The sequence below is a fragment of the Talpa europaea genome (genome assembly GCF_964194135.1).
Source record: "Talpa europaea genome assembly, chromosome: 1".
Lineage (NCBI taxonomy): Eukaryota > Metazoa > Chordata > Mammalia > Eulipotyphla > Talpidae > Talpa > Talpa europaea.
Window position 1 is genome coordinate 39,644,310 of NC_140073.1, and position 127,778 is coordinate 39,772,087.

The 127,778-nt window shown below is 38.3% G+C and overlaps 1 protein-coding gene and 1 pseudogene across 3 annotated transcripts; one reads left to right on the plus strand and one right to left on the minus strand.

Annotated features, from left to right (window-relative positions):
- Positions 1–1,715: 1,715 nt before the first annotated feature.
- PIK3C2A (phosphatidylinositol-4-phosphate 3-kinase catalytic subunit type 2 alpha) lies at positions 1,716–65,468 on the minus strand (the record flags this gene model as incomplete). Of its 2 annotated transcripts, XM_084248418.1 has the most annotated exons (32): positions 1,716–1,898; positions 4,314–4,439; positions 4,526–4,635; positions 4,977–5,049; positions 5,135–5,252; positions 6,208–6,332; positions 7,859–8,066; positions 11,525–11,634; positions 12,303–12,459; positions 13,034–13,203; positions 15,474–15,610; positions 19,455–19,584; positions 20,765–20,857; positions 22,284–22,388; positions 23,537–23,717; positions 24,520–24,614; positions 25,007–25,100; positions 25,588–25,776; positions 28,023–28,165; positions 28,858–28,969; positions 30,366–30,533; positions 32,134–32,256; positions 33,932–34,142; positions 34,221–34,266; positions 35,387–35,530; positions 43,133–43,196; positions 43,329–43,408; positions 45,110–45,221; positions 45,920–46,040; positions 48,920–49,077; positions 52,429–52,532; positions 64,395–65,468. In XM_084248418.1, 32 exons carry the CDS (start codon positions 65,466–65,468, stop codon positions 1,716–1,718), a joined length of 5,064 nt encoding a protein of 1,687 aa, XP_084104544.1. The 2 variants fall into 2 exon arrangements, with proteins under 2 accessions (XP_084104544.1, XP_084104545.1); XM_084248419.1 differs by lacking the exon at positions 30,366–30,533.
- Positions 65,469–110,338: 44,870 nt separating this feature from the next.
- On the plus strand, positions 110,339–110,670 carry LOC311177887 (large ribosomal subunit protein eL33-like; annotated as a pseudogene). The gene has a single exon. The product of its transcript is annotated as a large ribosomal subunit protein eL33-like (transcript).
- Positions 110,671–127,778: the final 17,108 nt, after the last annotated feature.

Genomic DNA, 127,778 nt, shown 5'->3' on the forward strand with positions numbered 1-127,778 from the left:
TTTTTTTTAACCTGTCCCATAGATACCTTATCAACTCTTCTATTTCATCTCTGCAGGCATCACCATTTACATTAAACATTTGCACAGTTCATAAAAATTCTATTCTGGGCAACTTATTTAGAGATTGTCTTTTCTCTCTTGGTACTCTTCACTGCATGTTTTGTCAGTTATCTCACAGCAACTAATAGCTACAATCTCTATTTCCATTTAAAAAGTGTCTGGCTTTCTACTTGAACCATGAGGTTTATATTTACATATTTATCCAAACTAAACACTAAATTCCATGTAAAGCTGAATGACTAATAAAAATTGAAACTTATTCTTAATGGTAACTGTCGAATAACTTTAATCATGTCCCTTACGATTCTGAATCACATTATATTAAGGAAAGTAGTTCATGTAAATGTACAATGTTTACAAATGTAAGTATGACAGCTTATAACACAAACTTTACCATGAAAGTCTACATTAAAATTCAATCTGGACCCTAGAATTCTTGTCTTGTGCCTCTTGTGAAGATCTTCCCTACACAAGGATTTCTTTTTGCAAACAGGAATGGCCACATGGCTGAATACTTTTCACTTGTTTAATGAAGGAGTGGAGTACAATATATAAAGATGAAATTACCAAACTTCAACTCACACTCCTGGGAATAATGTAGGGTTATAATGGAATGATGGAATTTAGTGTACAGCTACACTGAAGAATCTCATTCAGTTACTGGACAACAAAAACAGATCAAATGGCTGTTTAACTGATTCTTATATCAGAAGCAGAGAAATGATCTTCCTGTGAGAAAAACATTAGTAAGTATACATAATTTCTTGTATTTAGTAAGTTGAAAGTGAGTCAAAACTATCTACTAATTATTTTTAAAGTCAGGGGAAAATAACAGAATGAAGTGCCAGGGAAGCATATGAAGTTAAGGCACCATTATTTACAACTTCAGTGACTGGCACTTATTCTGAAAAAAGCTTTAAAAACATGAATGATACAAAGCAGTATTATTTTTCCCTAATTCTATAAACTACTTAGTAGTTCTTAACATAGCTACCTAGTTTTTGTGCTTTGCTTTCTGCCCTTTGAATAGCAGCTATATTTTATGGTAACATCCTGTAGCTTTCCTTTCCTTTGGTGTTTGCAAACATACACAGTGGTGAAGGCTATAAAGTGTGCACAACAGGAAAGCAAACATGCTGTGTCTATCTAACACAGTATTATCAGACCAAACTAAAGCTATCATTCTGAATTACTCAAGAAATGATTAAACCCTTCACCAATGCAATCTTTTCCAGGACTTGTTATATATTAACCCTTTGCACTCCGCTGTCCCCTCTCAGGGGACATTGCAATTTATTAGTGATTACGGGGAATTGAGGTTATTTCAACGCAACTTTTTGAGACATGCATGTTTCCCTGAAGTTTTATTTTGAAATGGCACAAGAAATTAAATCAAAATATTGTAAAATGGTTTGGAGTGCAAAGGGTTGTTTAGAATTTATAGCATTCTCTATAATGACTTTAAAATAGCAATGGCTTTAGGAAATTCATAAAAGTTAGTTATGTGACTGTTGGTCCAACAGATGTATTTAAAGGCAGCAAGTACACTTTATAATTTCTATCCAAGTATAAAAATACTATACAAAGTTCACAAGGGTAGACGGGTACACATGTTTATAATTATTCTTGATTCCAAAACTCAGAAATTTACTACCTTACAAATAGGTTGCTGCAGCCAGCTGATACCATTTAACCGTCTCTTTGCTCAAGTTGAAATCTTTCAAAGGCAGGGTTATTCCACCCAAGAAAAAGTTTTCCCGCAGAGATTCTGCACTGAGTACACTTAGTTGAAGTTCTCTTTTTCTTAGAGTTTCTTTGCTATAGCCACTGTACACAAGCTACAACAAAGGCAAAAAGAAAAAGTTATAGATTATTTTTTGGTTTCTTGGATTATTTTAAGGGAAAATGTGAGACTTATTAGAGTGACTGATTAATGACACGGATGATGACACACCTAGTGGAATTTGCCTCATATTTTATTTATTTATTTAAAGATTTATTTATTTATGTATACAAGAACTGGGACACAGGCCAGAGATACAGGGGGTGGAGGATTCACCAGAGACAGAAATGGGGAACAGAACAGGTGGATCTACTGAAATACACTGCTGAGGGGAGCAAAGGGCGAGTCAGGAGAGGTCGGCTGTGCCATGTGGGACAGCTCCCTGGCTGGGGTTCGAACTCATGCTTCAGTGGCTGCGAATAGCTTCATAGGTTGTGTTTTAACCCCTTGTGCCACCAAGGAGGCCCTGTCACATATTTTAGTTGTAAATTTTTTATTTCAGGAGTCCAGGGCTATTACTCCTCTAAATATCTGACATTAAGAATATACAAAGTAGGGCCTCCCCAGTGGCGCAGCGGTTGAGCGCTGGGTTGCGATGCTGCCCGCAGCCTCTGCAGTGCCGGTTTGATCCCTGGCTGCTCTCCGGCCACTGGAAGAGGGTCCCACATGGCGTGCAGACCTCTCCTGCCGCCCGCTGCTCCCCTCAGCAGTGTACTTTGGTCCTTCTGCCTGTTCTGCTCCCGGCTCTGGCTCTGGTGAAGTCTCTCACCCTCCCGCGCTTCTGACTGTAGCCAGTGCTTGTATAAATAAATAAATAAATCTAAAAAAAGGGGGGGGGGAACCAATGTTTAAAAAAAAAAGAATATACAAAGTAAATTACTATTGGCTAAAGCAAAAAATACAGTTTTTCTGAGATGGAGATACAGGGCAACTGAAAAGAAACTACATAGTGGCAAGCCTTAGAAATGATCTAATAGCTGGATGAAAGAGATGAAGGAATGAAGATGGAATACCATAATTATAATTGTTTTACCAAAAAAATGAGATAGAATATTTTGTTTTTTTTCTGTTGTATTTCATATATAGTGAAACAAATCATGATTATCCACAATTCAGTGCAAATTCACCAGTTACAAATGTAGCTTATAGCATTTGGAATGTTAAAAGGCTACTACTGTCTTTCAAACACATCACATGCAATGCTTAGCTTTCTTTTTCTCCCAAGAAAAGCTTACTATTATTTCTGCGAAATACCTCCTTAAGTCAATCCTTTCACTCTGACTATAAGAACTAAAAAAGTGGGCCTCCCCGGTGGCGCTGCAGTTGAGCGCTGGGTTGCGAAGCTGCCCGCAGCCTCCGCAACGCCGGTTTGATCCCCGGCTGCTCCCCGGCCACCGAAGGAGGGTCCCACATGGCATGCAGACCTCTCCTGCCTCCCGCAACTCCCCCCAGCAGTGTACTTTGGTCCTTCTGCCTGCTCTGCTCCCCGCTTTGGCTCTGGTGAATTCTCTCACCCTCCCGCGCTTCTGACTGTACCCAGTGCTTGTATAAATAAATAAATAAATCTTTAAAAAAAAACTAAAAAAGTAACATTTCACTTTCTTTAAAATAACTTTACTAAAAAAAAAGTAAATACTACTTTTTGAGCATAATATCAACTAGTCACCACCAAACATATTATAGGCTTACAAAGGTGTGAAAGGATACTCCACAGCTTTAATAAGTTTATATAGCTTTAATGAAAATTCAGAAATTTTTGCTTCCAAATCTCCATCCATATATTTTTGTGTGGATATAATGTTAATGTACACAAGTAATATAATGTTTATCCTAAAGAAGTAGTGGGCTAAGGAATACTGGATTTTAAACATCAGTAAATTTATAGGTTGACCACTGGTTATAAGTTTATAAGTTCTACAATGTTGAGCTGGTCTTTGCTTACTACTTTCAGTTTCAGGTACCTTAAAGAGGTTTGCTGACAGGCTAAAATGCATTAGAAGTATAAATTTTTTTTTTGTTTGTTTGTTTTTCTTCCTGCTACTGGCTTTTGGTTGTTGTTGTTCTTTTTTTTAAGATTTATTTATTTATTTATACAAGCACTGGGTACAGTCAGAAGCGCAGGAGGGTGAGAGAATTCACCAGAGCCAGAGCGGGGAGCAGGGCAGGCAGAAGGACTGAAGTACACTGCTGAGGGGAGCAGCGGGCGGCAGGAGAGGTCTGCACGCCATGTGGGACCCTCTTCCAGAGGCTGATATCCAACATTTTGAAAATGTTGTAGTGGGGGTTCAAGCATTAAAAGGGGAACTAAAACCAAAGTCTTATGATTGAGGGTTCAATTTTGCAACTGATTGAGATTTGCATTATTAACATGCTAGATAGTTCGGCAACAACTAAAAATTTTAAATTCAAAGTGTTCAATATTTAAAATCTCAAAACAAATCAGAAAATGTTAGAAATGATTTTAACTTACCATTTCATTGAATGTTGGATTCCTAGTTTTTCGTGTAATTTTGGTTTTACGTTTGGATGTCTTGTGGGTATCTGGAAGTAGATATGTTTTGACATATGGATTTGGGTCAGCTCCATCTTCAGTAACCTATAAAAAAAAGCAGTCCCTTAACAGTAATCTTCCTACTAAGGAATAGATTCCCTCTACAATCATGATTATTTGTAATCACTCACAAGATCTTTGATGTGCATCACCATGATGAAAAGAGTTCCATTTCGGTAAGAGACAGATAATTTCACTGCTCCCCCTATTTGGCCTGGAGTAGGACTGAAGAGACCTGTATCTGAAAAATACACATATGCTGTCTTTATTTTATCTTGCAATGGTTCAAGCTGTAACAAAATAATTCTGCTTGAATTCTAGGGCCACAACAAGTGGGGGTGAGAGTGATGGGGGAGGTAAAGATACTGACAGGCCACTGATATATACTTCTTTAGTTGGTACACTCTATTAGGAAAATTAAATTTATCCAGAAATACACTGGCTAAGAAAGAATATCTTCCTCTCATTCTCACTGAACTATAGCCAATAACCTGCCAGTTTACCATAGCCACTGAGAAATTACAGACTTGCAGATCATAAGGAAGTCACGAATTATCAATAAAGAGAAAAAAATAATCTCACCTGCAGACCTAGCTATTCCTTCAGCTTTCTCATCACGAAGTAAAGGATGGAAAAAAGTACAAACAAGATCGCACTGAGAAAAAATAAGAGATTCATTAACTTAAATATTATGTAACCTGAAAGACAGTATGCTATTATTTTTCAGTCATGACAGTCACCTCTGCTACATCTGTTGAAGCATTCATCAAACTCTGTAGATAACTGTTTAACTCAATTTTTCTTTTGGCTGCTACATCTTTTATGTTTGTTCTTCCTAGAACCATCCTATTAGGAAAGCTGAAAAAGAAAAATAAACAATAAAAAGAGTGGAATTAAATTATTTCATCAGGAAGACTAAATACATAGAAATACACATTTTTATTCACTTACACTACAAACTGCATTCTTAAATCCACTATAAAGGAAATTTTTATGATTTCCAAGTACTGGTGATAAAGTAGTTCAAGTATCACAATTTTATTATCCTTTGTAAAAAATGGTACATGGTTTTGATAAGTTGCTATATTTATTTTCTAATAATATAATTATTTCCTTTCAAGACTAATCATTCCCAAAAAATAGATGCATATCTGTTCCCCCAAAAAGAATCATGACCCAATTAGCAAAAGCCTGCAGACACCAGTAAAATTCAAAGTCTAAACAGGTAACTTTAACTATGCTTATTTTGGTGGCAATAGAAAAATGAGATTGCACATGGAAAAAAACTGATAGTCACTTTACTGTTTCCTTTTGAAATCTAATCTCACAAGAATATGAATAATTTGACAAAAAAAACTGCTCGTCATTAGTTATGTTAAAACTGAGGGTTTCTAAGTATGAGATACAAAATAAGCACTAAAATTTTGATAAAGTCTGAATGATAAGTTTGCCTCTACTTGTTTTTCAGAGGAGCTCAGTACAAACATAATAGATTATTTTGGCAATGATTTAAAATCTGACTTTTTAAAACCAAGATTCTAAGTTATTATTTTGTTTTGTTTACTACAGCAGAAACAACAAATTTTAAAATCTTGATCATTTAATTCATTGTTTATTCATCCAGCGAACGCACACTTAGTTCCTTGTCTATTGCTATGTCTGGTACTGCATTAGGTCCTTGGAATACAAAGGAAAATAAGTCATATGTGGTTAACAGACTCTTACAGTGCTGATACAAATTTGTGACTTAAATTTTATAATAAAGAAAGGGTTTCCTACAAGTAAGGATTATTTTACAAGGCTAGGAACATACCCTGGTAACTTCCAAAGTGGAAAAATAATACTGAGCTTATTGTGAAGTTCCTGAAACTCGTCAAATGTCCGGAAGACAAATGATGGTTCAAGCTGTCCTTCCCTCAAAATTCGGACTACATAAATCTGAAAAGAAATCATACCCCAAACACATTACATTTATAATAAAATCTCCTTTCCTGACAGAAAGAAAATTTATGGCTTGACTGTTATAAGTAGTCCAAGGGCTTTTAACTTGGTAGTATATATGTCACTAACAGGAAATAGCAAATATAACCACCATTGTATTTATAGCACATCTAACTCTATCCTGAGAGTAATAATAAACATTGTAAGATATATGAACAAGAACTGGAAAGTGAAAATCATATTATTTCCAGAATTAAATTTACTTCCCCAATCAATAAACTTAGTGCATTCCAATGAAAATATTCACAAATAATTTAAGAGTGTTAAGTGGGAAAAAGGCAAAATATATGGTAGCAGGGGGATAAGGGAAAAGTTTTCTTAGTGGACATTTAACTATTATAAAATCACAGTACTTGGGGCCTCCCTGGTAGCGCAAGGGGTTAAGCATCGCACTATGAAGCAACCCGCAGCCTCTGCAGCACGAGTTAGATCCCCGGCCAGGGAGCAACCCTCAAGGCCAGGCAGACCTCTCCTGTCTTGCCCGCTGCTCCCCTCAGCAGTGTATGTCAGTCAGTCTGCCTGTTCTGTTCCCCACTCTGTCTCTGGTGAATCCTCTCACCCCCCCGCATCTCTGGCCTTGTACCCCAGCGCTTGTATGCATAAATAAATCAATCCCTAAAAAAATAAAATAAAATAAAATCACAATACTTTAAGGAATAAAATACTGGTACAGAAAGAGATATATCTAAAGAAGACCAGGAAAAAATTCAAGTATACATACAAACTTAGTATAGTTAAAGCTGGCATTACAAATCACTGGGGGAAGGAATGGACTAATCAGTGAAATGGTGTTAGGAAAAAATACTCAATATAACATTTAAAAATTTACCAATAATAAGATAACAGATAAAAATTAAAATAATACTATAGTCACCTTCAAAATTTATCAATTTGTCAAAAATTTAAATACTAACAGTGTTGGCAAGTATTAGCCAACAAAACTAATAGCAAATGGTGCACAATAACAGCAAAAGGACTATAATGCTATGCTATTTACTGAGGGGGAAAATACACACTGAAGATCCTGTTTTTGTTCAAAAACAAACTTTATATCTGTGTGTTACAATATTTTATGGAGTGACATGAAAATTTGAGACTTTTACTTCACATGCTTCTATGTTGAATTTGTTACAATGTGTAAGTTTTACCTTTAAAATTAAGAACAAATTCAAAAACGGAAGATAAAGGAAAACAGAAGAATAGCACTAGCCTTTTAAGCCTTGTCTCTAAAAGGAAGAATATCACATGGCCCCCCATGGTTTTGAAGCAATTTTATCAAGAAACAAATACCACACCCTCCTCCAATATTAGAAATGCTCCAAGTATGCTTATTTATTTTTGGGCCAGCCACAGAAGAAATAAGTATGAATACAATAAATGTAAATTTAGGAAAGTCAGCAAAGAAGTATGACAGGATAATAGTAATGCATGCAGGAGTACGCAACTATTGAAACCCAACTTACATAATGTTTATCTGGATTGTATTTCTTATGATAAGTGAAAACAGAGACTTCCTTAATTCGACCATCTTGTCTAAAGGAATATGTTTTGGGTGAAAATGAAAGGATGGGCTCATCATTGGAAGGAAGACCAGAAAATCGCAGTTGAGCAAGGTTGTGAATGAAGAAGTTAAACTTTGTGGCAATGCTTCCCAAACTTGATTCAATCAGCCTACAAAATAATCAGAAAATGTGTTAACATGTAAATTTTCAGAACACACAATTTTTTAGTTTTCTTTTATTTATTTATTTAATATTCTTTTTTAAATTTTATTTTTATATTCCCCATACAATTGCAACCCCCTTATTTTGAACACACAATTTTTTTAACATTATAAAAGATGAAAACCATTTTTATAGCTTTTAAAATATTAAGCAGATTCTCATTTTGCCAAGGATTCCTTTTGTCTGTAAGGCAAAAAAACTCATAAAAATATAAAAAAATTTTAGCACAAGAAAGTCTCCATTTCATCCCACTGTTCTCAAGAAATGATGCTTGGTTTTCTTGAGTTCTATGGTATCCAAGACTAATTAAAATTACTAGGTGGGTCCTTCCTGGTGGTGCAGGAGTTAAGTCTCAGCACTATCAAGCTATCGCCAGCAACTGCAGCATGAGTTCGATCCCCAGCCAGAGAGCTACCCTACATGGTGCAGCAGACCTCTCCTGTCTCGCCTGCTGTTCCTCTTCAGCAGTTATTTCAGTAGATCTGCCTGTTCTGCTCCGCACTCTGCCTCTGGTGAATCCTCTCACCCTCCACACCTCTGGCCTATACCCCAGGTTCTTGTATACATAAATAAAAATAAATCTTAAAAAAAATTACTAGGGATGGAGGGAGGATGATTGGTATAATGCCAGAAAGAGGATTTCATTATTTTATTCCCTTGTAAATAATGGGAACGGTGGCAACTAAACAGGGAAAGAAGGAAACAACCAAAATCCAAATTAAAAAGCATCTTAATATCACAATACTATCAATAGCATCTGTTATCAGATTCCTTCTTCAGATAATCATAATTTGACTACGTTGGAAGAATAAATTTTGATGGGATGAGGAGTTTGGTAGAAACAAATTGGAAAGGAAACCAGGAAAAATAAGCATTTTAAGCAAGCAAAGAAAACAAGAAATCTCAGAAACAAGAAAAGGAATGTAGAAAGGAGAATCAAAAAGGATGTGACGGAGCCTCACACACTCCTCTATTTTGGTATGGATTGAATTTTTTTGTCCTTTCTGCTTCTTCCCATTCAGGTGTTGAAATTTCAACGCTGTAGGGCCTTTATGGAGGTAGTGTTTCAATGGCAGAGCCTTAATCCAATAAGATTAGTGTCTTTATTTGAAGAGGAGAAAACTTAAGCTTTCTCTCTTCCCCTCTCTCCTTCATTTGAGGAAACAGCAGAAGGCATGTCTGCAAGCTAGCATCCTCACCAGGAAGTGAATCAGCTAGCACTTTCATCTTGGACCTCCCAGCCTCTAAGAACGATGAGAAAATAAGTTTCTGCTGATTATGCGATCTTCAATGTGATATTTTTCTATGGCAGCCCAAGCAGACTAATACATGCCTGCTTTTACAGTTGTGCCCAAGGGAGCCAATGAATCTCTTATAAAAGACAAAACAAAACCCATCAATACCTAAATTATCAGGATTAGTTTGGAAGGCTATACAAAAGCCAGCTTCCTTCAATTCAATTCAGCCCAGACTCTTGAGACTAGGGAAGTCCAGTCCAGTGTTTTCTACCTCTTCTCCACTGAGAGGAAGAAGGCAAGAGAGAAAGGAGAGAAAAGAACATGAGCTCATGTGCCCCTCCCTACTGTGGCATTATAAAGATGTGGTACCACTAGTCAGTGACCAACCTAGTCATCAGACCTTTATCTATTTTTTAAATTTACATATATTTTATATCATTGTTCATTTTTTTTTAGAATGTTTGCTTTATCAGTGGTAGTCTCCAAAGAATTTCCACCACCAGTTCACCTGTGCACTATTACCATAGTCCCTTGTGTTCCTCCCTCCCTGATTTTGATCCCTCTCCCTCCCCTTCCCCTGCAGAATGTCTTTGATTTATAGTTGTCTGTTTATTTTTGCTTTTTTTAATTATTTTTTCCCCTAATGCCTTATTTGGTTTCCCTATATTCCTCCTATAAGTGAAACCATCTGATATTTTTCTTTATCCTCTGACTTATTTCACTGAGCATAATCCCTTCTAGCTCCATCCAAGTTGCTGCAAATGACATTAGTTATTCTTTTTTGATTGCTGAATAGTATTCCATTGTGTATATACACCACATCTTCTTGATCCAGTCATCTACTTTTGGGCATTTGGGTTATTTCCAAGTCTTTCCTATTATAAATAGTGCCGCAATAAACATAGGGGTACAGGTATTCTTTTGAATTAGTGTTTTTGTGTCCTTTGGGTATATCCCTAGTAGTGGGATTGCTGGGTCATATGATAACTCCATTTTTAGTAGTCTCATCAGAACTTTATAATGTATTTATCAGAAGATCTGATTTTAAAGCATGATGACATTCAAATTCCAGTCATTGGTCATGTGTTTCAAGTACTACATCAGATAGTAACAATTTACTATAGCAGTAAACCAGGTTTGCTATTTTTAAGCTATTTAAGGTACCTTGAAAATTGCTATGGCAGAATTCTGAAAATAGATTAGTATAAATATCCTTTTTAGAAAAAAAAACTCTGTATTTGGCACTGCAGGAACAGTTCATAAATAAGATTTTTGTAATTGAAATCACTAAATAAAACGAGATCATTTTTTATAGATTTTACTTTTTAGAAAAGTTTTAGGTTCAAAGAAAAAATGAGCAGAAAGCACAAAGAGTTCCCCTATACTCCCTTCTCCTACATGTGCCTAACTTCCCCCATGGATATCCATACCAGACACTTGGGGCAGCATGTTTGTCACAATTAGTGACCTACACTGACATAGCATTAGCATCCAAATCCAAAACTTACATTAGGCTTCACTCTTGGTGCTATACATTTTATGGGTATTGACAACTGTAGAATGACATGTATCTACCATTGTAAAATCATACCAAGTAATTTCACTGCTCTGAAAATCCTCTGTGCTCTGTCCTCCTTTCCCTCAACCCCTGTTAACCACTGATACCTTCATTGTCTCCAGAGCTTTGCTTTTTCCAGAATGTCCTATAGTTAGAATCATTCAGTAGGTAGCTCTTCCAGATAGGCATCACTCATTTAGTAATGTATGTTTACATATCATGGTTTGATAACTCATTTCTATCACATGTAATTTTTTTCCTGGCTTCAAATGTCTTATTTATTTTACACATACACACACATATATTTTGAAGTAACAATGGTTTACAACACCATATGTAATTTGGGGCATACGTTCAAACCTCTTCAAGATGTATGTTAGGACACCATGCCCATCCTCAAAACACTCAATCCCTTGGGATCATATTTTGAGATAAATGTGTTTTGTAAGGTACAATTCCACGCCCTTTACATTTATTCAGTAGATAAATTCTGACAACCCATTATTTTTAATCAATCTTTTCCTGCAAATCAGAACTACATTATATTTGTTTAAACTAAGGAAAGCTTAACTGTACATGCTGTTTCTAATATATTTAATTATGCCTTACCTAGTGAAGAAAATTGTAGCTTCTGCATCTGTAGTTTGTGGTTGAAGTGCATCTCTAACATATTTTAAATCTTGAATGCTTGTAAGTTCTGGTAGCCCTGAAGGAATCATCTACAGAAAGGGAATAAAAGTTTGTGAGTTAAATTTTTAAAAAGTCTATTCCCCAACAATCCCTAAAAGCTGGTTAAGTAATCAGATAATCAAAACTAAAGCAAATAAAAACGACAATTTAAGAAACACCAGTTGGAGGAGTCTGTTAGTTTTAGCGAACTAAGTAATTCTTTTATAAATAAGAAAATCGTAGCCAACAAAGTCAATTGTTGGAAATCACAAATGCAGCTTATGGAATAAAAGCTAAAACCAAGACATTTTGTATAGCTCTTAATTTTATATCAACTTCAGTCACAATAAGCAATGTGAGTTTGTTTTTACCTTTTATTTAATTTATAGCCAAAAAAGTACAGATTAAGTGCATAGCTTAATGAATGCCCACAACCCAAAGACTTCCAGATTAAGACACAAAACGCTGACCAGCATCCCAGATGACCTCCTCAGGCTCCATTTTAGTTACTCCTCACCTCACAGTAACCACTCTAATGGCCTGTTTTTTCTATCATATGTAAATGGAGTTGCATATTTCATATAATAGCATTTTAAAAAATATTTTTGTGGTAATATATTTGACATTGGAACTACAGTAAATTTTATTCCCAAGTTCCAAAGGAATTTTAAAATAATGAAACAGAAACATTAATCATATACTTGTAAAGAATAGTTACCAGTGAAAGGAGGTTGAGAAAGAGGTTTGTCTGCTTTCTTATCAAGTTGTAGGCCTGACAGCAGAGGTCTACAAACAATTGAAATCGGATGGTGGGCCTTTCACCTCCATTAATGACATATGCCATATCAGAGGTCAGCACAAAAGGAGCCCGATCCCTATGTAAAAAGAAGGCACATACATACAAAGTATTATTTACATAAGGTATTCAAACAGTGTTACTGCTATTACATAGTTATTGAATCAAACTACCTAAGTCATAGCAATTTTCAAGTGGGAAACTTAATTTCAGAGTTTTGAATTTTCATATTTCTTAAAAATTAATGTTTTCAGGAAAGCTATCAAGTAATATCATTACTTAGATCTTATTTATGTATGATTTTTTTTCCCCTCCAAGGTGAAACTTTTAAAATCCATACACCCAGAGATCAAACTGTCAGTACAAACATAACACAGAGAAAAATTTTGTACCCACTGCCACTAAACAAATGGGAACATTTTTAATGGGTACCATTAGAAAAATACACCTTAATTAATTTCAACAAAGGACAAAGGCTGCACATACAAATCTTTTCTATTACATGGTAAAGTAACCTCTGAGGGTCTTTTTCACCCCCAGTTATGCTCAAAGAAAGTTAAAAGACAAAGAAAGCAAGAAAAAAAGGCATGGCTTTAGGATGTTAATTTGTGAATTAGGAAACACCTTTTCTTTAGCAAGCAGAATACAAGTACCTTTTGAAGCTACCAAACATCTGTGCATGGCCCAAAAATTTTCCAAAGTCAATGTGAAACATGTGTCCTGTGCTTCGAAGCATTATATTGTCATTGTGTCGATCACAGATGCCTAAAACGTAGGTGGCTACACAGCATCCAGCACAAGAATAGATAAAATTCTCAGAAGCCTATAATAATGATATAAACTTTATGAAAAAAATTGTTTAAAGGAAGCATGGTTTACAAAGATAAAAGTAATTCACCACTCTTTATAATTCACTTTCTCAACAATTTATAAACCAGTCTTTTCATATTTCAAAAACATAGACTCTTTCTTAAAGGTGGTTAATGGCTTTTCTCTCTAGCTTTTGATTTTAACAGGCAGGAACCCCAGTTCCTATCAGGGTACATGCTTCCTGTAAGCATCATGTTTGTGAAACCCTGTTCCTCACATTCTGCTGCTCACCACAAGTAATACTGCAGCAAGCTTATTTGAATAAAAGAGTATTTTCCCCTTTTTTGATAAACATAAGCAAGAATACTTATGGGAAGGCATGTAGGGATAGCATATGTAAAGAAGGTCAGTTTATACCTTTAAATACCCAATAATACAATTTATGTGTCTTGTGGCCCATCTGATGACTCCTCAAGTGTTATCTGTAAGTTTCTCAAAACTGAAGACCTTTTACTTAAGTTACTTGTCCTGGGAATCAAATTATTAACATAATATCATGCATAAGGATACAGCAAGATGCATACAAAGAATATTTTTATCTAAAGTATGTGCATTTAGTTTTTACATCTCCACATAGTCAATTTTAGTTCATAATCCCTCCACAGTTACTACTGATGGCACTTATCACAAACTAGGCATTGCAGTACTCTACACACACACACACAGAATGCTTACTCACACAAACACACTACATATAATTATGTGACTATATGTATGTATACATTAACGCATTTAAAATCTCACAACAAAGTAATGACATAGGTACTATTATTATGCCATTTTACATATAACAGCAACAAACACAGAGAGGTAATTTGCCCAAAACCACATAATTGTTAAGTGGAAGAGTCAATATTCAAACTTAGATGATGTGACTCTATTATGTTATTATTCCCTTTACTTAGTAAATTACATAAAAAAGAGCCATATGCATAAAAGGACCTCACTATATGTTAGTTGACAATTATTTTGTGTCAAACAACTTAACTGAAATCACAAAAAAAAGCTAACATTACTATAAACAAGTATTGGCTTCTGCTCACTGTTTTACCCAACCCACAAAGCAGTAAGAAACAGGAATGATCTTAAACAGGAATGATCTACTCTGCTTTATTTCTTAGGTCAACAGAAAACACTTTTAAGTGTATCTATAAATATGATACACTAATGATTTTGACATAAAGACAGGAAAATGATACTAAAACAGATCTCAGATCACCATTAAAAACGTTCTTGAGTCTTCCTTAGGTTAATTTAAGCTCATAAGAGGCCTTAAGTCCTATGAGATTTACCTTTCTTTTGATGTAATTCAAAAATATGATAAAACAAAAACTTGGTTTCTTCAAGAATAATAGTAGTCATCAACAATACAATTTTTTCTATGCAGTACTTTATATATATTAATTCATTTAATTCTTACAATACCATTATTTTTACAGCCATAATACATAATACTATAATATATACTATATATAATATCATGCAGAAGAGGTCACTGAGGTACTGAAAGTTTAAATAATTTGTCCAGAGATCAATAGCTGATAAATGACTTGGGACCCAAATTTATTTTTTTTTTATTTTTATTTTTTTTTTTAATTTTTTTTAATTGAGGCATGTTTCATTTATTTATTTGTTTGTTTGTTTGTTTTGTTTATACATGCAGTGGGTACAGTCAGAAGCGCGGGAGGGTGAGAGAATTCACCAGAGCCAGAGCGGGGAGCAGAGCAGGCAGAAGGACTGAAGCACACTGCTGAGGGGAGCAGCGGGCGGCAGGAGAGGTCTGCGCGCCATGTGGGACCCTCCTGCGGTGGCTGGGGAGCAGCCGGGGATCAAACCGGTGCCACTGAGGCCGCGGGCAGCTTCGCAACCCAGCGCTCAACCGCTGCGCCACCGGGGAGGCCCGGGACCCAAATTTAAATTAAGAGATTCTGGCCCATAATTTTGCTCTTAAATGCCACATGAAAAGCTGTTTCTATAACTTTCTCCACAATCTTTGTGAAATATAACATTCTAGGTTATAAAAATACATTTCTTTTTGTGGTAAAAAGCATTGGTTGCACTAAAATTTCTGCCGTTGAAAAGTGTTCCTTTTTATACTTTTTTCTTTAGTTGGATGATGCTGTTTTCAAAATGAACAGTCACCAGAGCTGGAAAAGGAAAACACTTAAAACCCATGAAAGACATTTTTGACAGTTATTTAGAATAAGGAGGCATGCTAATCACCTTTTCATATTCCTCCTCAGAGGGATTGTATTTTCTCAACCACTCTGCAAGTGGTTTATCTTTAAAGGATCCTGTCACACCATATTCCACTTGGATTTTCCTGAGGGTATCTGAAGATGGAACTAGTTCCACCATGCCTGTAACAACAAAACATTGTTATTTGAAAATGTCTCCCAAAAGTCAGGCTTAAAAAAAATTTCTTGCATTCAATGTTTGACATAACATACCAGTTAGCAACTACTATTGGGAAAAAAAATCAAGGCTGGAAGTCCAACTTAGAAAATGTTAAAACAACTTTCCATTTTCAGAAGTACCCAAGATGTAAAAATTGAACTTGACTATTTGAGACTCTATAGTATGTAGATCCAATGCTACCAACTAACACCCAGCTCTAAGATAAAACAATTTTAATTGCAAACAAGATGATAATGACCTCATTAACATTTACTTATAAGATATATGCTGTGTCATTAAAAAATCTCTATGTGCTTATATAGAAAGATCTCAAAAATGTGATTTTGAAGACACAATTCAGATGGGACATTGTATCTTTGGATTTATTTATGCGCAAGGGGTTAAACACAGCACTGTGAAGCTATCCGAAGTCTGTGTAGCACGAGTTCGATCCCTGGCCGGCCAGGGAGCTACCCACATGGCGCAGTAGACCTCTCCTGTCTCACCCACAGCTCCCCTCAGCAGTGTATTTCAGTTAGTCGGCCTGTTCTGCTCTTCATTCTGTCTCTGGTGAATCCTCTCATCCGCCTCCCCCCATCTCTGGCCTACACCCCAGCTCTTGTATACATAAATTAAAAAAGTATGCAGGGTCAAACTGTAATCTTAGTAGTTTGGTCACATCTGGCAGAATGATTTATTTGGATCTTCTATGCTGTTTTGGTTGCATTCTATAGTTCATAATTCTCAGTGACTTTCTTTTTAAAAGAATACCTTCTTGATTCTATGACTATACCTAATCAAAAATTAAATATACATACAAATTTCTAATTTCATAATCAAATATACACATGTACACATTGCTTCGTACAAAACAGTAGACCAAAGTTCATAAGATACACAAAGTGCTACTATGTATGGAAGATATGGTCCCCATCCTGAGGGAACTTAAAATCAATACAGTGAGGAAGATATAAAATATGCAGTAAATGTCTGGTAAGAATTTAATAATTGCTGAGTCTGCAAAAGGGAGGTGTTATTACAGACTAAGGTGTACTTGCTAAAAACTATAACATCTGGATCTGATTTCCTCATTTGAAAAATAAAGTACAGTGAAATAATACAACTTGAAAAATGTAGCACAGGGCAAGGCACAAAGTAAGTACTCAACCATTAGTTAGAAACAACATAAAAATGAGGAAGCTGATGGTCTCCAAAGTTACATGGAATTCCATTAGAAGTTCAATAATATGGATTAAGTGTGGTGACAGAAAAACTAATCTAAATGAGATGGAGGCTCTCACTGGAAAATCTTAACTTGATGAAATAACTCCATCTTCTAAGATTTACAGGAAAAACCACCAATAAGAAGTCTTACATTGGGGCCTCCCTGGTGGCGCAAGGGGTTAGGACATGGCCTATGAAGCTATCCACAGCCATAGCAGCACGAGTTCAATCCCCAGGCAGGGAGCTACCCACATGGCTCAGCAGACCTCTCCTGACTCTTCCACTGCTCCCCTCAGCAGTGTGTTTCAGTCAATCTGTCTGTTCTGTTCCCCACTCTGTCTCTGGTGAATCCTCTCACCCCCCACACCTTTGGGTATGCATGGATAAATGAATCTTAAAAAAAAAAAATTCTTAAATTTACCCAATTTCCTTTTTGATAAGATAAAGTTTATACACTCAAATTTGAGAAAGGAAAGTGACAAGGCTTTCATAGTGTTCTTACAGATAAAATATGGAGTGGTTGATAGCACAATGAAGTCAGTGAGTAAGCAAGTAAAATACAGTACTTAAAGATTAAACAATTACTTAAAGGGAGATCTCTGGTGTCATGCTACAGAGTTGGTCATTATAGAATATATGTTCTTCAAATTAGTTTAAAAAACAAACCGAGAGGTTCAATGATAGGTAACAAAAATCAGATTCTTAAAAAGAACTCAAGAGGATAAAAAGTAATGGCTCAAATATAATAAGTTAATGTCTTACATTTAGATATAACATACAAAATGTACAAGTATAGAATGGCCAGACATGATTTAGCAGAAGTTAGTATGATGAAGACTTAGTGGTTCTGTCATTAAGTTCCATATTTGTAACACCTGGACACCCTTCTGCATTCTACAAAATCCAGGTGCCATTCTTAGAGACTATGGATCACTTGAGCCCTTTACAGTGAGAACAATGAGGTGATATGGTAACTTAAAATCACGTATGACAAATGGTTGAAGAATGTGGATTTTAGGATCGGAGACCACAATACTGGGTATCATGAAGAAGGACTCAATTTAAGTACATGATAGTCCATGAACAGAACTGAAACTAACAGGTAGAAGATACCAGGACTCAGTTCCCACTCACCTGAATTTAAGAAAGAACTATGCAGCTATTAGTTATCCAAGATAGGATGGTTTACCTTGAAATGTGGTGAATTTCCTTCACTGGCATTTTAGGGTAAGGCATTTAAGTATAAATTGAATGGCAAATGTTAGCTGGATGATTAGAAAAGATAATCTTTCAAGTAACTTTTTTTTTTTTTTAAAGATTTGTTTATTTATTTATACAAGCACTGGGTACAGTCAGAGGTGCGGGAGAGGGAGAGAATTCACCAGAGTCAGAGCATGTAACAGAACAGGCAGACTGAGGGGAGTAGCGGGCACAGCAGGAGAGGTCTGCACGCCATGTGGGACCCTCGCCCGCGGCCAGGGATCGAACCGGCGCTGCAGAGGCTGCAGGTAGTTTTGCAGCCTAGCACTCAACCGCTGCACCACCAGGGGAGGCCCTCAAGTAACTTCTTAATGTTTATAATTACAGTAGATGAAGCATTTCTCATTTACACTAAGCATACTGATCTTTCCCCTCTTTAAAACAACACAGTACTGCTTTTATAATTCTCTTAGAGCACTTAACTTATTAAAGCATTTTCTAATTACTTATGTGTATATACATTTTTAATTTCTCTCCTCTAAGATAGAAGCTCTACAAGTCATTAGCGCTTTGCAGATGGTAGATACACAAAAAACATTTGTTGAAAAAGAACAGTGATAATGATTATAACTTATTGTGCATTTAATATGTGTCAAATACTGGGGTGCTTTACATTTATTAATAAATTTGGTATTATTAAACATGATCTAATATTTCATTTCATTATAATATGTATGTATATAATACCATTAACATTCACACAAACATGTAGTAAGAAATGAATATTTACTCAATAAATAATAAGATGAAGTCTGCTCTATTTATTGCAGAAATGAAACCAAAACCAAAACTTAGCTATGACTTTATTTTTTTAAAGATTTACTTTTATTTCTCTATGCATACAAGAACTGGGGTGGAGGCCAGAGGGGCAGGGGGTGAGAGAATTCACCAGAGACAGTGTGGGGAGCAGAACAGGTGGACCTACTGAAGAGACAGCAGGCAAGACAAGGAGAAGTCTGCTGCGCCATGTGGGTTAGCTCCCTGGCCAGGGATCGAACTCATGCTATAGTGCAGTGGCTGGCGATAACCTGATAGCGCTGAGACTTTAACCCTTCCCTGGAGGGAGGCCCTATGACTTTAATTTTAAATGACAAACTCTAAAAGAACCAGAGTCCTTATTGAGTCACTTAATGGATATCTTGTGAAACATCTGTTAGAGCTAACCACTGAGTTATTTAATGGTGAGCAACTGAATCAATAAAGTAAGTAGCATTAGAATAAAATAATAAAAAACTGGGATCACAGTGTACCTGTCATGCTTTAGGGCAGGTATACTCTGAGCTAGTTCACAAAGGAAAAAAAAGACACAATTAACAGATGTACCTCTATCTCTGCCAGTTGAAAGGCACTTGAATATCACCATCCTCAGATCTAATCCTTCTTTAAGCCAGATCTTGTCCATAATTTTTATCATCTGTAAAGCTAACATATCTTGCCGAAGATCTTCACCAACCTTGAAATCAAGGTAACAAAATGAAACTTGTACCTTTCCAAAAGACTTCATAGATGGGGGTTGGGTGCAGAACAGTGAAAAAGTAAATAATGACATAAACAGAATTGCCTTTTTCTTCTTCTGCAGCATTCTAGAGAAAGTTATTTAACTTCTTCATATCTCAGTTTCTTAAAACTGTACATTTTAATGGGTTTGCTTTTATATGTGTGGCGAATCAGATACACTGTATTAAAGGGCAATATGGGGGATAATCCATATCTTGATTGCATCAATGTCAATATCCAGGTTAAGATGTTACCATTGGGGGAAACTCAATCAAGGAGAGGATCTCTGTATAATTTCTTATAATGGTTTTGAATTCACAATTATCTCAAAAAAGTTTACTTAAAGGAAAAACCTTAAACTTCCTAAAATTACTTAATTCTAATTGAAATCAGACCAAGTTTTCTCTCTTTTAAACTGGATAACTGTAAATTACATAATGATGAATATGTTTTGGAGACAAGCCAACAAAATTATGAAAAAGAATAAGGAGGTATCTGCTTTAATAAATATTAAAACATATAAAATTTCAATAATCAAATGGATGAAATTGTTTTAGGAAAAAGCAAAAAGATTAGAGAAATTTGAGTCCAAAACCAGATTTGAATACCTGGGAACTTGGTGTATGTATATTAAAGTTGATTCAAGAGATGTTATATTTATGAACATCCACTAATCAGACTCACTGAATGAACTAGAACTCTCCAATCTTCCTTCAATAAGTAGTTATTATGCTCATGACACATATGACTTTGACAATACATTCCTCTGTAGTACTCCACTCCTCATTCTTCCCACAGGGAAGTTATATAATTCCTACAACATTGCCACTTCTCTTGGTTTTGCAATTTCACATAGCACAACTATAGGGGTACCATTCATCTCATTAGTCTGTATGAAAGGCACTGCCTGGAATTATGATGTATTCAACCACCAGCACCATATGAACAACTCTAGCTATGAGTTGCATTTGTTCCCAAATCTGTTTGGGAACAGTTCGTGTGAATAATTTTTCAAATAGTTATTCAATTTAGTAAAATATTAAGTAAACAAAACTGCTCTGTAATTTTGGAAATGAAATTTGAGAAAATAATTTTTAAATTATGATTTAAAAATAAAGTGATCTTATTTTGCTCACCTTAAACATGACGTTAATTTCTTCCCCCATGGGATCAGCATTTACCATTGTGACTTTTAGGGGCACAGCATTAGAACTGAAGAAGGAACAAGACTACAAATATAACAAGTTAAGCATTAGAACAATAATACTGAAATAAAAAGGGATTTATGAAATTTTTGCCCCATGCATTCTCCTTTCACTTGTTCAGCTGAAATATGGCAAATAAATAACACATGTGAATTGCTTTTTTAGCGTATGTGTCAGATAAGATGTATGGAGTAATACATCATCTGCTCTCAAGCAGAGAAGCAAAAACTTAAAGCCCCGAGACAAAATGTATTGGAGTTATAAAAGTGTAACAGAGCACAAAATTTTATATACTCTTTTTTTTTTTTTAAAGATTGTATTATTTATCCAAGAACCGGGGTACAGGCCTGATTCGCGGGAGGGTGAGGATTCACCAGAGACAGAGTGGAGAACAGAACAGGCAGACTGACGAAATACACTGATGAGGGGAGCAGTGAGCGCGACAGGAGAGGTCTGCCGTGCCATGTGGGGCCCTCGCTGGCCGGTGGGATGGAACTGGAGCTGCAGAAGCTGTGGACAGCTTCACAGCGCTGCGCTCAACTGCCTGCGCCACCAGGGGAGGTCCAAAATTTTATAAACTCTTATCTTTTCTCTAAATGTGTGATCTGGGATTAGATCTCTAATTCTCCTATGTATGGTGCTATTAAAATGGATAGTCAGGGAATCAGATATTGACACTGAATTTAACTTCACTGGCAAAGATCAAATCTTATTTTTAAATAAAACTTGTTTAAAAACAAATTTAAGACATTGAAACCAATTTAAGTGAAACAACACATAAAAACCAAGGGGAAAAATACAAATCATCCCCTCCCATGATATAATTATACAAATTCAAGACCCCCCCAATGTTAAATTTCAATGAATAGTAGAATTAAAGCACTTAAAAAAATTCAAATCTGAGATGCCCTCCCTTATACCCCGATTTTTCAAAATCACACACTAATAGATAAATTGATTTCTTTTGCTGAATGTATGCTAGAGAAAATCCACTATTTGTATTACTTATCAGCCTAGTTCAAAATAAAATTACTAAATTTTGATGATTAGTCAACTACTTTTTGACAGTTCAATAGGTATTATATCCCAGGTATTATATACCTGGGAAGAGTCTATAGATGTGACCTTTCACAAGGGAAAAAACATGGGTATCTGTGACTAGACGGTTTTACCAGTGGAATTACAATATATACCTCTCATGTGTTATTCCATAATAAAAAAATAACTCATTTGGAGGTAGTAAATAATTTTACATTGTTTACTTTCGGGAATGGTGATTAAATGAAAATGATTAAATGTAAAACCGAACATGAATTTTATACAAACATCCATAAATAAAGTCAACCTATGCAGGTTATATCCTTACCTACCTTAAGCATACCAGCCCACTTGCTTCCTTCTCCACATTTTTTAAAATATAGTATGAAATTACAAGTATTTTATATCTCACCTTAATATTTAATTCTTTTGCCACAAGACTTGGATTGAGAGGTAGACGACATTTATTTCTCAGAAAAAAGGACTGTACTCTTTCCATACTCCTTTGGAGGACAACCTTGAAAAAGAGATTGATATCATAAGTACATACTGAAAACAAATATTGACATTGAATTTTTATTTATTTATTTATTTATTTATTTATTTTTATAGAGGCATGCTTTATTTATTTGTTTGCTGGTTTGTTTGTTTGTTTTGTTTATACATGCACTGGGTACAGTCAGAAGCGCGGGAGGGTGAGAGAATTCACCAGAGCCAGAGCAGGGAGCAGAGCAGGCAGAAGGACCAAAGTACACTGCTGAGGGGAGCAGCGGCCTGCAGGAAAGGTCCGCACGCCATGTGGGACCCTCCTCCAGTGGCCGGGGAGCAGCTGGGGATCGAAACGGCGCTGCAGAAGCTGCTGTCAGCTTCGCAACCCAGCGCTCAACCGCTGTGCCACCGGGGAGGCCCCCATTACAGGACTTTTTAACAAAAGAAAACCATCTAAACAACTTGCATAGAGATAATGGTTCATAATTTATGCTACTATATCTTGTAATATTATGCACCAATTGAGAAACTATATATATCTATACATATACCCACACATCTATACATATACCCATACAAACACATATACACATATATGTATACACACACACAGTGTAACTACATGTATTGATGTGAATTTTCCAAGACGAAGCTAAAAAAGCAATTTAAAAAGTATAATTACTGAAAGAAATTAAAGATCTAAATAAATGGAAAGACATTCTGTATTCAAGAACTGGAAATATTATCAAGATTGCAATGCTTCCCAAGCTGATGTAAATTCAATAAAGTCCTTTATTAAAATTTCAGTGATATTTTGCAGAAAAAGACATGTTATTCTAAAATAATATAAAACTGCAAGGGACTTCCAAATAGCCAAAACAATCTTGAAGAAGGACAAAATTAAAAGACTCCTATTTCCCAACTTTAAACCTTACTACAAAGCTTTATAATGAAAACAGGATGGCAAAAAGATAGACACAGAGTATAGAACAGAAATAAACCCACTGTTATTTTGCAGAAAAAAAAATGTGACAGAGATAGGCAAAGTACCTAAGAAAACATTAAGCAACTCAAATGAAGAACAAAGCCATTATGCATACAAAAAAAGAGTAACAACTTGACAGCACCCCAAAATTCTTTACAATCAAAGTATTTATGTTCCCTGAGGGTACATACCTGTCTGGCTGATCCACTAGCCTGTCTTACTTTTTCTGCTACTCCTCCTAGAAGTTGCACAAGTTTTGTCTGTTTCAAAAGTTCTTCTCTTAGTCCTTTTCCTCCTACTGAGAGGAGAGCACCCAAAATATATTCATAACGGGCACCAAAGTGGGCATCATGCAGGGCATCCTTAAGGAGCCTAATACAGCAAAATATTTATGTTAGTCACTTCTGAGAACTGGATGAATGTCTCTCAAAAATCAATGTAACAGGTTCATTTTTTTTTTTTTTGGCGTAGAAGAACTGGGATGTAGGCTGGATATACAGAGGGTGAGAGGATTTACCAGAGAGAGTAGGGAACAGAACAGGTGGATTTACTGAAATACACTGCTAAGGGGAGCAGCAAGCAAGACAGGAGAGGTCTGCTGCGCCATATGTGTGTTCTCTCCCTGGATGGGATCAAACTCAGGCCATAGAGGTGATAGCACTGAGACTTATTAATCCTTAGACTTATTAATCCAGGGAGGCCTAAATTTTGATATTTAGGAATTTATTTTAAGCTACACAAACAAGAACACCTTCATTATGATAGAGCTCTAACATGCCAAATACCTTTGTAATAAAGGGCTTGTTATTTTTGGCTTTATTTCTAAAACCCTAAAAATCTATCTTTTTTTTAATACTTTTTAAGAGAAAATTTAAATCGTGGCCTCCCTGGTAATGCAAAGGACTAAGTTCAGCACTATCAAGCTATCAGCAGCCACTGAAGCATGAGTTCCCCCCAGCCAGGGGGCTAGCCCACATGGTGCAGCAGACCTCTCAGGTCTTGCCCACTGCTCCCCTTAGCAGTGGATTTAAGTAGATCTGCCTGTTCTGCTCCTGACTCTGTCTCTGGTGAATCCTCTTACCCCGCATCTCTAGCTTATACCCCAGTTCTTGTATGCATAAAAATATAGGAACAAATCTTATTTTAAAAAAAGAAAAGAAAATTTAAATCTTACCAATACAAGTTGTGTGCTATTTGTATATTTCCCAATGCCCTGGACAGAAGGAAGCGTACTAATGAACTGTTCAAGTAAATTTCATACTTCAAAGCCTATATATGAAAGAAAATAAGTTACTGGTGGTCAAATCCACACCACATTGTTAGGATAAAATTGTCAAAAGGGAAACGATATGAAGCAAGTATTACTCTTGTTGATGAAAGATGATATGGATAAAAAATTGAAAGGAATGAACATCCACTAAATTAATGAAACCAAGCAGAAAAGGACAGAACTTAGGGTAACATTTATTACCTACAGGGACAGTTGACAATAGTGTGGGGAGGGGATGATCACATTAAATCCAAACTTAATTCACGTCAACATTCCCACACTACAAAATTACTTTTAATCAAAACAGAAATGGGATCAGTTAGCAAGTATCTACTCCTAAAAACTAGGGAGAGAGTGAGGAAGATAAGTAACTAGTAAAAAAAAAATTCACCTGCACAAACTGTGGAAGAAGATCTGTTAGCTCATCATCACTAATAGCCTCAATCCAGGTCACAGCTAGGGATCTCACTTCCTGATCAGCAAATCTAGAAAAGTACCACAAATCAGATTTTACAGTGATTTCTTACTAGGGAAGCTATATTTCCTGAAAATATAATCTCAATCTGTTCTTGACAAAGAATACTCAAATAGCCCTTTAATCCAAATCAATGGTTAATTCTTCTTTTACTTTGGGGAGGGGAAGAGGGAAAATCTTGCTGTGCTACACAAATTCAAGCTTAGGATTGTTTAGATATCTTAAGCTTATAAAATTCCTTTTGGCCTAAAACATAAAAATAAAACAAATTATTTAAAATTTATAATGTAATTCTCCTTAGGTTAGTCCTAAATGGTATGGCATGCCTTTTTAAATAACCTCAATGCAAAAGATGTTTGTAGAAATATACATTTACACATTTATAATGTACTGAATTGCTTTCATGTTCAAAAAATGGTAAGTATGCCTGCAACATTAATTCCTTATTGGAAAAACTGATAAAACAGAGCAAATATATTCATTCACAGTTGACTTACTTTGCGTCAAGTAGTTCCAATGCAGTCAGTGGGTGCAATGGAGGCCACTGATGAAGTAATGAGTACGTTTTGGCAAGGCTAACCCATTTCCAGTTTGGGGCACTTGCTAGTAATTTAGGAAGACAATTTGGGTGTTTCAGACAGTAATAACGTTTCTCCCACAAAAAGGTTTTATCTTCTTTAGAAAGTCTGCATACATGACAGAATTAAATCACTTCTCAATGGTATCACAACAACAGTTATAATTTCAATCATTCAAAATACAAAAAAAGAAAACATTCATTTAAAGATAGCTATATCTTGGTAGAATCATCAGTACTAATTTGCAATAGAAAATGTTTGGCAACATCACTGATTTAATTTGGGGAATGGGAAGAAATCGTTCTACCTTGATAAGAGTCTTAGTTATAAAAAGGTTATAAAAGTATGAAGGATAGTTTAATACAGTAAAAATGTACTGAGGTCCAACCAGATGCCATGCACTAAAGTCAGAGTTGAAAAAGCAAAACCCTTTATAATACGAAAGATTTCATCCATTTTATACAAGTAAAATCAAAGGTTATGTAAAAAGTCGTTATTACAAAATTTTCAAATATAGTTCAACTGATAAATATTCAAAATGAAATGGACTTGTTTTAGAGATTCTAATTTAACCTTAATGGCAAATGATAAATAAAATATTTCACAATTTTATTATCTAACCATGTATCTTTGTATATATTACACATGCACTATAATGTATTCACTTCATGCAGAGTACTGAAAAAAATTTAAATATTGCAAAAAGGTGTATAATAAGTCCTGCTCTGTCCAATTCCCTTCCTAGTAGCAGCGGCCTAAGCTATTCTATTCATAAAGAAGCATATATGCAGATATACAAGATTCTTTTTTTCTTCATAGTAAGGTAGCATACTATATACACAAGTCAACTCTTGGCTTTCTTCACTAAACATATCTTACATATTAGAACATATAGCTATCACTTCATTCTTATTAGTTACATAGTGCTCCATTGGATAAACATATCATAATTTAACTCCTATTGACAGACATTTCGTACCAGCTTTACAATATCCAAATAAATTCTACAGTGACTATTCTTTTGTCTCCAGAAGCAAATATAAAAGAGATTTGTTTAAGATATATAATTGGAAGACTTGCTAGGTCTAGACTATGCACACTGTGACCTTTATAGATTTTTCTACATTGTTCTCACAAAGTATTTATTCATTTTTATTATAATTCAGAAATACATGAGAAACTGATTCAGACATCTTTAATAAAAGATCACCTAGGTTTCTCAGGGGTATCTGCTTTCCACTCATTCAGTAATGTAGTTACACATCCATCGTTTACTTGAAAATGGTGGAAAACACCAAGCAGGATCTTAGTGTATTGGAACTTTTCCACCTCAGGCACTGTGAAAGGTTTCTAGGCCTCCTGGGTAAAAGGACCACTGGGTATTTACAGACCTGCCTCTAATGTCTGCTAGACATTAAATGGGCACCTGATCAATAGAACATTCTATCACTCTAGAGCTAAGGTGTAGTTCTGGAATTAAGCAGGAAGGTTTGCATTTCTGATTCAATTTCCCTTTGATGTATTCTAAAGGACAATTAGAATTGTCCCAATCTTTCAAACCATCGATGTTTGTCTTCCAAAAATAGTACATAGTTTACTAACTCTTGGCACCAAATAAAGTACCCCAAAAGCATTCAGAGTCAGCAGAAAGCTAGATGAGGATCCATTTCTCTCCCCAAATAAAGCTATTTGAAATCCAGAGTGAATGCAAATGGCACAAAAGCTAAACGACAGTCTTTCCCCAAAAGACTGGGTTGACCCCAAGGCATTCATCTATATTTATTCCTTCTAAAATATGTGGAAATCATGGACTGTCTATTCCAAAAGCTATTTAAAAGTTCCACTAAGAGTGTAATTTCCACTTTTCTGTGTAACACTTTACGTAAGATGATTTAATTGTCATCAATCTGAAATATATGAAATGGCATCTTATGTTAATTTACATGGCCTTATTACAGAGGTAGAACATAGTTTCAAATGTTTAAAAGGCACTTCTTTTCCAAAAAATTACCTATTTATATTTTTTGTGTACTTTACCACTGAGATATTGGTTTTTCCTACTGATATGAAAAGGTCCTTTGTATTTATGGAAATTAATCTATTGATATTTACTGTTGAATATACTTCCCTGTCTGTCTTTTAATCATGTAGAAAGTTTAAATTGTACAAATTTCTTAGCTTTCATGTAGTCACAGTCTTTTTACATAAATAAAAACAAAAATAGAAAACTTAGCATACCAAGAACACTGCTAAATCATTAAAATCAGAGCATTTAATAAACCATAAACTTGGGTTTTATACTGTAAGAGACAAAACAGAATCAAAACAGGCCAAACAGAACCAAAGGAACATACCCAAGTGATGAGTCTCTGTGAAGAATATCAAGAAGTTTTCCTTTTATATCATTTTCCAGTGTTTCAAAGTTGTGTTTTTGTATGATGGTGTCGACTTGAGGAGGGGTGTAAATGATATCAAATGTAGGAGAAGGAAAATCAACCTTAAACGTTTAAGAAAAGTTTTGATCAAATTAAATTCTCATATTTGCCACATTAACTTCTTTACCTCTGAAAAAACTGATTTTTCATAGCAATTAATGACTTTGAGTTTGAATATCAAATCTGTGCTTCTTTTCTGACAGTGATTACCACTGCACTAATACTCTAGCACACATATTGCTTGAGATGCATACAAGTGCATTTTTTTACTATTTATCAGAAATCAGAAATGCTTTACTGAAATTTAAATTGTAGACCCTAAGTTTGAAACAAGATGAATTAGGCTTTTTTTTAAAAACATTTTATTTTTTACACTAAAGCATTTTTTTAAAGATTTATTTATTTATTTATTTATACAAGCACTGGGTACAGTCAGAAACGCGGAAGGGTGAGAGAATTCACTAGAGCCAGAGTGGGGAGCAGAGCAGGCAGACTGACGAAGTACACTGCTGAGGGGAGCAGCGGGTGGTAGGAGAGGTCAGCGCACCATGTGGGACCCTCACCTGGGGGCTGGGGATCGAACTGGCGCTGCAGAGGCTGTGGGCAGCTTCGCAACCCAGCACTCAACCGCTGCGCCACAGGAGAGGCCCCCGAAATTAGGCTTTTTTATTAACAACCCCAATCATGACATACATACACTTTTTAGAAAGAAATGAAATTTAAATTTCTCCACATGTCAAAAAGTTATCATTACCTGTAACACTATTCTTTCCATCACATATCCTTTTTTGGGGACTGTTCCAGAAATAGGATTTGTATGTGAAGAAGTCCACAGATACAGAAGCTTAGTTCCAGATGTTAAAAACCTTCATGATTATAAACAAAGGAATACTGTGGTTTTCATTTTAAAAATTAACTCAAACCCCAAAACGCATGTTAATGAATTTGAACTGTTCATATTCAAACCTTTATACATGCATATTAATGCATAGGTATACAAAAAGAATGTCACCTTTAAGAACTTATCAGAAGCAGCCAATCTCTACATTGTGCCTAGGCTTTTCAGTAAATGTATTGATGTGTGGGAGCTGGGACACAAGGAGGTAAAATGAAAGATTATTTTGGAAGTAATGAGGTTGAGGACAGAATTAAGATGGATTGTTGTACTTCTCAGGATTGTTCCCCAAACAACTTAATATAAATTAAGATAATCTTTGAAAATCATCTATAAAGGAATATATCTCAAAATAGTAGTTTGGATTATAGAACACTCCCTGACTTTTACCATCATAAACAAAAGTACAAAGAGCTAGTTCTACCACTTATTAGCTAAGTATCCTAGGGAAAGTCACTTAAGCTCTTTGTACTTTGATTTCCCCCACTGTAAAAAGGGTATTATAATAATATGTACCTGCATACAGCTGTTGTGAGGAATATATGAAATATATATAAAGAATTTAGATTAATACCTAGTATATAGTAAATGTCATGTGTTTATTATTACAATTACTATTGCTATTAAACACAATAGATTTCTTGACTACAGAACCTTAGATATATATTTAATATGTTCTCTCCCAAATGTTATCATGCACTATTATGAAACATATCCCAAAATCACTCAATTTTTTTTTTTTTACTTAGGAAGACTCCTGATGGTCTCATAGGGCATATTTTTATTTAAAATATAATTCAAATGGTCAGTTGAAAGACCAGGTAGATTACACTATCCCAGTGGCTATTAGGAGACACAAAATTCGAAAAGGAATTCCTTTATCCTTACAAATCACTGAGTTTTTGCAAACACATGAAACTTTGGAGATTAAAGGGTAGGGGCCCACAGCAGTAAGGGCGGATCAACAAAGAGAAGTGAGAAAGGAATAATGTGCAGTAGTAGATTCTCTGAAACTGGAAACAGATGGGAATGGAACAGGAAGTGGAAAAAGTTATTAATATCAAGGGCACTTATAAGTCCATGGTATTATGTCAATAATACTGTTAAATGTCAGTTAAAGAGTGAATTGATTGATGCTTTCCCCCTGGAACAGTGACTGGCAAACAATCTTTTGAACCCCCATATTGATATATTCAAACTACAGCAGAATAACAGCTTCCCACTGAAATGACCTCCTTTTATCACAGAAAATAAACGGAGGCAGTTCATTATCTCACGTGTTATTGTTCCTATCCCTGTTCACTAGCCGATTCTGATGCTACAGATGTGTCCACAGTAACTCACCATCTCAACTCAGTTACACTCACCTTTTAAAGTCAAAAAGAGGTAAAGAAACTTTGCCCAAAGCTTCTGGTCCCTTTCTCTGCTTATTAGAATCAGGGGAACTTCCACTGCTCTGATTTAAAATTCCAAAAAGGGTAAGGTGAAGAAGTGATTCTAATGGCAATTGTGATATCTCGATGGGAAAAATGATTCTACGGGGGGAAAAAAAATGTATTAATTGAAAAACATTAGGTCAAATTCAAATTTTAGCTCTTTAATGAAACTGAAAATTTTAGTTATATTATTTATCAAATAACCCTCAATCCTGAGATCCATTAGCCAATTACATGGTTGGCTAACTTATCTAAATCTTAAACAAATTTCTTTTTCATTTTTAAAGATTTATTTACGCAATCAAGAAATGGGGTGTAGGCTAGAGGTACAAGGGATGAGAAGATTCACCAGAGACAGAGTGGGGAGCAGAACAGGTGGATCTACTGAAATACACTGCCAAGGGGAGCAGCAGGTGAGACAGGAGGGGACTGCTGCGCTATGTGGGTTAGCTCCCCAGCCAGGGATCGAACTCATGCCACACTGGCTGGCAATAGCTTGACAGACTGAGACTTTAACCCCTGCGGCACCAGGGAGGCCCTTTAACAAATTTCTTTAAAATTTCAAATAGATAACATTTCTTCAAAGATTTGTTACTGCATTTAGTCAAGAAATTCAATGTCAATTTCTACACAAAATAATAGTGATCTTTATTTCCTTTAGGAAAATATAGATGACCACTTATGAGTATGATGCAGGACATAGATGCTGTACATAAATACACACACACACACACACACACACAGATATGTTTGCCAATGTGCTTTTAATTTTTAAGTCTGGAAGGACAAGGAAGGATTAATAGTGGTCACTCTGAGGATGAGATGAGATGGTAAATATTGAAAATAAGGTAACATTTTCCTGTACTATATGCATTTCTCTATTATTTGATTGCTTTTACAGGTCTATTATTTCTGTAATTGAAAAATAAGACTAGGAAGCATTTAATAAAGGCAGAAAACTAAAAGTTCTGCAACTGCCTATCTACCTCAATAATGGAAGCACTCCCTTGGTTTATAAAAAATACTTTAAAAATATTAACACTAGAGAATATATCTTCTACATGGATTTAAGATTTTTGTTATGTGTTAGCCAAGAACTAGGCTTCATACATACAGTTATAGACTAAATACTAAACTAAGAAGTCTGAAAGAATACCATCTTTCTAAAATATATGTGAATTTATCTTTACCTTGATAAAGTCTAAGAAGAATTAATGCAATGCTTCTACAAATTAAAAATACGTTGACTTAGAGTATTTCAGATTTGTTTTTAAACATTTATTTATTCACGTATATAAGAATTGGGGTGTAGCCAGAAGTGCGGGTGAGAGGATTCACCAGAGACAAAGTGGAGGGCAAAACAGGCGGATTTACTGAATTTCATTGCTAAGGAAAGCAGCAGGCAAGACAGGAGAGGTCTGCTAAGCCACATGTGGGTTCTCTCCCTGGGACTCAGGCCGTAGAGGTGATAGCACTGAGACTTAACCCCTAAGTCACCAGGGAGCCAGCAAGAGTATTTCAGATTTTTAAATGAGAATTTCAATCTGTTCTATAAAATTGTATCTATATTAGACTTTAAGACATCAATAAGAATTTAATGAATAAAAATTATAATGAAAATGAAAGGTAGTTTTCACACATGGAAAAAAGTAAAGAACATGTCGTACTAAAAGAATAAAAAGTCATAAATTTCACTTACAGTTCATCCCATTTAATAAGATAGAAGAAATTCTTGTAAGTGCCAACCTTCTTTGACTGAATAGGTTTAAAAAGATCCTTTCCATTGTGAGTCAGGGAGCATATCAAGTAGTACTTTTCATAACTGAAAAAAGTTTAATTTTTATTTGATAATACAAATTAGTTAACAATACAAATGTACATTATTAATCATTAGTGACTATTAATCTGGAATAATTTGGCTACCAATGCAAATTCTATGAAAATAGAGAACAGATATAGCAAGTAGGGATGAGGTATAACAAAGATGGTACAGAGCAGAACATATATCCCCACATGCTTCTTATGGATATCACAATGATACTAGATAGAAATTTATTTCAATGTTGTGCTTAGTTACTAGCTTTTTATTTTAGTTGAGTAACACTGAATAATGATTAAATTCTAAGTAAATTCTAGGAATATAGAGTATAAACATTATCTTCCTAACATGCCATTTCCCAACTTACTGAAATAGTGTTAGTGAAATAGAGTTAAGCCTGACTGCACTGAGATAGTCTTCTCTGGGGAGAGATACTTCTATCTTCTCTCATTAGACAACAATGATTTAGCCCTAATTGCTACAAGTACAGACCTGGTTAGATACAGTCAAGCAATTCTGTAGAGCAGCAGTCTTCGGTTCAATAAACTGTGTTTGATAATATTCTAACTTACTGTGAACCTTAAATAACCCCTTTCTCCATATATATAATCTATTAATCATTCTAAATTAATGTTTTAAATCTAATCTCACTGATTCACAAAACACCTCTAGCTATTGACTGCTTTTCTCAACTTCATTCCCTTTGTCCTTCTTCAATTCAACATTGCATTAACTTTCTCTTAATGATCACTGTAGTTTGCTGCATTGTCTTCTAATGAGTATCTGTTCTCTTCATTAGTGTCCCTACATTTATCTGTGTGTATATACGTGTGTGTGTAGGACGTGGAGGGTACTGTCCCTGTAACTATTTAAAAGAAAGAACTTCAGATAGTAGTAATACCCATTAAAATGTAAGTTCCAGGAGGACAGAGATTTTTTGATACCTTGTTTACTACTGAGTTCCCAGTAGTAAGAACACTGCCCACAGATGGTGCTTGGTAAATATTTATTGATGAATGATATGCCACTTTCAAGTCATTACAAAATTTCAAAAAAATTTATTGTGTATTCATTTATTTAATCTAAGGTTCAATTTAAGTAGAATTTATGTGCAGGGTTTTTTCCCACTAGGTTTTACCTTATTTTATAGCATTAAGCTATTATAAAACGATTTCATTAAAGTCAATTCAAACATTATATCAGATATTTCCAAATAAGCTGAAATTGGCAAACTTTATGGCATTGACAAAAAAAAAAATCAAAAAGGAAAAACCTGTATTAAAAATTTAACAGAATATGGTTTTATAGATTTTAAAGTCTAACAATCAATAAAATGTAAACTAGTAAAGAGAGGGGAAAAAATGTCTAGTCCCATTATATTGTTTCAGATTACCTTGGTGCTAAAGCAAAGTCAGAAACAATAAGTCACAAATTGACTAACTTATTAATCAGCCAGATTAAGTATATATTTTCTTTCCTTTTTTTTTATATGTAGTGGGAATGTATTTTTTAATAGAACAGTGTCAAACAGCTAAGTAAATTTTATGAAAACTCCAAAGGTATTTGGTGACTCATGTACTATCCATTTAAATCCAAGATAAGCATGGATGCTGATCTTTTACAAGATTAGAATAATTCTCAGTAAAGCTGTGTGATTTTCTTTTAATCATTTACTTACATTGATACCCAGTTACTTGAAATTCCATGTGCAGCAAAAATGGTAAACTGGAGCTGTTCTGTTGTGGTCCATGCCTCTTTGATGTTCCTGTTACTTTGGACACAGGCTGCAGGATTCCTACCAGAATTTGCATGGAGTCTAAGAAGATCATAAATTGCTGCAGTTAATTGATCCATGCTTACTTGAACAGGATTTTCAGGATTCAGTGAGCCTAGATTTAAAGAAACTGTTAATATAATATTTTGATAAAGCACTTTATTGCTAAAATTTAAATAAGTTAAGGACATACCCCTAGATGAATGCCTGCCAGTGTCTCCTCCAGACAGTGAAGTCACCTGCATACAGGCATATAAATTAGTTAGAAAACTGTCTGTGATATATAATGTTTACCTTTAGTTAATGCATTAAATCAAATGTTTTATCAAAGAAAGCCTTCACAGGAGAAATGTCTCAAAAGTGTCTGCAGAAGTAATAAAACAATAAATAAAGAATGCAGAAGGTGAAAACCCTTAACAAAATAAACAGGTGAATTTTAGTGTCAAGAAAATCATACAGTAACTGAAATTTACTGCAATACGTAGGAACTAAAAAAAATTTGTCTCATTAAGACAATTTACCAATTCATATTTGAAATCCAAAAGTAATGAATAAACTAATACAGTATTTTATTTTCCCTTAGTTGCTCTACTATTAGATAAGAACACTCTTAGAGAAACTAGAACTCTATTATCATTTAGTGACCAAAAAAGTTCTTATACTTGTTTAAATTAAGCTCTCCTCTTACTCTGTGCTTACTCCTTTATCCAGCAAAGAGTATAATGAATACAAGCCTCAGACATTTGGATCATTATAGTCAATCACATTCAAGTGATTTTATAGAAATATTTTAATTTCTAGAAGCAAGCACATAAAAAGAAACAGATCCAAATTTCTGAATCCACATGGATAAGGATCTCTGTGAGAATGAATGGGTTGAACAATCCACTAAGTATCTGTTGAAGGACATGATATCAATATAACGTTTCCCTTCTTTAAATTTATCATGTGTTATGATTCACCTTCTCTCATCTTCCCAATCAGAGCTATGAACACCCTATGAACAGAACTAATTAAACCCCATGAAAATATCATGGGGAGAATTTTTACTAAAACAAACGTATAATATAAAAAAAGGGGCTTAGTATCTACTCATGACTCATTTATGCTAGAGTTCCTCTTCTACACACAAAATGTCCACAGTTTGGCATACATCTATTCAATGTCAACTTCCAAAGCAGGCCACCCCCTCTTGGGATCTCTCCGACCCTGCCAAGTAAGTGACCAAATCAACTCAAAAGTAAAAGCCACAGTTAAAATAACATTTTATCCAAGGGAAGCAAAAATCTTTGTTTAAGTGATGATCATATAAGTACATATTTGCATATAATAAAATGCTAATTTCTAAAAAATACTCACATCAGCACTTTTACTCCTTAGAAGATTAACTGCTCTCTTTAGCTTCTTTACTGATTCAGTAATGGCAAGAGTCTCTACACCATCTAAAGCACTACAGATTTTTCTTACAGCTTTAATTACTTGATCTATGGTTCGGTGCTGGTTCTTCAAAAATAAAAAGTAAAATAAATATGAGTATGTGGAAATTAAAGGATCATTTCAGAGATGAAGGCAGAAAACAGAACTTCTAGCTGTGTCTCAGAACAAACATCCTCTACTCTTCTCTGGTGACAAAAGAAACAAGATAGCTTTTCAATTATATAGTTTTCTTCAAAGAAGGAAAGAACAGGTCTGGTTAATTTTCACTTTACCTGACACAATTATTCATATGCAAACCAATTTAAGATTAGAATCAGAAGTAGTAGCAACAAGTTACCAATAAATTGCTAAATCATAAAAAAATAAGTTGTCTTTCCTATTCTCGTTTGGGAATAATTTCCACATTAAAATACCAATTCTTCTCTCTCTATTGCAAAAATTTGTTATTGAAACCAAGTTATTCAGAAGATGGTCACATTTAAAAAAATATTTATTTATTTATGCATACAAGAACTAGGGTACATGCTGGGAAGGGTGGGGGGCAGTGTGTGTGTGAGAGGATTCACCAGAGACCGAGTGGGGAAAACAACAGGTGGACTGACTGAAATACACTGCTGAGGGGAGCAGCGGGAGAGACAGGAGAGGTCTGCTGTACCATGTGAGTCACCTCCCTAGCCGGGGATTGAACTCGAGCTGCAGTAGCTGCAGATTGCTTCACAGTGCTGATGCTTAACCCCTTGCACCACCAGGGAGGCCCCTGGTCACATATTAATAACACTGGGCAAGTGAAAACTGTATATATTACTTGCATCTATACAACCATAACTTACGTTTTTTCTTTTTCTTTTTTTTTAAAGATTTATTTATTTATACAAGACTTGGTACAGTCAGAAGCGCGGGAGGGTGAGAGAATTCACCAGAGCTAGAGCGGGGAGCAGAGCAGGCAGAAGGACCGAGGTACATTGCTGAGGGGAGCAGCGGGCCATGTGGGACCCTCCTCCGGTAGCCGGGGAGCAGCCGGGGATCGAACCAGTGCTGCAGAGGCTGCAGGCAGCTTTGCAAACCAGCGCTCAACCGCTGCGCCACTGGGGAAGCCCGACTTACGTTTTTTCTGATGAAAAAACTTCCTTGAGGATAATCCCTCTGTACTATTCAATCACAATTAATTTCACCAAAACTCAAAAGTATACATGTACAAACAAATTATAAAATCATTTACCTGATGATTTAAAAATCCTTCTCTATATCCCTGTTGTTTAAAGTTCAACTCATTAAAAAAAACCTTATATAATGAATTAATTCATTAAACATTTATGCCAATTTATATGCCAAGTAGTTAGAATGGGTTGAAACTCAGTATTGTACCATCCTTTAAATCTTATTTATTTATTTATTTTTTTAATAGAGGCATGTTTTATTTATTTATTTTGTTTGTTTGTTTTGTTTATACATGCACTGGGTACAGTCAGAAGCGCGGGAGGGTGACAGAATTCACCAGAGCCAGAGTGGGGAGCAGAGCAGGCAGGACTGAAGTACACTGCTGAGGGGAGCAGGGGGCGGCAGGAAAGGTCTGCGCGCCATGTGGGATCCTCCGCCGGTGGCCGGGGAGCAACCAGGGATCGAACCGGCGCTTCAGAGGCCGCGGGCAGCTTCGCAACCCAGCGCTCAACCGCTGCGCCACCGGGGAGGCCCTGTACCATCCTTTAAAAATTTAAACTTTCCTACTATTGAGACTAGGGTACCAAAAACTGAATGTTCCCTTCACCTTCATGCTTAAATGGAACCACCTCATTCTCAAATACTAAATTATAAATTACCCTGCAGTCCTCAGCACCTGAAGGTATGTTTTTTAGCTCCCCATTTCACTTACTCATTTTTCTATTTATTTTATTCCTGTACCTTTAAGCAAAAAACCTGTCCATTTTTGTTATCATGCCATTCTCCTATATCATTCTCCATCATTCTTTATGGGCCAATTATTTTTTTTTAAAGATTCATTTATTTATTTATACAAGCTCTGGGTACAGTCAGAAGTGCAGGAAGGTAAGAGAATTCACCAGAGCCTGAGTGGGGAACAGAACAGGCAGACTAACGAAATACACTGCTGAGGGGAGCAGCGTGCATGGCAGGAGAGGTCTGCGTGCCTTGTGGGACCCTCGCCTGCGGCCGGGGATCGATCTGTGCTGCAGAGGCTGCGGGGCAGCTTTGCAGCCCAGCGCTCAACCACTGCACCACCAATAAATTATTAATTTATTGTCCACCCACCCTTTCTTGCTCTACTTTGTGATACTGAAACTAACCCTATAAACAATTCTCCTTTGCCAGATGGCACAATGTTAGGTTTTGTCAATTGAGGGCACTAAAAGAACACTCAAAGGCGAGAATAGCATGAAGACATTTCTCATCAAGGTTCCAATTCCCCATTTTTTAATTTAGCCTAGTAACCCAGTGGTTCTCAAAGACCAGCTTCAGCTATACCATCAGGTCGTAAACCCCCAATCTGATAGCTCTGGCAAATTTCTTTACCACAGGCAATCTGTATATTCCTCTGTGATGGTCATACCCTCTTCAAAGAAGTTAAATTTCAGCCTGAAGTTGAGGAGAGGCCATATAACTATACTGTCACTTCTGGACCCCTTAAGAACAAAGTTGGCATGTTATTTTTTTAAGGCCAAATGGCAAATATTTTAGGCTTTCTGGGCCAAACACAGTCACTGTCGCAATTCAACTCTGCTACTTGGGCATGCAGATAGACACAGATAATACATTAAAAAAAAACATGGTTATGTTTCAATAAGACTTTATTTACAAAAACAGGTAACAGACCAGACTTAGCATGTGGGCCATAATATGTGAACTCTTGCATTAGAATTATAATCCTCTTTTACTCCTTGAAGCAATTAACTTTTACCAAATAATGATTCTTTAAATTTCCCTGTTAATAACTACTACAGTTTCTGTCTTCTAACTTGACCCCTGATTGATCTGCTCTGCTACTGACCTATGGCCACACACAGCCCTGCATGCATATTTTTACTCTGGTATTTATCTGACTTCCTACCCCACATACCATAAGTCTTAGTTATATAACTGTCCATGTGTAAAATTTACAGCATCTTCAACTCTAAACCTGTACTTTAACATGATCTTAGCTATTTAAAATACCATATGGGCCTCCCTGGTGGCGCAATGGGTTAAGCACTGCACTATGAAACAATCTGCAGCCTCTGCAGCACGAGTTCAATCCCCTGCCAGCCAGGGAGCAACCCACATGGCACAGCAGACCTCTGTTGACTCAGCCGCTGCTCCCCTCAGCAGTGTACTTCAATCAATCTGCCTGTTCTGTTCCCCACTCTGTCTCTGGTGAATCCTCTCACCCCCCACATCTCTGGCCTGTACCCCAGGTCTTGTATGAATAAATTAAAAAAATAAAGTATCATATCATATGATGATGACAATCTACTTTCCTTCAGCCCTCACACACTCATTCTAATCAAACGGTTCTGTGAATTCACAGACTTCACTTATCAGCTTTTACTACCAGGTGACTGAATATGCATTATGTATAATAAATAAAAACTGTAAACAGGATAAATGCCCATTATTTGGTGCATGGATAAAGAAAAGCGGTATATTCATACAATGGAAGTATTCAGCAATAACAAAAGGAACAAACTATGGTCATATAATACAAATTATATCCTACAACAGCTTAAAAACAGTACAGTACACACCGAAGAAATCAGATATAGAGCCTCCCTGGTGGCGCAAGAGGTTCAGCACCGCACTATGAAGCAATCTGCAGCCTCTGCAACATGAGTTCGATCTCCAGCCGGCCAGGGAGCAACCCACATGGCAAAGCAGACCTCTCCTGTCTTGCCCACTGCTCCCCTTAGTATATTTCAGTCACTCTGCCTGTTCTGTTCCCTACTCTGTCTCTGGTGAGTCTCACCCCCCACCCCTCTGGCCTGTACACCAGATCTTGTATGCATAAATAAATAAATCTTTAAAAAAAAAGGACAAAAAGAAATCAGATATAAATAATTTACATGGGGTATATGATCCCATTTATATAATCCCCCCTAAAGGTAAATTATAGAATTAGGAATCAGATCAGTAGTTATTTGGGGCTATGGAGGAGAATGGAAAATGACTACAAAGTAGTACATGTTAATTTCCAGGGATGATGAAAATGTTGGACTGTGGTGATCGTTATACAACTCCATGCATTTACTAGAAATTCAGTGAACTATACATATGCACTGGGTGAATTTTATGGTATATAAATAATAAAGATGTAAAAAAAAAATTATGGAGAGCGGGGCCATCCTGGTGGCGCAAGGGGTTAAGTGTCAGTCAGCACTATGAAGTTATCCGCAGCCACTGTAGCAGGAGTTTGATCCCTGGCCAGGGAGGTGAGCCACATGGTGCAGCAGACCTCTCCTGTCTCGCCCTCTGCTTCCTCAGCAGTGTATTTCAGTAGATCTGCCTGTTCTGCTCCCCATTCTGTCTCTGGTGAATTCTCTCACCCCCTGCACCTCTGGCCTGCACCCCAGCTTTTGAATGCATAAATAAATAAGTCTTTAAAATATTATGGGGAGTAAATGTGATAGGCACTATTTCAGATAAGAGGATCACCAAAGAACTCTTTTTTAGGATAATATTTGAGCAGAGACCTTAATGAAGGACAAGGGTAATCTATGCAAGCATCTAGGGCTGAAGCATTAAAAGTAGAGGGAACTAGAGGCCTCCCTGGTGGCGCAAGGGGTTAAGACGCAACCTATGAAGCAGTCCACAGCCTCTGCAGCATGAGTTTGAGCTCCCTGTCGGCCAGGGAGCAACCCACATCTCGCAGCAGACCTCTCCTGACTCGCCCGCTGCTCCCCTCAGCAGTGTACTTCAATCTGCTCCCCACTCTGTCTCTGGTGAATCCTCTCACTCCCCACACCTCTGACCTGTACCCCAGCTCTTGTATACATACATGTATACATACATACATAAATATTAAAAAAAAAGTAGAGGGAACTATAAATACAAGGGTTCCAGTTGAAGAGTATCAACTAAAACAAAGGATGTGGTAAATCAGAATACAGGGTCTTGAAGCCACATTAGGGATAAGAATTTTACCTACTGAGATAGTAAACAGGATTTCAAGAAAAAGAGTAGAACAATTTAACAAACATCAGGAGTTTATAAATTTCATTAATCTTTCAAAGAACCATCTTTTAACTTTGATTTTCTTAGTTTACATTTACTTTTTTAATTTTCTTTTTTTAAGTAATTTTTTTTAGTTTGGAATCATTTTAGATTTACAGAAAAGTTGTAAAAATAATAATATAATAAAGAGCTCCAGTATAACACTAAAGAAAATGGATTTAGTAACATCTCACATAACCACATTTCATTTGTCAAAAACCAAGACATTAACATTACTATTAATTAATCTTCAGATTTCACCAGTTTTTCCATAAATGCCCATTTTCTCTTTATTTCGCATTGTATTAGTGACTTATTTTTATTTTTATTTCTTTTGAGAGATTATTTATTTATACAAGCACTGGGGTACAGTCAGAAGCGCGGGAGGGTGAGAGAATTCACCAGAGCCAGAGAGGGGAACAGAACAGGCAGACTGACGAAATACACTGCTGAGGGGAGCAGCGGGTGGCAGGAGAGGTCTGCACAACATGTGGGACCCTCGCCCAGCAGCTGAGGATTGAACCGGCGCTGCAGAGGCTGTGGGCAGCTTCATAGCCCAGCGCTCAACCGCTGCGCCACCGGTGAGGCCTAGCGACTTATTTTTAAAAGATCATTTTGTTTGGAAAAGTTAAGTTCAGGGCAGCAACTGGGAGATCAGTAAAGAACTACTGTAACTACTGTAACTAAGACTGACACTTCGGAATTGGTTGCCTTCTTAAAGTATTTTGAAGGTAAAGATGGCAGGAATTAAATTAAATATGGAATGTGGAGGTTTATTTTCCTGACAAATCAAAGATTTCCAAGGTTTTGGCCTGAGCAAATGGAAGAGTAAAACTGCCATTTATTAAAAAAGGGGAAGACTGATGACATGATTAGTATAAAAATTTAGCTTTGTATGTCTTAAATTTCATATTAGACATTCATACAAAAATGCCAACTGATAGATATTTGAATGTGGAGCTGAAGAAAAAGGTTAAGGCTGGAGATACAAATGTCAGAGTCATCAGCACCTACGAAATATATTAAAAACATGAGATTAAGCAAGATCATCTAGGATGTGAATATAGAGAGAAGTCCTAGGACTGAGCTCTGGGGTTCTCTAATGTTTAGAGGTAAGGAAGAGATGGAGATCATAAGTGAGGGTGAGAATACAACAGTCACTAAAAGTAGAAGCAAGAAGGTGATATCCTAAAGGCCAATTCAAGTGTTTCAAGAAGGAAGAAATTATTAATTCTATCAAACAAAGCAGAAAAGCTAAGAAAAATAGAGGTTAAAAACTTACTGCTGGAATTGGGAATATGGAAGTCCTTCATGATTTAAAAGTAAAGTTTCTAAGAAATGTTGAGAATGAAAGCCTGATTGGAGCAGGTTCATAAGAGAATAGAAGAGGGGAAGTGGAAGCAGAAAAAAAGGCTTATTTTCAGGTGTTATGCTGCAAAGAGAAAAAGAGAAGTTGCTACAGGATTATGTGGGCTTTTTCATTTACCTTAATATGGGCAATACATTCACATCTCAGCTTGAACTATTTTTCTCTCTACCTACAATTATTTTCATGTTGATCTTATCTAATCAAATACCAATATATACATTCTGATGATTTTCAAGTTTATTATCTCCAGCCTAGCCCTCTTTCATTAAGTTTCAGACTTAACATCATTATTCAAATGAGTAAGTCATCTTAAACATAATGGCAAAAACTCAGTTCCAGATCTTTTCCCCAAGCCTATTCCTTTCCCCAAACATTTCTCTAAAGGCAACTCCAAATTTTCAAATACTCAGGTGGAAAATCTTGAGAGTTACATTAAACTTCATTCTCTCTCGCATGTCCAGCATCCATTCTATCCGTAAATCATCACTTGGATATCTCTGTTATCTCCCAATCTTTCACTTTGTATTCTATTACAAAGTGCTTATATACTTCCATTTATCTACCACAACTGGGGTGGGTGCTGTTTTTCGCATTCCCTTCCCAACTTCCTTCCGATTAACTCATTATTTAAGACACATCAGTCAGGCAACAACCTTATTAAGAGGCCTTTCTTGAACCTTCAAGTTGAGAGAAGAACCCTTTTGATTTCTCAACCCCAATGCACATCTCTACCATATTTACTATACTATCTTGAAATTGGTTAAAATCCCCCATCACTTACTTTAATTTCTTGGTAGGTAGGAACTAGGTTATTCAATTTCCTAACTCTGGTATCTAGCATATAGTAAACATTCAATGCTTTTTAAATTGAACTGAAGATTCTGCTTAGTAATAAAGCTGAATAAACATGTCAATTTAAACATTGAGAATTTTTGTTATTACAGAATTGGGTCAAGAAAACTCATCAAACATCAACATAATGCATAGAAACAAAATCTAGTTTAAATAGTACCAAAATATTTAAACCAACATCAACAACATTTAGAAAGGAATAGAGACAAGAATCTTTAAGTGATCATGTCAAAATGTAAATTAAGACTTACATCAGTTTGAAGGGCTAGTTCCACTTGGTTGTGATAAGAATCTAAAAGTTCTTCAATAGGGTGCCTAAAAAAAAGAACAGTTAAGATAGCTGAAGGGTATAATATACAAATATGATTGTTTTAATCACTAAAATAAATATATTCACATCCAAGAGAAATGTTTGAAAACCTATAATGAATGCTTTAGATGCCATACCTTGTCATGACTTCTTTATAAGGTTTTTCTATTTGATGGAGGTGTTTGCTTAAATCCACAGGTGTTTCATCATCTTCTGCCTAACCAGACACATACAAATGTTTACCAAAAAATTTTATACACTTTATGTTCTTTGTATTGTCAACTTTAATATGGTTAAGTATGTAATAAATTAATTAAAACTAAAGTGATTTTCTTAGTATGGAGGGTAAATTCTTATCAGAATGATTGTAAGACTAAAAAAAGACTCAATATTATGAAAAAATTTGTTTCTAAATGGAAAAATATAAATGCTTTTAAGTCTGATTTCTGACATATAAATAGCAGCAAAGCAAAAACCACTTCTGTTCTAAACATAGCAGCAAGCTTAAAAACACTTTTAAAATTGGCTGACGCCAGATAAAGGAGGGGTATAGGCCAGACGGGGAAGCGATCATCTGAATTTTTGCATTATTTTTTTCTATCGATAATCAAGTTTCTTCTTATTCCCAATGTAAAATGCACTGGTCTCTTTTATGATAACTCTTTACATGTTAATACACTCAAAAACATTATTCCTGGGCCTCCCCGGTGGCGCAGCGGTTGAGCGCTGGGTTGCGAAGCTGCCCGCGGCCTCTATGGCGCCGGTTCGATCCCCGGTTGCTCCCCGGCCACCGGAGGAGGGTCCCACATGGCGTGCAGACCTCTCCTGCAGCCCGCTGCTCCCCTCAGCAGTGTACTTCGGTCCTTCTGCCTGCTCTGCTCCCCACTCTGGCTCTGGTGAATTCTCTCACCCTCCCGCGCTTCTGACTGTACCCAGTGCATGTATAAACAAACAAAACAAACATACAAATAAATAAATAAATAACATGCGTCTATATTAAAAAAAACAACAACAACAAAAAAAACATTATTCCCTAAGAAACTGAAAAAAGTTCTCAATCACTAATTGCAATAAAGTAAAAATCAAAATCAGCAAGCAACTATAGACCAGAGACACACTACAGTGGTGGGGAGGGAGGGGAGGAGAAGAGGGATTAGGGTAAGAAAAAGGGGGTGGGAATTGTATAGGGAATATAACCAAAATGAAAATGCGTAATTATACAAAAATGAAAAATGATGTAAGAATTATATAAAATAAAATTTTAAAAAATGTAATGAATTTTGTGAAGTAGTTTCCATCCAATTGAAATAAATTCTATATAATATAGGAGCAAAACCTGAGAAAAGAAAAGTAGAAATGACTGATATTTTATCATACAAAATCCTACCAAATGAAGAGTAAGTCTCTTTAGAGATTAAAATTCATCCAGGGTTTACTTAGTAAATACAATGGCTTAATTTTCCTTCATTCTATTTTGCTTAAACCTCAAAAGAAAGTACTAGGCTTGTAAAATAGAGATTTAGTTTCCATTTGGTAAAAAATAATGTATTTTTCTCAATTCAGTGCAAGGTCAATATAGATCGTTTTTCCAAAAACTGTATATAGTATACAAACTTTTTCCTTCTTCCTCATTTCTCTGACCCCTGTGTTTTCGCTCCTGTGCAAAACTATACAAATCAACTTTTTAATTTCTCCACTTTGATTTTTAAATATGCCTCCAGCTCTGAGTAGTATGCTACCTAAATTTTCATTTAAAAATCATTCCCAATCAGCTGAAAGACTCCTATTGAGGGAAGAGTTCATCATTCCCAGACCAACCCAGAAATATTAAGAGAATGTACAAATTGCAAACTGGTTAATTAGCAGATTCATTCAGATTCAACCAAATGCAGTTTATTTATAAGGTATACACACTTACTGTTCGGGCCAGATTTTGGCACATTGCACTGAAAGTTAGGAGTTGTAGTTTAATCTCTGTGTCCCATTTTCGACAATTTTGAATATGTTCATGACTTCCAAGGCAATGATTACTGTCAAGATACATTAATTATTAATCAGTGTTATTCTACTCAAACTAGAAATTATATAGATGAGAGTAAAACATAAATTGTATCTGCAACAGCAATTGAAGAGAATGGTAAAATACAGCGATCTATTTTAAACTATGTTTAGCACTTAAATAGAAAAATAATTTCTACATAAGAATCAAAGCAAAGAAGATAAAAGAGAAGGAAATAAGAAAAACAGGGACACTGCACTTCTTGATGCTTAAGAGAATAAAATCTGTAAAACAACTAGACCAAATGTTAGATCACTTGGCTAATAAAAAGATATATATGATAATGATTTTAGGCAACTGAAGAAAATCACAGCTTACTACTCTGTACATTCATGCTACCAAAGGAAAAAGGAATCTCTAATGATGTAACTACTGATTCTTTACAGAAAGAAGAAACAAATCACTTAGGAACATATTGTGCCCCACTCTTCCTATCAAGACTACAAGTTTGTGAAGGGCACGGCCACATCCTGATTATCTCTATAACTCTCCACTGTCTAAGCCATGATGTCTTAAATATCTCAATGTAAGTTTATTGAGCCAATGAATTGATTCAAAAGGACCTAATGTACTTTTGGGTTATAAATTTAACTTATAATTTTTCTACCTTGAATCATTAAAAATGAAATTTCCAAAGATGCTGCTCAGTTTTTAAATGAATAAACTTACTTCTGCAGTACTTCCTCTTGACCACAAACTTTCAGAACATAGCTGCCAACATTTACTTGGTTCAAGTCATCATGTACCCAGCAAAGGGCTTGCATTATAATGATTTCTACAGTAGAACTCACTGTAAAAGAGTTAGTGGTCATTTTCATTTTGCTCACCTTACTGTAAGTACACACTTATTCAGATTGCATTTCTTATAATCTAAGATAGCACTAAACAACAGAAATACAAGTCACAAATGCAGGTCACACATGTAATTTAAAATTTTCTCAGTAGTCAAATTTTAAATAGTAAAAAAAAGGGCAATTTTAATGTTTTATTTAACCAATATATTTAAAATATCATTTCAACACATAATATTTAAAAATTACTAATGAGTTATCTTTTTTTCAAACTAGGTCTTTGAAGTCCAGCGCGCATTTTATACTTAAATCACACCTCAATCTATATTAGCCACATTTCCAGTATTCAGTAGCCACATGACATGAGATTACAATATTAGACAAGACAGGTCTAAGCTAAGACAGCTACTTTCTATTATAGACTTTTCCAAAGAGGATGATAGCAGTATCCAGTAAAGAATAATTTAAAACTAATGATAAGGAAAGGGAACTGCCGTTTTTTAAAGAAGATTTATTTATTTATGCATACAAGAACTAGGGTACGGGCGAGAGGTATTGGGGGGGGGGGTGAGAAGATTCACCAGAGACAGAGTGGAAAGCAGAACAGGCAAACTGACTGAAATACACTGCAGAGGGGAGCAGCGGGCCAGACAGGAGAGGTCTGCTGCACCGTGTGGGTAGCTCCCTGACCGGCCAGGGATTGAACTCATGCTGCAGAGGCTGCATATAGCTTCACAGTGCTGTGCTTAACCCCTTGTGCCACCAGGGAGGCCTAGAACTGCCATTTTAAATGTCTGACATTTGGCTGGCAACCTCTTCAATGAAGAAAAAAAAAATGCAACAAGTAGGAACTACTGTTTAATTATCATTCTTCGGAAAAGCAGGACACTAAGCTTATGCCATTAAATATTAAAGCTTTTTAAATAACCTATTTCTATACTAGAACTCCTTTGTTCAGTTTAGAAGACAGTGATTACATTAAAACGTCATGAAAGTTAACAGCTTGGCAGAAAAGGCTACATTTCTGAATAGCCAAATGTAAGATAACACTGTTTTAAGACACAAACCACTTCTACCATAATATGGCTACATTTCTTGAGAGAGATATACATTACAAATGTTCATGTTTATAAAGAAACAAATAGGCATTTGAAATTTTTTTAATCAGATCTTTAAATATAAGTCAAACTTGCTACAAATTAAAGCATTTGCTATCTGCTTACCCATGCTTATTTTGATCAGTTATCTTTATGACTATTTATTTCTCTGAACAGTAAGTTCAGATATTTTTCTTTTTCAATTTTAGTATTTATTCTTACTGCATACTCAGATTTAAATGATTTTCCATACCAAGACTTAAGATTTGTTAAAAAGAATAAATCTTCCTTTAGAAACTAACAGAATGATCTAGTTGGCTAACATTTTAACTTCAGACTTTGTTTCAAAGGTCCTTCAAATAGTGCAAAACCACAAAGAAAGTATCTAAATTTTAGACTTACTTCTTTTTTTTTAATAAGTTTTTTTGTTTTGTTTTTTAAGATTTATTTATTTATCTCTGTGTGTGTGTGTGTGTGTTTGTTTATTTATTTATTTATACATACATACATACATACATATATACATGCAAGCACTGGGTACAGTCAGAAGCGCGGGAGGGTGAGAGAATTCACCAGAGCCAGAGCAGGGAGCAGAGCAGGCAGAAGGACCGAAGTACACTGCTGAGGGGAGCAGCGGGCGCCATGTGGGACCCTCCTCCAGTGGCCGGGGAGCAGCCGGGGATCGAACCGGCGCTGCAGAGGCTGCGGGCAGCTTCGCAACCCAGCGCTCAACTGCTGCGCCACCGGGGAGGCCCTTAGACTTATTTCTATTTATAATCATTACAGGAAAAAAAACCAGAATAATCTTTAAGTCAAAGTAAGGCAGAAAATTAGGATCTTACCAGACTGGTAGAATCCCATTAAAATATGCACATTATGGGGCTCCCCGGTGGCGCAGCGGTTGAGCGCTGGGTTCCGAAGCTGCCGAAGCTTCCGCAGTGCTGGTTCGGTTCGATCCCCAGCTGCTTCCCGGCCACCGGAGGCGGGTCCCGCATGGCGCACAGACCTTTCCTGCCACCAGCTGCTCCCCTCAGCAGTGTACTTCGGTCCTTCTGCCTGCTCTGCTCCCCGCTCTGGCTCTGGTAAATTTTCTCACCCTCCCGTGCTTCTGACTGTACCCAGTGCTTGTATAAATAAATAAATAAGTCTTAAAAAAAAAATCCCCAAGACTAAAAAAAAAAATAAAGGGGAATCCATCCCTTCCATCCCTGTCATTTAAAATATGCACATTATGAAAAGCAATAACTGAAAGAAAATACAAGATTTTTAAAACAAAAAGTTTCCTACAAACTTTCAATATACATCTCTTGAAAAGACACCCACATCAAGTTTGGAAGAAAGAGCTAGAACCAAAGGAAAATTTTCTTTACCTTAGAGGGGGTTCAGCAAGATAACTGGAATTTCGATTTCACTGGTAGTTCTTTATAAACAAGTACCTTCTTGCCATAAAATGAAAATAAAAAACTGGACTACAATGAGTTTTTCTAAGGTCTTAGCCAAGAGTCACTGATTAACCAAAGTTATGCAGCACTGTTTAGAGAAATAAGTAGTCATAAAGATAAACTGTTTTCCCACTGGTCTTAACCAGGAAACATCTACAGGAAGAACTTTTTTGGAAAAGGCTAACTAAAGAATGTTAAGTATTTTGCCACACACACAAAAACATTTTTAAGCATACTTAATGATAAGAGTTGGTTATCTCTGATAGGATAATACTAACAGTTTAAACATTTTCTCCCTAGTGAGAACAAAACAAGATGGCTGGGGAACTACAAACCTACCATCACATGTGAAAGTAACTGGTAGTTGAAATCCTTCAATTTCAATAGAGACCTTCACACTGGCATTTTCTCCACAGATGTTTCTATGCAGTATGACTGGGCTTAACAAATAACCTGGATTTGTGCAGTGACTGGTGTATGGAAAGTTGGTCTTCAATCTGTTCACAAGAAAGAAATTAAAAGAAAAAATTTTTAAAGCTCCATTTCAGAGCCCTGAACAAGGCTGTGCATACTGACAGCTATTCAATTCTGTCTTTGTCCAATTCTAGAGCAGCTCATGAGAGCTACAATGAATGAACCTTGTCAAAATGCCAAGTACCAGGATTTTAAATAAAAGGAATCCAAGGAAAGAGATTAAGCACTGCCAGGATACCTTTGGTAACATTCAACATTAACCAAGCACATACCAGATACAAGACATTAAATGAAGTTCTGTTTCCAATGATTTTTTCTCTACACAATACAATTATACAAAATGGTATATTTTTAATGTCATTGATAATACAAGTAATGTAACTGCCAAAAAGATAACAAGTATATTCTTTTTTAAAAATCTTTTTTGGAAAGTCTTTTTTTTCCTACCAACATTGTTTTTGGCTTTTAGAATTCAACAACAACAACAATTAACAAAACCCCACATAAATGGCTCCTTACAGTGCTACAAGTCCTGTGTTTCCTCAAAGTGATTTGTAAAACTTAGGGAACGGAAAGAATTGTATAAGAAGGTATTCATGGTATTCATGAATGTATTAGACAAAAATTGCATTCAATGAATTTGACTTTGGGGGAAACATCTTCATTTTCTTTTCTTAAAACCAGTCTTTTCTTTTACACGCCGATGTGAATATACCATCATTATTCTGCAAATATAAAAATGGTTGAAATAATAAATTTTGTTATCTATATTTTACCACAATAAAAAAATTTTAATGAGGAATTTGCTTCTGCTCTATACTTTGGAAGATACTTAGTCCAGAAAAATACAGTAATTTTCTTTGTTTTTCTATAAAATTGATAATTTCTTCTATACTCAGTTGTTTCTGGCTTATAAAAATTGGCAAGGACTAAGATGGTAACAGATTCCTTAGAGTGGGGGGATTTTGAATTTGTTTATAACTAAACTTTTAAACATACAAATTAAATCAGTAAATAGACAATTGCTCTCTTCAGTAAATTGACAATTGCTCTCTTCAGTAAATTATTCACTTTAAATATAACAGATCAAATAGATAAGGTGTTTTTTAGATACTCTTAATCATATATTGCAGCTTGATGTTAAGTAACTGCCTATAGTGTATTTTTAATTTTCTCTAAAATTTCCATTTTTCCACATCACCACCACAGAAAGTTTTACTTGTTTAATGTGATCATACAAGTTCAAGAAATTTAACATCTCTATACATACACTAAAATTATTCATGGTTTATTTTCCTAATATGCTCAATCAAGCTAATGTTAGGTATAGACATTAGCAAATCCTGCAAAATTAGACAGAAGAGAGAAAAATGAGTTTTAAAAGGTTTTAATTGAATTAATTCTACTTTATGGGAAAGAACAGAGTCCGTATTGTTTAGAATAAAATTAATTACAAGAATGGAGTTCTTAAAAACCTACAGGGAGTCAACATACCATTGTAAAATATAAATATCAGATCTGAGCCATATATTCAGAAGATTATTGAACAACAGCATGTATAGTTTCTCATCTACCCTAGGAGACTACTAATGAAACAGCAAAAACTTCCACTGATATCTAACATTCATCCCTATATAAACTTTTTTTGCACCTGTGACTATTGGTATAGCAAGCTTTGTCAGTTACAGTAAATGTGAAAGGGAAGAAATAAATAATAAAGACCAGAGAAAAGCAGTAATAATAAACATCCTAAATCAAAGTATTATAGAACTTTAAAGTAAAAACGACCCTTTGAAATCACTAGTCCAAACTGTCTAATTTCACAGAAGCAAAGAAGTAAGAAAGAAAGGGAGGGAGGAAGGGAGGGAGGAAGGGAGGGAGGGAGGGAGGGAGGAAGAAAGGAAGGAGGAAGGAAGGAAACACCAAACAAGACCTCAAACTTGCACTAACTTCCCAGTCTTGCTGTCACCTGAACTGTATACAATTAATTATCAGCCTCACTGTCTGACACTAATATCATTGCTGAATCAAAAGGATTAAATGAATAATCTTAGGAGATTTCAAAAACTAGATTTGTTCTTTAGGAGTGTAAGTACTTGTTTTCAAAATCCACTGCAGAAATAGGCATACTGAAAAAAAGTGTCACTAATTTCTTCAAAAGACATTTTCTGATCCTGATCACAGAAAAACAAGAGAAGTTCCTAGAACAGAGCTTCAAAAACACCTCTACCTCCTACTGCTCTGATAAATACCTGCTGCAATCATATTTCACTATTGAAAATAAAATTACAAAATCATCTCTTGTTCACTTGGGTTTTATATAACATAAGCTACTTGGTGTGTGTGTGTGTGTGTGTGTGTGTGCAAAAAAAAAAAAAAAGCAATCATTTTATATTAGAGGAAGAGTTTGTGTAAATACTGCAAGATTCCAGTAGTGGGAAGGGGAGGTAAATCAGTCTAATTTCTCAATTTGCAAAACTGAATCCAGCAGTCATTCAAAAGTCTAAGAGAAAGCACACAGAGCTTCTTTGGGGAATAAATTAAAGAACTAAAGGTAATAACGAAGAGAAAGATTACAGATTATTTCTAAATCATTAAGGAAAAAAAATCATGAAGGAAAAAGATTATTTCCAAGCCATTAACCACACATACACAATGGTATAATAGCATAAAAGCATAAATAATTTCTAGTATACGTAATTTGCTCTTCTATTATAAATACCTGCTGAAAAATGAATTTTAAAAAAAATCCCTAAAGGGATTTGCAGGGAAGAAAAAGTGGCTTAATACAGATAGGGAGGGGAGGAGGTAGAGTAAGATGCGGGAATAGGAAGAGCAACAATAATCACACCTGAGGGAACAAATCCTATGTCAAAATATGTAAAACAATGGTACTTCTTTACTGATGTTTTTCTATCCTCCCACCCCAAGATATTCTGGGGGGGGGGGGGTGGAAGAAATGCTTGTTACTTGCTCTTCTAGTATTAGCTGTTATAATATCATCTCTTAAAAATGTAAGACAGTATTTTGAATGCAACAAACTTTATGGCAAAATTAATCTTGCAAAATAAAATTAAGTTATCTTCAAAGTGCACCAAAACTTATATATAAGCCACATTTTCACTGGTTAATAAAGTATAAAATATCTATGGCATCACCTCAGTTTTTTCTTCTAAGTACAGAGAAACCTAATGAGCAAGGATGCACTAAAATTAATGTGCCAATTAACTGTCTCAAAATTTTAGCTGGAGAGAAAACAATTAAAACTTTAAAATGTTGAGAATTATTAATATTAAATTGGTTTCAAGTTAATTTTTTTAAATAAGCATTTAATTACAAAAATAAACTTTAACTTAAAAAGAAAAATTCCATACTCTGTAATGGATTGACAAAAAGCTGCCACCTCCTCATTCTGTACTTCAACTTCTTGAAGAAGAGAACTTCCAGTTGGCAAACTTCTGGTCCCATTTGGGTCTTTCTACAATCAAAAAAGTGTTTTTATTTTCAAAGTGAAAGATTACCCAAAATTCTACGTAGCAGCACAGCATAAATACATTTAAAAAAATATATACAAACACATGGAAGTAAAATAAACCATATTAATAACAAAGAAATTACCCTTCTATTTTTATAAAAGTAATGTTAAGTAAGTCAAATTTTAAAGTTCAACAGTTTTACTTGCTCAAAAATAGAAACTGGCTATACTATGTATAGGTCAGTAATAATGATATTTCCATTTAAAATCTTCTGAAATAAACACTTCAGAGAGTTAATAGCTAAATGAAAGGACTACCCCTATGACTTAAGAAAATGAAGATTTTAAAAGTTCTCATCACCAGAGGATGTGAACAACTCACCAAAGAGAATATCCAGATCAATAGATACATGGAAAATGTCCATCACAGCTTCCAATAAGAGAATTGCAGGTTAAAAAAACTACAGTGAGATACTATATGAGATACCAATAAGAATGGCACATGTTAAAAAGACCCCCCAACAACAGTAAGCGGAGAGAATGCGGAGGAAGGAACCCTAATACACTATTGGTAGGAATGCAAATTGGCATAGCTATTACGGAAAGTGATCTGGTTTTATCTTAAAAAACTAAAATGGAAATACTATGTGATCCAGCAACCCACTCTTGGATATCTAACCAAGGAACATGAAATCATCAAAACTGTCTCTCTCTCCCCCATCCTCTGCCCCCAATATTTACCGCAGCACTATTCACAATGACGAGAACATGGAAGGAGCCTAAATGTCCATCAATGAATGACTAGATCAAGAAGAATTATATTCACACTATGGAATATTATAGTCATTTTTTTTAAAAAAAAAGGTGAAATACAAAATGGAGGGAATTCTATGTATTAAAGCAAGTTGGAATGACAAAAACAAATCCTGGAATTTACACAGCAGACGATTTGATAAAGTAAAATACTTACAAAAACAAGCGGACAATCAAAAACACCTTGAGGTTTCAAGGAGAAGAAAGGGACATGGGGAGATAAGGGATGATGGTGAGGGAAAAAAAGTGAAATACACTGCTAAGGGGAGCAACAGGCAAGGCAGGAAAGATCTGCTGTGCCGTGCCATACTTGGATTAGCTCCCTGGCTGCAGATCAAATTCAAGCCTCAGGCCCCAGGCCACAGTGGTGATAGTGTGCTAGTGCTGAGACTTAACCCCTACGCCACCAAGGAGGCCCAAAATTGGGGAAATTTAAAAAATTTTAAGTGTATTTCAGTAGATCTGCCTGTTCTGCTCTCCACTCTGTCTGGTGAATCCTCTCACCCCCTGAACTTCTGGCTTGCACCCCAGTTCTATGCAAAAGTAAAAATCTTTAAAAAAAATTTTATGTAAATTATTTTTAAAATAAGCAAAAAAAAAAAAAAAAAGTAAAAATCATCACAGAAATTCACATTGTTAGAAATTCAGATTTCCAATATCTTCTGGAAAACTGAAATCTATACTGACACATGGTGGCAGTAAAAAAGTTCTCATCACAAGAAAGAAATGTATAACTGTGTGTGGTAACGTATGTCAACTAAACTTATGCTGGTGGTCATTTCTTAACAAATACCTATATCAAGTCATTATGTTGTTGTATAGCTAAAATGAATACACTGCTATATGTCAAATTATATATTAAAAAACAAAACAACAAAAACCCCAACAACTAATTGGCAAGGGAAAAGAAGACCATATGGAGAGCAAGCAAGTTTTGTACTCCTCTAATAAACCAGGAGTTCTATATATCCACCTTAGACCTTACATTCCAAGAAAGCAGCTGGTTCTTTATGTATAAGAGAATGAATTTTAGGAGTTAGTATTGTTTTATGTTAATAAACGTATACAAATTATCTTGATGGTCCTTCAAAAGTTTAATAACTTTATGTCTGGTCAAAATTTGCAACATTAAAGAGAAAAATTCACCACCCAAATAGAGCCAAACAGCACAATCCATTTGGAGGTGTTAGGGCTTAATACATAAAAGTACCTGAAATTTCAAATGAAAATTTCATTTAAAATTAAAATTGAAACATTCTCAAATCAAAATTAAGTGAATGAGAACACATATACAAATTTCAAGAATTGTAACTGATTTTAATGACCATAGCACACAAGAAAATGTCAAAAAAATCAAACTGATATTTTAGTGACAAACTTAAAACTCCTTTATCAATTTCCTTCTTTTAAAAGATGGCAGAGTCCCTTCTGCTAGAATGTAATATGCACATTTGGAGTAAAAAATACCTTGACTCCTACAAAATCAAAACAAAAATTAGCAGGACTCAGAGGAAAATCAGTGTTAAGGCAAATTTACTCAAGAAACGTAACTGTAGTCAAAAGCCCTAATAGTGTAATCAAAGCCCTAATTGAACTAATGAAAGTCCTACAAAAATAAGGGTGCAATAGGGGCCTCCCCGGTGGCGCAGTGGTTGAGCGCTGGGTTGCGAAGTGGTTGAGCACTGGGTTGCGAAGCTGCCGGCGACCTCTGCGGCGCAGGTTCGATCCCTGGCTGCTCCCCGGCCACATGGCGCACAGACCTCTCCTGCTGCCCGCTGCTCCCCTCAGCAGTGTGCTTCGGTCTTTCTGCCTGCTCTGCTCCCCGCTCTGGCTCTGGTGAATTCTCTCACCCTCCCGCGCTTCTGACTGTACCCAGTGCATGTATAAACAAAACAAAACAAACAAACAAATAAATAAATAAAACATGCCTCTATTAAAAAAAAATTAAAAAAAAAATAAGGGTGCAATAAATCTCCACTCAAAATATGCACTTAGCATTATGGTCTTCAATCTTTTGAAGCCTTAGAGCTGGAGCTCCTGCTTCCTTATTTGAAATATGGACTCTTGAGGGCATTTGCTTCTAGTCAAGACCAATTTCAATGAAACTGAAAATTAAAATCAGAATGTAGACTTTTTCAGCAAAGTTCTTAATACAAAAGGAAATGTCTTCACAACTTTTCTGTGTGTACTGCTTCACCAAAAAACCTAATACTGTGGAAGTCACTCATTTAACCAACATTTTCACTAAAAGATAACACTTCTGCAAGACTTCCAGTATTTTCCTTAAAATCTTATATTACTAAGGCTTTCTCCTTAATTGTGAAAAAGTTTGTTATTAATTACTTTAAGATGGTAATATGCTGGAAAAGATTATTTAAACTAATGTTTGAGGGCCTCCCTGGTGGTGCAAGGGGTTAAGACGCAACCTATGAAGCGATCCACAGCCACTGCAGCATGAGTTTGATCCCCGGCCAGGGAGAAACCCACATGGCACAGCAGACCTCTCCTGTCAATCCAGCTGCTCCCCTCAGCAGTGTATTTCAGTCAGTCTGCCTATTCTGTTCCCCACTCTATCTCTGGTGAATCTTCTCACACACACCCCTCCCCACACCTCTGACCTATACCCCAGTTCTTGTATGCATAATCTTAAAAAAAAAAAACTAATGTTTGAACTTCCCCATTATATGCCGATTATACAGGTTAATTTGTGTTTCATAAGTAAACACTGTAGCAAATAGATTACACAACCCTAAAAATGGAATCTATTTCTAACAAATAGTCTGACCTGACACTCCAAGATAGACATCACAAATCTATTTCCCAGAACTTACCAATTGAATTCTATGTTCCACTTAGCTTGAATCATATCCTGTTCCTCTAAAACATAAATTGAGCTATCCTTCCTCTGAACTTCTGTTTGTCTGCAATGAATTCTTCCTAATCTGCCCTTACACCATGCATCAAAAATCTATGAAAGGCCCAATTCATCTACAATGCCAGTTCATCTATAATTCCTTCTATGATTACTCAGTATGAAAAACGTCTTCTCTCCAAGCATTTCTAAGTACTTAGTATGAACTAAACACCATATCATTACATCCTGTTTTATATTTGGACTAATGTGAAAGCGCACTGAAGGCAAGAATCAAATTTCAGTGAACTTTATATTTTCACAGAACTTTGTATGCAGTTTAGCAGGCAGTCAACCACTGGTTCAATTTTTTGAACGTTTAACTCTCTAAAACACAAGTTAGAATCCACGTACATATAACCAGCAAACTTACCACAGAAGTCATAAAATATTTAAAATATATTAGGCACCATGTAATTTCTCCAATAATCTCCTTAAAAGAGTAGCAGTTATTTTCATTAATACCTGACAGTATAAAATAAGCTATCACTAATTATTATTGAAAATAGTATCTAAATTACAATGAGACACCACCTCACATCTATTAGTATGACTAATACTAAAAAATAATGGAATTTCTCTCTCTGCTTAGTGCTATCAGCTTTCATCAAGATCGCTAAGAGTAGGGCCACCCTGGTGGCATAGGGTGTTAAAGTCTCAGCTCTACCAAGCCATCGCCAGCCATTGTGGCCTGAGTTCGATCCCACGCCATGGAGGTGACCCACGTGGCACAGCAGACCTCTCCTGTCTCTTCTGCTGCTCCCCTCAGCAGTGTATTTTGAGTAGATCCACCTGTTCTGCTCCCCACTCTGTCTCTGGTGAATCCCCACCCCTTGCAAATCCATACACAGAATTGGCTTCAGTATTTTCAAATGGAGAGGTCATCTATTATTGGAGGAGTGAAAGGAGTAGACGGATTATGAGTTTAAGGAAACTAGTGAAGGTTTGAAATAATTCTTATCATGGCATAGTCTATATAGCAATTATAAGAATATGGCAAGCCTTATTTATGCCTGCACAAGCCAAGATTCATGCCATATTATCCAGTAGATGGAAAACACCAAGTTTTCAATAAATGTACTTTAAGCTTTAAACATGTATTATCTGTTACTATTCAGAACAAAGCTGGTTATTTCCTTATTTGAAATTTAAAAAATTTTTTACAAAGAACCTTTAGTAAGTTATTCTAATAGTGAACTAACAACATTCAGCTAGACAACGAAATCATGTTTTATTTCAAATACAGCACAAGTCTGATTTCAACTTTAAGATACAGTTTCCTGATTTTGGTCACACACACACACACAAAATTGAACTGAAGTATTTAGATTACCATTAACAAAAGACACTAGAAGGAAACAGGAAGTAAGCTTGCTGAGCCAGAAGAAAAACACCCAAATGAGTTTTGGCCATAAAGCACAAAATTCTTACAGGAAATGAATACTTAAGTATATAGTTATTATAAAGTACAGGCATTGCAATGGTATTTCCCAACAGAAAATATGAACCTCAGGTAAGTTTTTAAATAGAGATGAACAGTGTGTGAGAAATTAAAAACTCCATGTCAATGTCTGTGCACAAACTTCTAAAATCAGCCTACTACTGGTGTTTTATTTATCATCCCCTTCTGGCCTAAATCAGAGTTTATCTTGAACAAAAGCAAAATCATGGAATCTTAGTATTAATAAAAGGGCTTAAAACCTTTCTTTGAATATAAAAATCCTTTCTATGGCATCTGCCACAAGTGCAAACCAAACCTCTGTCTAGACCACCAATGATCTTTCGCCACTCCTTTGTCCTTATTTAACTCCTTGGTTTTTATTCCCCATTGGTCCCTGTTCTACATTCAGGAACACTGGATTTAAAAATTAAGTCACTAAAATGAATTTTTCAATTCACAAAGAAAAATATTTTAATAATAAGATTTGGTAAACTTAAGCTTTCTATAAAATATATTTTAATTTGCAGTACTTACTACTAATTTTCTCTATTAAAATCTAACACAGGGGCCTCCCTGGTGGCGCAAGGGGTTCAGACGTAGCACTGTGAAGCTATCCACAGCCACTGAGGATTTCGATCCTTGGTCAAGGGGCAACCCACATGGAGCAGCAGACCTGTCTTGCCCACCCCTCCCTTCAGCAGTGTATTTCAGTCAGTCTGCCTGTTCTGCTTCTCACTGTCTCTGGTAAATCCTCTCACCGCCACACTTCTGACCTGTACCGCAGTTCTTGTATGCACAAATAAATCTTAAAAGAGATAAAATCTATAACACAAAGTAATATATTTAATACAATGAAAAATTTAGTAGATCGGTCTGCTTTACAAGAATACTATAATTTTCAGGTATTCTGCTCCCTGAATTGAGAAACTACATTCCAAACATAAAACTTTATCTTTTTTTAAGAAATTTATTTATTTATTTATTTATAAAAGCACTGGGTACAGTCAGAAGTGCAGGAGGGTGAGAGAATTCACCAGAGCCAGAGCAGAGAGCAGAGCAGGCAGAAGGATCGAGGTACACTGCTGAGGGGAGCAGTGGGCGTGGCAGGAGAGGTCTGCGTACCATGTGGGACCCTCCTCCGGTGGCCAGGAATCGAACCGGCACTGCAGAGGCTGCGGACAGCTTCGCAGCCCAGCGCTCAACCGCTGCGCCACCGGGGAGGCCACCAAACACAAAACTTTAAAAGAAAAAAAAGTCTACTTCCTCTTACATAGCAACTTTCCAAACTTTAAATATTATTCTTAAAAGTAATCTCAGAAATCATCCAGTCTAAACAACTTTACCTCATAGATGAAGAAACTCAAGATCCAAAAGGTGACTTGACTCTACAATTAATATTCTCCTTGGGCAAAATAGCTCCAATCTTTTCATCAATTTCTTAACACTGCTTCTAGATACTGAATGCTGTAGCCTTCTCTTTTCAAGTTTATCTCTTGCCCCTCTTAGAATGTGGTGCTCGGGCATAATTATTAAACAGGGTTTTAATAAAGCAGAGTAAAATGGAATGATTAAACAACTCTATACCTCCTAAGTCTTGCTGTAGTTAGACTCTCTAACATTTGCCAGGTAGCCTAAGCCACCTCAAGTCAGACATTGTGCCACCGAGCAAAACTATGCCTTCATCAACTGATCATATTATTTGTGCTTACCTGGCTTTGACTCATGTTTCTCATAATTAACTTGCTTGCTCCTTGATCCTTCCCTCTATACTTTAAAATCTAAGAACATGATCTTACCCAGAAGCCTAGTTAATTCCTAGAGTCTCAGCGACTAGCAGTTCTCTGCAACTCTCATGTGACCTTAATTCCCAGATCTTCCCATCTTTAGGAAATTACCTATCCTCACTTTCTACACGACACTTTCTGAAGGTACCCAGAATAAGGAAAATATGATACACTGTGATGATATTAAAAATGAGCAGAAAAAAATAAACAAAGGGAGACAATGAAAGGGAGAAATGTAGGGAGCCCTGCCCCCACTAAATGAGAGGGTAGACCGAGAAGACATAAACTCAACTAGACGTATCCAGTCTCAACTAAAGAGGGAAAGAAAGCTAAAAGAATTAGCAATCTATGTTTTAAGTTGCAAAGAAACTGTTCCCCAGAATACTCTATCTTTACATTTTTCTATTTGTCCTATCACCTTCCCATCTTTATAGGCTCCTAAGGGATGAAGAAACTTTAAAATCACCTAATCAGAGGTAACAAGTTAGCTGTATTGGAATCACTTATGAAACTTTTTGGGAAAAAACAATTTTCTCCTTCCCCTCAAATTCCACACTTCTACTTTCTCTACTCCCCATACTCCAAAACATAGAGAATCAAGAAAATCAGGATTATGAAGGCCTAAATTCTGCAAAATGCTGCAACAGACAACTTAGTTTGGAAAGTTCATTATTTGACCCATGCTAAATATCTCCTGTAAAAAATTGCCTATTAGTGTTTGTCAATAATAGTTTGCTTCCTAAATAGCATGTTCTATTATTAGAGTTTAAAAAAAACAAGGCGGAGGAGGGAAGATATAGAGTTCCATGGGTTTGAATACCAACTTTTCTTCTGATAAACAGTTCTGGGCCCTCTCCTGGATGTCTAACTTATTATCTTATTATTGTGGAAATGTTCAAAGACATACAATAGTAGAGAGAATAATATAATGAACAATCATATATCCATTAATAGATTCAACAATTATCAACACATGGCCATCTCGTATTATCTATAAGCACCATGCTCCTAGCTCACTTGATTTTACTAAAGCTATAATCTATAACCTTCATTTATAAATTTTTCAGGATATATCTCTAAAATATAAGTGTTCATTTAACTAACTACAATACAATTACTACATAATGAGTTACTCTGGTCTCACAGGCTTCCCATGAACTTTCTCCTGTCTTAGCAAATATAGAGCTGTATGAACTTTTATAGCATAAATACAAGACATGTAGCTTTATGTTCTCAGTTCCAATCTTGGGTCAGTTAAGTAATTCCAGTGTATCCAGAAACCTCAACCTGTTAAGATGAAAACCACAGTTCACCGAGAATGGTGATTTCAGTTCACTTGTAATAATCTGTTTCTTTTAAGGGACAAGTGACTTTTCAAAGCTGGGAGGTAAGAATGTAGGATATAATGGGAAAAAAAAGTCATTTATAAATATTTATATTAAATCCAAGATAATCTATGTACATACATTGTAGATGGATAAATGCATGCATACATACTGAAATGTGACACAAGGAGTAGAACTGTTTGAAAGTGACTGCTCACTCTGGATACACAAGGGACTTTACCTTCTACCATCAGGAGGGCTGAACCTACACTTAGCCACTACCAGGCCATCCTTTCCTCTGAGAAAGGGACTGCAATGTCCCATAGTGCCCGAGAGCTCTATATTCTAAGTAGCTGCCTTTCCCAAACGACGACTATAATCAGCTGATATCCCTAATTCAGAGTGCATGGTGTCAAATACCTGGCATCATATTCTCAGGCTTAACCAATAAAAAGGAAAGCCACATTTGGGGAGGGGATCTCTACTGGAACATTGATCCAAGAATGAATTCAGCAGTGGCCTGTCCTTGGCAAGATAAGACAATCAGGTAGACCAGTGCCTTCCAATTTTTAAAATAATTGCCAGAGCATATTTCACATTTTAACCATTTAAAAATATATAATGGCTTTCAGTACATTAACAAGTTTTTGTGACCTTCACTACATTCTTAGAACACCAATATTCTAATTCTAGAACATTTTCATAAACCTCTCCCAAATACCCATTAAATAGTAATTCTCCATTCCCTTATCCCCACCCAGTCCCATTGATGAATACCAATTTAGTTTCTGTATATATAGATTTGCCTTTCTGAACAAATCATATAAATGGAATCACACAACGTGTGGTATTTTGGATTGCTTTTCTTTCTCTTATAATGTTTTCAAGGTTTGTCCATGTTGTAGCATATTCCTATTTATGGGTGAATAATATTCCATTCTATAGACATACCACTTTTGTTTATACATTCGTCAGTTGAAGGACACTGAGTTCTTTTCACTTTTTGGGTATTAGAATTAAGTTGCTATGAACAATATTTCTTTTTAAGTTGTTCTTTTTTTTTTTTTTTTTAAAGATTTATTTATTTATACAAGCACTGGTTATAGTCAGAAACGCGAGAGGGTGAGAATTCACCAGAGCCAGTGCGGGGAACAGAACAGGCAGACCAACGAAATGCACTGCTGAGGGGAGCAGCGGGTGGCAGGAGAGGTCTGTGCACCATGTGGGATCCTCGCCTGGTAGCCGGGGATCGAACCGGCGCTGCAGAGGCTGTGGGCAGCTTCGCAGCCCAGCGCTCAACCGCTGCGCCACCAGGGAGGCCCTGAACAATATTTTAAATGGGCAAATGATGTAAACAGGCAGTTCTCCAATAAATACACATTTGGAAAATAAGCACATGAAAAGATATTCAATACCATTAGTCATCAGGGAAATGCAAATCTCCTTCCATCCATTAGGATGGGCTATACTACCAAATACTGGAAAATAACAAGTACTGGAAAAGATATGGAAAACCAGAACTCTCAGGTTGAATTAAAATGGTGAAGTCATTAAGGAAAAAAGTTTTGGTAATTCTTCAAAAACCTAAACTTAAATTACTAGCAATTATACTCCTAGCTATAGCTGACTTCTTTTATTTTTATTTGGCTTAAAGGTAGTCATTCTCCCTTCAAATACTTCAGGAAATGATTGCTATTTTGTAAAAATAAAAATCACAATGAGATAACATTAATGCAGACTATTAAGAGAAAACCAACTGACATACTTTGGTTCCAATTTAAAATGTGCAATAAGGGCCTCCCTAGTGGTGCAAGGGACTAATAAGCACAGAACTGTGAAGCTATCCACAGTCTCTTCAGTACGAGTTCAATCCCTGGCCAGACAGCGAGCTATCCACATGGCACAGCGGGCCTCTCCTGCCTTGCCTGCTGCTTCCCTCAGCAGTGTATTTCAGTCAGTCTGCCTGTTCTGTTCCCCACTCTGTCTCTGGTAAATCCTCTCACCTCCCACATCTCTCGCCTATACCCCAGTTCTTGTGTGCATAAATAAATAAATCTTTAAAAATAAATAAAATAAAATGTGCAATAAGCTTATATTTTTTAAATTGAAAGGTGTTAAGATATTTTATTAGTAATTTGTAATCAGTATTGACAAGTTTAAGAGAATTTAATAAAATGTATATATATACAATTTAATATAAATATATACAATTTAACAAAATGTATATATCCAACATATAGTTGAAATATATTTGAAAAACTGCACTAGCAGAGACTTTTCTAATCATGTCATCTAAAATATCCTTGTTTTTCATAAATCTTCATACTACTGCTTCTTTCTCTCCCAGATATACAAAATGGTTTTTAAAAGTCAACAATTCAAAATAAACCATGCAAAAATTTGCTGCTTCTTTTTCCCTAAATATTGATTCCCAACACCTAAAAAGTAGGTAAAGGCTGATCTAATTCACTGAATTATATAATTCACATTAAAGTGAGAACGAGGCTTAAACACTACACAAATATTTTAAGAGAAAAATACAAATCTGTACAAGTATATACTCTATCTGAAAAGAAAATGTCTAAACCCTACTGCCTCTCTTCTGAGGGAACCTATCCCAGCCACTCTTAAATAATTTTTCCAGATAGTAAAACTACAGGAACTCAGTAACTATAGTTCTTTCATTTTTATCAATATAGCTACTTAAGGAGAAACCTTTAAAAGGTTTTTATCCCTTCTCTTCAGGGTCATATATTCATGCACGTATATATATATTAAAAATAACAAATACACATGAGAATTCCTCCAATGGGTTAAAAACCAAAATTCCTTGTTTCCCCTGAAAAATTTAAAGACATAAGATAAAGTAGAACCATATAATGAAGAGATACTGATAAAAAATATCTTAAATGCCTCTCAATGACAGATCACTGACTAGAGGTTTTTTAAACTAATAATCCTAAAAAAGATAACATTACTAGCAAGCAATTTTTAACTGATCTAAACATTCAGTCCTGGGGCCTCCCCTGGTGGCTCAGCGGTTGAGCACTGGGTTGTGAGGTTGTCCACAGCCTCTGCAGCACCAGTTCGATCCCCAACGAATGTCCCACAAAAAAACAAACAAAACAAAAAAAACATTTAGTCCTTTACCACACAATGTAAAATTCATAGGATACATAAGAGCAAAGAAAACAAGACTCAAAATCCAAAGTATTTTTTTTACCTAATAAATTATGCACACAAATAAGAATTCTGTGTTCTACTACTAAGTTTAAGAAATTAAAAGGGGGGCCTCCCTGGTGGTGCAAGGGGTTAACCACCACACTATGAAGCGATCCGCAGCCTCTGCAGCACACATTCGATCCCTGGCTGGCCAGGGAGCAACCCACATGGCACAGGAGACCTCTCTTGTCTCGCCCGCTGCTCCCCTCAGCAGTTTTTTTCAGTCAGTCTGCCTGTTCTGTTCCCCACTCTGTCTCTGGTGAATCCTCTCACCCCCCACCCCCCCATCTCTGGCCTGTACCCCAGGTCCTGTATGCAAAAATAAATAAATCTTTAAAAAAAAAAAAAAAGAAATTAAAAAGACCATACCTGAGATATTTGGCCCTGGACTTTCGTAAGTTGAGTTGTTCGAATATTTAAAGACTGGCTTCTTGTTACAGTTGCTCCAGAAAGAGATTTTCCATTCACCTTTCTTTCATAGTGACAATTTGCTAACGATCTCTCTTCAAGAAGAACAGCATCCCAAGGATCTTCTACTGGCAAACCTGGAACAATTTTCTCTTCCGCATGACCTAGCACCTCCACATTGTCCATCTTAGGCTTGCTTAGAGGATCTAAGTCTAACCAGTCAAATTTACTGATATCTTCAGACTTTGGAGATACTTGTAGATTGCTGATTGTAGTTTTTGAATTTGTTATCTCCAAATCAGTCCTTGCTTTTCCATTTTTTAAAAACTCTGATGTACTAGCTATTTTGTCAAACAGCTTTGCCATGTCAGGACTGACTGTTGGACGATAGATAGGTAAGCTTCCTGGTGGATGAAAGGGTGCAGCATGTGTCAAAGGATATGAAAAATACGGAGACTGTCCTGGAATACTTAAATACATAGGTTCTGTAGGTGGAAAAGTGGGCACTCTTGGATTGAAACCATTTTGGAATGCAGTCTGTTTACTACTGTAAGTTGACTGGTAAAAGGAAGGTAAAGAGTAAGTGGAAGGTGCAGATAGTCCAGGTGGCCACTGTCCTCTCTGAAGAGTAGGTCTAAGATAGAGCTGTGCTGAAAATGAAGGGCTCAGAACAGGAGTAACTGGCAATACCGGTGTTTTCTTAGGCTCAAAACTGTCATCCAACAATAGTTTCTCAAGTTCAGCGTGGCTGAGCTTTTCTACATCAATATCTACAGCTCTTTTTCGGGTATCTGATTCAGGAAACACCATGAGATCATAATCCTGTTTATTATAAACTTGTGTTTTTTGTCTAGTGTTGGTTGACAACTCAAAACGTCTCTGATTATCAGTCACTTGTCTGTCCTTTTGCAATTTTGCTAAAGCCTCTGCTTCCATTTGTAATGCTTCTTCTTTTCCCACATCTTTTGTTCTTGTTTGTTCCAGATGTGAAGATGAACACTGCTTAAATTCATTGTTGTTGGATATCTGAGCCATGTCCACTTAAAAGAATAAAACTTTTCCTAATCTATTTTTCTCTTGGAGCTTCCAAAATATCAAGACCTATAGGTAAAAATAAATATAACATTCATTAGATTTTTTAATCTCAAATAGATTTTTTTTTGCAACCTACCTTAGATGATTTAGGATTTGAAGTCACAAAAATACACTACAAAATAAAATGAACAGTTGAAGATGATGTGAGTAAAGGAACACTTCAAAAATATCTTAGGCATGGGCCTCCCTGGTGGCGCAAGAAGTTAAGCACCACACTATAAAGCAATCTGCAGCCTCTGCAGCACGAGTTTGATCCCCAGCCAAGTTCAATCCCCAGCCGGTCAGGGAGCAACCCGCATGGCGAAGCAGACCTCTCCTGTCTCACCCACTGCTTCCCTCAGCAGTGTGTTTCAATCAATCTGCCTGTTCTGTTCCTCACTCTGTCTCTGGTGATCCTCTCACCTCCCCAATCCCGTATCTCTGGTCTGTATCCCAGCTCTTGTATGTATAAATAAATAAATCTTTAAAAAAAAAATCATACATGAATTAAGGGAGATGTTCAGACATACATGACATTAACCCATTCCCTGATTAACAGGAAGGAAAACAAACACAGTAAATGAACTCAAGAAGCTTTCACTTCAGTTGTCACAATGTGGTTAACTAGTGGCTCTAGTGGCATAAATCTTCTGGCATAAACACTTCTGGCAGAATTCTTGGCACAAAATGGTTTAATAGTTCATATATTTTAAGAGTTTTGTTAGGGTTTACTGTGATGTAACTATCAAGTCAAAATGGTTTCAATCCTTTGCTATTGATAAATTAACATTAAAAACACTTAATTCCTAGTCAATAAATTCAAGGAACGTGATTTATATTAAAACTTACGAAAAATGTAAAAGGATTTGTAACAGTACAAAAATATTTAAAAGTATAACAGATTAGAACAAGATAAAAGTGTTAAAAGCTGTAGAAGTCATAATTCTCTACTTAAAGGCTAAATTGTCATACAGTTTTGATCAATGTCTGTTTGATCAATAGCAGTTAAACCAACAGTTACAATATTAAAATTTCTCATTTTCTAATTGCTAAAATACTTTTATTCACAGGCTAGAAGACAGTTTGTTAAACTTTCTCAAAGATCAGTTCATAAAAATTTATACTCCTCTATTTAAAACACTAATTCAGACCAAGATTACCATGTGAAGTACTGTGACCACATAAAGGGTTAGTTATATATGATGTAACAGAGGGCACATTCCCTGCTTCTAACCAATAAGAGACAGAAGTTAAATGTGGGTTCTAGAGTTGTACCATCTTTTTTTTTTTTTTTTTAAAGATTTATTTATGTATACAAAACTGGGGTATAGGCCAGAGGCGGAGGAGGGGGAGATAAGAGGATTCACCAGAAACAGAGTTGGGGAACAGAACAGGCAGACTGACTGAAATACACTGCTGAGGGGAACAGTGGACAAGTCAGGAGAGGTCTGCTGCACCATGTGGGTAGCTCCCTGGCCGGGGATCAAACTCATGCTGAAATGGCTGCATAGTTTGCATCTTAACCCCTTGTGCCACCAGGGAGGCCCTGGAGTTGTACCATCTTGATTTTGAAGTTGTATACCTTGGGCAAGTGAAAACTTTTCCACATGCCTTAGTTTCCCTACTTTTAAAATGAAAAAACATCTATATGTTATAGTGAATATAACAATACAATTATCCAGGCCTTACCTCAGGCCTGGAGCATAACATTAAATAAATAACAACCATACTAGTCTTACTATGGCTTGAGATACACCTAGTTTGAATGCCTAGAAAGCAAGAGCACGCCTGTTTACAGCCCAAGATCTTTTTCCATCATAGTGCTTGTCTATAGTATATGCTCAATAAATGCTTAATGAAAGGCGGCTTGGAAACACCCTATGTGAATTCAAACTAATATAACACAGAGAAAGTCCAAGTGTTGAAGCAATGTCCTCATCACTTTTCATCATATATGAAAAAATGATTAGAGTTAAGGACATAAAGAAAGAAGTATCCAAGGATGACACCCTTCAAATATTACTTGCAATTCCTTTTACACAACTATAGCTGAATTTCTAAGATACTTCATGTAAGGGTAGGACCTGGGCACAGTGCAGGTTTTCCTGATCCCATGCAGACCGGGTAAAGGAGGAGTCAGAGTCCTCAGTAGTTTTGCAGGTTTTTTATTTGAGGTTCACCAGGCATATGGCAGGCAGGGGTGCTGGCTGGGGGGCTGGGAGGCTGGCAGACCTCCCAGCCCCCAGCAAGTCTTCACTCTATCTGGGCTCTCTGGCGTTCTCTGCTTCTGCTTCGGCTTCTCCTTCAGATTCTGCTGCTGCTGCTGCTGCTGCTGCTGCTGCTGCTGCTGCTGCTGCTGCTGCTGCTGCTGCTGCTGCTGCTGGCGTCCCCCCGTGACGCCGCCCTTAAAAGCACAGTCTTAGCTCAGCTGAATCCCATCTACCTATGCCCACACTCTATTCCAGGTGCCCGCCATCAGGCATGCATTCAGGACAAGGATCTATCATCTATCCTGATGGCAGAAGGGCAGAAAAGCCTGACATTTTCTTTACCCTACAGCCCACCCCCTCAGGGTTTTCTGCCATACAGTCTTTATCAGTCTCTGTGTACAAATTATAAACACATGTCTCTTGGCAATATGAACACTGCAGCCATGGCCCACAAAAGTAAATGAAATACATCACAATATAACAAAATACAATGGAACACAAATACAACAGAACACAAATAAGTCCAGGCAGGGCCCCAACCTAGCGCAAAAGACAATTATTGGTACCAGCAGATGAGCCACCAAATCTGCTGCCGAAGGCACTGCTCATACGAGGGAGGGGAAATCACACACGGCATCTGCTATAACATACCAGGAGCCGTCAGGCTTCCTGGCCTTCTCTGGCTGTAGTCTAGGCTACAAGGCACACACAGCATCCACCCCCAGGATGCACTAGCTCTGGGATTGGCAATTTTATTCTGTTGGGGGTAATCGCCAACCCTCAGGGTTTCTGTCTGCAGTCGCTCCAACACTCGGCCTTCATGGCCACCCATGCGACTCACAGACCCCTGCTCTCAAGCCAACCCACTGCACAAGCACATGGGTTGGGGATCCAAACTTCGCATTCGGCTTGGGCTCCACCCCAAGCCACATTCCCCACCCGTCCCCCAAGGACAGGTTCCTCAGCTCCTCACCCTCACTCAAGAATAAGCAGGGCATCACCCACAGGTGATTTTACGAGACTCACAATTCTTCAGCATACTCAGGCTGCTTAACAGCCACTCAGGGCTTCTCAACTTAGCATCAGTACCAGCTTTTGCTTTCTTAGTTGGCTTTTCTCCTCCACCTGGCTGCTGGGCATGCACAGGCTGCTTTTGGCCATCAAGGCCCACTGGCCACCCCCAGATTCCCATCTCCTGGGGTTTACAAACAAAACTGTTCCACCCCCAGGGTCCCAAAACATATCAACCTGCAAGGTCCTCTGCCTTCTGGCAGGATTGTCAGTCCAAGTTTATCAGTCCATGTCCTTTGGCCTCTCCCTGCGTCAGCAGCGGCCTGCTGCCTCAGGGGTCATTGGCTGGTCCTTTCCGGTGTCGTTGGCTGGTCCTTTCCGGTGTCGTTGGCTGGTCCTCTCGGGCGTCTCCTCCACGTGAGGTCTCGTCCCACAGCTCCGGACCGTATCCAACTTCTGTGCCGCCATGGCACCTCCAGCATCATCACAGGCAAAAAGTCTGTTCTCCTTAGTCCCTCCTGGTCTTCGGAGGGCTCCAATACCCGTCTACATGGATCCTGCCAACTTACGCCAATTGTAAGGGTAGGACCTGGGCACAGTGCAGGTTTTCCTGATCCCATGCAGACCGGGTAAAGGAGGAGTCAGAGTCCTCAGTAGTTTTGCAGGTTTTTTATTTGGGGTTCACCAGGCATATGGCAGGCAGGGGTGCTGGCTGGGGGGCTGGGAGGCTGGCAGACCTCCCAGCCCCCAGCAAGTCTTCACTCTATCTGGGCTCTCTGGCGTTCTCTGCTTCTGCTTCGGCTTCTCCTTCAGATTCTGCTGCTGCTGCTGCTGCTGCTGCTGCTGCTGCTGCTGCTGCTGCTGCTGCTGCTGCTGCTGCTGCTGCTGCTGCTGGCGTCCCCCCCGTGACGCCGCCCTTAAAAGCACAGTCTTAGCTCAGCTGAATCCCATCTACCTATGCCCACACCCTATTCCAGGTGCCCGCCATCAGGCATGCATTCAGGACAAGGATCCATCATCTATCCTGATGGCGGAAGGGCAGAAAAGCCTGACATTTTCTTTACCCTACACTTCACTAAAAAGCTATTCCAAAATTTTCCTTGCTGGGGTAGACTGCAAAAAATAGGTTAAAATATGTATACTTTATTGTATGTAAACATTATACAAAAGAAAAAATGTAAACAAATATTGACTCTTGCTAAATATGCATGAAGTACATAAAGAAAAGTATTGACGCCTATCAATTACTTTGAAATTCATCAAATATAATAAATTGATAGATAGGGGGATGGTAGATGGATAAATATGTGATAAGACAAGTATAAGAAAATGTTAATGATAGCCTCCAGATGGTAAATAGATGGGTATGTACTCTGAAATTCTTTCAATTGGCTGCTTGAATGAAAATTTTCACAATAAAATGTAGAAGGGGGTAAAATGGGCACAAATTCTTCCCATTCCAGCACACACACCCCTTTGCAATGCGACTTTATTGTTCTCATTCAAAGGTGGAATCTATTTCTTGATGCAGCCTGTGATGGTCTTGTGACTTGCTTTGGCCAATCAAATGTTAAAGAAGTGACACTGTAGGCATTCCAAGTTAGGTTATAAGAGACCTTACTCCTTCTGCTCTTCTTTCTTGAACAGCAACCACCAGCAGGTGAGTATTCATGGACAATAAGTGAGCATAGAGGCCCAGGCAATAGTCAGCACAGATCACCAGAAATGCGGGTGAAGTCACCATTTTAGACATTACATCCAGAGCCCATTCTGAGCCCCCTCAGCCACATGAGTGATCCAAGTCAAAACAACAGAAGAAACCATCCAGCCCAAGTTCACAGGCAAATTGCTAACTTAGAGGATAATTCTGGACTGGTTACAAAGCAATAGATAACTGATAAAATTTTTTCTCCTTCCTTTAGAAAACAAAACTGAAGTGAGTTACCTACTTCACAACGAATTTCTGTGTTTTAACTTGCCCCCCACCACTGTCATCTTCCTTCACTTGTCCTCAGAGAATGAATAGCTCCTTTTCCTTTCTGAAGCTGTCCCCTCCATTTATATCCTTAATCCCACTGAATTCCCCTACTTCTTTATCAATGATTGTCTCCTTCGCATTGTTAATTTCTCCTTTACTTGCTCCTGTTCCTCAACCATGAAAACGTTCAGACTTTCTCCATACTGAGAGAGAAAAAAATCTTAATATACCCATTCAGACTCCAATGGCTTGCATTTTAATTTTCTCTCTTCCCTGCCAAATTTCTCAAATGCATGACCTAGAAAGTCCTTTCTTTAATCATTCTGTCCTGGAAAAATTCTCCTTCTCCTTCAGGACCCAATTCAAATACGGTCTCCTTTCAGAAGCTTTTAAGTAGCTCCTATCACGATTCATCTTTTAGCTGAGAAAATTGTATTTAATTTTGTAGACTTTATGCTGTTTTTGCCTGCTTAGCAACCTTTCTTCCAAAAACTTCTTTTCTGGAATCTACTTATCTCCCTTTTATTCCTCTTAATCCACATAGGGTGGACCATCCTCCCCCTTACCCAGGCCCACAAAGAGGATCCAAGTCTGGCCAATCAGAGTTAACCCTATTGTAGTTGCTAAGATGATAGGATGTAGGTTTGGTACTGTAGTAACCATCGTTGCCACCACTTGAGGAGATGATTTCTGAGTGACTCTAAGCCACAGAGAGCAGAAGATAAATGAGATAGATTCAGGATATTACATTAAACATGTGGATTCAATCCATGCCCAAGGTCAGTTTATTCATTTATATAAGCCAATATATCACCATTTTGGTTTAAGTCAGCTGAAAATTACTTTCTGCCATGATCACCAAAATATCTTAATTAACATGGAATTTGTAATCTGTGTATCTATTCGACAGACTAAAATAAACAAGTGCAGAGATGACTCTGTTCATTATTTTCTTACCCACAACATTTAAAAGAATGTTGCCTAATAAATATGGAACTTAATTTAACAAATATATGTTTTAACAGGAAGGAAGGAAGCTTACTGGACAGTCTTAAAGAAGGGATTTCAGATGGTGTTAAGACTATGGATATACGGTAGAAGAAATGAGTCAAGTGTAATTGACTATTACTGCATACCATAAGACACGGCCTATTTTTTACAAAATCAAATGGGTTAGAACAAAACAAGATACCGAACTGTACTGCAATGCATCTTCTACAAGCATAATCCAGTTTGTTAACTGCCAAATATAGAAGCCAGGAGAATACTTAATGAAATGAAAGAAGGAATGATATGATGGAAGGGAAATCTGGATTTTTTAAGAGTGTCTGAGATACAGCTTACTCAATGGAGAATACACTTATTCCAAATATTTCAAATTAATGTCACCTCTCATTACTGACAAATATATAAAGTTAAAAGTTTGAAATATATTTTAATAGTGCACATGGTGTTTTTTCACATCATCAGTTCATTTGCTTGCTCTGCTACTTGTCCAACCCAAAGCAGTATATGCTAAAGTAAACTCAACTCTAAGTAGCCAGTAATAGTGAGCTGTTATAGTTAAATTACCATATTTCAGTTTTTCAAATGATAATTTCATATATACTCAATGGTAATAAAAGATTTAAAAGGTTACCTAAAAGTAATCAGGTGTTTCAGCTATTTTTTAATATAAGAAACAATAACAGTCTTTCACAAATTCTTCCAAAGAACAAAGAATGTTCCCTAAATATTTTACGTGGCTGGGCCTCCCTGGTGGTACAGGGATTAAAGTCAGCACTATCAAGCTATCACCAGCCACTGGGGCACGGGTGGCATGAGTTCAATCCCCGGCCAGGGAGCTAACCCGGCCAGGGGCAACAGACCTCTCCTGATTCGCCCGCTGCTCCCCTCCACAGTGTATTTCAGTAGATCTGCCTGTTCTGCTCCCCACTCTGTCTCTGGTGAATCCTCTCACTCCCCGCCGCCTGCACTTCTGGCCCACACCCCAGTTCTTGTATGCATAAATAAAAACAAATCTTTAAAAAAATATTTTATGTGGCTACTTTTTAATAAAACTTCATTTGATGTCAAACATTTAGCAGGAAGTAATTTCCTACATACTAATTCAAAATGGAAACTTCAATGCTAATGTTCCCCTAATTGAAGCTGGGGAAAACAATACAACTAGTTTTTGAATGATGATTATATACCATCTGCCAAAATTTCCCAATATAAAGTAATCCAGTGACAATCACTGGCTGTAGCTACTTTAAAATTCTTCAAAAGAGGGCAATTAAACTATTCAATTAAACTTTTGAATACAATTTGTAGACCCCAAACAGAAGAATTAATTTAAAAGCTCTTGGCTTCTCCTGTGGTAGACATTCATTTACTATTTAAAGTTAAATTTCAGGGAAAAAAAAAAAAAAAAAACAACCCAGTCCTGCTATCCATCTAAATGCTGTCTGATCTTAAAATTCAAGATACCTAAGAAAACGGAGAAACGATTATTTGAGTACAACAATACAAATATTTCTTTTCTAAAATGAAAATAAATCTCAATGAAACAAATATGGCACTCCACAGAGTATAATATTATATCACCATAAAAAATAAACTTTTAGGGGCCTCCCTGGTGGCGCAAGGGTTTGTTAAAACACAACCTATGAAGCTGTCTGCAGCCACTGCAGCACGAGTTCAATCCTAGGCCAGGGAGATAACCCACGTGGCACAGCTGACCTCTACTGTCTCGCCTGCTGCTACCCTCAGCAGTATATTTCAGTAGATCTGCCTGTTCTGCTCCCCACTGTCTCTGGTGAATCCTCTCACCCTCCACACCTCTGGCCTGTACCCCAGTTCTTGTGTGCATAAATAAATAAATCTTACAAAAAATAAACTTTTAAAGACCACAGTAACCATGGGGAAAATATTGCTTTAAGCAGTATATTAACTAATTTAATCCCTATGTAGTCTACTGAGTAGCTACTATTATTATCATCCTTAGTTTAAGAAAACATAATCTGCCCACGTTCATAGTAGCTAGTGAGTAGTGAAAACAGAACTAAAGCTCAGGCAGTGCTAATTCACTATGATATATTTTTATGTTAACAGTTATCTGGAATCAGTAAGCGTATAAACATCCTTATGTACTATATGCCAACTTTCTTCCTCTATTCTAGGGTTATTTATTTCTGCATTAATACATTTTATTGTCTTTTAGATTAACTTGTTACCACCAAGTGACTAACAAATTTACAATTTCTTTGAGAATATGAATTCCTATTTTATTTATCCTCTACTCTCAAAATTCTGTAGTTGTTAAATGAAGGCATCACTGACAATAGAACTTATGATGCCACTCCTTTTATGAGAGAGGACGATGTCTACAACTATTTAAAGTCTTATTTTATAGGCTCATAGACAACACAAAAAGGCAAGAGGAATAGGGACCAAACTGGAACAAAATATTATTTATAAAAAATTAAATAATCCAAAGACTATGCAAAAAATTAAGAGAATTACATGCCAGAGTTATTTAAGCAAGGTTGCTGGATACACTACTAACATGCCAAAATCAACTGCATTTCTATATACCTGCAACACGTGATTAGAAAAAGCAATTTTCAAATATTTACAATAATATCTACAGAACCCATGTATTATACATGTAACAAAACGGTATGGGAGTAATGATAAAGTTTTGCTGACAAATACTAAAGACTATCTGAATATAAAGAACATTTTTCCATGATTTTGGAGTCAAAGACTTTATTTTTTAAAGATGCTGCCTCTACTGGAATAGATCTATACACTGAATGCAATCCCAATCAAAATTCAAACAACCTTTTAAAATTATTTTTGACAAGGTGATCTAAAATATGAGTAACCAAAAGGGCATATAGCTAATACACTCTTTATAAAGAACAAGTTGGAGGACTTGCTCTAGCCAATAAAAGTATATTATAAAACAAACTTTACTTAAAATAGCATGGTATTTATGCAAGCAGACAAATCTTTAAAAAAAAAAAAAAAAAAAGGCAATGAAGCCAGAAACAGACACACACAGCCCTCACTAAGACAAAATGGCATCAGTGAAGAGAAAACTGTCCTTTCAATAAATTATGCTGGAACAAATGGAGGAAAAATGAAGTGGGCTCCTATTTTACTCAAAAGTATAAAAATTTTTAATCAAACGAAGTGGAAATTTTTAAAGCAAGATGGAGAAAACACTAACCATAAGGCAAAAAGTTAATAAATTTTACTGTATTAAAATTCAAATTTTTCATTCATCAAAAGATCAAAGAAAAGGACAAGAAGACACAGAAAAGATACTTTTTAATACAAAACCAAAGGCTACAAATCCTGGATCAATAACTCCTGCAAATTAAATAAAAGACAATCTAAAAGAAAAATAGCAAAGATACAAACATCACAAAAGAGAAATTCAATGGCCAATAAATAAATGAAAAAGGGTTCAAGCTTACTAATTAGAGAAATACATATTAAAACCATAGTGAAACAACACTATACACATGCAACACTGGGAAAACAATTTAAATCTTCCAATACTAAATGATTACAAAGCAACGAAAAAACATACACAATGCTGGAATAAATATAAATTCACAGAATTATTTCATTAAACAGGGATTATATAGAAAAATTGAAGATATACTTGCTCGATGGCCCAGCAAGTACACCCCAGGATACATATATCCTAGAGAAATTCTTGTATATATGGCCCAAATACATGCATAAGAACATTCAAATAACTTGTCTACGTATTAGTCCCAAATAGGAAATAACCCAAATTTTTATTAATCCAGGCATGTATAAACAATAAAACGTTCATAGTCTGCTTCAATGTGCAACACTTCTGACACCAAATGTGTTTTTCTATACCAACAACCAATTTCTCTAACTTTCCAGACACTGACTGGGCATCATACAATTCAACTCAATTCAGACATTAACTACCTAGCAGAATTAGTGTCAGACTCCACAGGTTTATAGGCTAAGTCCAACATTACTGTTCTTAGTTTAGATGCCAGTCAACAAGTGTTGGGGCCCCAGGTTACCCAAACACCTGTCCAACTAGGGTACAAATTGCAGGTTCCCACAATTCCCTCTCAGGTTTGATAATTTGCTACAACAGCTCACAGAACACAACAAAAGAGCTTACTTACTATTATCACCAGTTTATTATAGAAGATATATCTCAGAATAGACTGATAGAAGGAATGCACCGACTAAGGCTGGGATAAAAGGGGGCAGTATATGGAAATTCCAAGGTCTCTCTGAAAGTGCCACCATACCAGCATCTCAATATGGTTACTAATCCAAAGTTCTCCTCTTCATTTAAGAATCTGTGGTGATTTAATTACACAGACATAATTACAATCTCCAGCTCCTAGCTCCTCACCAGAAGTCAGGAGGCTGGGGACGAAAATTCCAATCCTCTAATCATGCCCTGATCTTTCTGGCAAGCAGTCCAGATTCTGAATCTATCTAGGGGTCCCAGACATAAGTCATTTCACTAGCATACAAAAGACATCTTACAATTCCAGAGATTCCAAGGGGTTTTGGAATTGCATGCTAGGAACCAGGAACAAAGACTAAACATGTCTTTCATCACAGCTCAATCAATGTATCAATAATCTTATATAGTGATGCCAATGAACAAATACAGTTATTTTTTAAAAAATGGATAAAAAAGCAAGTGGAGAGATAAAAATACACTGAATGATTCCATTCAGATGACGCTGAAATACTAAACTACATTGCTTAACGATACTTACATAATGGTAAAACAAAAAAGGAAGGGAAAGATTAGGATAGTGGCTACTCATGGAAGGATTCATGATCAGGGAGAAGTACACTGGAAACTTCTAGAATACCAGCAATATTTTAATTACTAATCTAATGACTGGTTACACAAGTGTTTATTTTACAGTTATTTGTTAAACAATCATATAAACTTTATGCATTTTTCTGTGTTATTCCACATTTAAAAAGATCTACTCTACATATTCTACATATTTCAAATACCACATTTCATATCTATATAATATATGGCATGTGAAAAACAACAAACACCTGTATTACAAATTGTGAGGTGTTTTATATGAACACAAATCTAACTTTTTTCAGATGCCATAAAAATATACAAGTAAGTGCTACCCTATCCCTTATCATTCGCCAGTCAATAAGCTAAATTAAGAACACTGCCCTTATTCATGAAGAGATATGGGGAAAGGGTAAGAAAGACTGCAAAAAAACCTAAGAAAAAAATTATAAAATATGATTTCTCTATGATTTTCACCATATGTGAATAACTTCATCAGTACTGCATAACATGATCAATTTATATTAAAAATATTCATTGCACTTTAAAATATAAAACACTGAAAAGTAAGACATTCCCATCAATAAAAGATGATTGCAGGGGGCCTCCCTGGTGGCGCAGCGGTTGAGCGCTGGGTTGCGAAGCTGCCCCCAGCCTCTGCAGCGCCGGTTCGATCCCCGGCTGCTCCCCGGCCACCGGAGGAGGGTCCCACATGGCGCGCAGACCTCTCCTGCTGCCCGCTGCTCCCCTCAGCAACGTACTTCGGTCCTTCTGCCTGCTCTGCTCCCTGCTCTGGCTCTGGTGAATTCTCTCACCCTCCCGCGCTTCTGACTGTGCCCAGTGCTTATATAGATAAATAAATAAAAATCTTTAAAAAAAAAAAAAAAAGACTGGGCCTCCCCGGTGGCGCAGCGGTTGAGCGCTGGGTTGCGAAGCTGCCCGCAGCCTCTGCAGCACCAGTTCGATCCCCGGCTGCTCCCCGGCCACCAGAGGAGGGTCCCACATGGCGCGCAGACCTCTCCTGCCGCCCGCTGCTCCCCTCGGCAGTGTGCTTCGGTCCTTCTGCCTGCTCTGCTCCCCGCTCTGGCTCTGGTGAGTTCTCTCACCCTCCCATGCTTTGACTGTACCCAGTGCTTGCATAAACAAATAAATAAATAAATCTTTAAAAAAAAAAAAAAAAAAAAAAGACTGAGTTCTTAAAAAAAAAAAAAGATGATTGCATACTCTTGTCATTATATGCATACCCAATAAATTTACTTTACTTATTTGAATTAAATTAGAAAATCCTAATTCAATTATAGCTTGTTAGGAAGTCAGCAATATGGTGTCTCTGTGAGATAGGCATAGATACGCATATAAAATCTTATAGCTTCAGGGGCCTCCCTGGTGGCACAGGGGTTAAAGTCTCAGCACTATCAAGCTATCACAGCCACTGCAGCACAAGCTCGATCCATGGACAGGGAGCTGACCCACATGGCACAGCAGACCTCTTCTGTCTCACCCACTGCTCCCCTCAGCAATGTATTTCAGTCTGCCTGTTCTGTTCCCCACTCTGTCTCTAGTGAATCCTCTCACTTCCCTCAACTCTGGCCTACACCCCAGTTCTTCTATGCATAAATAAATAAAAAAAATTAAATAAAATAAAATCTTATAGCTTAAAGTATCTGTGAACTAAGCATTTCTTCATTCCTTATATTCTTGCTACTATCCTAAATCAACCATCATCTCTTGACTGGATTACCGAAATAGCCTCCCAATCTGTCTCTGCCACCCCCCACCTTCAGACTATTTTCAACAAAGCAGCCAGTGATATTTGAAAACCTACATCTTGTCACCCCTCTGCTCCAAATTTCAACAACACCTCCACTGTCTGTGCACTTTATTTTCTCCTTAACATTTACTACCATCCTGTATATATTTTCTTTATTTTACCGTCTATCTTTCCTCTCTAAATTTCATTTTTATCTCTTCAATTCACTCCAGCATCTCTAGCATCTAAAATAGTTCTCGAACAAGTTCTCATTTATGTAATTGTTAAATAAAATTAAGCCTAATGTATACCCGATCAGGACGTAATTTTTCACCAAAAAGTGTAGTGTCTTCAATATTCTGTAAGGTACTTAAGAGAACATAAAAATTGGTGGTGCAAACCTCCCTGGTGGTGCAAGGGGTTAAGATGCAGCACTATGAAGATATCTGTAACTCCTTCAGCATGAGTTCAATCCCCAGCCAAGGAGGTGACCCACATGGTGCAGCAGACCTCTCCTGTCTCACATGCTGATCCCCTCAGCAGTTTATTTCAGTAGATCGGCCTGTTCTGCTCCCCATTCCGTCTCTGGTGAATCCTCTCACCCCATCCCCTGCACCTCTGGCCTGTACCCCAGCTCTCATATGCATAAATATATCTTTTTTAAAAAGTACATTAAAATACTAGCTCAAATATACTGGGTACAGCTGAATAGGACAGCATCAGAAGGACAGATGGAAGAGTCTGACTGGAAAGAAACACCTTGGGAGACAAAAGTGATAAAGGTGGGTCTCCCCTGGTGGCACAGAGGTTGAGCGCTGGGCTGCGAAGCTGCCTGCAGCCTCTGCAGCACCGGTTCGATCCCCAGCCAACAGCAAGGGTCCCACATGGCACGACAGACCTCTCCTGCTCCCCTCAGTAGTGTATTTCGTCAGTCTGCCTGTTCTGTTCCCTGCTCTGGCTCTGGTGAATTCTCTCACCCTCCTGCTCATCTGACTGTACCCAGTGCTTGTATAAATAAATAAATAAAGCTTTAAAAAAAAAAAAAGGCAATAAAGGTAAGGAATTAGTATGTCAATGAAAACAGGAAAACCAGGGAGAAGCAACGGCAAACAGGAGATTTACTTTTCACTATCTAAACTTTGGTAGTTTAAATATTACATTGTTTGTAATATTTAATTATTTTTAAAAGAAGGTAATAAATGTGTAGTAGAGGAATTTTCACTTACGAGGAATACAAAGTAGCAAAAGACTCACTCCAACAATGAAAAACAAGCTAAATAAGATAAAAAAAGTTTTAAGACTTATCAGAGTAGGAAACACCAAAAAATCTGATGAGTTAAATAACCAAAAAGTGATAAACTCTCATAGGGGAGGCAGGCCCACTGCTACTCTCACCTGAAAAGCAAAAGAGATGCACCATAGTCTGACATAATCAGAAGTCAGTCCTTTAACAAACTTTTACCCATCACATGTAATCAAGCATGCAGATTAAAATTATAAGGAGTGGTGTAGGTAAAACTGAGTGGCATAAAATGCATAGATAGCACACTAAAAGCTACGGACAGGACGGAAAAGCAGAAAAAGACATCCCCCCAAAATATGTGGACCCCCACCCCTAAAGTACAAAGAAATCAGTCACCCTCCAAAAGAAGACTGAAACAAGTGAGCAGGGAGAAATTCATCTGTGGCACTCTGAACTTTTATCTACCAAAGGCTAGGGACAAGGCAAGATAACTGAGAAAAAGATCTCCAAGGCATTACAGACCTTCACAGACAACTGCCCTCCTGAGGCTGGGTTAAGAGAAGCAAGACAAGAACTCCTGCGATACAGAAAGCAAGGAAGCAATAGAGAACAGACTCCCCAGTGACCTAAAAAGTTGGCAGCTAAGCTGCAAAACAAATTTGTGGAATCAAGTCGCTGCTCAGATCCCAAATCCTGCTCAAGAGAAAGTCATGATTCACCCCCAAGTGTTTTAACCTAGTGGTGAACTAAACCAAATTAAAAGTTGCAACAAAACACAGACCCATCTCACTTATAAATCAGAATCTTTCAATTTAGCAGTTTGACAGAATAAAGGATATTTTGGAGATAAATATTAATAACAAGAAAACTTCAGGCTCTAATGTTGTTTTACATTACATCTCTGACATATAATCAAAGTCAATGAGACAAAGAAAAAAGAAAATATCACCCATGATTACAGAAACAGTCAACATAAGCCGACAGAATGGTCAAAATTTTGGAATTATCAAACAGGAACTTTAAATAATGATGAAAATAATAAATGATCAAGTAAAAAAGATGGGACACTATTCCTGAAAGGGGGGGAGGGGGTGGCTGGTCCAGCAAAATTACACAATTATAAAAGAATCAAATTGTAATTCTAGGAAAGAAAACTGATTCAGAAAAGAAAAATTAATTAGATGGATTTAATAGCAAAAGAAATCATTGGAGACTTGCAGAGAGATCAACAGAAAATATCCAAACTAACATAGGAAAAAAGAGTGGAGGTTAAACAGCCTATTCCTGAGTTCTGTGGGTCAACTTCAAATGGTCTAGCATATATGTAACTGGAGTGCCAGAAGAAGACAGAAAATATTTGAAGAGAAAATGGCCAAAAACATTTCACAAGAAAGACATCACCAAACATATCTTAAGAAGTTGAGCGAAGCCCAAGCAGGATAAAAATATACTAAGGAATGAGCCTAATGGGGTCACAGAGTAATGTAGATCAAAAGATTACTAAAAAAAAAAAAAAAATGGCTTCAGTTCTTACTAAAGTTGGGGCCAAAGACAGACTGCCTCAGGATGTGTCTCAGTGGCATGCTGATTATTTCAAATTGAAAGAAATTAAGAGACAGAAGATACAAGAATGTTTTTTGCCTAATTATCTCTCTAAAAACAGGAAATAAAAATTCTTTGTGGTGGCTCATGCAGTAGTTTAAAAGACAGCCTTCTCGCCCACACTAAGGTTTACAAGGTCTATTTTCAAAGGGTACCTATGTAGATTAACCCTGCAAAATTACCTTTTCTTTAAATTGCAAAAATCTTTGTTTTGTCTTTCACTTTTAAATGTATTATCCCCTTTTGAAACTTTATATAACTTTACTGGGATGATGACATGATAGTTCCATTATTCTATGGATGGGCCTCCCATGTATATAATTAAAGTTTGGGCCCTCCTGGTGGTGCAAGGGGTTAGGCACAGCACTGTGAAGCTATACACAGCCTCTGCTGCACAAATTCGATCCCCACAGGCCAGGGAGCTAACTACATGGCCCAGCAGACCTCTCTGGTCTCTCCTGCTGCTCCCCCCCAGCAGTGTATTTCAGTCAGTCTGCCTGTTCTGCTCCCCACTCTGTCTCTGGTGAATTCTTTTACCTCCCGCAACTCGTGCCTACATCCCAGTTCTTGTATGCATAAATAAATAAAAATCTTAAAAAAAATAAAGTTTGTCTTTTCTCTTGCTAATCTCTGGTCAATTATTCTCCAGCCAAAGGCAGAGGTCTAGATAGGTAGAGATTAGTTTCTTCCCCAATACAATAAATTTTGTGGAGTTAAGGTCAAATCAATCTTATTTTCTAGAGTCTGGTCTTAAAGAAACCAGGGAGGTTGCTACAATAAACTGATTTGTAAAATTTAACCTTTTCCTCCTAATTTAGATATGCTAAATATGCAGTTACACTTTCAAGTTGAGGCTATGACACAAATTTCCACATTGCAACCTAACATACACCATTCTGTGGATTTTTAGTGAAACATTTTTTAATAAAATCAAGAACAAGTTAAATCACCACACTCAATTATATGAAAAATCAAAATATCTTCACTCAGAAAAGTAACCCTAAAATCTATCAATACAAAATCTTAAATTTAATGTATTTCAGTGGAGGATTGGAGACACTAATATATTCAAATAAGTGTAACAGAAAGCCAAAGATGTGGGTTTTTTGCACAGACATTTACGTGATTGTGTTATCAAGCAGGAACCCCAGGAACCCCACACCTACCTGCTCTAAATAGCTTCTGCCATACTCCACATCAAGACAGTACATACTGTAGTACATTACAACCTTTAATGCAAAGGAACTTTAATACAATTAGTAAGCAACAGAGAAGAGAAAGAATATGTAAAATAGTTGGCAAATTAAGCACCCAAAGTTACCCATCTCAGCACACCTGGGACAGAAAAAGCAAAAGCAGAATCAAGATACCCGTGGTAACCTCCCCACGGGTCTCTCACACACGTCTGTTTCAACCAGTCCAGGACCAAGAATCAAGTGCAGCTTCTTCACGTCTCTCTGCTCCATGTGCCTCCTCCAGGTCTCCTCCTGGCTCTCCATCCTGCTTCCTTCCTTCCTCCAGTCTCCTCTGCAGCTTCACCTCCTTTCCGCACAGCTCTACCCTTCCTTGGGTGAGGCAGGGAACCTGAAACCTCCCCCTTTCCTGGGGAACATCTGATTTGGTCCCTGTTACAATCTGATTTACCCTGATCAAAGATCTCTATTTGTTCTATGGAAAATGGACATGAGAAAAGAAATGGAAACTGGGATACCGATTAGCCGGTAATTGAAACAGCACAGTTTCAAATAGTCTAGGAAAAAAGACAGCAGTGATTTGAACTAGGATTAAGTGGGTTGATTTAAACAAGCAAACAAATATGGTAAACTGAGACAGTAAATAGAATGGGGTAAAAAAAAAAAAAACAACAAACAGTAATGTGACAGAATGGTTTAGTGAACTGTAACCTGACACAGGAAAAGAGCATCACGGGAAAAGCTAAGAGAAGAGCCTTCTTGCACTTCTTCAGAATTTTAAAGTTGGATGATACTAATCTGCCTTCTGCATTCTTTAACTCCATACCACTCTTACAATTATGCTTTACCCAAGGACTACAAGTAATTAATAAAGGGGTTAACTCTCTCATGTGGACAAAAAAGCAATGACTAGTCATTGCTGTAGTTATTAGTGTAGCCTAATAAGTACTAGTAGTTATTACACTACCTCCAACCCTTAGGAGCAACACTATACACATAAGAGAATCACAATTAGGGTATTCATTCAGAATAACTTTCTGAGTCTGAGGATGTGTATGTTTGAAAGGGGAATAAGGAAGGGGGGACAAAACCACAGCAAGAGGTTCCTGTTGAAAGACTTTTTACTGACAAAGCACTTTCAATCCAACTCAGAATTCCAACAGTGCTACTGCTTTGAGGAGATAATTACTGAACTTTGGACTACTTTATTGTTCATTCATTTAACATGAATCATTAAATATACCCTAAATTACTCCAATTCTAACATGACAATAGTAAGCTTTTGTATTAAATGTTATGTATATGCTTCCAACATGTTTTAAGGTAGGAAAAAATAAAACCGAGAACACCCCAAATAAGGGATAATAATGAAAAACTGACATAAGTACTTCTAGAATTTTCCCTCTTAATACCATCAATTTCTACGGCTAGCAAGATTTTATTTTTACATGACACCAACTGCATGAAGCTGTTAATTTTGTAGAGAAAATAAAGAGAACTGAGCTCAAATAATCTTAAACTATTTAATCTCCATTTGTCTTAGTTTTTCTCATGTGTAAAACACAGATCTTATCTCATAATGGCAATCAAATAAATTATAAAGAATGCCTAGCATATAACAGGCATTTTAAAATCGGTATATTACATGCGTCCAATTATTGGAAACAACCATATAAAAAGGAAGTTTACTGCAAGGAAGACGTTCAATAGGGAAATGCAAATCAAAACCACAAAGAGATACCATTTCACAGCTACTAGAATGACTATATATTTTTGTAATGGAAAATAACAAGTGTTGGCAAGGTTGTGGAGAAAACTGGAACCCTCCTACTTCACTGAGATGGAAATGTGAAATTTATACAATTATAAAGTTGAATAATTCTCCTTAAAGTGCCTAAACATTCATGTGCATGCTACCATTGTGTTTTGACTCTATCTTGTCATAAATAAAACTGCAGAGAAAAGGAGGGATACAAAATATACAGAGAAGTACAAAATAAAGATAAAAAATGAACAACCTGAAAAATATCCTACAGTGATATTATTTCCAAGTAGGAGAACATAACTCCAATCAAAAAAGCATTATGTATTAATACCACCAAAATGACTAGAAATTATAAACTACTACTAATACACTTCTTGGCAGATCTTGCCCCAAGACTGCCCACCTAGGTCTACGCAGGTATCTTTTTCCTAATAAACGTGCCCTTTTAAAATAGAAGAAAAACACTAAAACCATTTCTCATGGAAATGTTTTACCTTTTTCTCATTGCTTTTCCTTTTCACGTAGGAATCAAATTAGAAATACAAGATTTTCATATTCTAGATCTGTACCATTCAACATGTACCATCTTACTAGCAGCTACTACTGAGTGCTTAAAATGTGGCCAGTCCAAATTGAGATATAAGTGTAAAATGCATTCCAGAATTCAAAGGTTTACCTCAAAAATGTGAAATATCTTACATTTATATAGGAAAATATCCCACATTGAAATAGGAAAACATACCAGTATCAAGCAGCTTCCTTAATGTCTCACTGATAGTATCACAGCAGGGTCTAGAAACTACTACTTCTATCCCCTCCTCATTAATGGAAGATATTCATCCTTCAAGACTCAATTTGAGCATCACCTCTCTCATTGGATGCACTCATTCCCTCTCCATCTCCCAGCCCAGGTGACAAATCTCTTATAGTACTTTGGGACCTACCACTGCCCTTATAACCATAGCGATACACTCTGTAAGTTTGTCTCCACAGATAGCCTAGAGAACTTCTTGAGGGCAGGCGCTTGCGCTCTCTCTCTCTCTCTCTCTCTCTCTCTCTCTCTCTTCCCCCACATTCCTGGAACCACTGCAATGTGCAGCACCCTTGCAGACTCTGTGAAACAGTAAGAGCTTTCGAAGAGTCCATTTTTACCTCTGCTCTGATTCAACTAACAAGTCAAATCGCATACCTGACTGCACTGCAGTAAAACATTCACCTTTATCATTTGCCTGCCTTAAATTCTTTTTGGAATATGGCAAGTATAATATCAAAGCAACACAAGGTAAAAAGCATTTTTTTTTAAAAAGTACCTTGCTCTACTGCTCTGAAAAGTTTGGTCTGATGCTCTGATAAAAACTGAGCTTTTGGGAAATTCAACACTCTTTGTGTAAGTTCACTTATTGAATGAGCTCACTAAATCAAAAACATTGTGCTAAAGAAATATTCCTCAAGAGGGAAACTGATGCAGCAATTTTTAATTAACTGAAAATTTTAGAATCATTCACAAGGCAGAAGGGAGAAACAAAAAGTATATGCTTAACATATATAGTTAATAACACAGAGTTTCTAAAATTTCTAAATGTAAGTATGTCAACTTTTATATTCCACAAAACAGGAAAAGCTGTTGAAATCTATAGAGGAAAACATTAAAATACAGTTTGCAAAGAAAACACGCATACAAAACAAATAGCAACAGATTTTCATCATAAGAAAAAAATTGCTTTAGAATTTATAGTTTAGGTAAAGTTATTCACGGACAAAGCTTTATCTGCACTTTGTACTCATATAAAATCCCTCTTGAATTAAGTATGAATTTTTAAAAATCTCTTTATTCAGTCACTACGCCTTATGGCAAAGGCTGTCTTAAAAGCTCTTCAGTCTAATTTGCTACTGTGATGAGCACCAACCCATCCACCGCAGCAGATCTGCTAAGACACCTGGTGCAGACCTGAACCATAAATCAAGGAGGCAAAAGTATACAGTCTCTCCTGGAATCGATGTTCCTGGAACTCTGAGCAGCACTTCCTTCCTTTACACTGTCTTCACCATTGTTCTAACAATAGCTTTCTTCTTTTCTACGTCTCTTCTAACCTGTGGGTTGATGTTCCAGTATCTTAAACGATCTTCTCCACAGAGCTTTTCTGCCCGACACCCACATGGAAAGATTTCGAGGGGACCGCTTTCACAGGTAATCCTGTTCAAAGAAACCCTCCCTCCACTGAAACCAACGCTCACTGTTCAAAATAAAAATAAAATTACAAGCTCAGCTTCTAGCGAGTTAACCCAGGGAAAGAACCACGACTACGGGCGCTCTTCCACTTTATCTCTACATTTTCCGCCTCACTTAGTTTTCTCCTCCCTCACTGCCCTCCTCAAAGCCTGCCCTCGCCCGGGGGGTGGGGTGGGGGGGCGTGGGGAGGGGAGAAAAAAAAAATCACAGCTGGAGAATCTCGGTTTTTAAAGCCAAATCATTTCGTGGGGAAAATGAGTATGTGCTTTTCCCCGTGAATTATTCGCTGTGCTTCCGTTACTCGGGAAGAGTTCCGCAAATATTTTTCATTTGACAGCCCTCTCGGAAAGACGAGGCGCTAAATAAACACGCGCTGAAATCCTGCCTTCCCGGAACAAGTGGACTCGCGGCGAAGTCACACTCGCCGGGAAGAGAGAAGGGGAGACCCCCCCGGCCCCCCAAGCCGCCGACGGGACGGGACGGGGCGCCGCACGGACGAGCAGCGGCAGCGCCGGAGCCGAGAAGCGCCGCACGCCCGGGACCGCGACCCGGCCCCGCCGCGGCTCCAGCCCCGGCCCCCGCGACCCGGGGGCCGCCCCCCCCCCTTTGGGACCAAACTAACGCCGGGGCACCACCCCCCGCGCCGCACACAACGGGGGCCCGGCGGGGCGCGGGCAGCCGCGGGGGAGCCGGGCGGGAGGGCGCAGCCGCGTCGGGCGGCGTCCGGCCCGGGGCCGGGGTCAGAGGCGGGGACCGGGCAGGGGGCCGCGGGGAGGGAGCCTCCCGGCCTCGGATCCCCCTCCGCCCGCGCAAAGCAGGGGTCCGGGCGCCCACCCCCGCCGCGCCGACCGCTCCTCACCTCACGCTGCCCGCGCCGCAGCCCCCGCCGCAGCCCGAGCCGCCACAACCGCCAGGGTCCGAGACATTTTCCCCTCAGTCGCCTCGGCGGCCGCGGAGAGCTTCGGCGGACTCCGCGGCCAGCCAAGCGCCAACGTCACTTCCGGCCAGGGAAGCACCGCCTTCCGCGGCCAGGCGCCCTGTGATTGGCTGGGGCGCGTGGCCTACCTGAGGGGGTGGGCGGGGCTTGGGCGAGTCCCGTGAGAGTCGGGTCGCTGTAGTGGTGCCAAGGTCCGACTTCCCTCGGGATTGCCCAGACGCCTGTGTAGGGGCAGGATGAGCACAGGGCAGGTTTTCTGTGATTGGAGCAGACGGGGTAAAGGAGAGTCCTGGAGCCCTCGGTAGCTTTCTCAGGCTTTTGAGCTTTTACATGTAGTGCAGCAACCAGGTACATGGCAGGCAGGACGCAGGCCTCCAAGCCCAAAGCAAGTCTTCTCTCTGGGCTTCTCGGGGGTTCTTTCCTCTTCCTTCTCCCCTTCTCTCGCCTGCCTCTGCTTCCCTTGGCCAATATGGCAATACTGAGCCATGGCCCACAGAAGTAAACAACACAGCATACAGCAATGTAACAACTGCAGGTGCCCCATCAGGCAGGGCAATCCTAATGGTGGAAGGGCAGGAAAGCCTGAAAACCATTTACCCTACAATCTGGATGTCTATCCCTACAGCCCCAGGCGAGGGAAGGGAGGCCTTTGGGGACCCCAGCTGGTTACCTCTCCAGCCCCAAGTCCTAAGGCTTTGCAACCACCGAAGTACTCGATTGTTCTCCAGCCCCCTCCTGGCAGTATTGGCACTCCCCTTTACTCAGGCAGAGGCTCCCAGATTCCTGGTTTGGGCTCCAGGCTACAGTATGATTAGTTTGTGATCGGAAGACTGAAAGGAAAAGGCAAAATATAAAATTGCTCCCTTCAACCAGCATTTACCGAGTCCAATTAGTGGATCAGGTGTTGTAGGGTGTGTAAGTAGTAACACATCACCACGTGGATTGTGTAAAGTGCATTCACTTTAATTCCTCATTTAATCCTCACAACAGGCAGGGAAGGAGGATAACCCAATAATAACTCACAACCAGAAGGTTCTTTCCTACATTTTAAAAATATCTTCACATATAATCTCTGCAATAACTTCTTCATGAGAATTAAACAAGATTATGCTTGTAAAACATTTAACCCTCAAATGTTAGATTAAAAAATTACATAACCATTTCAAGGAGAAAGAAAAAGTATCTTCATTTACAGATAGTGAAGCTGCTGCTCTGTTCAAATTCAGTTCTAACTAGAATCTGTAACATTTTACAACAGATTGTCCTGAACAAAAGAGGGTGCACTTCTTCCAGAGGTTCACAATCTAATATGGTAGAATTAGACTGCAATTCTCAGTAAAATTTACCTCCAACAAACAATGGGAAAGATTCCCAATTCTTTCCCGCACTCCTTTTTCTTTCCTTTCTTTTGGAAGGAGGATGTGAAATGGGTGAAGCCCCCTAAACATGCCTACAACTCCCAGGAGATGATTTGATGGAGTTGCCATTCTATAGAGATGTTAAGAAGCAACTATGATTATTCCTGTGGCTTTGGCTACCAACTCTTGTCTAGACACCCACCCCTTTCCACTCCTAGCTTTTCACCTACTTCCCCTGAGCACCGCCCAATATACACACTTCAAGCTAATTTTACACACCCTGGAAGAATGTCCCTTAGGAACCCACTTAGCTCCACTGCATTGTTCTGCTTTATCTTCTGATCAAAGGAGGAATTTCTAAAATTGGCAGCTCTTCCACAAGTTTAAAAAGGGAGGGGAAAACAACTGGCGGGTGGGTGAAAAGGCTGGTTCCTAACTTCTGCTCCAGAACTGTGTGTGCCTTCAGAAAAGAAGGAAGAGGCTTTGAGAGAACACTGTGTCTTGAGGTAGGATTAACTGTTTGGGTTTTTGGTATCTTCTATTTTTCTTATGAGAAATATTTTCCCCAAGGTTCCAGCAGCCCTTGCTTGAATGAGTTCATTGTTGCAATTCCATCTTCAATTATTTTATTATGCTCTTGATTGGCCTACACATAGCAGGCTCTGCTTGACAAGAAGGGTCCCAATAAAACTAAAAGAAGGAAAGGGAGCCTAATGGTTCGCCAGATTTAAAAAAGCAGCATTCACAAATTACCAGGTATCGAGAATCTGAACTGGTCAACCTCCCTTAGAATATCTCATCTGTCTGGCAATGGAGTTTGTAAAGACACATGTGTAAATAACTGAAACAGACTTCCACAAGAAAGTGCATACTGATGCTGCTGTCATTTGGAACCAAACAGCAGCTGTTTCTCCTCTTTTCCTTCTCCCACTAGCTCCAATATGAAGATTTTAAAGTAGAGAAAAGAAATGAGGAGGAGGCATTATATTTTCAAAGTGTTCCAATCCTAACCTCCCACTGAGAACTTCGCAGTACCACAAATATTCCTAAACATCTTCCAGTACCAAATGGGCACTGGGGAAAACGGGAGATCTTATTTTACCAGAGGTAAAAATAGTGGCTGACATTTTCTAGCATACAGTAGTGGCTTACATTTACTGCTAAGGCCAGGCCTTGCTCTTAGTCTTTTACAAGTCATTGAACCTCTCCAACAACTTTATAAAAAGGTACCATTATTATATCCTCATTTTATAACTGAGAAATTTGAGGAACAGAGAGCATGATGAACTTGCCCAGAGTCACAAAGCTACAAAATAGTCTAGCTGGGATCCAAACCTGGGTCTGACTGCAAACCCCATGCTTCTTTAACATTACACTGCCCACAACCGGCCAAGGAGATTTTAATAGCAAAGAGTTGTTACGAAATATCTTTGATAAATCTATTCCTATTCCTCTCTTTGCTTTCCCAACATTGTACCCTCCCCTAGCTAGGACTCAGCTGGGTTCTGTACCACACACTTAAAAGCAGCAGTCTCTACTTCTTAGACCTCACTGCGTAAGGTAGCTAACACTGTCACAGAGAAATGACTCCCAGAAGATTGGATGTGATGTGTGAATGGATGTGAAGTTTACAGAAGGAATAGAGAATATTTGCCCTGTAATTCTTCAATGAAAGAAAAAATATTGAGCACTGATTTTCAATAGTCAGATAAGATAGTATGGTCTGTGATATGGGGACAGTGGTAAACAAGATAAGGCGGCCCTGTCCTCAGAGAGCTCAGGGTACAACAGGGGAGTTACACACTAAACATATAGTTAAATAATCATTTTATTAATTAAATAATCATTTAATTATAATAAGTGGTATGAAGGAAAGCTAAGGGCTCTTTGATTTAAAATGCAAGATAAAAAGGTCTTTCCTGAGGAAGTAACAGTGACTAGAAACTGGGTAAGGATGAGAGTAAAACAGGCAGAGGGAATGATGTATGGCAGACACTAAGGGAGGAACGCATATGATTCAACTGAAGAACTGAAAGACCAGCATTGCTATTGTACCAGGAACAAAGGAGAATTGATTTTAGATGTGGTGGTGAGGAAAGCAGATCATGTCATGCCAGGGAGGTCATATTAATAATTTACGTATCCATCCTAAGAGGAAGGTTTTAGGCTTTCCAGTGATCAGAATTGCATTTAAAAAAAAAAAGATTTATCCCTTAGTCCTCTGATGACAGCTTAGCTGCCCACCCTAGTCTCTGAGCTTGTGTCTTAGGGACAGGCATCCTTGGCACAGAGAGACCAGACACAGAGTTGCCTGCGTGCCTTTCATCTGAAAGTCAAGAGATTTTATAGAACTTGTGCCACATAAGTTGTGGGTCTTGCAGCACATTTGTAAGCAATGGCTGCCATCTCGGAGGAACTGGTGATTGCCAGTGATGGAGCCTGTGTCGAGACTTGCTTGCTCATCGTCTTTAGCAGGGACCTGTTCACAGTGATGTATGTCCCCATGGTGTTTGAGAACTATGTGGCAGTTATGGAAGTGGATGGGAAGATGGGGAGTTGGCTTTGTGGGAAACAGCTGGGAAGGAAGATTATGAGCACTGGAGGCCCCTTTCCTACCCGGACACTGGTGATATACTGATGTGTTTCTCCATTGACAGTTTAGACAACAACCCAGAAGGGACACCAGAAGTCAAGCATTTCTGTCCCTGCCGGTCCATCACTGTGGTTCAGAATAAGGATCTTCAGGGCCTCCCTGATGGCGCAAGGGGTTAAGCACCGCACTATGAAGCAATCACAGCCTCTGCATCACGAGTTTGATCCTGGCCGGCCAGGGAGCAACCCACATGACGCAGCAGACCTCTCCTGTCTTGCCTGCTACTCCCCTCAGCAGTGTATTTCAGTCAGTCTCCTGTTCTGCTCCCTGCTCTGTCTCTGGTGAATCCTCTCACCTCCCATATCTCTGGCCTGTACCCCGGCTCTTGTATGCATAAATAAATAAATCTTAAAAAAAAGAAGAAGGATCTTCATAACGATGAACACACAGGGTGGGAGCTAGCCATGATGATGCAAGAACCAGTAAAGGTGGAAGAAGGAGGCAGAGATTTGGCAGATAGGATGGGTGCTTCTGTTGCACATGTTGAGTATGGAGTGAGGGCGGTTTCTGAAATGGCCACAAAAGCTGCTCTGCCAGCCAGACGTGGGAAGAAAAAAATCTGGGTAGCTCATCTTCTGAAACCTTGCTGCTGGCCCAGCCCTCATAAGTTTCATCTGAAGGGCCGTTTATTAACCGTAGTGGGTGATTACTGATGTTTTTCATTTACCCATAAATTACCTAACATTAAAAATCAGAAGTCATATTGCTACCAGTATTTAGAAGCCAACCGTGATTATTAGCAATGTCTATCCTGCGTGACCCACTGGGCCCTCTGACCATGTCCCAGTAGCCCTCCTCTGCTGCCCGCCTGATATACCAGATGCTAACTGAAGGAATTTCTTTTTTTTCTTTTTCAAAGATTTATTTATTTATGCATACAAGAACTGGGGTACAGGCCAGAGGTGCTGGAGGTGGTGAGAAGATTCATCAGAGACAGAGCGGGGAACGGAACAGGCAGACTGACTGAAACACACTGCTGAGGGGAGCAGCGGGAGAGACATGAGAGGTCTGCTGTGCCATGTGGATAGCTCCCTAGCCATGGATCAAACTTGTGCTGCAGTGGCTGCAGGTTGCTTCATAGTGCTGAGACTTTAACCCTGTGCCACCAGGGAGGGCCGGAAGGAATTTCTTAACTTCTTGCTTCCTTCTAGAAAAAGTTGGTAACTTTTGTGAATTTGGCTGTAACTATTGTGTAACTAATATGTCCTAACAAATGTGTCAGCTTTAAGGGACTCTGGCAAGTCACCACTTAAAGAGTTTTACTCCTTAACAGATTTCATTGACTTAGCTGTGGGGTTGGTGTTCAGTTTTTTTAAAATGTGATGGGCCAGAGAGACCCAAGTCCATGCAGCCGTAGCAAAGTTACAGTTCTGTAGATGCAGGTTACTCTATAATTAGTGCCACTTAGTGTATGTTACCAAACATAAGTCTATCCACTCTAGGGGAAAAGAGGTTTTTTATGGCTGGGTAGAGAATGAATTTGAGAGGGGATGGCAAGAATGTGCGCAGCTCAGTTTGGCGAGAACAAGCTAAGGAAGTATGGCAGCTAGAACTCTGCATGAGACACAATAAGAATAAGGCTGACTGAGTCAAGGTTCCTGACCTTGGAGCCAAGCAAGTAAGGGAAACAGACACAAAATGATATAGTGTAATGCTGAGAGCATTACTGACACAGGAAGATCCCAGGACAAGGACAGGATAGGAATCATAGACAAAAATTTTGCTGTTCCCATGGACTGGTAAGTAAGAGGTTAAAAATCTGATGACTAGTCCCTGCCATAAATTTCCTTGGCTCATTGATTTTGTTGTTTTTACCATTTCTGAGCTATCTTTCTACAGCTTATCAAGCTGGCTGCTATGAGGGAAAAAGGAGTTGCAGACCCAAAAGAAAGTCAGACCTTGAGATCAGACCGGTTTAAACTGGGGCTGCAGGCACACAGCCTCCAAGAGATACTCGCTTTGGAGATGGCCACGAGCCCTGTACATCCCCCCGAGCTGCAGCTGATGGGTGCTCACAACTGCTATCAGCAAATGGACTTTAGCCAAGTCCACTGTCCTTGCTTTCTCAGCCAATGAATTTTAATTCCTTTGTTCTCAAACCCCAGACCTAAAACCTGCCTACCCTTGTCCCCAACTCTTCCCACGTCTCTCATGCCCAGAGGTGTCTCCTCTTACCTTGCTCTTTCACTAATCAATAAAAACTGACTGCTTGCTTGCCCTCACTGGTGTCTATGGAGTCCTCTTTTCAATCTGGGCCAGAGGGTCTCAAGTGCCTGTCTTGGAAACAGGAACCCCTTGGTCCATCCCTCTGACTCCTGACTGGTAGAGCAGTGGACAGCAGCTGGTAGCTTATCTGCCTGTTCCAGAAGGTTGGGATCAGGCTGACAGGCCACGTGCCCACTCCCCCATCTAGTGACAATACTAGAGCTATGTCTAGGCTACTCAGGGAGTTATGGGGGGAGAAGTGAGGAGGATGTAAGATAAATTAGTTATCTACTGCTATATGTCAAATTACCCCAAAACTTAGTTGCTTAAAGCAACAAAACTTCACAACCTTACAGTTTCTTTGGTGAGGAATCCAGGCCTAGTAAAGTTGGGCACTTTTGCCTGAAGGTTTCCCATGAGGTTGCAGTCATATCTTTGTGAAAAAATGTACATGTAAGAATAGTTGTAGAAGCATCACTGTATTAAGTTTGCTAGGCCAGGCCTGCCATAACAAAGTACCACAGATTGACTTATACAATAAAATTAGCCACTTTTGCAGGCCAGAAGTCTAAGATCAAGGTGTTAGCAGGGTCGTCCCTCCTAAGAGTTATATGGGAAGGATCTGTTTCAGATCCTTCTCATAAATGGCTGTTTTCCCCCTACATCTTCGTGTCATCAACCTGCCTAAATGTCTCTGACCAAATTTCTCTTCTATAAAGACACCAGTCATGCTGGAGTAGGGCTCACCCTAATGACATCATTTTAATTTGATTATCACTATAAAGAACCTGTTCCCACATAGGGTCACATTCTCAGATACTACAGGTTAAGACAACAACAAATATGAATCTGACATTATTCAACCTATAATAATCATATAGTAAGAGTGAAATAAACCTAGATTTTCATCAATAGGGCATGGTATTTCATAGCAGGTTTGGTGTATCATAAAATTAGAAATGGAAAACTATGTATCTGTTAAAAAGATGTGCTGATAAGAAAAATATCTCCAATATATTCTGTTAAAGGAAAAAGTCAAGTAACCAAATAACCTGTATAATGCTAGTATTTATGATTATAAATTGGAGTGTGCTATAATAGTATAGGATTTTTATGGTGTAGGATTTGCTTTCATCTGAAAGATACAAAAGAAATTGATAGTCATGGTTATATCTACAAAGAAGACCTAAGAGACTGGGGGGTGAGCAACAGAAGGGAGCAGCTTCCTTTTTACTATATATTCCTTTTATACAGTTTTGACTTTGTTACCATGAGCATGCATTACTTTCAAATTTGGAAAGAAAGAGGGCCTCCCTGGTGGCGCAGGCATTAAAGACAGCGCTATCAAGCTATCACCAGCCACTGCAGCAAGAGTTCGATCCATGGCCAGGGAGCTGACCCACATGGCACAGCAGACCTCTCCTGTCTCACCTGCTCCTCCCCTCAGCAGTGTATTTAAGCATATCTGCATGTTCTGCTCCCCACTTTGTCTCTAGTGAATCCTCTCTCTCTCTCTCTCTCTCTCTCTCTCTCTCTCTCACACACACACACACACACACACACACACACACACACCCTGCACCTCTGTTCTTGTATTCATAAATAAATAAATCTTTTAAAAAATAAAAATAAAGAAATATAAGAGAACTGAGTAATTTTGGTGCGAAATATATTTAGACTGCATTGAATGTTAATACTTTTTGATTAAAAACTGAACAATCAAAAAGATAGGACCTTCCTGGTGGTGTAAGGGGTTAAGACGCAATCTATGAAGCTATCCACAGCCACTGCAGCATGAGTTTGATCCCCGGCCAGCCAGGGAGCTATCCACATGGCATAGCAGACCTCTCCTGACTTGTCCGCTGCTCCCCTCAGCAGTGTATTTCAGTCAATATGCCTGTTCTGTTCCCCACTCTGTCTCTGGTGAATCCTCTCACCCCCCACACCTCTGGCCTATACCCCAGTTCTTGTATGCTTAAATAAATAAATATCTAAAAAAAAGAAAAAGATAAAAAACAAATTTGTTTGGAAGGGCTATAAAAGCAGCTTAAGAAGTATGTGAAGCTGTATAGACTCAGAGGGCCTACTGAAGGACGGAATCCTGCTTAGTTCTCATGTTATAAACCTGTTAAAAGGTTGTGGTAGGGTGCTTAAATTTAAGTCCTTTCAGGACTTGTGTCCAAAATTTTCTAGTAGAATCCTATATTACAGTCAGTTGGGTTTAATAAATGTTGACTGAGGTCAGGCAGAAACTGGTCACGTTACAGGGGAATGAAGATGAATGCAACCTTGACCCTGTTCTTCAAAAGATCACATTCTAGTAAATCCAAAAGCAGAACAGAAAAAAACCACAAAAAGCACACAAATAGAAACTGTCGATGCACGGTGGGAAAAGCTATTGTAAATTTGTATACCAGGAGCCCACAGAGGAGTATTACCTTATCTAGCAGAAGAGGAAGATGGTACAAGGGAGACTTGTACCAGGGGGGATGGTCCTGAAGACTGTGTCAGACACCTGGTGCTCAAGCCAGAGGGAAAACAAGAACACAGGCACGGAGACCTCAAAATGGCTCAGGGTATTTGGAAATATGGGAATTTAAATATTTCCAACAAAAGCAATTGTTTAAGCACCTAAAAGATATTTATCCATTTCATTAATATAGTATTTATTTGTGTTCCCTGTCAAACCCCAAGCCAACCACTTTCCTCAGGCTGCCTGGGGAGGTGCAGGGAAAACCACAGGGCAGATGAGACATGGAAGAAAGAACTATGGGAGGTGGAGATGGCTCCGCCTCATGGCAAAGTGCATGAGAAAGGCCACCATCAGGCAAAAGCGCCCCAAGGCCTCTGAGAGGGCCCAGCTCAAGATGGCATAGAAGAGCCTGGTATAACCAATGATGAGGCTCCCAAAAATAGTTCCAATTCCAGTGCCAGCAGTGGCAGCCTGGCCCCAAAGGACTTGGCTGCTGTGTGGAAACCCTCTGATATGGCACTGGTTTGGTAGCGGCAACTAAGAATGAGTTCAGAGGACACAGGGCTGACTAGTTGCTGAGACTCTCATCTGAGAGTCTCCGGTTGTTACAGCACCACAGCACAGTGATCACTCAGCAGCTGAGAGGTGCTCCTGACCAAGGTGAGAGTGAGATGAACCTGGCACAGGCAGTCATTTCAGAGGATGAAGGGGCTGTAACAGGAGAGCTGCTCCCAGAGCAAAGAAGGCAGAGAGGGAAGCTAAGAGTCTTAAATGTGTAGAACTTTTTCAATCTTTTCACATGAACATTTTATTTTTTTTTACTTTTTTATTTTAATGTTTAAATTATTTTATATATATTTTTATATCATTCTTCATTTTTATACAATGTATGCTTTATCATCTCGGGTATAGTCCCCGTGGAATTCCCACCAACCATTCACCAGTGTACCATCACCATAGTCCCTTGTGCTCTTCCCACCCCTGTTTTGATCCAACTCCCTCTCCCCGCCTCTGCAGAATGTCTCTGGTTTATAGTTGCCTGTTGATTTTGATTTTTACTTTATTATAATTACTTTTGTTTTTCCTGATCCCTTATTTGGATCCTCTGCATTCCTCCTATAAGTAAAATCATCTGGTATTTTTCTTTTTCTTTCTGCCTTGTTTCACTGGGCTGCAGCTCCATCCATGTTGCTGCAAATGGCATGAATTTGGGGGGGGGTTTTGATTGCTGAGTAATATTCCATTGTGTATATATACCACATATTCTTGATCCAATCATCTATTCTTGGGCATTTGGGTTGCTTCCATAGCTTACCTCACATGAACATTTTAAAAGGTTTTTTAAACTTCTCACAGGATGGGATATTAAGTAGAAAGTACGGTCACTGTGGCTGACAGTAATCTCTCCATTTTCTGAAGTCCTGACATCTAATTGCTCACTCAGTTCAGTCCTTCATGACCTCTTATCTTGCAGTGTCCTCAAATTGTTTTGTAATTACAACTTTCTTCCATCTATTGAATTCTTACAGTTGACATTGTGCTCAGCATTACAGATACTGTTTTATTTAATCCAAAGCCTAAATTTTTTATCACCATTATCCTCAACTTGTCCCAGAGAAGATCATAAACCCCCTGCGGGCAGAAATCAAAGTTTATAGCTATATTTTCCCTTCTCAGAGTTTGTCTACCCTAGCTCTCCCCACTGAACTCCCTAAACACATAACTTCTCATTCTTCCTAGATCTTTACCTCCTCCAGCTTTTCTCTGATTTCTTTGCTTCCTGTTATAACAAAACTCAAAAGAATAGTTATACTTGCTGATTCTACTTCCTCACCCCTTTGACTTTCCTTCTCTCCATATGTTGAAATGTCTCACCAAGTCACATTGACCCACATCTTGCCAAAGTCAGGTCAACTCTCTGTCCTCATCATTTTTGACCATTCAGCAGCTTTTGACATCAGTGCTCACTCCTTGGAAGTGCTTTGTTCTCTTGGATTGCAGGACTGTCAGGCCCATCTAGTTCACCTTCTATTTCTCTGCTTACTTTTTTTTAGTCTGTTGTCAGCTCCTTCCCCTTTATCAAACCTCCAAATACAGCAGTGTTTCTAAGATTTAGTCTTCAACTCATTTTTTCTTTGTTCATACTGTCTAACTATCTAAACTCAAGTGCCATGGTTTAAAATACCATTCCTAGACCAATGATTCTCAATTTTATATCTTCAGTCCCTGACTTTCCCCCGGAACTCTAGATTTGTTGTAACTGTCTACTCAGTAGCTCCATTTGTTTTCTGTTTTGCACAGTTAATTTTTTTGCACTTTAAAAGGACAGGTTTATTAGAAAAAAGAAAGACAGTAGTTCCATTTGGATGTTTGATAGGCTGTAGATAATTGAAATGCGCACAAACAGAAAACTCTCAACTTATTACCACACATCTGTCTCCCACTTCCCCATCCCTGCAGTCCCCTTGGAATTATCTGTTTCAACATTTGGTACTCCCAACTCAATTACAAGGACCAAGAGGTCAGGAGTTATCCTTGAATCCTCTCATTCTCTCACATCCTAATCAATAAGTTCTACTGCCCAACCTGAGCCTCCTTGCCATCTCGCTGCTTTTCCTGTATCTAGTCTTGCTGTCCCTAAATTCATTACCCATGCAGTAGTTGGAGCGATTTTAAATCACAAATCAGATTATATTACCCCTGATTAAAACTCTGCAGTATCTCCCATTGATGTGAGAATAAATCTTGCCTTTACGTAGAAAGCCTTTAATTGTTTACCTCTCCCATATGACTCTGCCCCTTTTCCACTACGTTCCAGTAATGGAAGCCTTCTTTCCACTCCTAAAAGGTAGGAACTGGCAAGCTCAGTCCTGTTCTAGTGACTAAACTACTTATTCTTTTTGCCTGGAATGCTGTCCCCTTAACTTTGGCGGGCTCCTTTTTGTCATTCAGATCTCTGCTTAAATGTTATCTCAGAGAGAATCTCCCTGACCACCCAATCTAACATAGCCACCTGGTCCCTATGTATAGAACCTCACTTTATTTTAATTCTCCATGAAGTATCCATTACCTTTTGATTCCTCTGAAAATTTATCATAGTTGTTTGTCTTCAACATTAGAAAGTAAACTCAATGACAGCAGGAACTCTGCTTTGTTCATCAGTATTTTCTCTGCATATAAAACAGTGCCTGGCACAGAACAGAAACTTAATAATTGCTGTATGAATGAATAGACTTACTTCCATAAATATTTAATATCTTTTCCCCTTCAGTGAAAATGACATAGCCAAGACTCACCTCTTAAAGGACATGAGCACGGATTATGAAAGGCTATTATTTTTTAAGTGGAAGCCCTGCTTTATGAACCAGGAATGAGAAGTATTTGTACTGCCACTGAATAATTAAAGAGATTCAGTTGCAAGGTACTATATAAAACATAAAATTAAGTTGGAAACTTTATAAGGAAGAACTATCAACCATTTCCTTCAGATACTTTAAAAAAGGTTATCAATTTTTTGTATCATAAAAGTAATAGATCAAGGCTATGATTCACAAGAAGCCTACTCCTTTCTTTCCTCCTCTTCCCTCTCTGTAAATATCATACAGAAACAGTTTAACAGGCACTTGAAAAAACAAACAACATTTTTGGAGAGCTGACTCTGTGCTACATAGACTCCAAGATATTTAAAGGACTAACTCATTTAATCTTCACAATAGTCCTACGAGGACGGAAGAATTATAATCCCCATTTTATACATGTTAGACACAGAACAGTAAAGTACCTGGGTCACATAGTTAATAAGTATTGGAACAGGGCAAGCTGACTCCAATGCCCAATCCCTTTAATCATCTACCAGGCTGTGCTGAGGGATGGCATTTTAGTGTCTGAATGTTTGTCACCACTGCAGTCCTCTTTGAGACTACAGAGGGGGACAAGTAAAGAAAAATACAGAGGGGAGTAGAGGAAGTGTCAAAGCTGATAACCCACTGGATTTTTTTTTTTTGTACCATGCATCTTTTAGGGGGTTAGGTGAAGTCTGTGGATGCCTTTTTTAGAACAATGTTTTATATATATAAAACCAAAATACAGTTGGAAGTTAATTATATTGAAATACAGTTCTCAGGGCCTCTCTGGTGGCTTATGGGTTAAAGTCTCAACGCTATCAAGCGCCAGCCACTGCTGCCTGAGTTTGATCTCTGGCCAGGGAGCTAACCCACATGACACAGCAGACCTCGCTGCTCCTCTCAGCAGTGTATTTCAGTAGATCTGCCTGTTCTGCTCTCTACTCTGTCTCTGGTGAATCTTCTCACCTCCCTGCACCTCTGGCCTAGACCTCAGTTCTTGTATGCATAAATAAACAAAAAGTAAATCTTTAAAAAAAAAGAAATGCAGTTGTCAAAATAATAAATCATTTGCTATGGTAATATATATGCTTCTTTATCAATTTACAAATAATAAATACGATCTAATGGCAAATCTAGTGACTACCATAATTTCATAGTTTTATGAGCATACGTGACATTTCAAGATATTTTAAGCTGCCATAATCTGACAGAAATATTATCTACTGAGATATCTATTGGTGACAAAGTCACAGATACTGCAAATACTACTATGACTTGTCTACATTCATATGAAAGAACTGCTAAATATCTGTCAGAGATTAGTAAAAACAAAGATATGACTTTTTTCCCCATCCATGTTCATAGGCCCCCTGAAATGTGTCCATGGAATTTTTTTTTTGGAGGGGTGGAGAAATTTTGGACCTCAGGTTAAGAATCCCTGCCAGCCAAACCTAGGAGTAGTTTCTGGGTATATTGTAGTTCCCCAGTGTATGGATCAGAAGTGGGTAAAGAGGAAGCTCAGGCAACTAACCAGAAATTGCTGGTAGAGATTCAGTGATGTGGATTATTATTCCTTCCCATAAGCTTACTGATTAACAGTGGAAAATTAAATGAATTAAAACCTGTTCCATGATAGCTGAGAATAATTCCTCAAATATGCCTCAAACATTTGCTAAATAATTTGCAGCAAATTATTTTACAGATTTAAAAAATTAAGACAAAGTCGCAGATTTAGACTTCGGAGTCTATTTTGGTATCTTGGGACTAGTGAGAGACAGCACCCTGGGCAGGATCCATCCCTGACAATAGCAAGTCTTCCTATTTCAACCCCGCCCAACTCCCCAGCAACTTCCAAAGTGGTTGGCAGACAACAGTATGGAGATCAGAGGATAATTTCAGAGTATGTGTGAGATAACCCAAGGTGTCCTTCTGTGAAGGAAACACAATGCAGGTAGTAACATAAATATGGCCTTATTTGTCACTGAAATCTGATTAGTTAGAGGAAGCTTGAGTTGTACTAACAGAAATCACATCTTCATGCTACTAGGAAGGTTTATAATAATAGCAATAGTAACTAACACAATTTCAATGGTTGCTATGGACCAGGTACTGTTTGAATCACTTTATATATATATATATATATATATATATATATACATTTTTTTTTTCCTCAAAGATTTATTTATTTATTTATACGAGCACTGGGTACAGTCAGAAGTACGGGAGGGTGACAGAATTCACCAGAGCCAGAGCAGGGAGCAGAACAGGCAGACTGATGAAGAAGTACACTGCTGAGGGGAGCAGCGGACCGCAGGAGAGGTCTGCATGCCATGTGGGACCCTCGCCCGGCGGCTGGGGATTGAACCGGTGCTGCAGAGGCTGCGGGCAGCTTAGCAGCCCAGGGTTAAAACGCTGAGCCACCAGGGGAGGCCCCACTTTATATATATTAACATATTTAATTCTTAGGTCAAACTTAGGATCTCCACTTTGTAGGTGAAGAATTTGAGTTACAGAGAGGCAGAAGTTAATTCTTGAATGGACCGAAATGCTATATTATGGCATATAGCTACTGTAACAATAAACTCTAAAATCTCAGTGGCTTAACATAATAGAAAGTTATTTTTCTCACGTATAAGCTCAATAAGAGGTTGGATGCACAGGACTATAGATTGGTGGAATCCAAGGTCACTGAGTTTCTTACACCAGTCTGAAGGTAAAAGACATCCAATTTCACTGATGAGAACTTACTGCCAGGGAGTAAGGGAGGGAAGCCAGGAAATGTAGTGGAATTGTGGGCTCAGAGAGAAAGGAAATGGATTTGATCACCAGAGAGCCAGTCTTTGTCATGTCAAAAACTCAGACATTAATTACCGGTGCAAAGCTTCTCCTGCCCTCAAATGTGCTCCTTAAAAATCTTTTCAGATGGGCCTCCCCGGTGGCGCAGCAGTTGAGCGCTGGGTTGCGAAGCTGCCCGCGGCCTCTGCAGCGCCGGTTCGATCTCCGGCTGCTCCCGGCCACCCCCACCCGAGGAGGGTCCCACATGGCGCGCAGACCTCTCCTGCCGCCCGCTGCTCCCCTCAGCAGTGTACTTCGGTCCTTCTGCCTGCTCTGCTCCCCGCTCTGGCTCTGGTGAATTCTCTCACCCTCCCGCGCTTCTGACTGTACCCAATGCACGTATAAACAAAACAAACAAATAAATAAAACATGCCTCTATTAAAAAAAAAAAATCTTTTCAGATTTGTTTCTTTTCTTTTCCTTTTTTTTTTTAAAGATTTATTTATTTATACAAGCACTGGGTACAGTCAGAAGCGCGGGAGGGTGAGAGAATTCAGCAGAGCCAGAGCGGGGAGCAGAGCAGGCAGAAGGACCGAGGTACACTGCTGAGGGGAGCAGCGGGCGGCAGGAGAGGTCTGCGCGCCATGTGGGACCCTCCTCCTGAGGCCGGGGAGCAGCTGGGGATCGAACCGACCGCTGCGCCACCAGGGAGGCCCTATGTTTGTTTCTTTCTTAAGCTCTAGCCATTCTAATATTTGTCCTCCAACCCATGCTACAAGGCCCTCCAGCCCTTGCCTTTTTTTTTAAAAAAAAAAAGCTCTTCCCACTGCCTCTGTTCATGATCTTCCTCAAAGGGCCTCAGAGCTTGCTGCTCCCTCAACCAAATGTTTTCTCAGAGGCCTCTGATCCCCGCTCCCTCTAAAGCTGATGCTTGTTCATTCAGGGAATGCCAATAGTAGCAAATTAAAACATTTTATTTTCAAACTGTACTCTAGCTATCTAGTCATGTAAGTCATTTTCACAGTTTTTATTGACTTATTATTAAAATATATATCACTACTTTTAAAGGTATATTTAAAAAAAAGAAAAAGAAAAAAAATAAAATAAAGCTGATGCTTGTCTGCTGCCCAACCCATTCCATGAATCTTCCACATGGGTGCTGCTTCTTTGTCTTCTTAGCACTCTCTTGTCTTATTAATTCACTTGCTAATTATCTGCCTTTTCCACTAGACAGTGAACTTCAGGAATGAAGGTACGTGTTTGCATCATCTAGATCTTAAGATAAATGAGTAAGGGCCTCCCCGGTGGCGCAGTGGTTGAGTGCTGGGTTGCGAAGCTCCCCGCGGCCTCTGCAGCGCCGGTTCGATCCCCGGCTGCTCCCCGGCCACCCGAGGAGGGTCCCACATGGCGCGCAGACCTCTCCTGCAGCCCACTGCTCCCCTCAGTAGTGTACTTTGGTCCTTCTGCCTGCTCTGCTCCCCGCTCTGGCTCTGGTGAATTCTCTCACCCTCCTGCGCTTCTGACTGTACCCAGTGCATGTATAAACAGAACAAACAAACAAATAAATAAATAAATAAAACATGCCTCTATAAAAAAAAAATTTTTTTAAAAGTTAAAAAAAAAAAAAGATAAATGAATAAATTGTTCAGTCCCCAAACTGCAAAAAGTCTCTTCTGGCTTTCCTATACCCTAAATAGTACCCAATTCTGAAGCCCTGAAACTACTCCTGTATGACTGTAATCTCTCACCACATGTAGAGGCTTTGATTCCTCTTTGTTTCATGTTTCAGGATGGATATGAGACAGGAAGGGTCCTGGGACAAGGACAGTGCTCTAGGACAAAATTTTGCAATTTTCTCTGGCTGGTAAACAAGAGGTTAAAAACCTGATGAGTCTGGGACTGAACACCTGCTGCCATAAATTTCCTTGGCTCATTGTTTCATGGTTTTTTTTTTTTTTTTAACCATTTCTGAGCTATCTTTCTACAGCTTATCAAGCTGGCTGCTATGGGGAAAAAGGGAGTTGCAGCTCCAGAAGAAAGTCAGACCTTGAGACCAGACCGGTTTAAACTGGGGCTGCAGGCACACAGCCTCCAAGAGATACTCGCTTGGAGAAGGCCACGAGCCCTGCACAGCCCCTGGGGTTGCAGCTTAAGGGGTGCTCACCACTGCCATCAGCAAATGGACTTTAACCAAGTTCACTGTCCTTGCTTTCTCAGCCAATAAACTTTAATTCCTTTGTTCTCAAACCCCAGACCTAAAACCTTTATAGAATCCTATCCCCAGCACCTTGCGAGTCTCTCATGCACTGAGAAGTCTCCCCAGCGCACTCTTTCTTAGCTTTTTCGCTAATCAATAAAAGCTGACTCCTTGCCTGCCCTCACCAGTGTCTGTGGAGTTCTCTTTTAAATCCTGGCGGGAGGGTCTCAAGGGCCCTCTCCTGGGTTTGGGAGGAGGACCCCTCAGACGATTATTCCCACCTGTATTGGGTGGAGCAGTTGGACAGCAGCTCAGTGGCTCCCAGTTTATCTGCTGGAGGTTGGGTTGAGGGCCTCCCCATCCTCAACCCCATGCTCCCACCTTCACTGCCCCCCCAGCCTTCCCCACACCCCCAGCACCCTCCTTTGTCTGATAACAGATTTCCTCAGTCACATTGTGAGTTTTTAATTATTTGACTAATGGATTAGAGGAACACTGAAGGTACAGTCAGCAGTACCTGGATTTCAGGATTCACCAGAGACTAACCAAAATACACAGCTGAGGGGAGCAGCAGGGAAGACAGGAGAGGTCTGCTGCGCCATGTGGGTTTCTCCCTGGCCAGCCGGAATCGAACCCGCACTGCAGAGGCTGTGGAGAGCTTCACAGCGCTGTGCTCAGCTTCACAGCGCTGTGCTCAACTGCCTGCGCCACCAGGAGCCCTAAATAGATACTTTTTCAAAGAATATAGATGACCAACAGGCACATGAAAAAATGCTCATCATCACTCACTATCAGAGAAATACAAATCAAAACCATAGTGAGGTACCATCTCACACTGAAGAGAATGGCCAGGATCAAAAAGACCAGAAACAGTAAGTGTTTGCAAAGATGTGGAGAAAAGGGGACTCTTGTACACTGTTGGTGGGAAGGTAGATCGGTCCAGCCCTTATGGAAAACAATATAGGCATTTCTCAAAAATTAAAAATAGGTCTACCTTATGATACAGCAATCCTACTTCTAGGTATCTACCTGACAGTTACAAAAACACTGATATGAGGGGATATAGGAAATCCTGTGTTCAATAAAGCACAGTTTACAATAGCCAGGTTAAGGAAACAACGTAAGTGCCCAATGACAGATGAGTGGACTAAGAAGATGTGGTAACAATGAAATATTAATCAACTATTTAAAAAGCTGAAATCTTGCCAATTGCGACAATATGGACAGAACTAGAGAGAGCGATGCTAAATGAAACAAGGCATACGGAGAAAGACAAATACTGGATGATTTCACTCATATGTGGAATTTAAAGAAACAAAACAAAGGAACAGAAAACTAAACCAAAACAAGCCCTAGAAACCTGACTCTACAGAAGTGGGGGAGCGTGGGGCCTGGTAGCTTGGTGGTGGACATCTCTTCAGGTGAAGAGATATGAACCTGAAGAGACATGAACCTGTACCCCCAAATTATTTACAATGTTGTAAACCATTATTATCTCAACTGAAATAATACCCAAAAAGTTGGACTGATACTCAGGACTTCCTGCAGTCCTAGACTTAGATTTCAAAGCCACACCTCTCTATCCAAATATATGACCTAACTGCAATTGTCATGTAGTCAGTCATTACAGGAATGTTGGGATGTCATAGCTACAATCATGTAATCTGTAATAATTATCTTAATGAAAGTTTTCGACATTACTTAAAATATACAAGTTTTGTTTGCTCTGCCTTTACACAACTTGCTTTTTAAAGCAGCATTTTATTTTAGATCCAGCAGGGGGAGTCAGGCCATACAGGTTAAAGGTGCATTCTCCAGCACCCCCAAACAAAAATGCCCTCTAAAAGTGTTCGGTTTTCCATAGATCTATGGTCAACTAATCTTTGACAAAGGAGCAAAGAATATGCACTGGAGCAAAGAAAGTTTGTTCAATAAATGGTGCTGGGAAAACTGGGTCGCCACATGCAAAAGAATGAATCTTGACCACTACCTCACACCATGCACAAAAACCAACTCAAAATGGATTAAAGAACTAGACATAAGATCTGAAACCATAAAATACATAGAAGGAAATATAGGTGAAACACTACATGACATGCACCTCAAAGACATCTTTACAGACACATCACCCAAAGCAGTGATAGTGAAGGCAAAGATAAACAGCTGGGACTACATCAAATTAAAGAGCTTCTGCACAGCAAAAGAGACAATAACAAAAACAAAGAGAAACCCCACCAACTGGGAGAACATTTTTGCACCCAACACTAACGATAAAGGACTGATCACAAAAATCTACAAAGAGCTGATGAGACTGAAAAAAAAAAACAAAGAAAATAATCCAGTCAAAAAATGGGCAGAAGAGCTAAAAAGAAACTTCTCTGAAGAGGAAATGCAATTGGCCACCAGGCATATGAAAAAATGTTCAATGTCACTTGCAATCAGGGAAATGCAAATCAAAACTACCATGAGATACCATCTCACACCAGTGAGAATGGCACATATTAAAAAAACTAGCAACAACAAATGTTGGTGAGAATGTGGAGAGAAAGGAACTCTCCTGCATTGCTGGTGGGAGTGCAAACTGGTCCAACCACTATGGAAAGCTGTGTGGAGATTCCTCAACCTACTAAAGATAGAACTTCCACATGATCCAGCAATTCCACTCCTAGGTATTTACCCAAAGGACACAGAAACATTAATTTCAAAGAGCACCTGCACCCCTATGTTTATAGCAGCACTAGTTACAATAGCTAAGCTTTCGAAACAACCCAAATGCCCAAAAATAGATGGACTGGATCAAGAAGATGTGGTACATATACACCATGGAATATTACTCAGCATTCAAAAAAGATAAACACATGCAATTTGCAGCAACGTGGATGGAGCTGGAAGGGATCATGCTCAGCGAAATAAGCCAGAAAGAAAAAAAAAAAATACCGGATGGTCTCACTCATAACAGGAATCTAGAAAACCTAAATAAGGGACCAGGAAAAAGAATAACTATAAGAAAGAAAAAAATCAAAATCAACAAACAACTATGAACCAGAGACACACTTTGGGGGGGCGGTGAAAGGAGGGATTGGGGTCAAAATCAGGGGGTTGCAATTGTATGGGGATTATAAAAATAAATAATAAAAATTAAAAAAAAGAAAGAAGAAAACACTGTACATTGACAATCTCCTGAAAAAAAAAAATGTGCGGTTTCATTTTCAAAGTATTCTTTTTCCACTTTCCTTTAGTGTCCTTGAAAGGCTCTTTCTTTCCTGAGACTTTAGGACATGAAAATGAACTTGAAAGAAGTCGCAACAGAAAACTTTTTTTTGGAATTCCTTTAAAGGCACAGAATGTCAGTGTTACATTTGCCCATTTATCTGGACAAGCACGAATTATTTTTTTTACAGATTTATTTATTTATGCATACAAGAGCTGGGGTACAGGCCAGAGGTGTGGGGGGGTGAGAGGATTCATCAGAGACAGAGTGGAGAACAGAACAGCCAGACTGACTGAAATACACTGCTGAGAGGAGCAGCAGGTAAGACAGGAGAGGTCTGGGCCACCTCTCTGGTCGGGATCGAATTCATGCTGTAGAGGCTGCGCATAGCTTCACAGTGCTGTGCTTAACCCCTTGCGCCACCAGGAAGGCCCCAAGCATTGATTATTGCCTACCCTGCCTGCTGTGCTGGGATGGGACAGGAGGAGACATATCCAGGGGAGGAAAGAGTAAGGTCACAGATGGGGTAATTAAGAGGAAAGAGCGGCCACCTTCAGAGGGAAAGAGATCTTTGAATTGGATCTTGAAGGACAGTTGGCATTCCTCTGTCAATCATGGCTTAAGTTGGCATTTCAGACTGGAAATATTAAGAGCAATTGGCAGATGCAGTAGAATTATAGATAGAAAAGGAGCATAGTCGAGGGTAAGGAAGCTTTTTCTGGACTAATAACCTGACTAAGTGGGGTTTATATCAACTATGTTGGTTATAAGCAAACAGTAATAATTAATATTTGTGTCATACAAATTAATATCTAGTATTCAATGAACACTTAAATAGTGCTTAATATGTGCCAAATGCAGTTGTAAGTACTTTACAAGTATTCACTCATTTATTAACTGTTTTAATTCTCACACCATCTTCATTTTTAAATGAAACTAAAGAAAAGTAAGGTTGAACCACCTGTCCAATGCCACATAACTTGAGAGGATTGGAACCAGCATTTGAACCTTAAGTCTGTACTCATCTAAATATTTGATCTGCATTATTTCTTTAATTCTCACAATTCTCAGGGGTTGGTACTGTTATATAACCATTTTGCAGATGAGAAACAAAACACAAGGTTAAGTAAATTGCTGAGGTCATACAACTATAACACAACCACTAAATGATGGCTAAAGATGTAAACCCAACCAGTATGATATCAAAGCCCATCTTTTTATGGCTTGTTTCTTCTTGTTTTTAAAAATTCTTATAATATTGGGCCTCCCCGGAGGCGCAGCGGTTGAGCGCTGGGCTGGGAAGCTGCCCGCAAACTGCAGCGCCAATTCGATCCCAGGCCGCTGCGAAGGGTCCCACATGGTGCACAGACCTCTCTTGCCGCCCGCTGCTCCCCTCAGCAGTGCATTTCGTCAGTCTGTCTGTTCTGCTCCCCACTCTGGCTCTGGTGAATTCTTTCACCCTTCCACATTTCTGACTGTACCCAGTGCTTGTATAAATAAATAAATAAAATCTTTAAAAAAATTCTTATAATATTGAATACATTCAAAACAGTCCAAAATTCAAGAGACCTAAAAGAATAAACGATGAAAATTCTCTTTCTATATCTGATACCAGTTACCCAATTCTCTCCTTACAAATCAATGCTATTGGTTTCTTATGTACCCTTATAAATGTAAACAGGAACACGTTATTTCCCTTGTATTATATATGAACTGTATGAAGTATACGCACTGTTCTACATTTTTTTAAAAACCTAATGCTGGGCCTCCCTGGTGGTGCAAGGGGTTAAGTCTCAGCACCATGAAGCTATAGGCTGCTGGCTGCCATTGGCAGCCACTGCAGCATGAGATCGATCCCTGGCCAGGGAGTGACCCACATGGTGCAGCAGACGCCTCTTGTCTCACCTGCTGCTCCCCTCAGCAGTATATTTCAGTTAGTCTGCCTGTTCTGTTCCCCACTTTGTCTCTGGTGAATCCTCTCACCCTCCCACACATCTGGGCCTGTACCCCAGCTCTTGTATGCATAAATAAATAAATTTTTAAAAAATAAATGAAAATAAATAAAACCTAATGCTATATCTTAATGGCTGCTTAGTATTTCTGTATGTGGACTCACCACATTTTGTTTAACCAGACTCTTGTTAGGTGGTTTCCAATCTTTTGTTATTATAAACAATGAATGGCAACGAATGGACACTTGTATATGTGTAATTTCCCACACATGTGAGCCTATCTGCATGATAAATTCCTAGAATGTACTTAATGGTTAAAGATATCTGAATCTGTAATTTTGATAGAAGTTTTCAAGTTGCTCTCTGTAGAGGCAGTACTGATACATATGCCCTCCTGCCATGTCAGAATGACTGTTACTTCACCATCACATTATGTCAAGTGAATAATTGTTATCTCAGTGGAAGTTTATTTTATTTATTTATTTATTTTTGTGGGCCCCTCGCCGGTGGCTGGGGATCGAACTGGCGCTGCAGAGACTGCTGGCAGCCTCACAATCCAGTGCTCAACCGCTGCGCCACCAGGGGAGGCCCTCAGTGGAAGTTTAATTTGCATTTAATTTAATTTAATTTTGCATTCACGTTTAATTGAGAGACTGAATGTCATTCAGTCAATCATTTAATATATTTTTTTTTGGTGGACTGTTTGATCACAACCTTCATTTTTCTGATGTGTTTTTGCTTTTGTTTTTGTTTTTTTCCGACGTGTTTTTTATTGTAGAACACACATATCAGGGCAAAATGCTGTGCATATAGCTACAAATCATTTGGGGGGGGGGGACTGGATAAAAAAATAAAACTGGAGATTCTTGTTGCTGAACTGTAGGGGCAAATAACCGAGGCCTGACTTCTAAAATATGGCTGGAAGGCTGTGGCCAGAGGCCATTTTTGCTGGCTGCAAGAGGAGTTTCTGGAAACAGAGATAGGATACAGGTCTTCTTAAAATTGAAGGTGTTTATGCTCGAGATGAAACTGAATTCTATCTAGGCAAGAGATGTGCTTATGTGTACAAAGCAAAGAACAACACAGTAACTCCTGGTGCAAACCAAATAAAACGAAAGAAATCTGGGGGAAGACACCTTGAGCCCATGGAAACAGTGCCGTAGTTCACACCAAATTCCGAAGCAACCTTCCAGCTAAGGCCACAGGACACAGAATGCATGTGATGCTGTACACCTCAAGGATTTAAATTTACTGAAAAATCAATAAATAAAAGTGGATTTGTCTTCTTGTATTTTGTTGGAAAATAAAATAAAACTGCAACTACTTCAGTTATGCAGCGCCCCCTTGAGGAATCCATGCTGGCAAAGCAGTTCTGGACCCTGCCAGGGGCTTCTTGGGGGTGGCTACCTCAGACTTCTGCAGCCTTAGGTCTGGGATGAGACCTAAGAATATATAGATTCTAGCTCCGAGTCAAAAGCCTATGTGTGACTTTTCAGGCTTGAATATACAAAAGCTTTACTTGGCAGGCCTCCTAGGGAAATACTGTCCCCACCAGACTTGCTGCACAGTCAGTGTTCTTGGGATCTCTGAAGGGAGTTTCAGTCAAACTCAGACCCCACAGGCTAGCAGGGGCTAAGCATTTATCTGTTTTTAGAACAGGAGCCTTCTTTGGGTGGTTTCTTTATCTAGAACTTTCTGCAGAGGTCTCTACTGAGGTTTCCTTATTGGCAGGGGAGAAAAGAGTGAAAAACCTTGAAGACACTTACCCCTCTGACTCAGTACTCAGTACTTTTCCACTCCTAGACCTCCTCAAAATGTCCCATCCAACCCCTATGTCTGTGCTGCTCCACTTAACCTGGAATGTTCCACATTCTGTTACAGCAGAGAGAACTTTCTCTGTTTTTAGCCTCTTGCTTGTATTATCTCAGTAAGTGGTTAAAGGCTTGAATATTACTTTCATTTTTGGCCTGTTGTTTTAATCACATACTCTGAACATCTGGCAGCTCAGCTTCTCCAGCCCAGCTGTGCCTTTTACTACACATAAATACATCAACACACATAGGCAAGGTTAAAACAGATGATGTGAAGAGAAAGCTAAAAGGGCCAAAAGGGTTTGTAGGACATGGGACTTACACTCTAAAACCAAGTTTGCTAAGCATTTCCTGGGTTTTAGCTGTAAGTGAGTTTGCTAAGTACTTGGTGGGTTTTAAAACCAAATTGCAACTTGAGAACCCCTTTAGTCCTGAGGCAAATCAGAACAGTTAGGTACTCTATGAGAGATTAGACACTTACATAGCAAATATAACTACCCCTGACTTCTGTAATCCAGTGGGAATATGAAAGGAGACTCAGAAAATTATGTGACAAACAACAACAAAATGAACAGACAAAACAAAACAAAAATTAACTCTTAAAAGCTGTAAGAACAGGGCCTCCCTGGTGGCACAAGGGGTTAAGCACAGCACTATGAAACAATCCTCAGCCTTTGCAGCACGAGTTCGATCCCCAGCTAGCCAGGGAACAAACCACATGGCGAGGCAGACCTCTCCTGTCTCACCCGCTGCTCCCCTCAGCAATGTATTTCATCAGTCTGCCTGTTCTGTTCCCCACTCTGTCTCTGGTGAATCTGGTGAATCTCACCCTCCCGCACATTTGGCCTATACCCTGGTTCTTGTATAAATAAATAAATCTTTAAAAAAAAAAAAAAAAAAGCAAAATGGTGCAGCCACTATGGAAAACAGTATGGAGTTAAAAAAAAAAAAAAACAAACTAGAGGGCCTCCCCCCGTGGCGCAGGCTGTTGAGTGCAGCACTGTGAAGCTGTCCGCAGCCTCTGCAGCATGGGTTCATCTCCGCTGGCCACCAGATACCTACATGGAGTGGCAGACCTCTCCTGTCTTGCCCGCTGCTCCCCTCAGCAGTGTATTTCAGTAGATCCGCCTGTTCTGCTCCCCGCTCTGTCTCTGGTGAATCCTCTCACTCTCCCACGCAACTGGCCTGTACCCCGGTTCTTGTATGCATGAATAAATAAATCTTTAAAAAAATTAAAACTAGAACTACCATGTGATTCAGCAATTCCATTTTTGGATATATACTTAAAAGAACTGAAATATAAACACTGTAGACCCATGTTCATAGCAGCTATATTCACAATAGCCAAATGGTGGGAGTAACCCAAGTTTCATCAACAGATGAATGGAGAAACAAAATCTGATATATACATACGACGGAATATCAGGGGTAGTTCTTTCTGCCTGCTTGTGTCTGTGCAAGCATCCTTTCCTTTCCTCTGTGTAATAGATCTGCCCTTTCGGATATATAAAAAAAAGCATAGAGTTTCTGGCATCATTGCTGTAACAATGACAAATCCTGAGGACATTATACTAAGTGAAACAAGCAAATTATAAAAAGACAAACACCAATGTACTAACACAGCCTAAAGGGGGAGATCTTTACCTCTAAAACACAAACAATGTAAACCAAAGTTACTTAAATTTAAAAAAAAGACAAATATTGTATCAATTAATTTATGTGAGGTACCTAGAGCAATAAAATTCACAGAGACAGAGTAGAAGAATGGTTACGACAATGAGGGTGGGTGGGGGGGGTGGGCGGAGTTGGGGGGGGGAAGGAACTGGGAGCTGTCATTTAATGGTATAGAGTTCCAATTTTGCAAGATGAAAAGAGTTGTAGAGATTGGTTGCACAACAATGTGAATGGACTTAATACCACTGTACATATTTAAATATGGTTTAGTGGGTAAATTTCAACTTACATGTATTTTGTCTCAATTAATTTTTTTTAATTAATCAAAGTAGTTATAATTCAAACTGTATATGATTATAATACATGCTCTGCTTATTTTTTAAAGATTTATTTATTTATGCATACAAGAACTGGGGTACAGGCCAGGGGGTGCGGGGCGTGAGAAGATTCACCAGAGACAGAGTGGGGAACAGAACAGGCAGACCAACTGAAATATACTGCTGAGGGGAGCAGGGGATGAGTCAGGAGAGGTCTGCTGCACCATGTGGGCATCTCCCTGGCAGGCCGGGGATCAAACTCCAGCTGCAGAGGCTGTGGACAGCTTCATAGGTTGTGTCTTAACCCCTTGCACCACCAGGGAGGTCCCATGCTCTGCTTTTATAACCTTTTATGTAGTATAATAATCCTTGACTCAGCAATGCAACTGCACATTTTAGGGTGTCAGCCCAAGAGAATGTGATGTTGTTTTCTTGTTAAGGTGAAGTGATAAGTAAGGCTTATGACATCTGACCGCATTTAGAATAGGAAGCCGAGTAGTTCTAGTCAACCTTAAGTGGAAGTGGAGCAGTGACACCAATCCCTAGAAGTGTCTTGGCATCAAGCTAAATTCAATTCTGAATTCATTGATGTATACTTTCAATATTTATTCACAAAAATTTATTGAGTACTAACCATGTGCCAGGCACTGTGCTAGACACTAAAACTACCTTACTCATTCAAGAGTCAAGCTCAGGAAAGAAAGGACTGAATCAGGAAGATCAGGGGCTAAGTGCCTAACGTAGTGCCAAACACAATGCCAACTTTATAGACAGATGGTCCCAGAATTATGACTGTCCGACCTTACAATGGTGTGAAAACAATACACATTCAGTCGAAACGCTACTCTGAATGTTGATCTTGTCCCCCAGCTATTACACAATTCTCATGGTGCTGGGAAGTGGGTAAGCAACTGATTCTCTACAGGAGATGGTATTCAAAAATTACATGAGCTATTCAATACTTGATGATCACATAGGCTTTGTGTTAGATGATTTTGCCCAACCACAGGCTAATGTAAGTATTCTAAGCATGTTTGTGGTAGGCTAGGTAAGCTATGATGTTTGGTAAGTTAAATAAATATAAATTAATTAGTTAAATGAATTAAATAATTAAATTAACGATCTCCTTGTTTTCTTGGAGATGTTCCTCCTGGGATTTCATGAGTCTCCAGTCTAGGTGGATTGCTTCTAAGGACTTCCTCTCCAAATTCCTCTGGGACTTGGAATTCCAGTAACTTTAAAAAACTCTAAGAAAATTAAATTTCATGTGAAAAACAATGTCTGATATTAGTTAGCTCTGGATGCATGTTACTTGAGTTGTTTGGATAGTGAGTTCTGGCTTCCATTTCTCTTGTCTTAGTTCCATTGTTCCAGAGCATAGCTGCTTTTCATGAGAGTGCTATTGCCTAGGGTTCTAAGACTTACATAAGGACAATAAAAACAGATGAAGAAACATCCGGAGGAAAATATACAGTGTGCTCATTACAAAGAAGTTAGAAAACACAAAAACGTGGCAAGAATGAGGGAGAACAATCCCAGCTCTCTTGTAGTCTCACAACCAAAGACAACCCTTACTCACATTTTTGTCTATTTCTTACCCACCTTTCTTCCTGTGTCTAGATTTCTGTTGTTGTTGTGACCATGTCACATATCTAAATTTATGAATGGCATTTTTAATAACAATGTCATTGTTAGTGTTTTCCTCAGGACTTATACATTATTCAGAAACTCCATTTTAAATGGCTGAATTGCCCACTCAGTCAAAGCACCGTAATTAATAGATCTTCTGTTGTCGCATCTTTAGGTTGCTACCAATTTTCCACCGTTATAAACAATATTCTGGTAAAGCACAAATATTTTGTCTTAAACCTTTTAAACCTTTTTTATATATTGCAAATTTTCCCTGCAAACAAATTTTTGCTAAATGAAGGGATATGAACATTTTCAAGGTGGAAACATTTTTTCCTAATGATTTTTTTCAAAGATGTATATTCAGAGACTGAAATTCATAACTAAATGATCATGATGCATGGCATACTACTTGCTGGCTACGTTTGAATGCAACTAGGCATCTCTGATAGGAAATCAGGATTAGATGACTTACCATCCAGATTTAATTATGTACTATTCACGACAGAAGGAGAAAGATCAGAAGTCTTCGATGATAGCCAAGATAAAATGGATCAGAAACATTACAGATAGGATAAATACAGGTTTATCCATCCTCACAGTTCAGAGGTGCTCTGTCCTTTGGCACATCACAAAGCAAACAGCTTATCTCTGATCTGATCTTTAAAGTCTCCCATCCTCTCTCCCTGTACCTGCCTGCCTTCCTTCTCTCTTGGCACCACATATTCATGTTATGGAAATTCTTACACCTATAATACCTAGAGGGTATGCTAAAATTTTATTAATCAGAATCCTGATTTCAACATTAGCTTGGGTCTTAAACTCTTCACTTTCAGGTTTCATGACTGGTTCTAACAAAGGGATGCACTCCTTAAGTAATAGTTTCTTTCCTGGTGGCAACCTCACAAAGTGTAGTGCATTTCCTTAACAGTAAGCTTTCTTTTTATTCATCTTTGTTTTCTAACTTGGAGCACCCTTGTTTTCTTTTTTTTTTTTTTAAAGATTTATTTTATTTATTTATGTATACAAGAGCTGGGGTGTAGGCCAGAGGTGCGGTGGTGGTGGTGGTGGGGGATGGTCAGAGGATTCACCAGAGACAGAGTGGGGAGCAGAACAGGTGGATTGACTGAAATACACTGCTCAGGGTAGCAGCGGGCAAGATAGGAAAGGTCTGCTAAGTCATGTGGGTTAGCTCCCTGCCCAGGGATCAAACTCATGCTGCAGTGGCTGCTGATAGCTTCATAGTGCTGAGACTTAACCCTTGCACCACCAGGGAGGCCCACATCCTTGTTTTCTCAGCAGTGTAGGCTTTCAATAAATGGAATATCATACAAGAAGATATATTTTTATACCTTAGACCAGGAGAAACAACTCATTTGATCCAGGAAGGCTATCTGTATGGAGAGAAACCATCTATGAGCACACACTGTGTCCATGTACCATGTTAACTTTTTTACAAATATGATTTCATTTAATTCTATCCTTTATAGTAGATGCTATTAAACATCCCCAGTTTACGGTTGGATAATTGAGGTATAAGAGGTCAGCTTGTGTGAAAATAAATACTAACAGGCATAGATGGAATACAGAAAGTAATATTCCACCATTCATCACTTGGTGGAGGACAGACACAGATTAATGTAGCTGCAAAGTGGGCAAGAACTATTGAAAAGGTGCATGCATTTGTAATTTTGAGAAATATTGCCAAACTGTCCTCCAGTGGAGGTATAAAAACCAACAGTCTTATCAGTGGAATAAGCAAGTGTCAGTTTTCCCACAGCCTCACCAACAGTGTGTTATCAAACGTTCCCCTTTTTGCTAAATCAGATGGTGGAAGATAACATTTCCGTGGTTCTTCTAATTTGTTCATCTATTACTATGAGTGAGGATGAATTCTTTTTCAAATACTTATTTTTAGAGCAGTTCTGAGAAATACAGAGATTTCCCATATATTCCTGTCCCCGTACACACAACATCTCCCCCACTATCAAAATCCCGCATCTGAGTGACACATTTGTTAAATCAACAAATCTACATTGACAAATTATCACCGAAAGTCCCTACTTTACATTAGAGCTCACACTCTTGGTGCTGTACAGCCTATAGGCAATTTATAATGATATGTATCCCGCACTACACAGAATAGTTTCACTGCCCTAAAAAATCCTGTATTCTGCCAGTTCATTCCTTCTACCCACCTGAATCCCTAACAACCACTTATCATTTTACTCTCTCCATAGTTTTGCCTTTTCCGGAATGTGATATAGTTGGGATCATACTGTACATGGCCTTTTTATTTTATTTATGCATACAAGAACTGGGGTACAGGCCAGATGTACCTGGGAGGGTGAGAGGATCCACCAGAGACAGAACAGGGAGCAGAACAGGCAGATTGACTGAAATACACTGCTGAGGGGAGCAGCGGGCAAGACAGGAGAGGTCTGCCACACCATGTGGTCATCTCCCCACTGGCCGGGATCGAACCCATGCTGCAGAGGTTGCGGACAGCTTCACAGCACTGTGCTCAACTGCCTGAGCCACCAGAGAGGCCCTCTAGTGCTTTTCTTATGAATTATCTATTCAGATCTCTTGGTGCTGCATTTTAGAGCCATCTGGTTGTAAGATTTGGGCAAAAATTACCTCTTTCTAGATTCGTCAATATCACCACTCACAAATCCCTCCCCACTGGAGTCTCAGATCAACACATTGTTTTGTATTTAGGTTACCTGGGAAGCTAATACTGAATGAAATGAAATCTAGTGGCAAAACTTTGTTCTGAAAATTCCCAATTTTTAGAATGATAATGTTTGTAGGCAGTAACCACTTACCTTCACTATCAACTAACAGGAAGCAGACATTGGGTGTTACACTGAGCTGGTTCATACCAGCTTGAGGTACAAGAGGAATTTTTTTTTAAGATTTATTTTTATTTATTTATGTATATAAGAACTGGGGTATAAGCCAGAGGTGGGGGGGGGAGTGAGAGGAGTCATCAGAGACAGAGTTGGGAGCAGAACAGGCAGATCCACTGAAATACACCATTGAGGGGAGCAGCAGGAGAGACAGGAGAGGTCTGCTGCGTCATGTGTGTTAGTTCCCTGGCCTGGGATCGAACTTATGCCACAGTGGCTGGCAATAGCTTGATAGCACTGAGACTTTACCCCTGTGCCACAAGGGAGGCCACTACAATAGGAATTTAGCACAGAGGCTACAGTTACCCCAACCCATCCACCAACTCTGACCTTCAACGACAACAAAAAATTCCTTGCACATTCCAGGTCAAGATGACCCAAACCCTACTAGTTCAGAGATCACTCATTTTCCTTTATCTCATTTGCTTTCACTTGCCTTCTGGGTGCCCTTATTCCCCTATCTTACTTGAGGAACAGGAATGTTATGGCCCAGAGTTTTTGCTTAACAAAATCTGGTCAGAACCTGTTCAAGACCCTCTTTGTGAGCCTCTGCTTCCTCAGAACTGACTCAAGACATGGAAGCCAGCTTCTCTCAGGAGAGAGAGAGAGAAAAAGAGGGAGAGGGAGGAAGAGAGAGAGAGAGAGAGAGAGAGAGAGAGAGAGAGAGAGAGAGAGAGAGAAATGAGAATATATATCAGCAGCCTCAAGATCCAAGGTGATTTTTTCTTAAATCTGCCCACGAATTATTTCCTGTGATGAAGTCAAGAGCTCCAGGGTCCCTTGGTAGTCTGGGCCCGTGCTTGTGAGAGTCAGCTGTTCAACTTTCAGGAATTTTGTGAGCGGTTGTTAAGCAATGCCATTATTGAAAATTAACTTACAGAATGTACAATTAAATAAGTTACATTAGGAACAAAGGCAAAAAAGTGATCAAAACTCATCATTTTCTTATTTTGGCACATTTAATATTACCTATGTTCTTGAGGTTATATACATTGTATATACACATATATATGTAGGATGAAGGATGGAAATTTTATATAACATCATGGAGTAACTGCACGCTACTGATCAGAACTTTCCTCTCTCCCAGCTCAGAAAGCCATTCATTATCCATGAACTAGCACTCCATTCACATCCCATATGTTGGCTTGAAAGCAGACCCAACAAGTCACTCAAAGAGTTCAGTTAACTTGCTCCAAATTTGCCTCAGTTTGTTAATTTCGAGAAAATGCAACCAAAACTGAAGCATATTTCTTTTTCTATGACTCCCCCTCCACACACCCCAAATTTCTTTCTTTATAACTGACTGTGAAGCAGCAGTGTTGGCTTAAAGTCCATGAATGTGGCAGGATGCATATCAATTCACATATTTCAAAGGACTTGTTTCCACGGCTTGTGCCCTTCTGCTTTCCATCTCCCTGCTTGGATTTCTTATGCCGTTTTGGTGGGAGATGTGTCAGAGGCAATCTCAGGGGTGCTGACAGCCTCAGCACATTGCGCTTCAGCAACTCCCCAGGGAATCGCCTGCCTCTCCACTTTTTCAGTCTGTCTATAGTTCTGACTCAAGCCAAGTTTGACAAGGAAAAAGATTCCTATCACATGCAAACTTTCTCATTTTTTTACATTCAAATCTCAAGTGACTACTCTTTGCTTGCTTTCCTGAAATATGCAGTTTCTTTTTTTCCCTCATTAAAAAAAAGTCTTGCTTTCATCCTGATATATTCTATTTGATTAATTTGGGACTTTATATTTTGTAAAATCAAACCTTTTTTTTTGTTTTTTTCTTTTGTGTTCAAAAAAGATAATATTTAAAATGATTTTGAAAAAAAAGGAAAACAAATAAAAATGAACCATCCCACATTTTAACCTGTACCTCCATACAGTTATTATACTCTTGAATATTTCTTTTAATCTCTCTCTTCCAGTATTTATCCACATATATAATGGTATTTACATATTTGAAATAATGATATATATATTCATTTCATAGTCTGCTTTTCTTGTAATTTTATGTTATAAGCCTTGTGCTTATATTATAGTACAATTTTCAAAGACTTAAAAGCATGACTTTCATGCAGATGTGTTGTGATGTGGTCTCCAAGATGCCCACGTGACACCTGCCCCTTCCTTTCCTTACCTTTGTCACTCCCTCCCCTTGAGCAGGGCTGCACTTAGTGACTGACTGCACAGTTTCATGGAGGAAAAGCTTCCCCCACTCCCTTAGGTATAGTGATTAAGAGCCTACGAATTAAACTGACAAAAAAGATTTATATGAGAAAAGATATATTTTTATCACACATTGCAGGAGCACGGAGAAAAATGTGACTCAAAGGGGCAGTTAGAATTTGGGGCTTATTATGATCTTAATAGGGCAAGGGGAGTTGGAAAAAGGGGACTTGTGGGAGAACAAATGACTTTTATAGGAAAAATAATGGGTCCTAAGGAGAAGAGATGGGTGATAGAATGGTTTTGTGACAATGTCTGTTAGGAGTTCTCTTATGCTGGTGTTGACATTTTTGTCAGGGACATCTTCCCTGGCTAAGAAACTCCTCAGAGGAAGATTTATGACAGCTGAGTTCTTTTGGTTGGTTCTGTTTTTTTGGCACATAAGGGCTGCTGGAAATGGGGTGGAGTGGGGGGTTAGGAAGAGCTCTTCTTGCGTCTATTTATTTTCAAATGCCTTCACTCCAAAAATAATTTGTATGTTGCACCCCTTCATAAGGACTAGAATATGGCAGAAATTTTATCATTGATATTTTCTCTCTCTCTCATTTATGACTTCTGGGAGAAGCTAGCTGCTATGTCTGAATCTTGATTTTGGTTCTTATCCTGCATGACCTTGGATGGTTTGCTTAGATTCCTGGTGTCTCATTTCCTTCATCTCTAAAATGGGGACAATAACAATACCCAATTCACGTCATTGTGACAACTAAATGAGGTAATGTGTAAAGTGTTCTGAAGGGCATCTGTCTACTATAGCAAATACTTGAAAAACATTTACTATTATTCTAGATTAAAGCACTTTCATATATATTTTCTAATATTCACAAAGACCCATGATGAATTTTTTCATCCTCTTAATTGGAAAATTTCAAATATATACAAAGGTAGAGAAAATAGTATAATGAAACCCTGTGTACCCATCACCCAGCTTCAACAATTTCAACATTTCAACTAAACACCTACCCACTTTCCCCCACCACATCATTTCATTCGGTATGTTTCTCTAAAAGATGAGAACTCTTAAGAGCTTATTAACCCCATTTTAATAGGCAGATTAACTGAGGATTAGTGAAATTAAATAACACTTCCAAAGTGACCCAGCTGTAATAACCAAAATTCAAAATTCCCTTACATTATTGTTTACTTGCTGATCTAAAAATCCATGATCTGAAGAGTAGGCATTGCAACTTTAAATTTCAATAACACTTCTTAGCATTTTCAAATTTAAAAAATAAATAATAAAAACACAGGCATCAAATATTGCGCAGTAACAGACCCACAGGTTAAGATCCTTTGCATGGAATTTTTTCTCTGATTGAAAAGATTTTATCTTGATCTTTGAAGCCATCACTCATGAAGTTTGAAAGTAGATTATGCACTTGAATAACTAAGCAAATGTTTTTTCTTTGGTTTCCAGAACTAAAACAAATGCCTCAGCACTTGCTTGTGGTTTGTCTCATTTTCAAAATGAAATACTATAGTCCTAGCAATGTAATTATTTAAGAGTATGAGGGCAGACACTGAATGTGGGGAATTGAATTACATGTATTGCCCTGCATCATGAGCGTTTTCAACAAATGTTAATTGATCATAATGAAATGACAGTAATCAAGATGATGATATTGACACATGACAGCCACCTTAAGGAGCATGAAAATAAGTCAGTCACGTGTCTGTAAATAACTGCATGCAAAGTAACTTTGGAGTTTGCCCAAGGAGAAGCCTGAAGAGGTGGTAAGTATATTGTAGGACCTGAAAACAAAGTCTCTGGAGTCTGCACACTAGATATGCAACCTTGAACAGGCCACTTGACATCTGCAGTCTCAGTTTCTACATATGTAAAATGGGGATATTAGTATCAATTACATAGTGTGGTTACAAGGATTAAATGAGATCATGCTACTGGCTTATAGTGATCAAAGTGATTGGGGGTTACCAGGAGATATAAGGTAATGAGGAGAAGCTCTGAGAAAATGAGGCAAGACTGTTTCATTAGCAGAGGAAGGAGACTGAATAGCCTGGCAATACTCCAAAGCCTTGGATTACATTCGTGTATTAGAAAAACACTGGATCGTTTGCTTATGAGGGAGAGTAAACATTCCAAGTTCACCTAGTAACCTGATGAGGTTCTAGCCTCCTGGGTTAACTTTGCTATTGGGGAGGAGTGAGCAGGCACCCGGCTTTCAAGTTTGTATCTCCAGTAGCAGTGATGTCTCTCTGTGGATGACTGATTAGCATATGGCTCCTGGGCATTTTGGGTAGCCCAAGTCTGGCTATCAGGCCCTGGGTACTCTAGGCCTTTTCATATGAGGGGAAAATCAAACCAGACTTACCTTAGACAGTGTATGCATAAATCATCTAGCAGTGTTATTAAAATGCAGATTCGATTTGTCAGGTCTGGGATGGGGCCTGTGATGGTCCCAAGTGAGGCTCCTTCTGCTGCTCCCAAGACCGCATTTTGAGTAACAATCTGTAGACAACACCCACCACGTCTAGTTATAACTCCACTTTCTGCAAAGATTCATCAGTTATGTTTGTCAGCCTCTCTTTCTTTCGAGAGTCCAAAATTTCCAACTCAGAACCTAGGGCCTGCTGCCTAAGCAAGGCACAAAATGCATCTAGGGGTCTAGAACAAGGCTATAACTGCCTTCCTTTGTGTTTCTCCCTTTATATTAGAGAAAAGTCAGCATGGGTTAATAAAGGGTATCTAAAGTCTCCTTTCTCCAGCCTAGGGCAGGCCCTGCCAGCACAACTGGCTAAAAGGTTGTTAGAAGCCAGGTATCCTGCCTGAGGTAGATTGATGCTGAGAGACAGGGTGTGTTTGAGAACAGGTGCTAGGGGAGGCTCCAAAAGCAAAGAAAGGGAACCTGAAGTGAAACTGCTTGGGAAAGTGAGAAGAGAACCTCAAATGTGGTGAAGAGAATCGTGCTTTGGAGCTAAGGGACCTCAGGTGATCTGGTAGATCCTGAACTGGTGGGTAGCGTGGTAGCATCATCAATCCTGTTACAGACTAGGCTAAATTTGAATGATACTTACAAGCCATATTCAGACTTGAGTTTGAGAAGCAGGCGACGTAGAGCTCTTGAAGGTGTCTTATACCTGAAACTGTTTATTTGCTCATCTAAAAAATGACAGAAATAAACTAAGATGGACTATACGAAATTTACAGGCAAGGTTAAAACTCATCTATAATCTTTAATGAATGTGTGTCAAATGAGAATAAATAAAGTGTAACATGCCAAAAGAAACTAAATTACCATAGTGTTATCAAAACACCTTTAAAAGTCTTGAAAACCTGGCCTTAGGGTTTTTCTCTCACAAGGGAAATTCTGTTCTAATTCTTAACTCCAAATAAAGGCATTTTAATATTCTGTTTTTCTGCATGCTAAGTGTCTTACTGAAGTATAAAATTGGAAAATTTTCAAATTACAGAAAGTTTTACTTAATTATCTTGTATCCCATAGATAATGGTTAAAGGTGTTCTGCTGCACCTCCCCCTGCAGTGACCTTTCCAAGCTTTAATCATTACTATCAACAACATAAAATGAAAGCTTATAAATCCCTTAAAGTAAATCACAACTAAGTATTTACTAGCAAGGATTTAATTCCCTTCAAAGGAAACTGTCTAAACAAAGGAAGAAAGATGTATTAAGCTAAGCACAGTGTTGTTTGCTGCTACCTAATGACAACGGGCACACAGTGACTGGGGATTTAGCAAACAACAGCACAGTTCTTCAACACACAGACTTGACTGCTCTCAGCTAGATGTCTGACCTTGGTAAGCCGCTTTATCACCACCAGCTTCATTCTCTCTTTTGAGAATGAGGGATTAGATGAATCGGCATCCAGTTCTAACATCCATTGATTTAGTAGAAGCCTGCTTTTGATTGTGAGCATCAAAAAGTACTTGCCATTTTTCATAACACTGAATGTCCTAGCAGAGACCCAAACAAGTGAAGCAACTCCTCTCTAGGGTCATAGGAGCAGAACTAGGACTAACTTCAAGTTGCCTAAGTTCTAACTAAGGACACTTTCCACAGTATCAAGCAACTTAAATTTTTTTTTTTTCAGAGATGAAATTCCCTGCTATCAATATGGAAATGTACAACAAGAAATCACAGAAGATGTTGATCTCATACAATGTACTCAAAGGAAATAGTTATTTTTCTGGGAGAATTACTACAAGCCATAACTGTGTGATTATGGTCAGATGTGTAGGTAGCAATGACACTACAGAACCACATGAAAGTGGGTCAAATTCTCATCTATAGCCAAAGTGGCTGGTTTCAAGATTACACAGTACCCATCCTCTCCTATTGGTCTATGAGCAACTGGAGGGCAAAGGCAATGTCTGACCCACCTGTGTGGTTCCCAAGACAGGCCTTCTGCACCTGAGAGATACTCCTATTGGTGCAGGACCATGGGGGCCTTGGCTAGAGCAAAGGAGTTGCTCTGTAGTGTTAAGACTGGGAACTGAAAGGTGGGGAAGCGTTAACACTTAACTGGATCTAAGAGGATTCCCTAGAGACTTGTATCATCCTAGTGGCCAAGCAGGGTCCAGCAACTTTTCTTGTTATAGTCAGCACTTTCAGATTAGTGTCATCAGGTAAGTTCTCATGGATTTTTCTCATGACATCATATTCTAGTTCATCCCTGTGACAACTTTTTATTATACAGTAGCACTTACCTTTATGGTCCCACCTCATTAATCTCTTGACCTAGTAAATTTCTGTATGTGCATATCAACATTCATTCAACAAACATTTATTAAATGTCTTTATAATGCCAGGCCCTAGCATGAAAACACTGCCTTTAAGTAACACAGTGTCTAATTTTACCAAAGGATATTAATAATTTTTTAAAAACCAGTTCTATAATAAAGATTTAAATTCTATGATAAAGGTGCCTCAAAATTCTAGGAGTCTAATGGAGGAGTTGTTTCTTAATGTGAAGTGGGTGTGGTTAGAGGGAATGACTTCTCTATCATTCTTTGAAGAATGACTAGGAGTTTCATGAGAGAGAAAAAAAATACCACGAAAAGAAGCAATCTGAGCCAAGGCATGTGGGCAGTAAGGATACTCCAAGGACAAATAGCTGGTGACATTATGGAATATCTTATCCTTTGGAGACATAACATTTTACAACACTTGGAGATAATGGGATTTGTTCTAAACCTGAACCAAGGAAGCTTGACACCAAGGATATCTGACAACAAATAAATCCTAAGAGTTATGTCACTACCAGTGAATTTGGGAGGGGGGATGTTATCTTGTGAATTAAATTCTGTTGATCCAGTTCAATTCCTTAATTAATGCATAGATTGCAAAGTTCTCAAATACATGGAAGGGGAAAAATGCTCTGTGATCAAAGTGGCAGGATCAGAAAGAATGATCTCAGGGGCCTCCCTGGTGGCACAAGGGGTTAAGACTCAGCACTATGAAGCCTATCAGCAGCCACTGCAACACCAGTTTCATCCCTGGCCGAGGAGCTAACCCACATAGTGCAGCAGACCTCTCCTGTTTGGCCCACTGCTCCCCTCAGCAGTGTATTTCTGTCAATCCGTCTGTTCTGCTCTCCATTCTGTCTCTGGTGAATCCTCTCACCCACCACTCACCCCAGCTCTTGTATGCATAAATAATAATCTTGGAGAAAAAAAGAAAATGTTCAGAGGATTAAAATGGTGGGATATAAATATCTCAATTGTCTATCTTTGTGACAATGAAATTTCCAGGTCTACATACCTCTTTATGTCAATAGATTACCATTCCCTCCTACAATATGTCTCAACATCAACTCACTTCTTTGTTATATGTAATTCCCCACAACAGTGTCACAAACTTAAATGCCTATGAGTTCTAGGTAGATGATATGAGTAAAGGTGGCTAAATGGGGACTCATCTTTATCATCCAAAGGGGAAGCCATTGCTGTGCTCCTGGTAGCTGTTGCCATGTAGGAATGATGGCTAAAGGCTGTTAGAACTCCAACATGTTCACTCAGGGTGTATGTGTCAGTTGAAGATGAGGTGGAGGGGGTAACCTGAGGTTGACCCTGGCTTCTTCACATGGTTGTCCTTTCTGAGGCTTGAGGACACAGAGTCAGGCCATGCAGAGGCCTTGGTACTAGTTGGGGATACCATTTTCAGTAAGTCTTTTTTGTTTAAAGATTTATTTATTTATTTATTCATACAAACACTTGGTACAGTCAGAAGCGTGGGAGAGTGAGAGAATTCACCAGAGCCAGAGCAGGGAGCAGAGCAGGCAGACTGACGAAGTACACTGCTGAGGGGAGCAGCGGGCGGCAGGAGAGGTCTGAGTGCCATGCGGGCAACCACTGTGCCACCAGGGAGTCAATTTCCCAGTAAAAGAAATTGACTTAGGGGGAAAAAAAACATTTTCAAAAGAAGCCAGAAATTCTGGTTTTTATTATGGCAATTCCTGTTTTGCTTTGTTATTTTTTTTCTTAGCGGGGAACAGCCACGCTGAATGCAGGTGAATAAGCTATGTGTGCCTGAGATCACTACTTTGTGATTTTCCTCCTAAAACTTTCCTAATTTTTTTTGTGATGGACTGTTCCATTTCCTTCGGACTTCAAGAACCCCCCAAATATGGACTCAACCCCCAAGCCTCTTGTGAATTTTGCCCAATATACTGCTGAATTCAGAGCCTGCCCACTATTAAGCATTAAGTTTTACCCCATTCCTGCAATATGTCCTGACCTATCCCAGCAATCTTGTCTTCATCCTTGAAGGCTGCCTGGCCACACCTTGATGATATCATGACTTGCCCTAAACCAGCATGATGACTCATTCCTCCTGACCATTGTAACCTTTGGCATATTTCTTTGTATCGTTCTCCTGTGACATCACATGTTAACCTTATTCCAGGACTACAACTTGGGCAGGGGTATGGGAAGATGCAATCTGTATGGCATCACAAAAGAGGCTGCTGTTTGGGAAAAGTCATGATGTCACAAAAAATGTCTGCATTAACAAAAGAATCATTAAAGTTAGAGAAAGATGTTTAAATGCTGTGATTCACATCTCTTTAGTGTGAGTAAAAGGTGTAAATGCACTTTTCCAAGTATTTCAGGTCAACTTTTATCATAGTGAAGTTTTATAGTTCTCTATAAAGACTCTTCTCTCTGGATATACTGTCTATGAGGGGTAGTGAGAGGTGATGTTTTTTAACTTTATGGAATGAAAATTCAGAAATTAGGAACAGGATTTATAGCTACTGAAGCCATTGCATATTCTCCCTCAGGTATTTTGCTGGAAGGAAACAAAAATTATAATTGTGGCACACAATATTTACTTGATAATGTTACTGCAACATGACTAAATTTTATGTTCACTAAATTCTTATAATCCTTAGCATATATACTTCAAGGTTCTCCCTACTGCTTCATATCTAGTTTATTTTATCTTATTTTATCAGAAAGATAGTTAAATAGGAATAAGATTATTTTTCTTAGGGTATTATAAATATTTTGGGTAGAGGTATTCTAATTTTAAAGTAAGGGACTTTAAAATTATGGCCATTTTAACATGGATATAGATATTCTGATGTATTGTTACTATTACAATTTTTTTTATGTTAGTCACTATAAAGTCAGCAGGCAGAGAATATAACTTCCATTCTTTCTAAAGGAAGAAAGATAAAGGCTAAAATCAAATCCTTTTTCCAAAATGCTATGAGAAGGAAAAAAACCAACTGAACAACACGAGAATCTAAGATAATTAGGTGATTTTGTTTGCATTCAATCGTCCATGCATTCAACAAAAGCACACT